Source organism: Tachypleus tridentatus, chromosome 1 (assembly GCF_004210375.1).
Source record: "Tachypleus tridentatus isolate NWPU-2018 chromosome 1, ASM421037v1, whole genome shotgun sequence".
Classification (NCBI taxonomy): domain Eukaryota; kingdom Metazoa; phylum Arthropoda; class Merostomata; order Xiphosura; family Limulidae; genus Tachypleus; species Tachypleus tridentatus.
The window spans coordinates 53003069-53147247 of record NC_134825.1 but is presented as its reverse complement, the minus strand read 5'-3'; the positions used below and the strand labels follow the sequence as shown (position 1 = coordinate 53147247).

At 34.6% G+C, this 144179-nt stretch overlaps 3 protein-coding genes across 16 annotated transcripts in view; 2 read left to right on the top strand and 1 right to left on the bottom strand.

The window, feature by feature from the left end:
- The window catches only part of LOC143248786 (uncharacterized), a 62002-nt gene extending 17205 nt beyond the window's left edge, over positions 1-44797 (top strand). For 3 of the 10 annotated variants that reach the window (XM_076497519.1, XM_076497544.1, XM_076497534.1), the window contains 3 exons: positions 15552-15678; positions 28070-28173; positions 40140-44797. In XM_076497519.1, the coding sequence (XP_076353634.1) occupies positions 40155-43889 (3735 nt within the window). In that variant the 5' untranslated portion in view covers positions 15552-15678; positions 28070-28173; positions 40140-40154 and the 3' untranslated portion in view covers positions 43890-44797. Of the gene's footprint in view, positions 1-15551; positions 15679-23769; positions 26305-28069; positions 30105-31459; positions 33150-38451; positions 38471-40139 lie in introns of those variants that run through there. The other 7 variants (XR_013027187.1, XR_013027186.1, XR_013027192.1 and 4 more) reach the window with 7 other exon arrangements.
- A 9057-nt stretch (positions 44798-53854) lies between these two features.
- LOC143248777 (ras-responsive element-binding protein 1-like) lies at positions 53855-117472 on the top strand. 4 transcript variants are annotated; one of them, XM_076497504.1, is made up of 5 exons: positions 53855-54132; positions 70103-70183; positions 110676-110860; positions 113512-113702; positions 114086-117472. In XM_076497504.1, exons 4-5 carry the CDS (start codon positions 113544-113546, stop codon positions 116768-116770), a joined length of 2844 nt encoding a protein of 947 aa, XP_076353619.1. In that variant the 5' UTR covers positions 53855-54132; positions 70103-70183; positions 110676-110860; positions 113512-113543; the 3' UTR covers positions 116771-117472. The 4 variants fall into 4 exon arrangements, with proteins under 4 accessions (XP_076353619.1, XP_076353596.1, XP_076353604.1 ...); XM_076497481.1 differs by having other exon boundaries at positions 53856-54132; positions 113512-113711; XM_076497489.1 differs by lacking the exons at positions 53855-54132; positions 70103-70183 and adding an exon at positions 89977-91674 and having other exon boundaries at positions 113512-113711.
- A 20782-nt stretch (positions 117473-138254) lies between these two features.
- The window catches only part of LOC143248766 (zinc finger protein 341-like), a 14102-nt gene continuing 8177 nt past the window's right edge, over positions 138255-144179 (bottom strand). For both annotated transcript variants that reach the window (XM_076497458.1, XM_076497467.1), the window contains exon 9: positions 138255-143701. In XM_076497458.1, coding sequence (XP_076353573.1) covers positions 142570-143701 — 1132 coding nt within the window. In that variant the 3' untranslated portion in view covers positions 138255-142569. The remainder of the gene's footprint in view (positions 143702-144179) is intronic.

Genomic DNA, 144179 nt, shown 5'->3' with positions numbered 1-144179 from the left:
TCACTTTAAACAACAATAAGTATGAAACTGTTAATTGGCAATTTTTTAGCAAAATTTCATAAATTAGGGGCCAACATTAGGAGCTGAATGCAGTATACCTCTAGCATGCAACCCTACATGGCTGATTTTGATACCAGAAAAATAATTTCATTACAATCACTGCTTGGACATGCAAGAAAGTATCTTTGTACTAAATTGTATGTATATTGGTTGAAATACATGTGGATGATTTATGAAAAATCTCATTGTGCTTTCCTTGCTGAAGAAGCAAAAAACAAATTTCCAAAAATTATATATATTTGTTTGATACCTAAAAAAAAAATCCCTGTACCAAATCCTACTCAAATTGGTTGAAATTATTTTGTGAAATGTGACTTCCTGAAGGGGAGAGGGGAAATTTCTTTTATTTTTTATTTCATTGTGTTAGGTGCTTGATGTATATATTTTTGACAATTTTCATCTTGTTTGCTGGAGAATAGAACACAGTTTTGGGTTGGTTTAGCTTCCACTTCATAAATTCATTAAAAAGGCCTGAATGGAAAAAGTATCTCAGCATACTGGAGCAAGGCATAACAATATAAAATTTCCAGTCAGTCAACTGAAAAGTAAAGGAATGGCTGTTGGTTAAGAAATGTTTGGAGGAAGAATGAACAGGAAAGCAAGAATTGATGTTTAATTTTTAAATATGTTAAGTGCACAGCATGTTAAATGAGTCAGAATTGTATGAAACAGTGAAAAAAGTAGTGTTTTGGCTTTGACAATGCAATATTAAAGATTGGAAAAAGTATTGATATACTGATAAACATGTATTGTGGTGTTCTGGATAATTTTTTTAAAGTGTTTACACTGTGATAGCCAACAACATTTCTGTGTTGCTGGGATCTTTAACTGGAAAACTATACATCACTGTGACTTTCTGAATAAACATTGATCTGGACTGGCCAGTTTATCTCTGAGTTTTTGGACAATGGTAGTTTAGGAAAAGTAATTAGTAGTTTTGGGAGTGAATTTCTTATGATTCTTCTTATGGGTAGCATTTATATAATGGGCCTTAATTTGGTGTGTTTACATGAATACAATAACTTAGTTTTGTACTCATAGTTATCTGTTTCATCCTAGAAGATATCAATTTGTTACTGAAGAATGAAGCTATTAGAAAAATTATGGTGGCTGTGACATAATTACAATACTTTTTTTAAAGACTTAGATCTATTAATTTGTTTATTACATAAAGATAAATTAGAAGTTAAGATTTTGAAAATAAATTGCTTTTGTATTATGATTGTAGCATTATCAACACATTTTCAGTTGTATTCTTAATGTGAGAAAAAATGGATTTATGGTCATTTTAAAACATTATTTAATAAATTGTTTTGTTAGTGTAACAGCAACAAAGCACGTGTCGCAGATTAAATGATGAAAGTGATGATATTTTTGTTATTCCTTAATAGAGATTTTATCTAGTGACTGATAAAACTAGGGAAAACTAGCCTTGCTGGTTTTTACGTTTTTCAGAGATCTTGTTCATCATCTGGACATTGGAGAGGTGTGGACAAGGTGTGTTTAGATTTTCAAAAAGGTTTTGATGGGGTGCCTTACAAAAAATTAGCTAAAGAAAAGTCACCAGATATGGGTTGAGGAAAGAATGATTGGACTGTAGGGTAGTGAGATTAAAGAGAAAGTTTTGATGGAAATGCATTCAAACTGGACCCTAGATATTAATGGAATTCCATGGTGTCAGTGTTTGGCCTTGCTTTTTCTTACGTACGTGAATTAATAACATTGATGAGGAATGGCTTGCAGGTGATGTTTAACTCTGAGTGCAAAAGAATAAATTATTATTGAGATTGAGATCCCATGTTTAATATAGATGAAAATCTCAAGAAGAAATGGATCTTGACATATTGGTGGCTATATAATTCAAGTTATTAAAGCAATGCCTGTTAATAATAAAACTTGTATTTATATTACATGAAAAAAATGTTACTTTTTATATACAATTACTAGACAGGCCTCACTTGAAATATTTTTTTTATAGCTGTAGTTTGTTTAAGAAAGGACATGTCATAATGAAAAGGGTTTAGAGGAAATCTGCAAGGAGAATTCTTGGGTTAACTTAAGGGCTATTTTCAGATCTTGTTCATTTTCTATTGAAAATATGAGGGCGAGGGATGGTGTGATGGAGTTTTACAAGTTCATCCATGAGAATTATTAATAACTTGATTTTTGTGCTATATTTGGAAAAATAATGAAGAGAGGACACAAGATTTAAGATTTGATCCTCATCTCCAACCATGAATTCTTTTAAGTGGGTGGTTGAGATGATAGCTAGTATTCCAAAAAATAAAATGTAAAACAATTACACATGTAATGCTCTTTAAGGTTGTTATATTATATTAAATGTAGTATGGTATACGGTATGTTATAAGTAGCATAAGCCAATAACATTTTAAAGTATGTTTGCAATCATTTTAGAGACCTACATTGTTGTTACCTGTAATTAAAGGTTTTTAATTTTCAAAATTTATGAATAAATTTGCAGTTGTAATAACATTGTTATTAAAACAGGATGAAAAAGTTGACTAACAATAAGGAGAATAAAAACTGATACAAGAAGCAAAAGGTTTTTTGAATATTGGTTTATTCTTTGTGATTGATATACAAAATAGAAGTTAAAGCCAACTACATAAAGCATATTAAAGTGGGCATAGAAGAATTATTTTTTTAAGTAAAGGGTAGGTTTAACTTTTTTTACTATTTCAGAGAATGGTTGCAAAATGATAACTGAAGAACCAAATGGTCCCTTGCTGTCCATGTATTATCTAGAAATAGCTTATTTTATGTACAGGTTATCTTCTATGTTATAAGTAGGTTGATAACTTTAAATCAAAATTATTACAAAATTTTATATTTAAATATTTTACATTGCTCAAACATTTTTCTTTCCTGATGAAAAATTATCAGAAGTTATGTTTCAACATTGCAATTACAAATAATTTATAACAATGATGAACTAATTTTTTTCATGAATGATTGCTGTTTGTTTCATCCTTATATGATGGTTTTCTTAAAATGCAGAACATTCATTCAAATTTAATGGAAATTTAATTTAATTAAAAGTCTCTCAGAAAAATTTATGCAGTGTACATTTATTCTATAATAAAATACAACTTCATGCTTAGGATCATGAGATTTCTATAACGAGAAACTGGAACTTTGTCTTTTTCTGTTGGTAGAGTGTGGCATAAGGAGATCTGACACAGTGAATTACAGTAACACCTTTTACAATTTGCTAGATAGTCTTATGTTTACTACATCACTTTTTGAAACCATAAACAAAGTTGGTTAAAAGCTTATCTTAATCCTCGTGTCTGATCAGTGATGGATTAGGTTGAGAAAATAGCAGGAGGAGGAAACATTGTACTGTGTGGTCTGCTTAAATCAGTAATCCATCAAGTCAAATTTGAAGTGATGTTATGTATTGACAACCAAATCATAAATTAACACAAAGGTTTATAAAACCTGGGACATTTTAATACTTTCACTGTTTCTGATCAAAGCAGAGAATGGAAACCTAAAGTCAATTGTCTATTAACTATATGTGCTTGTTCTAAAACATATATAATTTCATTATTTTATATTTTAATTCTAAACTTGAACTACTGATTTATATTACTATTAACATTGACTGTGAACTGTGACAGCTAAGAATTGAGGTGTGACGATTTTTAAAATAGTATTAAAAAAGATGAGATACTGAGTAAAATCCATTGGAGGTAGAAACTTTACAAACCCTATATATAAGGATGAAGTGTATATAATGCATTGATTATTACAGTACATTAGTAATATTACAGTATATCTTTAATAGTTTATAATTAAAATACCTGGAACTCTGAGGGTGAAATTTTGGACTTCATAACAGCACCTTTACTAAAAGCATTAGAATGAACAAAAGTGGATGTTTAATTGTCAGTGGTATGTAGAATAGGCATATTCAGTAGGTAATAGCACAGTAAATGTTGTGTTGTTTTTCTAAGCAATTTTGATGTGTTAAGTAGAATGTATGCATTTTAAAGTTCAATCTCATGTAAAGCATTTTGCATATATTTTAATGATGGAAAAATTACTCATTAATGAAACTATCCTACATAAGAAAATTGTGAGCATATTTTGTTTGTGAAATAATGATACATTAATATATTTTTGTTTCACAAGTTCCTTTTTTCATTTTAATCACAGTGCTCAAAGTAGTGCATTTTGTTTTTTATTAAGAATTTTCTTAGTTTATAATAAATGGGTAAATAGTATAAGTCCTTATATTAAGTAGAGACAAATTGTGTGATAAAAATATATGATTAAAACGTTAATTTATATTAGTGGTATATCTAATGTGACATTTAAATTTAAGAAATGTAAGAGACTGTTCATATGTAGGTGGGATAGATATTTGTTCTTGTAGTTCCAAGATAAGCAATTTGTATTTAACAGGGTTCCATAGCTATTTAACTAAATGTAACCAAAATACATTTAAATAAAAGTAACATTAACCTTGGCTGACCATCACATAAGCATCATTGTTTCGTACTTGAGTTTTAGTATTGCTGGAGTAAGAATATTATGACAAGATTTAAATATTCTGTATGTATGTTTTCATGTACATATCATTAAACAGTACAAAACGTAATGTTAGTAAGTTCAATATTATTTGTAGCAAACTAAGTTAATGGAAGTTTTGATGTATGTATAGTTTATGTATTTTAATTCTTTCATTTTGGGTTTCATTGCTTTAACATTGTGTAAAATGGTTAAATGTTTTCATGAATACAACTCTCGTTATCACGTGGAAGGAGAATTAGATGTTAGTATTTTTTAAGCTATTAGTTGTGCACCCCAGTCCACTCTTTCCTATACAAAGTTGTAATTATGTTAGAAAATATCACTGTTACATAAACTGTTTCATTGCATAACTCAATAGTGATACTTGCATGGCTGTTGTGGAGGCTAAGGTTCATAGTATTCTCTCTACTGCAGATGTTCCATAACTAAATTTATGTACTTAAGTTGGGCAGACAAAATGCAGTGAAATTGGTGTTGTCTTATGTTGCCTTTTGGTTTATTATGGTGTAATAAAAATGCCATTAGTTATCACTGATAGGCCAGCTCTTTCAGTGATGGCATATCATATTCAACTTGACTCATTTTGAATACTAAAAGATAAATCTCATGTTACTTTCATTGGCCCCCTCAGTGTGGATTCCTGTACATGGTGAGGGGACCTCCCAGGGAAGGTTCTGTTCTATCTGGTTACCTTCTCTGGGATCTAAACATCCACCCACGTGTTTGCCGTGCGTGGCGACCCGTGAAGGGGAGGAGAGGATCCTGGTGGTTGAGGGGTCCAACCCTAACACACCATTTTGGCCTCGAATTCCTGTAGACGGGTGGCCCCCCTTGGGTCAATCGGCTGGTCCACTTGGGCTAGAGTCAACCAAGTACCAGTGTTGGAAGTTCTCAACGGGTGTTGTGGACATTGTGCCTGATGCTGGTGTTTGGGTATAGTGCTCACGAAACCTTGGCGTTGCTGCATTGTCCTTGCGTGACTTTGTAATGCGTCCCCTTGTAGGGCTCCATGGTGGGTGGGGTCAGTGGATACCGAAATTTTTCCTTTTTCCTATGGATCCTCTAAAAAATTTAAATAAAATTGTTAAAAAACAGTCAATGGGTAAGCGACCACGTCTTGAATACTCAGAACAGCAATCTTCAACATCAGTAACACACGTACCTCATTTTCATATATTACATTCTCTTTCAGAAAAACCTTTAGGGCAAATGTCCCCTTTTTTTATTCAAATGGGACTAGAGGGACTTGCTGGCTCTCCAAAGTCAGTAAAGAAACTTCGATCTGGTGACATATTGGTTGAAACATCCACATCCCAACACAGTGAACTCCTCTTGAATTCAAAGGCAATTGGGATATACCTATTGAGGTTACACCCCATGCTACCTTGAATTCTTCACGAGGAGTTATTGTTGAAAGGGATTTGAAGAACGTTCCCAAGTCAGAGATTCTCGCTGGTCTCTCCACTCAAGGAGTTTCTGCAGTGAGGCGCATCTCCACTCGCAAAGATGGAGTTACACTGCCAACAAATACCCTCGTTTTAACAGTTACTTCACCACGTGCACCTGCCACCATCAAGGCAGGTTATCTCATTGCAGGGTTCGCCATACATACCAAACCCTCTTGATGTTTCCAATGTCAGAGATTCGGCCACTTAAAGACATCTTGTCGTGGTTTCCTGACATGTGCTCATTGTGGAGGCAAGGACCACAATGCCTATGACTGTGACATGAACCCACATTGCGTGAACTGCATTGGTTCTCACCCCTCTTACTTTCATTTTTGCCCAAAATGGTTGGAGGAAAAAGAGGTGCAGCGTTTGAAAACGACACATAACATTAGTTATCCTGAGGCTCGGAAATTGCTGTCCACAACTCCATTTCGGACATATGCTGCTGCACTTCATTCCACAACTACAGTGGGAGTGCAGACAGATCTCTCTGTGCCTCCAAGAGAATTGTTTTCAAAACAAATGAAAAGGCTTTTGACCTCCGTGGTTAAAAAGGTTGATGAATCGACTTCCACACCCATCTCTGTTCCTCCCATACCTTCCAACAAACCTCAAGATCCACGTCCTTCAGTTTCAAATACAGGCATTTCTTCAGATACATCTTTTTCTCCCACCACAAGAGACAAAACAATTGTTTGCGTCCTCAGTCACTGGATTCCCCTTCCAATAACAAAAACTGCCCACCCGACCCAGAGCAGGATCCATGGAGGTTAATAGACCTCCTCCGACTAAAGACAGTAAAGAAAAAAGACTTGGTCATAAACCGAAGGGTTCTCCAACCACTTCACCTACCCGTTCTTAAAAATGGTCACCTTGATACAATGGAACTATCGAGGTTTACATTCTAATCTGAATGATATCAAAACGCTGATTGCTTCCTACCATCCTGTTTGTCTTTCTTTACAAGAAACATTTCTCAAAACTGCTGATACTGTCTCCATTCGGCAGTTTTCTCTGTACAGAAATGACAGGTTGTGTGATGGTCGAGTACATGGAGGGGTGGCACTGTTGGTTGATCAACACGTGCCCACCCTGTTTTTGTCACTCAACACACCCTTGGAGGCTGTAGCCATCTGTGTTTCCTTGGATCATACCATCACTGTTTGTTCTCTGTACCTGTCCCCTGGAGAGACATATGATCAATCAGATCTTGATGCTCTCGTTGAACAATTGCCATCTCCATTTCTAATCAAAGGGGATTTTAATGGACATCATCCCCTCTGGGGAAGTGCTATTATTGATGGGAGGGGCCGATCTGAAGAGCGAATGCTCTCTGATCACAATCTTTCTCTTTTCAATACTGGCTCTTCCACTTACTTTCATGCACCTAGTCAGTCCTTTACCGCTATTGATCTCTCAGTTTGCTCCCCTTCATTATTCTCCCATTTTTCATGGAGGGTTGACAGTAATTCACTAGGCAGTGATCATTTTCCGATCCTTTTGAGAGAGACTGGCCATGGTCGATGCCACCCTACCCGTGTGCCCCGGTGGAAGCTGGATCAGGCAGACTGGTCCACTTTCACTGCTCTCGCAGAACTTGATCTTGCCATCGTAAATCAGCCATCAATAGACGACTGTGTAGCAGCGGTAACTGACTGTATTACACATGCAGCTGCTCAGTGTATTCCTAAAACCTCGACACGTTTTCCACGATATCCTCGTCCGTGGTGGAATCCTGCTTGCCACTTAGCACGGAAGGCTCAAAAGCGGGCCTGGGTAAGACGTCAAAGCCAGAAGGAATCTTGGATTAAGTTCACAACCAGCATATCTTCTACCACCAGTTCCAAGATCATATGGGACAGGATTTGAAAGGTTAATTGGCACTACAATTCTGTCCTCCTCTCGATCTTACTCTCTGATGGTCAGGAGGTGACTGATGTTCGGAAAAGGTGAAAGCTTTTGCCGGGTATCTAGCACTTATGCTTGTTCCTCCACCTTCCTGGCCATCAAGACTCGGGCAGAGCGATCACCTCTTTCCTTTCGAACTGACTGTTTCTTTGACTATAATTGTCCCTTTACCCTGGTGGAACTAAAAATGGCCCTTCATCGGTCTGCCAGTAAGTCTCTTATTATGACATGCTGCACCATCTATCTCCTGCTTCTCTTGATGTCCTTCTGACTGTTTTCAACCGGATCTGGCAGGAGAATGTTTTTCCTAATGCCTGGTGCCAGGCTATTATTTTATCTTTCTCTAAGCCAGGGAAAGATCCCAAGATTCCTTCAAACTACCGTCCAATTGCTTTGACGAGCTGTCTCTGTAAGACATTAGAAAGGATGGTTAATGCTCGTCTTGTTTAGTTCCTTGAATCAAACAACCTCCTCTCGCCCACCCAGTGTGGGTTCCGTCGACAGCACTCCACCACAGACCACCTAATTCGTTTTGAAACATCTATCAGAGAAGCCTTTCTCAACCGCCAACATCTTGTATCAATATTCATTGACATAGAGAAGGCTTACGACACAACATGGAGGTATGGCGTCTTGCAAAACCTCCATACATATGGGTTACGTGGCCATCTACCCATGTTTATTAAAAAATTTTTAATGGACAGGAGATTCCAAGTTCGTGTGAGTTCGACACTTTCCCGTTCTTTTGTACAGGAACTTGGAGTCCCTCAAGGCTGTGTATTGAGTGTTACACTCTTCAGTATAAAGATAAATGGCATCACTGAACAACTCCCTCTCACTGTTGCGAATGGGCTATATGTCGACGACTTTCACATCTCATGTCAGTCGTCAAACATGAGATATATTGAGCGGCAACTACAAACCGCCCTCAATTGTGTACGGAAGTGGACTCTGGTGAATGGCTTTAATTTCTCTCTCTCCAAAACTGTATGCATGCACTTTTGCCGTCGACAGGGTATTTACCCTGATCCTGAACTTCATATCGGTGAAGTTTTGCTGCCAGTGGTCCCAGAGACCATGTTCTTGGGGCTTATCTTTGATCGTAAACTCACCTTTATACCACACTTAAACCAGCTTTGGGTCAAATGCACAAGAGCACTGAACATCCTCCGTGTTCTCTCTTCTACCAGTTGGGGGGCAGATCGCTGTTCAATGTTAAAGGTATATCGTGCTCTTATTAGATCGAAACTTGATTATGGATCAATGGTCTATGGCTCTGGCAGACCCTCGGCCTTAAAGATGCTGGACCCCATTCATCACCAAGGACTTCGACTCTGCACTGGGGCTTTCCGTACCTCTCCAGTTCAAAGTATATACATTGAATCTCATGAACCTTCTCTACACCTTTGCCGTTTGCAACTATCTTTACAATATACTTCGAAACTTCGTTCCTTACCAAAGCATCCCACCTGGAAATGTGTTTTCCTTCCTCGGTGGGCAGTACTTTTTCAGAACAGACAATCTGTCATTGCTCCGTTTGGCCTTCGCATCCGGGCGCAATTGGATGAATTGGGTCTGTCCTTGGATAACATTGCAGATTCCACAGGTCGGCCCATCCCACCATGGCTTATTACAGCCCCCAAATGTGACCTTTCTTTCAGTCACATAAAAAAGGCAGATACTCCAGATTGGAAGTACCGTCTTTTATTCAATGAATATCTTTCAAACAATCATTCAGTTTCCATTTATACAGATGGTTCCAAATCAGGTAATTCAGTGGGCTCTGCTATGGTTTGCTATAGGTCAGTAGTTGCGCTCAGAATCCCTTCTACAGCTTCTGTGTTCACAGCGGAACTGTATGCCACATCTCTTGCCCTGGATCATATTGCAGCTGAGCAGTACTCCAACTGCACTATTTATACTGATTCGCTTAGTTCTATACTTGCCTTGGGATCGCTACACGTTAGCTCACATACTATTCTCGCTGATATTCGAAACCGACTGGCCCATTTCTCATTAGCAGTTACTTCAATCCAGTTTTTCTGGATACCATGCCATGTTGGTATTCACGGGAACAAGCTTGCAGACATGGCAGCTAAATATGTCTGCTTCAGCACCATCACTCCTATGCCTATTCCGTACATGGACTATGGTGTTGTCTTCAAGGCTCGGCTCCGTGCCAGCTGGCAGTCCACTTGGAGTGAACAACGCGACAACAAACTTTTCAAATCAAACCCAAAATTGGACTTTGGCCATCTAACTTCCGTAAAGTTCGGAAGGAGGAAGTTGTTCTCACTAGGCTACGCATTGGTCACAGTTTTTTAACTCATCATTTTCTTTTATCTGGAACTGATGCACCAATGTGTAGTTTGTGTAACACTCAAATCACTATTAGCCACGTTTTACTTTTTTGCCATCGTTACAATTCTCAATGACAGCAATATTTTAAACATATTTTTTCCCAGGGTCAGTCTGTAACATTGAACAGAGTTATTGGTGATGGTGACTCTGTCCACCTTGATAATGTTTTTAATTTTTTAATGGCCATTAATCTTTTTAATCTTATTTAAGTGTTGCATATTTATTCATTACACCTTTTTATTGTGGTTCCTTTTTTACAGTTTTAATCTCTCTCATTCAATTTGACATTGGACAATGGCCAGAACATTAAATAACTCGACACCAGGACTGGAAAGGCCAACTTCATGTGACTAACGCTACTGTTTGAACTATCCGTTTGAACTACTCATTAGTCGTCCTGGCGAGTTGTTATTATACTTTTGCTGCATATCATTTCACACTTTTACTACTTTACTTTTTAGTACTGGCCATATTGACTCATAACCCGGAACCAGGACTGGAAAGACCAACTTCAGGTGACTGACAGTGGTTTTTATACTTACCTGTTAGTCTTCCTGGCAGGTTATGATCATTACCATTCTGCTACAGGTAGTCCTTTACAACTTTGTTGACTGGATGTCAACATTGGTTTTTACGCCATTTTCTGTTTTAATTGCCGTTTTGCTTTTATCTTCAATTACTTTTACAAATTTTACTCCATTTATTTGACTTTTATCTTTTTACTGGACATTTGGCTACTCATTATTACGATTTTGCGGAGTGTCTTTTAAAACTTTTATTCTTTTACATTTTGATAATAGCTGCTATGACACATAACCCGGAACCAGGACTGGAAAGGCCAACTTCAGGTGATTGACGGTGGTTCTTGAACTTACCTGTTAGTCTTCCTGGCGGGTTATGATCATTACCATTTTGCTAGAGTAAATATTTTACAACTTTGAAGACTGGATGTCACCATTGGTTTTTTACACCATTTTCTGTTTTAATTGCTGTTTTGTTTTTACCTTCATTTACTTTTACAAATTTTACTCCATTTACTGGACATTTGGGCTACTCATTGTTACAATTTTGCTATGTATGTTTTAAAACTTCTATTTTTTTACATTTTGATACTGGTTGCTATGACACATAACCCGGAACCAGAACTGGATAGACCAACTTCATGTGACTGACAGTGGTTCTTGAACTGACCTGTTAGTCTTCCTGGCGGGTTATGATCATTACCTTTTTGCTAGAGTAAATACCTTACAACTTCTTATACTCTGCCTTCTATCTTAACATTGTAGACTAGGTGTCAACATTGGTTTTATACTTTTTTGTTTTACCTTCATTTTTATTTATGTCTATTACTACATTTATTTATTTTTTATATTTATTATTATTATTTTTTTACATTTTTACAGAATGTCTGGCGCAGATAGCCTCGCTGCTTTGTGCCATAAAACACTAAATCAATCAATTAATCAATCAACTTTCATTGGTAATTAGTAGTATCAATATCCAACCAGAGCAAGCAACCTACTTATAAGTTATTACATAATTAAAAGTCATCTTTGTAATCAGTATAACTAATGAAATATACTTTTCTTATGTATAATTATTATTATTTTTTTGGGTGTACTTTAAAAAAATCAATTGTGTGTACTTTTACCTTATCTGTATGAGTTGAATTCAGGACAACTAGATACCTAAAAAAAAAGACATTTAGAAAATACTTGTTTATTATCAAATAAAACAATAATTATAACAATTTTATTCCAAGTACAACACTGAGCATATAAAAAAAAAACCTGCATCTCTCTAGGCCTAATACATTACCAGTTTAATTTATTGTATGATAGCAGATCCAGGACTGTTTTATCTCTGTGATTACTGACTTTTTCTTTAAAACACATTAACTTTTAATGTTGCATTCCAATTCATTTTTGTTTCAAAACTTGGGATTATTTTGATAAAGCATAAAATATGCATACTTTGTTAAAATTTATAATTATAAGACTTTGAAGGCAGCAATAGATGAAGTTGACCTTCAACATTTCTTTAAGTTTTTATAAATATTCAAGAAGTTATTTTGAATGTTCAACGTCATATATTTTAGGTGTCTTGTTTCCAGTTACCATGTTAACTCCTTCATGACAGGTCACAAGTCATATCAATGCATTTGGTGACTTGCATTCACAATTTTATTGAACTTTTATTTTGTGAATGTATGGAAAATTATATGTTAAAATTTAAACTTTAATATGATGTATTACATATTTCCTTAACTTATATATTAAAAGAATTCACCTAAATATAGATTTTAGTAAGTCATGGTATGTTGAATGTAGCACTTCAAAATTAGATGTTTGCGATGTCGAAATACTAAGTCTATAATTTTGTACAAAGTAGGAACTCAAATTGTCAATATTAAAAAGCTAGAATTATGAAACAAGAGCCTGATTGATATCTGTATTTTGCTGAGATATGGTTTGAAAACTGAATCAAACAGTGACCCTTTTCACCTCTTTCCATTTTTGGAAATGGTCCCTCAATACACTTACCTCAACATATGACATGTAAATAACCAGTCAGCAGTGTAGAATGCCCTTAGTGGTTTTCTTAGGCATTTTAATTTGTGAAAAGGCTTCTGTGTTATTTCAAATGAAAATTTTAAGAAGATAGTGCCTTTAGTCTGCTCGAAGTTTCATATATTTATAAATCTAAATACATCTCTGTTACTAAGCTTAAATTATAGTGTAATTCTATGGTATCAGTATAGTTATTTTTCTGGTGATTCAACTATATGTACAGAACGTAAGAAAAATTGACATTCTCCGCATACACAATTTTAAAAGGTTTAGTAACCAACGTCTAGCAGAAACCAATTTAAAGGTAGTCGGCAAGAGAGATAATTGCTTTACTTTACTTCTTGATTTCTTAGTATTTAAAGCATTATTATAATCATCTCATATTAAATTTTAACAGTGAAATATGATGTTTAAGCACTAATAAGCAACTTAAAAATTCTGGTTACTAAACCAAAATTGTTTAACGATCAGTGGTTATTGCTGATGAAAATTTTTATGTATTGCTTTAAGTAATTATTGTTTTTTTTATACAGTGCTGTTACAGATGGCGATAAAGAAATTAAGGTGTTTTTTTACACTGATAATTTTACAGTTTGTGAGTGTAAACTCTACATCAGTTAGAACTGATAAATTGTTAGTAGTGTATTTTTGTTGCATTGGCTGTTGATTTGTAGTTTTATTTGGGGAACCCAGAATAAAGTTGATGCTACATTACTACACTTTATTAAGGATATAAAATTTGGTGTCACCAGTATATTTCTTTATGATACAGTATTAATTTTGGTATGTTTCTATATTACAGTGGCTGAGAGTATTTGAATTTGTTGAAACTCCTTACATATGAAAACATTTGAAGCTTTGTATCTCAGAACAGCTGGTGTGGGTTAAGATGATGACCTAGGAAGGTCAAAACATTCTCTCCTCATCAGTAAAAGTGTTAATACCCATACCAGCTGTTTTGAGATACATTTTTATTTCAAGTGGGTTTTTTGTCATCAAGAATTTGAAGCTTTGATATTAGGGATGATTACAGTATTGTTTTAAGATTTTAAATATTTAGGAATTTCATACAATAAGGGTTACTTTATTTGGTTTTTGTATTTGCATTAGTATTTCTTATATTTTAATACAATTTTCTACTTTAACCTAAATGTTTTACTTGCATTTTTATGTTACATCAGAAACCTTAATTAAGCACACAGGTAAGCACTAAAATAATCTTGTTCAGTTCATTTCCCTTTGTCTTTTGGTGTTAAGTCAGTTAAAGAATCTTTTACAGTGTGCTTTGTGTGCTTTTGTGGTGTTTGCTGTTGACCATATTCTAATTTCTGTGCCTTTCATCATGTTTAGCTTTATGTTTCTACATTGGGCTTGTAGTGTCAATGTGAGCTTTATGTGAGTTAGTACCTGTGCTTATATAATTAATATTATTTATATTTTTGTTCACTAGTCCTACCATTTCACCATTAAATATGGAAAAAAAAAAATGATGCACCAACACTGTAAATTCCTTTAAATCTTAAATATCTGTCATGTTATCTGTTTGATATATGCTTTTTATAACTGTGGCTCTTCTAAATCAAGTTGCTTCATGTTCTAAGGATTTAGACTTTGTAAAACAGATATTTCTTTTTCACGATAACGTGAATAAGTGTTATGTCAGGTTTACTAATACCTATGAGGCCTTACTGTAAGATCAGTATTCCTTTTCTGCTTCATGACCACACAGAAACAAATTAAGTACCATGCACTTATTTATTCTAGGTGCACATATCATCAATAATGGTGAGGAGTCTCAACACACTGATGACCTTAATGCCCCAGAAGTTTATATGCCTAAAGCCAAAATAACCAACTGGTAGCATTACAGTGGCCTAATGATCAAATAGGGTTGATGGTCTAAAAATACCACCACCACCCTAAAAGAAATTAGTAGTACACAACCACACAGTGTCTTAATACTGGTGTACATGACAATATTCATTCTGCACATGAATTGGAAAAACTGGGAGGAATGTTGTCTGAGATATCTTCAGTATGCTATTCTGATTCAAGAATATTTTTCTAGAAATTACCTGTCCTGCACTGAGTTTAATTGGCAGTTTGTGTATATAATATTAACAAGAAGGACTTTTAAATTGGATAATGACCTATGCATATTGAAATAACAGACTGAATAGTCATACTTTTTCTTACTTGTGACCAATAAATGCTCTACAGTTATCTCTCATAAAAAAGGCAATTATAGATGTGTAGAACTTCAACTTTCACATAGTAAACTATACTTATCAACTTTACTTGCTGATGAGTATTTATGTTTAGAAATGTGAAATATTGTGAGTACAATGTTTTTTTGGTTTTTTTTGCTTGAAGCCTCCTTTCTTTTGGTTTGAACAGCAGAGTTTTTTTAGGACATTTGAGATGCTAACAGCACACATACAGTTGAATGTCCAAAAATAAAATGTATATGATGTTGTGACATGGGCTTTCTATTTACAAAATAAAGAACATTGATGAATACTGAACCATTTACAGTGTTTGTGATGTATACTACATTTTGGGACATTTCGTCGATTATTTAAATTTATCTTGCTGTACAAGACCGTGATCCATCCTAAGTTAAGTTCTTTCTCTCTCCCTCAAGGACGCTAGGTTTAGAAGATGGAAAACAAGAGAGATTGGTGAAGAATATTTTTTTAACATACAAGGCAAGAAGCAATTCAGAAAAAGTTCAACTGTGTCTTTGAGACAACTTTTCTTTGAAAACAAAGGTAAACAAAAACTTGGTTATTTACACAGACATGTCTGGAATCCTGTAGGATGGCTTAAGTCAAAACATTACCATTCAGTTTATGGTTTATACATACATAGTACACTGCTACACATTATGGGTAGTAAGTTAACTAACCACAATAAATGGGTAATATCTTTGGGTTATTGCCTGTAAAAAAGAAAAAGTTGATAAAGTTTATAAAAAAAAAATAATGCAAAGTAGTTACATTTCTAATGTTGACATTTTACAAGTTCTCAAGTTTTATCAAACATTTGTCTACTTTATCTGCTTAATATTGTCAGTTGAAGCACTCGGATAACACTGTATCAGTTTTATTTTACAATATGCACTGTGAAAAATAAAGTTATCAAAAATATGCTTCTAATTTGCTACTTTGGAATTCTTGAATTTTTTAAGTGTAGTACCTAAATTAGACAAAAAAAGGGGGGGATTTTATTGGATTTGAAAGAGAGAAAAACAAGTGACAGTAGCATACATGCATATGCAAAAAATCATCATGGAGTTGAAGAACATGACCAGTATTGAAAAGGAGAGTCAGCAGGACTTCAAAGCTAATTTTTCATTTCAGTCATAGAACCATTTGTGGTGCTAGTAATACCCTGAGAAAATCATGTCAGGCCCATCATTTTAGGCATTTAATTTTAACTTGCAGCTGCATATTTTGAGAGAGAATGGGTTACAAAACCCTGCAATTTGTCTATTAAATATGCGATAAAAGTTTGCATATTTTCAAATGGTTACCTTTAACAAAGATCACACAAACACTTCTTTTCACATGTTATAAGAATTCAGGATAAATGTTTCTAACTTACTTGAGTCCAATGCTGAGTAACATATGCTACTCTGAATATGAGTTTGATTTTTTCATTGGCACATTCATGTAAGTGAAATAATGGTATGGGATCACTACTAATTTTTTCTTATTCTTTGGACTTGTATAAAAAATGTGAAACATAATCATTAATAACAGCCTATCAGTACATCAAAATAATTAGATGTTAGCTGTAAATTTATGGGGAGTTTTAATATAGGTCTGCTGGAACTAATTGCTGTTTTTATAACTAATATTTATCTGGACCTGTTTAAAAAAGTTCAAGAGGTTTGTGACTGATGTCATAAACATGTGAGCTTCCGCATTTTCCGAACAAAAGTTAACTAGCCAAATGAAAATATCATTACCTACGTTGATTACCCAAATTTTCACTGCTTTTGTGGTTTGACATTATTTTAAAACTCCATAATAAATAGTGAAATATCTTATAGTGTTACTAATACTTGTTATACGTTGGAAAGTTAAATTCTACATAGCTTTTAATTTCATAAAACATTATGCAAGTCACATAAAAATGCTAAGCTCTTGAAATTAAAAAAAATTAAATATATGATTATTGGTACACCTAAAATTGAGTTTTATTCATGCCTTTTCCTTTCCTGTATTCAATATCTGTCCTGACATACGTTCATGCTCTTCATATTGACAAGAAACCATGGTTGCATAAAATAATTGATGCTGAAAATATGAATAAAACAAATTAAACACTTTGTGAGATTCTAAATAAATTTTCTGACCTATTTAAGAATTCATGTCTAAAGATGATAAATAAATTTCTTATTACACATATTGGTCAAATATATATAGCAAATAATTATATCACATAGCAAACAAAGTATCTTGTTTTGTTTTTCACTATAGCAAAAAGCATGTAATTGTTATTGTAAATGCCATAATTAACACTGACAGTCTGTCAGTGGTGTAATACATCTAAGCAACAGTAAGATGATGTGGTATATATATATATATTTTTATTTACAAGGAAAATATTTTTTGAGTTTATGAAAAAACAAAAGCTAGTATACATGCACTATAATTAGTATTTATTGATATGCTATACATTTACTACAAATATTATATGGAACAAGTAATTAAAGTGAATAATTTAGCACATTCTTAATTAATCATAACTTTAGTAATATGAGTGCAGCCTGTTTGTATGCTGTTTTTTTTTGTTTAAGAACACAAAACCAAAAAAACTTCTGTACTTACAAACTGCCGCACTGTTTTACTGATTTACAATCTTAAGTTCTCATGATGGTTAAAAATTCCCTAATAATCAAACACCACGTGCAGTTTTTGCCACTTGTGCTATATTTTGTTTAATACCCCCAGAAAAGATATATTACTAGGTGTGAGGAACGTATTCTGTACCATAAAAGCAAAATCCTTAATAGTTGTATAATTGAGTTGACTTTATCTTGTACTAGGAAAATTGTATTTCTCTTGTAAATCATTTCTGAGTAATGATGAAAGAAAGCTAAAATGTTTCAGTTTTAAATTTTCCCAAACTCTTTCAGCTTTTATTTTCACTGAATGTTACGTGTGTTCAGCCTCTCTTCTCCTTCCCCTGTCATTTTCAGTGCTATTGTTATATTTGAGTGAACAAAAATATGGGGACTTCCTGTTGTATTGCAACTAATCTATATATGTATTTAAAAAAAAATGTTTTGTAAAAAAGACTTGGCTCTTCAAAGGTAGCTAGAAAATAACTAAACATTAATATCTGAAAATATTAAACTTCACTATTTGAACTTAAATGTAAACAATAGTTGCTCTTCAGGGTATGTACTGAGAAACGTACAAGGTTGAAAAATGAATACATCAAATTATATGTGGAAAAGTTTACTTCTCAGTAAGTTGAAAAAACCAAAAAACATCAAAACTACTCAGAGAAAAATGTTAATACAACAGTGTGATAAGCATAAAACATGCTTATTTTTATTAGCCATATCTATGGAGAAAAATCCAGGCTGCCATTTATAAATATTAAATGTTTCTAACTGGAAAACATAAAATAGCAGCTCTTAAAGCATTTGTGTACATGAGTCCTCTTCCCAAAGCCATGTCTTAGTTGAAAAGCTTGTCTTGTAATATTTGTATCTGTGTAAATTCCATACACGTACAGGGATATATTAACAAAATTAGTAATGAAAACAAATACACAGCTTGAAATAATGTGGCATATCAGTTAACTTTGCCATTTCCTTTCAGATAGAGAAGAAATACATTTTTTGTTTGTTAGGAACAAGTGACATAGCACTTGAAAAGAAATACCAATAAATGTGTTATAATGCAATATTGTGGTACAAAAATGATACCTGTTACACACTTTAAACATATAATTGCTTTTACTTTGTACTTTACATTTTATTTCTCATGTGATAAGTCATTTTAGAATTATAAAAGAATGCAGGTTAAACTTTTAAGTGCTTTGCTGTTCTTTCTACATTTTTTCAAAATTATATTAAAAAGTATTATTTTTATTTAATGTTAAATTAACTTTCTCTTTCATGATTTTAGTTTCTCTTTAAAAAGCAGAAGGTTTTGTGTTTCTGATTTACATTTTGTGAATGATAATGGACAATCTTAGAAACAGTACTAAAATAATGTTACTTAATAGACTAAGACAAGGCAGACACTGTTTTGGAGAGAAATCCAAGTTATGGAGCTGCATTATAATTTTTGGATAATTTTTAATACGATCAAAAACGAAGAACTAATGTGTTATCCAATGATTAATATTATATACCATACACTAATAGTTATATATCTTAGGTAAAGTTTTGCAATTAATAAACTGTAAGTTAAACATGTTAAGATGTGTATGATGAAACACCTTACACTACAGATATGAGCATATGGTTTTTTGATGATTAGAAAAACTGTCATTGCAAGTCTTCTAAAAGAATTACTACAACAGCAGCCCACTATTGGAATTTGCACTTTCTAACCATTTTATGTAATATAATGACATTTAATAGCTATGTACTATCATAATCACACTTTTTATTATCTGAGCAAATAATTTGCTCTCACACAAATTGAAACTTTGGTTTCATACAGTAAAAAGAGAGAAGTATCAGCACTTTTTCTGTTTAACTGTATTAGAGCAAGCGGATATATTTGATTATAGAGCATTATAATCAGGTATAAAATAACTACACTTAGCATATTAACTGCTTTTAATTCTAGGAAGCATTTATGACACTGACTGGGAAATCATATAGTAACTTTTTTTTTTAAGTCTTAGTATCAAAAATAAATTTTTCAAATAATTTTATTTAATTTTGTAACTAATTCACTAATATAAATATTATAAAAGTAAGGTAATTTGTTTTAAGCTAAACAAGCAAATAACAGGAAGTAGAAAAAACTTAGTCTGTTGTAATATTTTACAATTTTTTTAATATTCCCCAAATTATATTTTATATCTTACCAGAAGGTAAAGATAAAAGAATAACTTATTTTTAGTGTGTTTTTGTTATTTTGTATTTACTTCATCACAAAACTGAAAGACAAATTATGTATAAAATATGAATGAAGACTTGATATATATTTGATTATAGAGCATTATAATCAGGTATAAAATAACTACACTTAGCATATTAACTGCTTTTAATTCTAGGAAGCATTTATGACACTGACTGGGAAATCATATAGTAACTTTTTTTTTTTAAGTCTTAGTATCAAAAATAAATTTTTCAAATAATTTTATTTAATTTTGTAACTAATTCACTAATATAAATATTATAAAAGTAAGGTAATTTGTTTTAAGCTAAACAAGCAAATAACAGGAAGTAGAAAAAACTTGGTCTGTTGTAATATTTTACAATTTTTTTAATATTCCCCAAATTATATTTTATATCTTACCAGAAGGTAAAGATAAAAGAATAACTTATTTTTAGTGTGTTTTTGTTATTTTGTATTTACTTCATCACAAAACTGAAAGACAAATTATGTATAAAATATGAATGAAGACTTGATTGAAAGGAACTTTACTGTGCTATTGGATGGAGCATTTGTTGAGTTTGTCATAAATATAATTCATGGTCAGGACTTCGAAACTTATCTAAAAAAAAAAGTGGCTTTTGTATTCATTGATTTTGAAATAAATCCCCTTACAGTGAGAAATATCTACTCTTAGATGGCTCACATTTTACTAACATAGAAAGTGTGGATATTGTTACACTGATAAACATAAAACAATTCATAAATATATAATAGTTTTATTTTGTGTAGAAAAATTTGGCAAATATAAAGGGCTAAAAATAACTCTGTTAAATCTCTTAAATAAAACTTAAAAAATTCTTCACATTTGCATGGATTCAGAATAAAATAATGCAGCTCAATTCAGTGTTGACTTAATTATGTACATGTACAAGATGAAATCATGATTGTGAAATAGCATTGCAGATAAGATTTTTAAATCACAAGTTAGTATTGATCAAAAGCTTTTGTTGCAGTATGATTAAGAATTGGAAGATTCAATTAACCTTTACATTGCTCGTTATGCTTTGAATGGCAGGTTAAGTTATTTTGTAGGCGTTTCACAGCTATTTATTTTGAGAAATCAGGAATAAGACTTAAAATGCAGCAGAGTTAGGATTATTGTTACATGATGCCATAATGACATTGTGCTATCATTATGATCAATAAATCAGTGTGGTTGAACATTGTTGTTGTATGATGTATCATGAAGAAACAAAAATGGATATACATATAAAGACATTCAGTTAATGCATGTACTATGAATGTTCATATGACAAGACTCATTCAGAGTGCTTACAGGTACTTGCAAATGATATTGGAAAGATTTGAGAGGAAGAAGGAACCTAATTAATGTTCATTTTATTTTACTCTAGTGATTTATACATTCCAAGGCATTTTTATTGCAAAAAGTACATTTATGGACTAGGCACTGGAATACCATGATGTTTTGATAAAATAATTGTTGGCTTCCATCATAATGTATTTATCACAAAACTCTTTCTAATAAGGATCTAATAAGGACATTAACACTATTACGAAAAGTGGGGCCTAATAGGCCCCAGAGCAACTTGAAAGGTTATTAACATTAGGCTAATAAATTTGTATTTAAATGAAATTGCCATTTCATTTGATTTCATTTCATTAAATGAAATGGCAATTTCATTTAAATACAAAATTCTTAGCCTAATATTAATAACCTTTCTAGTTGCTCTGGGGCCTATTAGGCCCCACTTTTCATAGGAGTGTTAAATATATTTTATAACTTTTTCTCATTACTTGCAAGCATGCTGTACCTTTTCTTTTTCTGTTCTTACACATGTTGATTTGGATATCAATAGTATTTATGATGAAATTTTTTTTACATAAAATATTTGTGAAGTGAAAATTGTTAAAGGCTTTTTGTAATAAAATTAAAGTAACCAAACTTAAAACTTAGCAAATTTTTGATAAAACAGGAAATGTGTTCATCCAATTTCGAATAAACCCCATCAATTGAAAACATAGTAGCAAACAAAGCTAGATATTTGCTTACGAGTTATAAAATGTAGTAATCAACAAGGAACTCTGGTTAGAAAAGATTACAAAATATTACTTAACCAGCTTTATCTCAAATGTACTGAAAGGAAATACTACCTGTTCTTTTTTTACAGTAATAAGAGGTAAGAATTAACTGAAAGATAAATGATAATAGGTCTGTGTATGCTAGGAAAAATTTTAACTTATGCCTGTGGAAAACTTATGTTCATAAACAAAGTATATAAGATCAAATTCACAGTGATGTCAAGCAAACTCTTTGAGGTATTATTTTGAAAACCAAATTTGTGATCACTGATGGAACATAAGTTGAATTGCTTTTATGATAAACAAATAACTTTCTGATTCTTAGAAAACACTGAAGCAGTATAGTTATTGGAGCTATACCACCTACAAACATTACAGGAACGTTTTGTTATTTAATACCATATCCAGTTTGACCATAATTTTGAATGGTTTTGGCAAAATATTCTTGTCAACTGTAAGTGATTTTGAAATCTATAAAGATAATTGGGAATCTCTAGACTTTGATGTTTTTCTTCAGAAATTTTACTTAAGCACTGTTGAGTAAAATGCCGTTGTAAGAATAATGTGTAAACTAATGAAATCTTCGAAGAGGAATTTTTTTTTCTGCTACTGTTTGAAAACATCATTAATCAAATTATCCATTATATATTACTTAAGCGCTTTATCTGATGTTGCACGTTTTCCTTAGCTCGTCAGGGAGTATGACATTCCATCAGTGGTGAATTAAAGGTTTTAAAGCTGAATCACTGAATATGTGTATTTTAGGGGTAATAAAGTACTATATATTTGTCAAAATTTGTTGTATATACAATTTCAAACGCCAAGGACATGTTCTTTATGCAGCAAAACAGTAATTCTTGTTAGAAGGCTTGTGTTTATTTCACCACTCCGCATTATTAAATTGTGTTAAATTCTTCAACACAGTTCAGTTATTAATTAAATCTGCTGATGTATTTTCAAAGAGGGAGAGGGTGTAATTTGAAGTTGGATCACTCGAATCTCAAGTAAGATTATAAAAGTAATCATATGATAAACGCACCATGTCTTGTTGAACTAGTTTGGTTACTTTTAATATTTTTTATGTGATTGGCAAAGGCGTAACAGAAATAAATTTTTAAACTTTAAAAAAATGGATTAACAAATAAAGATAATGGTAAGCATAACCATCTAATGAAGCACATTGTTAAATTCAAAGAACTTTGTTGCGGCTTATTTGCTACGTGTTTAGGGTAACGTACAGTGGGTCAGAAGTGCTATTCGGCATTGACTGAAAATAGTCCAGTGTTAACGATATTAAAAATTAGATTTGGTAGCATTAGATACTTACATGTTGATTTTATCTCAGTTTAATTTATCCTTTGTAAAAAAAAAAGTACGGAAAAAAAACAGACTGACAGCATTTACAGAGTGGGTTAGAAGTAAGTGCTATTCGGCACTGACGAAAAATTAGGTTTGGTAGCATTAGGTACTTGTATGATTAACTTTGTCACATTTTAATTTATCCTTTGTAAAAAATATATATATATATGGAAGAGAAGTAGACCGACAGCATTTAAAAACTTTTTAAATTTAATTTCGAAGAATACAACCTTCTTCTGCGTCAAGATTAATAGTTTAGAAATTAATAATATATTAATGTTACCGTATGTTCTTCTGCTTCTCTCATCATGTACGCTTCGGAAGCAAAACTAAACTTCGCACCCAATCTATGCACATTAAAGTCAGCTGAATGGGAGAATGCATCAGAGGGGAGACGACTGCCGGAAAACAAAGCCACGGAATAACCTGTGTTTGGATTGTGAGTGTGGAAAGAGAAGTGCTCATCCAAGATGGATTCTTTCTTCCTCTCTTTCTGGCTGTCTTGTTGCTGGGTTTATTTTTTGCAACGTATTACACACTAGTGCATATACACACACGCGTACCAATCGCCGAGAAATAAAGTTTGATACAAATTAGGTCAAGTACAAACTGCATAGTTTTTAAGATTTGAATTTTATATATGGAATTTTCTCATTTTGTTTAGGCTAACAGTATCTTTTTCCACTTGTATTCTTGTTTTTGTAACCAATATCAGACAAGTTTTAGCTTTTTTTGACATCCTCATCAATATTTTGTATCTTCAAAATTATTAGAATTTTAAACAACTCAATGAAAAGTCTAAATTTTGCACTGTCCGAGTTCTTGTCCCACACACAAAAAATGTGGCTTCGGATATTTTTAGAATGTAATTTGCATCTTGTTTTGTTCTAGAAGTCTTTTAAAATGACGTGAACAGAGACATATGGTACCGTTATTTTTTTGGGAAAAAAAAAGATTAACTTATGCTAAGGGAATGTGTTATTTTAGCATACATAATTTAATAGTAAATCATATGATTCACTCTGAAATTAGTATAACTGGTTTAAGATGAGTTGGATGGTTTTAATAATGTGAGTGCTTATAAAAAAATCTGTATAATTTAACTGATGGGATACGTTCATAATTTTATATAATAATATTAAAAAGTGCATTCTAGGTTACTAAGGTGGTGTAAAATCAAAAAGATTGATTCAGCATTCAGATCTTCGTACTTCTCAAAATTACTAGATGCAGTTAGAAGAGAGAGAAACACGGGATACCAAATTCAGGTGCACTCACTGCTTAACTCATCTTGGATATAAAAATATTCATGTCATTCTCAGAAGCGTCTGTGCGTATCATAGTAACAATAGATTCTATTTTGTTGTTGTTAGTAGACATTATCCAGATTCTGCATACTGTTTTAAATATTGTGACGAAAAAGGACAGAGGTTTAATTTTTCACACCTACAATTATACATATAAACGTTGTAATGCAGCAAAAGTTACTTCCTACTACTCACAAATAACAAAATTAAGTTCAGAATTGTAGAACCACCATTTTCTTTTCGTTTTCCATATTTACCGTGAGAAAACTGGTGTCATCATGTGTTATGTGCTAGTTAACTTGGGGGGGGGGACAATATTTTATTTATATTCATTGGTGTTTGATTATCCAGCTGTCTAAACGTTTCTTTTGTTCAAGTGGTGACCAATTAGGAGTTAATTTTACGAGCATAACGTAACAAGTTTTAAAAATGAGTTCTGTAAAAGTGAATTGCATTAGAAAATAAAACGTTTAAAATTACACTTATTTATCCTTCAACCACTCCAGTGGCTCCACTGGTAAGTCAGCATCCTTACAATGCTAAAAATTGGGTTTCGATACTCGTTGGTGGAATATAAAAAGCCAACCTATTGGGTAGTTTAGTGGTTAACAACGAAATGAAATTGTCGTTTGAGTGTGAAAACAGCTGTTTCAAAGTATATACAGTTTGACTGGAAAAGACTGTGTTCATGCGTATACAACGTTATAGCTTAGTAATGTTACTTTTTATTTTAAATTTAATATCACGAGAATACAGATTTTATTAATATTTTATTTTACTGCTTACAAACTTAGAAATGTTAACGATAGAGACCATTCGTGTTAATTATTTCAGGGTTTATACTAGTTAGTTGAGGGAGGAATGGTGTTGATATGTTTTACATTTTTATTACCCACCTATGTAAACGATAGAGACCATTCGTGATAATTATTTCAGGGTTTATACTAGTTAGTTGAGGGAGGAATGGTGCTGATATGCTTTACATTTTTTATTAATTTACAAGATACATAACAGAATGAAATTATATTAACATTTACATCGCGAGTACAAATAATCATATAATTGGAAGTTTGTACAAAAGTGAAATATCTTAAACGTACATTAAACAAAGTACAAAATTTGTGGATTTGGTTTAATAGCGTAAAGGACACCAGAAATTTGGGTTTCTTGTGACAATGCAAAGCTCTTTAATTATTAACAATATATCATTTTTCACATATATTCGCAACTGAAGAGTAATGTTTTTTCTTTAAAATTAAACTGTGTGTATGTTAGAAGTGGGAAACTGCTTCTTTGTTATTAATTTTCAAGCAGATAAAATTCATTTAGGATTTGTATGTAAAAATAATTTTGAAGTTTTAACTTCATACATTTTAAGGCATTTATCTAATGTATTTAATGTTCTGAATTTCAACGATTTATTATATATATTATTGTGAAGAGGAAAATGTAATATAATACATTATTTCATATGCTGTTGTACCTTGATTGTTTTTTAATGGTGGAAATGAGTCTTCGAAACTGAAAATAAGGTAATTATTTCATAGTTTCATAGTGTGTGTTGTTGTTTGTTTGTTTTTCGGTCAGAACAGTTAAGTTATGTTGGCGTTGTTCCACGTGTGGTGGCGTTTCCGAAGAAGGTTGAGCTAAAAAAAAATAGGGTATTTTAAATGTCTTTCTTTTTCTTACGACTTCTTTAGGGTCGAAATGCAAAGTATAAAATCAGTGCCCGTAAGGGTCCACTGAAACGGGGATTAGAATATATCTAACAATTGATCAAGCATGTGGAGGAAAGCGGCATTGGAATAAGCTTGTTCGTTTGTTATTCTGAATTTAAAAGAGATGAGTTAAACCTCACCTAAGATTGATAATTAAATCTTCTTTCTTTTCATTCTAGCTTTCTGGATGCTTTCGTTCCCCATCTTCTGTTTTTAACATGACAATATTTAGACATTTTATCGTGACAGATTAACTTGCTAATATAAACTTCACGGGTATGCCTGTGGAATTAGTATGTGGTGTATATGCTTAACACCACATAATTTAAATATTGGGGCACTGTTTATAGGTATTACATATTACATTCCATATAATCGTAGGATGTTAAGTTAAATGATGATGTGAACTTTTCTAAACAACTCGTATTGCTTTTATTACACAGCCATCAAACATTAATAAATCAAACAAGTTATTACGAATACCATTCATATTATGCGTTTTTTAATATAAAATTTAAACTTCTTTATATATGGACATTTCTGGTTCTGTCAAAAAAAGCTGAATCTTCGACGACTAACAAGTTTATCATTTGTTTGACATGTAGCCAGTAGCAAATAAATGTGAAATATTTCGAAGTTAGATACTGAGGGGAAATTGTTTGGTTACCCTGTATTGCATGAGAATATACCGACCAAACAAAATGTAACACATTTTTCGTTTTGCGTAAATACATAATATAACTTAATAATTTTTAGCAAAGTTAGCTTCTTTTCTTCGCAGGCTAATTAGATAGTATTTCTTATTTGGAAACTAGAAAATTTGCACGTACGCAGTCATTTAAAAGGTTTTGCGGAATTTTGTGTAAAGTACTGAGAATACTACATTGATTATGAAGTTGACGTTAAATTTGCTTTTATCTAGTTGTTTAGCTTTGTGTGTATTTTAGCCACGAACCTAACATAATGCATTATAGAAACAAGTCGCAAGTCAAGTAAACGTTTATAGTGGAAAATTGTAGTGAAGTTGTGTAATATGTCGACACATGAATAACACAACTAGCACTGAGAAGGCGTTTTAAGGTTCTATCTCAGAACGGCTGGTATGGGTATTAACACTTAATTAATAAGCAAAGAACAACGTTTCGACCTTCCTAGTTCATCTTCAGATTGACAAAAAGAGTTTGCAACAAATATAAACAAACACAAAATCAAAGAAGCCCTACAAATAGAACAACTAAAACCGATATAAAGGAACACCTTTATACCCATACTAATTAATCACCTATCATCCAACTGCAACGCCTCCTACAATTCCGTACCCATTTATACTCTCGTCCCTAAGACATGTCCAGCAACAGTCAATTGCAAACTCTCTTTGTCAACCTGAAGATGATCTAGGAAGGTTGAAACGTTGTTCTCTGCTTATCAGTAAAAGTGCTAATACCAATACCAGCCGTTTTGAGATACATTTTTATTTCAAGTGGGTTTCTGCTCATCAAGAATTACATTTTAAGGTTATAATATGAACTACAAGTTTACCGTAGTTGTTAGTAAAGTATGGATCTAGTTAAGTTTTTTTGTTTTTTTTTGGTATTGTAGCAAAGCCACATCGTGATATCTGCTGTGTCCACCGAGGGGAATCGAACCCCTGCTTTTAGCGTCTTAAATCTGAAGACTTACCTCTGTCCCAGCGGGAAATCGAGGTAATTATCTGAAGAACTTACCGTGTTAGAATGTTGTCGAAATTAATGTCTCAAAATAACACGAGTTACTTTATTGTGACTGAAAGGTTGCGTCTATGAAGCATTTAAATCAATAACGTATTGTGGCTATTAAGCCTTTATTTGGAGAGTTTTAGTTTTAATATTGAAGGTTTAGTAGTTTCATAATAAATGTAAAATTATCATAAAAATGTTTGGAAATGGAAGACTTTAGAAACGACTGTTATAATAAACGACGCTTTTACTTAATTTTACAGTATTTCGAATTAGACTTCTGACATGAAGTTAATATACATGTATCATCATCGAAATGTAAGTGTAAAGTTTGGTTTTGATAAGCTAAGAGCTTGTCATAAGTCCGTTAGTGTTTTTGTTTTTTTTCAAGTGATGCTTGGATATAAGAAAAGTATAATATAATATAAAACAAAGAACTAGAGATGATAAGATACAACATATTCCTACCAAGCAACTCGCAGAAGTTCTATACAAGTAACTAAACATTTAACCGAATCGTTGAAAACACTGATCATATAGGACAAAATTTACTTCAGAGTAAATTGGTTTATGTATTTATATATCTTGGTTATCATAAAATGGAGCAGACAGTATACTCGCATTATACTTATTATCAGATGTATCGTTTTTCCTGTTGCATTAACTTGACAATGAGAATTGGAAACTTTCTTATTAGAGTGCATTTTTCAGTGTATTTCGAATACACACTGGTAGAGTTAATTTGCTCATCGTTTTCATTAGAAGACGAATTAAGCATTCACCACATTTTTACAAAACGTGTACAATTACTCGTTGAAATAATATTAAATACTAAGGTATAATCAAAAAATGATTTCTAACGTGTGATGTAAATTGTCAGGATAAACAAACATACAAGGTTATCTTCTATTTTAGGAATAACATGACATAATGCTTGAGGACATTAAGGAACCTGTTGATGCATTTCAACTTTCTCATCCTCAGCCAAACTAAAACTATTAAATAATTTTAAAAAGGCAGCCCTTATCATTCATATATCAAGCTTTCTTGTAAACTCTCTTTAATTTACTGCCTTCACAACACCCCAAGGGCAACCACCCTATTTTAAAAATAAAATGGTTTAGCTGAAGACGGCTTCTTCCTTTCCAAGATCTATATTTGTGACATCTAGTTCTATAATTCTCGCTATTAAGTATGACAGATGTTGCTGCATGAACGTTATCAATTTTTTTTTTACAATCTTAAAAACTTGAATTACATCCCTTCTAACTTCTTTTTCAAGAGAAAACAATTTTAAGGATCTTAATCTCTTCTGATATGACAACATCTTCATTCCATGTACCATTCTCTGAATTCTTTCTAACAATGCAATACACTTAAGGCAGTAGCTCAAGATTGAACAACAAACTCCAAATGTTGCCTAACCAGTGAGTGAGTGATCTATACAATGAAATTATAAACTCTTTAGACATGTACTTAATGTTTCTGCAGATAGAACCTAAAATCCTATTTGCCCTACCACTAGCAACAGCATGCTGATGACGCTGGTTTGAAACAGAAATGAAATATTCCAAAGTAACTAATAATTAACAAGTAAATATAGCTATCCTGGTGCACTTAATTAGACTTTACATTAAAAACGTTATAATTAAAATAGGTATTGTAATGTATTTTTAAATTCTGGTCATCTTTGTAAGCAAACTATCCTTTTAATTGTTTCTAATCTTCTCTTTATATTATATATTATAATGTTACAGTATGTTAATCGGCAGTAAACTTCTTCAAACTATTGTGCAGTTGGAGAGCTTCACACCTCGAATATTTTAGAATAGTTTTTTTTTTTTTAAATAAGTGCTTGCTTTCCATGTAAGTACTATAAAGCGGGATATTTCAATAAAGCTTGTATTTTCTTATATTGCAATTTTTATGATGCCTGAAAGAAGTCCATTTTATATACAAGTTAAAACAAAGATTTTCTAGTTTGCCATTCTGTACATTTTTGTAATCAGTAACTGCAATTTTATGAACTCTGCACAGAATATTTAAAAACTGTGCTACAAACTGCAGTTTAATTTATCCATATACTTCTGGAGAACAAACTGTAAAATAGGTATCCGCTGTTGATCCACCTCCATGAAAAGGGGTGGAAGTGACGTGTTCATTATTGTTGTTTTTGTTTGGTTTAGCGTATAGTTTTTTGGTTTGCATAAAGTGGTAATGCCGAAGGAATTGCTTGTGACTTTATGTTTTATACCTTAGAAACATAGTTTACGCTTTAATATCATGTAGATGTATCAGGAAAAACGTATGAATGAAAGCAGTTTGTTAGTATGTCTTCATTGGGAAGTATTGCAGAGCGAGGCATATTGGTTTGCCCATGTCCGTTCGTCCCAATTTTTATGGACAGGGAAATTTCAAGATTGGATGGATGGAATTTGACGAAACTTGTATCATAGGTATTATATACAGAATTGTAGACATGTTTAATGTCAGTGTCAAAGGGTCACTAATACATAAAAAATATTCAACCTTGTGGATGTATTTCATTATAGGATATATGGATATCGACCAAATGCATATAAAGAGAAACAAGTATAATCGTAATAAATACAAAGTTTAGATCTAATTAACTTCTGAAGATCATTCAAACGTCACTTGGACTTGGAAAATTTGCCCGAAGATTATGGATAATTTATTACATCATATTCAATATACTTTCGCATACAGTACAAGGTTAGTGGAGCATGGTTGTTTCTTAAACATCATTTGTATTTGTTAAATTTGGGAATTATATATTAGAATATGTGGAATGAAAAGAAAACATATAAAAATCAAAATACCCTCATCAAACGATGGATTTACGATTGAGTGAGTTCTTCAGGTACAGACTGTACACAGGTTGAATACGTTATACTGAAACGATTTTGGAGACTTGTTACGTCTGGACATGCTGTGTTTTACGATCGTACATCTGTAAAATAACCCTGCAATATACTTTCCACTCCTAAAGGCTACGTTGTAGGGTTGTCATATCCATAGTATCTACTTCTTCAAGCATATTTTCCATAATTCATTTAGTGTACGAAAACGATTTTCCAGCGTCAGTGTCAGCAGTTCGATCGCATACAAGTCCATAAGTGATGCATGTGAAGATCGGTATATTTTCTTATGGGTAATCATCGATACACTTTTCCCTAACGAGCTGTTTGAGGTATTTGGCAGTTGAACTAATATATCGTGGAAGTAACACGCGTAACATTTGTCGCCTTTTCAGATGGAGACCCTTTTGAGGCACGTAGATGACTTACGTTTGTGGATTTTCAGCTGCAACAAGACGTCGCATTTTGCTTTCCTCGAGTAGGACACAACTTATTGCTTTCTTTTTCTGGATGTTCCTGGTGTCACAAATTTTTCAATGCCACGAAGTACAAGCTTCTTGGACGTTTTAAACCACCGATATGAACATAATTTTATGACCTGAGTGTAGAAATATTTTGCATCGGAAGGATATATTACATATACATCCCAAAGTGATCAGTTTTCTTTGATTTCATACTACACACGAAATACTAAGTGACATCAGAATGTAGTTCTTATACATCACGTTCCATCACTACTTTATACAGGTTTTAGTTATCTCGTGACTTTCTGACTGACATATTAAGCTCTCTGTACAAGTTGAGTTATGCTTATCGGAATGTCACATTAACATTCTGGATTTGGTAGTTTACACTTTTTTATTTTAAAAGAAAAAAAGGTGCGATACAAGTTAAAAATATCAAATTTTGCTACATTCTAAATTTTTAGGTATATGTTGATATCTTCCCACATTTCAAAAGCGGCCAACTTATTATTTATACGTTCTTGTATCCTATTTAACAAACTTATGTATAATTGTTTATTTTGGACATAATAATCGTTTGCTGTTTAATATTATAAACGGAATTTTTCTTTTGTTTTTGGGTCATTTATATTAATGTGAAAATTGACAATAAATCTTCCTCGTCTAAATATTTTTCTTCTCGCTCTATACTTAACGAAGTTAAAAATCATGCTTTTCTATACCTTTAACTGCACACTTGTCAGTACAAGCCTCTAATCTTGTTTGGACGCGTTTTATATTTAATGTAAATCAGATGCTAAATCAGTAAATGGTACAAGCAGTCTTTAGAATAAATCTGAAGAATTTCTAATATATACTTTCAAAAGGCAAACTGAAGAAGGTGTTTTTATTTATTTATTTTTCTGTGAGCAGTGTAATGCCGGCAATTTCAATCATTTCTTTCGTTTAAGAAAATGGTTATCGAAATGTAGTATGCACCCTACTGAGGGTCCAAAAGGGCTTTCGAGGTGATTTGAATGCTGGTCCAAAATGCAAGTCACTGACGCGCAACGTCACGGTGAAGGTCATGCGAGAGAACTGAACAGGTGGGATAGGACCAGTAGGTGATCCACGGGGTCTGTTGCCACGTGAAAGCGGTCTGGGGACGGAGAAGTTTGAGAATCACTCGTTTAAGATTAAAATCACGGTATACAAGGAAAGGCATTCTGGCTATGAGGGAAGAAACTACATAAGATAAACTATCCTAGGTTATTTTACTTTATAATTGAACCTTCCACTAGCTTAGCGACAAGTCTGAAGGGTTATAACACTAAAAACTGGTCAAGATGCCTCTGTAGCTTTGTGCTTAACAACATACAAAATGTATGGTTGAACTACCAGTACTCTAGCCATATATTATTATTATTATGAACATATTTGTTACTGTTGTTATTTTTCTTCACATTTTTGTAACTTCTGAACTTAAAGAAAAGAGTAATTCCTATATGAATATTTAAAAAATACATTTAAGTTTATCGTAGAATTTATGTATCAAGTACACACTATGCAGAAAATATTAACTTTGTAATTACAAATTTGTCGTATTTTACTGAAAAGAAAAGAATAAAAAAGACGAATGAAAATAGTTTTAATTTTGATTTATATTTGCAAATTCTACTAAGCACTAATAAACATGTACTACTAGCTTAAGTTATCCCGCAGTTAATATTCAGTTTGTTATGTTTATAACATTTGTCACACATTCTGTGGTTGACATAAAACGAGTGATTTGAACTTCACTGGATGTCGCTGTATAGGTTTCCATTAAATAACTAAGTAAATATTGGAATAATTCATCGCAAAATTATAGTAAAAAGATTTTTTAAAATTACATTTATTTCAATTGTGGTTTATTCAATGAAATATAAAATGCGAAAACGAAATATCAACAATCCTTAATTTTATTATAATTTTTAAATGTAATTTCATTTAAGTATTTATTTCTGAAAGATTAATTACTAATGTAGACTGAAATATTTATCGCTGATAGTTTTCGCATCTAAGGTGTGACGCATTGTAAAATAAAATTCATCTATAAAAATAAAAGGCATAATTTTTCTTAAATTTACATTTGTTACATATTTTAGAAAAAACGAGTTGTGTAAACATCAACACAAGTTGGAAATGCCACCTGTTGGATGCTATGCAGATTAAGGCCAGTGGCGCCATTTCAGCATAATATTTTGAGTGGAGGTACAAACCTGAACCCTAATTTATACATATTACATGAACGTTTTATAACGTAGCACGTTTCGGAGCTCGTCCATCAACTGTAATACCTAAGTAAGCGCCAGAAGAATGTGAATAGCAAAAACAAAAAAACAAAAAAGACTTTTTTCATAAAAATGACCCATTACCCGTACGCTTGACATTTCTTTAAAAAAATTGACACCACTGGTTGGGGGGTGGGGATTAACAGTCCAGAAAGACTAAGAATCTGGGGACTGTCAGTTTCCAAACTATGCCACTATATTCAGAGAGTGAATCCGGTTGTTTCAGAGTTCTGTTTATTAATAATTTTGGTTTCAATAAAATCCAAAATGTAGTCCAAAGTGTTCGCCTTTCTTATAATAAAGCACCATTTCAGTGCAAAGAGACCTTCCAGAATTCTATTTAAAAGTTTACTAAGTGTACGATTGAAAAAAAAAAGTTTACTACAATGGATATCAGCAGGTTCTTGGCATACAATGCGGGAGTAACCCTCGAATCCTGAGTTTATTGAATGGTCTGCTAATACGAATGTAAAAATGAGGCAATGTGCAGATTGACCACTGTTTTTCTTTCTAATCATCAATTAAAAATAACTGACTAGTAGTAAATTCGTTTGCGAGTAAGATTGATTCGAACAACAAAGATTGAGTTTGATGTATGTTAAAACAATTTTGGAGACTTATTACGTCGTTAAAGTGCATATCACCACATCTGTCATGTTTTGCCTGACAACTGCGTCTTTATGATAACCCTGTAGCGAAATTGCCACGGGAAAGATTGTCGTAACATTATGTTCAAAATGTACATCGCTTACATGCTGGTTCCCAAAATACATCAAGTGTACAAGGATGACGGTTTTCCAGTGCCGGTTTCAAGAGTATGATTGCATAGAAATTCATAGGCATTGCATCTGGCGACTTTACCAGTGTGTCGTCGTGTGGAATAGCATGAATAGACGTTTAATTATTTAGCTGCTTGAAGTATGCGACTGTTGAACCGGTGTGTCATGAAAATAACACAAGTCACTGACGCGCAACGTCACGGTGAAGGTCATGCGAGAGAACTGAACAGGTGGGATAGGACCAGTAGGTGATCCACGGGGTCTGTTGCCACGTGAAAGCGGTCTGGGGACGGAGAAGTTTGAAAATCACTCGTTTAAGATTAAAGCCACTTTGAAAATCGGATGGATATGCGACTTCTGTCCATTTTTCAGATGGGGATCCTTATTGATCATATTGGGACACGTAGACGGCTTCTACTGCTAACCGTTGTGTTCGAGAATTCTCACGTGTTAGAAGTCTATTTCTGGATAGTATTGGCGCCCTATGTTCATGTGTATTCCTTTGTTTTCCGTTGCGATTCCGTTGGAAATTCTAAATGCACATACAGATGAATATCTTGCGTCGTAAAGTGCTGTTACATGATTTTTCTTAAAGCTGTTTATCTTTGGGTACCATCACACTACCTTTGAATTCCAAAAAAAATATTAGAATGCAGTTCTAATACATCTATTCCTCAATGATTTTTGAATAGGTTGTAGTTGTCACGTGACTTGTTGATTTTCATATTCAAAATCGTTGTAAGATAAAGTGCCCAACTCTCTGTACTTAATGATTGCGCTCACATTGATGGTTAACTGTTAAATGCATTCCAAATAGCTATGAGCAGTGAGATCACAAGGTACATTATTTATAGTCACCTTACATAGTTACGCAATATATGTGTGCTACACAACGACAATATTCAGTCAAGAAAAAATATTTATATATGCTGGAAAAGTTCCTTACACGATATTCGGCCCGGTATGGCCAAGCGTGTTAAGGCGTGCGACTCGTAATTTGAGGGTCTCGGGTTCGCATTCCCATCGCGCCAAACATGCTCGCCCTTTCAGCCGTGGGGGCGTTATAATGTGACGGTCAATCCCACTATTCGTTGGTAAAAGAGTTGGCGGTGGATGGTGATGACTAGCTGCCTTCCCTTTAGTCTTACACTGCTAAATTAGGGACGACTAGCACAGATAGCCCTCGAGTAGCTTTGTGCGAAATTCAAAAACAAACAAACAATACAGGATATACGTAGAAACCAGTATGCGTAGCGAATATATTCTAGACTCAGATTTTCTAAAAAAACATATCTGAAACTTGGGTGTTTTTTGTTCTTTTTCTATTTTCGCTTCACCCAACATTGATCTCGGTTTGTTTCAATCTTTCTTACAAATTTAACAGTAAGTTGGATTACTTTAAGGGAAAAAATGAACTGTTTGTTTCAAAATGCCATTAATCTGTATTTAGGTATATCGTCTATTTTGAAATAAATACTGATTAACAGTAATCGATAGATTGCTTAGTGGTTTTCATCCTTCTCATCATTGTCGGTCAGTTTCATCAAACTAATTATGAAATGAATGTTTCATCAAACACACAACGTTTGGTGTATGTGAGATACAGAAATCTTGCCATCTAAGTGGTTTGTTATGAAATGTGTTTAATACTCGATATTTCTCGAGCATGGATACAAGTTTATTAAAGTTATTTTGATCTGGTTTTACTAATTCTAATTTTTCTACCAGCTTAGCTTAATGTGCTTCTTAAAACACAACAACATTATTTTATTAGATTTTATCCCGAATTTGGACAGCAGTGAGTTTACGGACTTATAACACTGAAATCCTAGGTTTCATTTTACGCTGTGGACATAGCAGACAGTCCAATGTGACTTTGCTTTAAATAAAAAAACAAACAACGGTTAGATTTATTTTTCAATAAACTGACTTTTATTTACAAAATAATATTTTACCTTACTCAAGTATACTGTATTTTGGGTAATACTTGAATTTCTGCATTGATCCACTGAATAAATAAATAAATTAATATATGTCGTTAAACCGAGACCAACTGGGGCTGAAATTACAAATATTATTGAAACTACTATAATGAAGTTATATGGTCAGTAACCTTTTTTAAAATAATCTGAAAAATATTCACATATTAAGAGCGTAGTGAAAAGTTAGTGTTTTAACCATTTTAGGTAGTTGGGTATGATACTGTTATATATATAAAATTTACGTTGATTACTCTCTTTCTGATATTTGATATATTTTCAGTCAAAAATATCAGGTAAAGTTTATTTTTGTCAAACCTAATCAATTTTTCAGTTGCACCCAATTTTCTCCCCAGTTCCAATTTTTCAGAATTATTTAAAATTCATTATATAAAATGAAAATCGGATGACACTCAAACCTTTCATCTTTTGCAAATCCATCTAGTTATTCATATTGAATGGACTCTTGAGCAATCCATAAATCCTCTAACGAATTCTGAAATGAGGTATTAAACAATTCAAACCAGCATTTCACTAAACCATCGCTGAATTGATTCTAGGATAATGCTTTACTTTCTGCCTATTTTAATCAAAATTTGCTTTAAAAATATTCTTCACCCTTTAAGATACACCAGTTAAATGCATTACCAAATTTGAATTATTCGATTTAAAGTGCCATCACACACGACTAGTTTTGATTAGTCTATTAATAACGCTCCATTTATATACCAACCCAGTAAATAAGAAATTAATTACCAAATCCGATTTTTTTCCAGATTACTGACTATATCTAAAAGTGCTTAGAGTTTCTTTGGATAACGAATAAACATCAATCTAGTTTTAATTTTTGAAGAGTGTTTCATCAAATCTGTTCCCAGCTAGTACAGCGGCAAGTCTACAGATGTACAACGCTAAAATCGTATAAGAAAACACACACACACGAAATCCGTATAGATAGCATTTGTAGATAAGTTTATTTTATCTTCTAATCTAATATATATGCATTTTTTGATATAGCCATAGCCAATATGATTTGTCTCTGTGCTTCACCAAATATCCTACCTTGTTCATAAACTGTTTTAAGAGAAATTTTTACATGTACACGAAAGAAAAATATAAAACTGATGACCAATATTTGGATCATTTTCAATATTTTCGTCAATTTTGATTTTAAGGCATTAAGATATTTCTCTATCCGCAGATTGATTTATTTCTAGCTTTTCTAACATACTTAGCTCCAGTTAATTGATTATTTTAAAAGAACACTCATACTAGTTTCTAAATTAACTTAAAAATTTTCACGACTTTTAATGTTTACCGATTTTGACCCTAAGGCATTAGAGTATTTCAGAAAACACTGGATTACTCTAATTTTTCGGCCTAGCATTACATGGTGATTAAGGCGCTTGATTTGCAGTCTGAAAGTCGCGGATTTGAATCTCCTGTTATTGAACTGGCTTGAACTTTTAGCCTAGACGGCGTTGTAATATTACTATCAATTCTCCTGTTCGTTGATAAAGGAGTAATCCAAGACTCGATGATGAGTGTTGTCGAGTAGGTGGCACAATAAAATTTTCAGTATATAGGTAAATTTGGTAGGAGAACTATCCCACTTATGCTATTTCCAGTTGAATTAGGTGCATAAAACACATATGAAACAAATGTATGTGGAAAAAAGGTCATAAGTGGTGTTGCAGGATAAACAGCTGTACGAAACATATCTTGTGGGAAGTGAATCGTGTAACGTCGAAAATATTCTGTGTGTTGAAGTGTGAATATTGGTGTTACTGAAAGAATGAGCTTTGATAACAACTTTCACAATACTGACCATCTTATAAACACATTGCTTTTAGGTCACCTTGCAGTCCATCGGTGTGTTAGCGATAAGTCTATGGACTTGGAACTTGAAAATTTGGGTTCGATTTTCCACGATGAATGCAGATATGCTATTGTGTAGCTTTGCATTAAAATATAACAGCACACCTCACTCCCTCTCACATAGTGGTTCGGCAGTAAGTATGAAGACTTATAACGCTAAGACTCTGGTTTCGATATCTGCTGTGAGAAGTTAGCTCATAATGTTGCTTTATGGTTGACAACAAACAAATCACTCTACAGCGCCACCTATGGTTATTTTTACATGTGTTTCTTATATGTTTTAATATACCTATACTAGCTACCAAAGCTGTAGGGTGTACGTTTATACCTAAACTTATTTTCTACCAACCTTGTTTATATATTTCCACAAATGTCTTACTTCGTTTTACGAAAACAAATCAGAAATTGTAAGGAAGGCTTATAACATACAATTACAGTAAGTAATGACTTAATTATTTACAACACTACATCTGTGAGGCTGAAGTATAAAAACTAGTTTCAGTTATTTTACGAGTTATATTGGAACACGTCATTGTAATTTTAACGTAAGTATAAAGTGCTTATTCCTTGTATGTCTGATATTTTCCGATGGGATTTTAAAAGATGGTGGTAGAATATACATTTCATTAAATACTATTTACTGGTACTTGGTAATTTGAAGATGTTTAGATAGTACTGTTAGTGATTGATGATTCACTTTCCGGCATAACAGCTTTGGGACCAATAATGCTGAAATTTGGGATTCAATTCCCTTGGCGCACGTAACCCATTGAGTAGCTTTGTGCAAAAACCAACCAATGAACCATTAGGAGAGCCCCTAGTGGCACAGAAGTATGTCTGCGGATTTCACAACGCTAGAAACCGGGTTTTGATTTTCGTGGTGAGCAGAACACAGATAGCCCATTCTGTAGTTTTGTACTTAACTAAAAACAAACAAACCGTTAGAAGAAAATATTAACTATAATATAATTAATTGCAGTTCGCGTCGGGCTCTAGCTAGCGAGAAAGATGGGCTCTTCCATCACAGCATGCACTGATGTTTTAGATAGGCAAGAAGTTTATGTATGACTGAAAATTTATAGAAACTTTTAAATAAAGTTATGAAAGTGCTAAGATAATAACCAAAAATTACACTTAGGGTTGTCAGATATAAAATATCTTAATTTTTGCATAAATTATTGTAGACTTTGTTAAAAAACTTAGATTTGTTAGCTGTTGTGTAACTATTCCATATTTTATTATATATTAAGCTTCAGTAGGTTTTAAGGACCATGTCATGGTGAGTGAAAAAGACGTATCTCACTTTATAGATTAGTATTGGTAACTTCTTTACTAAGTGTTTTGAGTAGCAAAAGAACATTGTTAGCGTTATTCATTTACATTTTCAAACTCTTCTTTTTTGCATACCTATCAATGGCAAAGATTTCTTTTTCTTCGTAAAATATGAAATCTCTGAAGCGTGAGTGAAAGTTTTATTTAGAATCAGTACTTTTCATTTATTTTGTAAAAAACTTGTCATATAACGTATAGGGTTTAGTGGATAAATTATTCTGTGTCAGTTTAACTGGTTAATTATTTCTTAATAAACAGTATTTAATATATGTTCGCAAGTCTGTATAAGAAAATTGTGTATATATTTATCTGTTTCTTTATTTTTTTACAGTTATCTCCAGTAAAGATGTCTGTTATCATAAGACTACAGAATCTTCCATGGTCTGCCAATTCTTTGGACATCCGTCGGTTTTTTAATGGTTTATCCATTCCTGAAGGTGGCGTGCATATTGTTGGTGGCGAAAAAGGAGATGCTTTCATAGCATTCAGTACTGATGAGGATGCTAGGCAAGCTATGGAAAGAGATGGTGGAAGAATAAGAGAGATTAAAGTAAAGTTGCTTTTGAGCAGCAGAACTGAAATGCAACGTGTTATTGAACAAGCTCGAAATCAGAGTTTAGGAATTCAGCCAACTGTGCCTCAAACACAACCAAAAGGATCATCAAAAGAAAAAGACAATGAACGTAAGCATACTCCTGATAGAGCCAAAAGCCCTGACAGACGACGTGATAAAGAGCGATCTCCAAAAGATAAAGAGAGAAGTAGAAGGTCAGGCCGCAGTCACAGAAGTAGAAGTCGCAGCCCTCGACGTTCAAGAGATAGGGAGAGGGACAGAGATCAAGACAGAAGAAGTGAACGACAGAGAAGGGATGACAAATCCAGTGATAGGTTAAAACCACCAGATCAAGCTTCACAACCCAAAGACAATGATATTAGGGCTAGGAATACTGGTTTAAGTAGAGAACAGCGTGAACCTGCTTTTACTCCTGGAGGTGTGCCCAATGGAGGAATGGGAATCTCTCCACAATCTAGAGGAATGCTATTTGAAGAACCAACATTAATGTTAGAAAATGACCATATGCACTCAGGTCATCCGCCTTTTCCACCAAACTATGATCAAGCAGGACAGGTTAGTCACTGGGGACAGAATTTTCCACTTGAAGACACCAGAGATCAGTGGAGAGAAGAAAGACAAGGACTTTTAGTACCACCTGGACAATTTGGTGGAAGACCTGACCCAAGAGGTGCTCCTTTAGTCCCACATGAAAAAGGTTACCATGTTTCTGGAACACCATATAGAGGAAGATATCTAGGTAATGAAGTTGTTCCAGAAAGACATGGTGTTTCTTTCCCAGACCGAAGAATTACTCATGATGAAAACAGAAGAACTGGATTTGATGAACAAAGAGGAAGGGGAATAGAACCATTAGACAGAAACCCACCTCATACTGGACCAAGTTATGAAGAACATGGGACAGAACCAATGGAAACTTTTGTGGAAAATTTACCACATAGGTTTAGTGGGCATCCACCACATGATGATTATGATGGTAGAGGTTATCCCCCCACTTCAATGTCTGGAGACCCTCGTGGACGGGGAGCACCACCCGGACCTAGAAATCCTGTAGTACGAGGTCAAGACCCTAGAGCTTTTAGACCAGTCAAAGATAGACCAGTGCCACATGGCCCTGATGGAAGACCACCATTGTTGACTGGGCGAGGACATCACCCAGGAGGCCCATTTGAATCAGAATATGAATCATATAGTGAATTGCCACCACGTGGACCTCCAGGTCCCTGTGTTGAAATTCGTGGATTACCACGTGATGTTCGACCTGTTGATGTACATGAATTACTAAGAGGTATCCACGTTCCTTCAAATGCTATTAAACTAACATATGATGGACATGGAGTGCCAACTGGTTATGCCTATGTAAGATTTGCTAAACCCCAAGACGTTGTTGAAGCTTTGAAAAGAACTGGTCAGATGATTGGAGATAGCTATATTGAAATTGTTAATTGTCCAGAGAGAATGTTTGCTGAAGCAGATTCGTATCCTACCCCACCTTCCTCGGGAAGAAAACCTCTCCCATCTGCATCCTTTATGGGACATCATCCACCCCGAGAGGATGACCTGTGCATATATTTACGTGGTTTACCTTATCATTGTTGTGATGAAGATATTATAAACTTTTTTGATGGGTTGCGGATTTTAGATATTTTCATTGAATATGATAGAAATGGACGAGCAGTTGGTACTGGATTTGTGGAATTTGGCACAACAGAAGACTTCCAAGCTGCTTTAGCAATGGATAGAAAAATGATTGGTCACAGGTATATTGAACTTTCAGTAGCAAGTAAGTCCTTGATGAATGAAGCAAAAGGAGGAGGAGAAACAGGGCCACGTCAATCTGGTTGGATGGGAACAAGAAAGGAACTTCTTCCTCCACCAGCTGAACAAAAAGGACCATCATGTGTTGCCTTACATGGTCTTCCAGTAGAAATTTCAGATCAGGAAGTTGCAGACTTTTTTGCTGAAGTAGGCATCATTCCTCGAGCAATTCATATCATGTTGGGGCCTAATGGGCTGCCTTCAGGAGATGCTTTTGCCGAATTCGCCTCTAATGATGAAGTTGTTTTAGCACTTAAAAAAAATCAGCAATACCTAGGTCTGAAAGTAGTTGCTGTTAAGCCTATAACTTATCAGGAAATGATTGATGTTCTCGAAGGGCCACCATCTGAACAAGATGCACTTCTACAACCTCCAGATCCCTCATTGTCTCAAAGAAATTCAGGAAAACCATTGATGGATACTCCTCCAGAGAAAGGAAGATATTTAATGGAACCACCAACAGGAAGAGGAAGAGGAAAACCTTTGTTAGAATCAGGTGGTAGAGGTAAGTCAGCTGGAGAACCAATGGCAAGAGGACGTGGTAGACCATTACTGGAGGCTGGGGGAATGGGAAGAGGCCAGTCACCTATCCATGAAGATCATATTCAGTCAGACAACCATGATACTCATCCTCATGGACTTCCTGGTCGTCGTGGACCAATGGGACTAGATCGTTGGGCTGGTCCACCAGAAGGGCTTTCTATGGGAAGAGGACATCGTGGATATCCTCCAGAGAGGCCATTGCCACATGATCGATATCCGTCTGGAATAGAAGGCTCAGGAGGACCAAGGTTCCATGGTCCTCGAAGTGAAGAAGGTAATGGATTATCTGATCATTATCGTTCTCTTGGTCCCCGAGGCCCACCAGGAGGCCCAATGGGATCAAGTAACAGAGGTCACACAGATGGTTCATCTCGAACAGGTAACAGAGGGCCTTCAGATGTTCCAATGGGGCCAGATAGCAGAAAGCCTTTAGATGGCCTAATGGGACCACGAAGAGGACCCCCCGAAGGTCCAGTGGGACCAGATAAAATAGCACCATCAGAAAGTCTATTAGGACCTAGCTCTAGAGGATCTTCCAGTCGTGTAACGGGACCTGGTAGTAGAGGAACAGAAGGTTCAGTCGATCCTGATAAAGAACCTTCAGAAGCAATAACTGGACAAAGCAGTAAAGATTCGTTGGATAAATCAGGAGGGTCTGGTGACAGAGGAACACAGGAAAACCCAGCAGGTCCTAAACGAAGGGGACCTTCAGCGGAATCACAAGCAGGACTAGGTCATTCAGGGGTACCAGAAAGCCATATGGAAAGAAATCCAGATCCTAGAGGACCTCCATTGGGACCAAGAGGACTACCACAATCTGCATACCCACGGGGACCTATGATGGAAAGACCGAGAGGACTACGTCCACCAAGACCTCTTGATCCAGGTCCTAAAGGATTTGGAAAACCAGGTTGTGTGATTGCAGCAAGTAACGTACCCTATCGTGCTACAGTTGAGGATTTATTAAGCTTCTTTGAAGGTTATGAGTTAACAAAAAATAGTGTCATCAGAAGATTTAATGAAACTGGTCAACCAACAGGGGATGCACGAATTGCTCTTAAATCTCCAGAGGATGCCCAGAAGGCTGTTAAGGAATTAAATGGGAAAGAAATAGCTGGACGGCCAGTGACGTTGCAAATGGTTTAACACTGGCTTCATCAGAGATTGGACTAAACTGAAAATGTGTTTGTACTTTAAATACATTGCGAAATCTAAAGATGTTTGTTGTAGATGAGGATATTTTGCCATTTAATTTCTGCTAAGATATGATTTCTCAAATAATTTCTTTTTAATATGTAATGTCCTTATTTTGCCTTAATGTTTGAGTACAGTTTATGCCTTTTTTAAATAATTTTATTTCATAACATACGTTGAAAAAGGCACGTGTCAAACCAAATTTATGGGGGAAAAAGTTTGTTACTGTAGTCACTGTTACGGAAACATTCATACACACAAATCTCTAAATTTCTAATTATTTTGAAATTACAAAGTTTCAAAGTTATTTGTTTGTAAAATTGTTAATCCTTTTTTAGCATAGCTCCCAAAATGAAAAAAAATGAAGTAAACAAACATAATGTAATATATTATGACTAGCAAATCTGCAATTTATTTATTAAAAAAAGTTCAAGAACTGAGATTTTGATGTTTACCTAGTCTTAACATTTGCTTAATTTTTAAAAATAACATTATGTTGTTTTACCACAAGTATTAGTTCTTTGTGTATATGTGTGTTTTTTAATACATTCGTATTTGTTGAAAATAAAATACTTATAAACTTTTGTTGAAGTTATACATATTATTTGGGTAAGGTAAGAACTTCTGTTTTTATAAATGTGTATGACTGCTGTGGTATGCCATTTTTCATTGTTTTTAGTACGTTAGGTCATTCTAGCTTAATTGTACCATTTTTGTTTTTGATGTCTGGCAGATTTAGGAAAGGGTGGAACATTGTGTAAAATACGAAAGCCGTCGTTTTCCTGTATTGTAATTTTTCATAAAGGTTTTTGTGACGATGTATGGTTGCTCTTTGTTGAATAAACCATATTTGTTTTTAAGATATTGATTATTCTTTTATTCAAAAAATACTAAAAAATTTGGTATTTGACAAGTCATCGTATGTCAGAGTAACTTATCTGTTGAAGATAACAATGAACTAATTGCAAAAACGCCAGTCTGACAGTTAACATAAATGATGACCGCAAACGTTTTGTAAATAATGCACCTGAAAATTTATTTTATTGGAAATACCTGTTCTTTGTCATTATTATGTAGCTTGTTAGGATGCTGTTGAAGGTTACGGTAAATTATACTTGGGTCTTGGAAATCAAAGGTGTAATACAACTAGTTTCTAGAGTTTTTTTGTTATTGATGTTTTTTAAACAAAAGATCCATAAAACGACATTTTATGTTTTTAGGTGACATGTCTCACCTTTTGTCGAAACTGATTTAGTTTACATATTTTTACCTGTATATATCATTAATATATACGTACACGACACTCGAGTGAATGAATTCTTGTCTCAGCGCAAAACTATACAATGAACAATATGGGCACTATTACCCATTTAGATTGAATCTCAAATTTAAGGTTATAATCGCCGATGCTTACACTGAGACAATAAGAAATGACTGGAAAGTAATGCATGGTGAATAGCTGGCCAAAGCAGTTTAAGAGGCTAACTTATTTAACCAAAGAGCAGAACTTAAACGTATCGGACAGTAGATGTGGTTCTCGGAAAAAAATTGCCCTTCGCATTTTGGGTTCTGTGGTGCGTTATAAGAATAACGCCACTATTCGATTACAATATATCACGAGTCAGTAATGTGTGGTGTGGACTATCTGTTTTCCTTCTACTCTAGCACTTTAGAATTAAATTTCTAATAACAGACTTTTCATTTTACGATTGCAAGTTTACAAAAAGGGTTTGTTCTGTAAAGCGTTAACTATTGATTGTTGTGCTTGTATAATGTATTATTACAGAATTTATTCACGCAAGTAAATTAAGACCAAACAGCTCAAAGGACCAGAATAACCACATTACTTTGTGAAAAATAATAACATATAAAATTGAACGCATAATTGGAGAAATTTTGAAAATATTAAAAAGTTTACTTGGAACTTTTAATATGTTGTATATGAACGAAACTGCAGCACTCGATGCATAAGTGGTAACGTTATAGTTAAAAAATAATTGAGAGATTAAAACTCATGGAAATAGAAGAGAGCAGTTTGTGTTTTCTTATAGCAAAGCCACATTGGGCTATTTGCTGAGCCCACCGAGGGGAATCGAACCCATGATTTGAGCGTTCAAATCCGTAGACTTACCGCTGTACTAGCGGGGGGCTAGAAGAAAGCAACCCACTCAGATCAGTAACGTTAGACCTTTTAGACTATTGTACTTAGTTTTTGGTTTGTTTTGAAGCCAGTTCTTGGGCTACTCTTTATCAACGAATAGTGGGATTAACCGTAACATTATAACGCCCTCACAGATGAAAGGGCGAGTATGTTTGGTGTGAGGGGGATTCGAACCTGCGATCCTCAGATTACAAGCTGAGTGCCTTAACCATCTGGTCATGCTGGGCGTATACGTAGTTAACAAAGTTTTAAAATTACGCAAAATTGTTTTCACTTGGCTGGAGATTTTAGTTAAAATAAATTACATTTCAGCAAAATAGCTACACGATATATATACCACTTGTTCACCATAGGGATCGAATGTGAAATTATAGCTTCGTTATTCCTCAAATTTACCGCTGAGTGCCTCCAGTGTCACACCGGTAAATCTGCGGATTTATAACGCTAAAAACTGGGTTTCGATATACATGGTGGGTAGGTACAGTATAAGTAACCTGTTGTGTGGTTTTGCGCTTAACTGTAAATATATTTACCCCTGATCGATAGGTAGACACTAGATTACTAAAGTGGAAATTGCAATAAAAGATGAAACTTTGGAGGAAAGAATAATTGGATTGATTTATATGTAGTTTTAGTGTCTAAACTTAACAGAAATGCAAACATAGAGCACTTTGAATAACAAAAATAATATTTATTTTGATTATTGTTTCTAAAATTGTCGAATTATTGAAAATTATTTTTTTGAAATAATCCTATTTTCATTTCTATCGAACTGACAAAAAAAAAGGGATTGATTTCACATTTGTAAATATAAATTAAACTGAAACAAGCATAGATATTAAAATATATAATAGTAACCTGGTTGGCCCGGCATGGCCAAGCGTGTTAAGGCGTGCGACTCGCAATCTGAGGGGCGCGGGTTCGCATCCTCGTGGCGCCAAACATGCTCGCCCTTTCAGCCGTGGGGGCCTTATAATGTGACGGTCAATCTCACTATTCGTTAGTAAAAGAGTAGCCCAAGAGTTGGCGGTAGGTTGTGATGACTAGCTGCCTTCCCTCTAGTCTTACACTGCTAAATTAGGGACAGCTAGCGCAGATAGCCCTCGAGTAGCTTTGCGCGAAATCCAAACAAACAATTAAACCCGTTACAGTTGTCAGTGATCTGCGTTAAAACTCCTCCTTGTACCACTTTCAATACATAACAACAAAAACTGTTTAGGTAGTATGGTAACCTCAAATAGCATTACCGTATTTAACACCTTGTAAGACGCATATGTTTTTTTTAGAAATACCTTGAAAAATTCCCATACGTCTTCCAAGACAAAAGTGATGGGTTGATGCAGGAGGTTAGCATAGAGTCTACTCAAAACGGTCTCTTATACAGATTATAATCTCATTACTTACCAATCACAATATTTTGAATAGCCTAAAACATTCAATTTAACTAATATTGTCGATATAATGTGAAGAATATAATATATTTGACTGTATTTACTCAGTAGGTTGCAGGGGCATAGATTTTTTACACCCGATGGGTGATGATTTTTGCAACCACTTATGTGGACTGTTCAATATGCAAATTGGTAACTTCTGATTACGTGAACCTGAAAGCTGTAAACATGCAGTCACAGAGTAATCTTGTTGCCACGATACTTCAAGGTTTCCATGTAGGTTTGTATAAGTGAGGTGTTGTGAGCAGTTTTCAAAATGTTAATAGAATAAAGACAAATTAACTGCCACATGAATTTATTCCTGCACACTGCACAGTATAAAAGATCACCATTATACTTGACAAGGTTACTAATAACTTTCTTTGTATAAATTACGTTTTCAAATATTAATAAAATTAGTAATTACCCTTGATAAGTTTATATCTACTGAAAAACTGTTCATGTTGTTTGATAAAAATAATTAAAATGTCTTTGCGAACTCTTGAAAATTACACATCAATACAATGTAGCACATAATTATTCATACTTTTCATTGAAGTAAGATCCATTTAGACCTCTAGTCTACATGTTCCCAAACGTAGACCTCCTTTGTGATGATCTGTTTATGAATTCTTTCATAAGCTCTTCTATATTTATCTTGTCGACCTCATCTTTATGAGTGTGACAAACTGCCACATGGTTGAGGCGGCACTGAGACATAGTTGACCTGAACCACGTCTTCAACCGTCTTAATGCAGAAAAGTTGCGTTCACATTCGCAGCTGGATACTGGACATACAAATAAAATTTTCATGAGAAGAAACACTTCACTAAACATCTGCTGGCTTGTTTCATGTATTTTACAGTAAGCATCCTTCGCACCTTTCAGAGATACTGCTTTTGTTGTTTCTTTGAACATGGGCAACTGAAACTCGAGCCGTTGTGCAGAGAAATTTAATAGAAGTTTATAAGCGATTGTCAATCTTGCCAGATGTGATCATGTTCTCAAGTGCCAGATATTGCTTCAAGTCATTATTGTCTGCATTGAATCTAGTGGTCAGATGTTCTACGACTGTGTCCAAAAATTCAAAATATTGTCTTCTGTAGCTGTTGCAGAACGGTGTGCTAAGCCATCACCTGTGATCCTTCTGAGGGGTCTGCGAATGCGTGGTAGTTTAATAGGCACCAGATCTAGGGAAGTTACCTTTTTCTCAGCTTCATCAAATATCTTGTTGTAATTTTCCTCCGTTAGCAATACCCACAATTGCTCAACTGTCATTGCAGATGCTTCAATCATGCCAGATACTGTTGCTGATTTTGCTTGGAATGCACGGTTTAGTTCCTCTAATGCAGCTAATGGATGCTGAGCCATCAACAATCCTAAAACTGTCTTTCCTTTGTCAAATCTGTCCAGCAGACCTCGTGCTTTCACTGCTACATCTGATTTTTTATTTGTTAATTCAGACAAAGAATCAACAATGTCACTATAGTGATCATTAGCACATGTAATTGCAGATAGGCGGCACAACCAGCGTGTTGGACACAGTGGGCGGATGTATTTAACTGGACTATTGTGGCTGTCTGACGATACAATATTTTCAAAGATTGTCTTGTATTTGCCTGACCTCTGAAGCAAGACACTAAGTTCATGTACCCACTGGATAGAATCTCGAACACATTGACAAGCTTAAACTGCATGTTGCATTATTAAATCAGCCTTGTGTGCTCCGCAGTGGAAAAACAAAGCTGACGGTTGTTTCTCTTTTATTTTTGCCTGGCATCCACTGTACGCACCACTCATGTTAGCGACTCCATTATAAGTTTGTGCTCTTAATCCTGACAGTGGTAAATTGAGTCTACCGTGTTTCTCCGATAATAAGACCTACCCATAAAATAAGACCTAGTGTGATTTTTGGGGATAGTTTTAATATAAGCCCTACCCTTAAAATAAGCCCTAGTTAAGAGTGGCAGGAAGAGGAAAGAAATAAAAAAAAGTAATTTATTAATTAGTTTAATAGTTTGTTAATTAGTTTGTTTAAGTATTAATCAGTTAGTTTAATAGTTTAATAATAGTTTATTTTAAATGGTTAGTTTAATAGCTTTACTTTGTAACTTCATTTTTTTAATATATCAAAATAAGACATCCCCCGAAAATAAGCCCTAGTGTCATATTTTGGAGTGCAAATTAATATAAGCCCTGTCTTATTTTCGGAGAAACACGGTAGTAAGTACATCAAGTATAGTCGAGAATATTGTTTCACCAGTTGTACTGGAAACACTGTACAAACCAAGAAATGTCTCATGGACGTCAAGGTTCTCATCTACGTATCGTACACATATTGCTTCCTGTTCGGCACCTGTAACATCTTGAGTGCCATCAACCATTAATGCAAAGATTTTACTTTGCTGCACTTCGTGTGCTATGTTCCTCAGTATTTAATGGCTGAACATCTCCATAATTTCATTCTGAGCCTGGGGTGATGTGAATGTGGTTTTCTTTGACAAGTAGGCCATCAACTCAGGATCTTCCTCTTCCAGGAGCTTCATTAACTGCAGGAAGTTCCCCTCCGTATCAGTATGTCCACGTAATGCTAAACCTTGACGCAGTAAGAAACGTGAACTTCTGAATATTTTGGCTAGACTTCTTTTGCATTCTTCCTGCTGCTTTTTTTCCATCATGTAGCTGGACAGTCACTGGAGTTACATCAAGTGAACCTTTTGGAGATATAGCGAATCTATGCTGAGAGGAGGATTGGTGTTCTTTGAATTTCTGTTTTGCCTTTTTCCAGTTGCAAAACCGGTGGATATGAAGGTATACTCCTCTGGCCTCTCCAATTTCCCTGTAAAAAGGCCTCAATTTTCCGCCTTGGCACAATGAAATCCTATGACTTTTTGAGTCTGATTGTCGAAGTGCAGCCATGGAAACTCATCAAACCACTTGCCCTGGAAGTTGATATTTTGAGATTTTGCTTTCTGTCGTGGTATTAGTTGTGCGTCTGGATGATATGGCTTTCCACACTGTATCTGTGGAGTGTCAGATTTTTCATTACTGCACAAACTTGTTTCACAACTATCTGGTGGTTCATGATGTGTAATAGTTGCACAAGCATTTTCAGACTCGTCCTCTGATGAACATGGTATTTCCTCTGTATGGCAAGTTTCTATTCCTTTGCTTGAGGTTGTTGGATTATCTGCATCTGCATTGTCACTTGTAGTACTAGTAACTGGCTTGCAGAACTGTCTAATATCGGAAAGTTTCAGACGCTTGCTTGTCATAATTGGAATCTGTTTCCCAGATGACTCAACAGGCTAAAATACAATCTTTATTGAAAAACTCTAACGTACAACGAACGAAGACAGAACAGAATGGAGGTAGGACTGAACTGTACAATGTATTTAAGTCGAACGCGCGAACCTCACAGCGACTACCGAGCCGACTGACCGCCTGGGCATCGCTGGGACAATAATGTGTGCTGGTTACAACACAAGTAATTTGAGGTTTCTCGAAAAATACTTAAACAATCACAAATATATTATATTCCTAATAAAACTCATCAAAAGGTAAACACGTTGTTATTTAATGTCTATAAGCACGTCTATTAAATAAAAACACCTAAACAAAAACTAGCAATACAATTAGAGTAGAGGCTTCAGGCCGTTGAAATCGCTCCTTTTATGTTCTAATTATACAAGAAAATACAATATTTTTATTATCTATGATAAGAGAATATGTTGTTCTTTTACCATAAAGCACCAGCACTTTATTAGAGGGCGGTGATAATCTAAAATTTCATGGATTATTGAGGGCCACAAACACAGGTCTGATGAGGCTCAGACTAAAGGGAGCGAAGGGGGGTGATGTAGGGCGCGTCTGGATCCGAGCAGCCAGAACCTGTCGTTAACTGTACACTAAACGTACGCTATGGTCAGCGCCTTCGGCAGCTTAGGAGAGTGAGGCGTTCGACAATAAAAGCGGCTAGACATGCATAAGAACAAATGGCGTAGGAAAACCGCACAATATACACATAAGGTTGATGCAGCTACAAGATACAAATGGTCTGCCAGATCTAGATCACAGGAGTTTACGCTTGGGAGTAATATTTTTGAATTTCATGCTCTGTTCAATCTGTTGTGATGAAAATTTTAGTTAATCTTACAAGCCTTGCATGTATATTTAGTCCTACTGACTGATACTTACGAACTATCGCTTAGATCGAAAAGCTTAGAAGCACACCTATATTAAAGATGTACATTTCGGCTACTGAAAAAGCCTACATCTAGGCCTAATTATGTAATTCGATTGGTAAGAACACGAGAATCACAAGAACAAACACACAATTTTTAGGCCTGTGATGCAATAAAACAGTTCAACAGACCAAACTGTAGGAGAGGATGATTGTATGCACCATACTCCCACCTAAAATGAAGGGGGATGTATTCCCCCATCCCCCCAGAATCTATGCCCCTGGTAGATTAAAAAGTCAAAGCTGCATCAAGGTATTCGTTACTGAGTCAAAATATTTTTCTTAGAATTGTCTTTCCAAAATTAATGTGCGTCTTCCACGATGTAGCGCCTCACAAGGGGTAAAATATGGTATTTGTCATCTGAAATACTTATTGATTTAAACACAATTGTCCCTTGGTGAGTATGTGGTAAGCTTATCGACTTACAACGATAAAATCGTGGAGTGAATTTGTAGAATATCGACAGCTCCGGAATAAGCTGTAATAGCGAAATATTGAGGAAATAAATTTACATTCTGGTTTGGTTTGAAATTCGCATAAAGCTAAACGAGGTCTGTCTGCGCTAGCCGTCACTAATTTAGCAATATAACACTAGAGGGAAGACAGCTAGTCTGATCCTCTCACCGCCAACTCTTGAGCTGCTCTTTTATCAACGAATAGTGGGATTGACCGTCACAATATAACGCCCCCACGGCTGAAATGGCTGAAATTTGGTGTGACGGGTCTTAAACCTGCGACTCTCGGATTACGAGTCGAGTGCCTTAACCACCTGGCCATGCCAGGCCTTTACATTCTAGAGATAAAGGTCGTGATTTTATTAACGTTAATAGAAATAACAGAAAAACAATTATTCTTTAAAAGTAGTGCTACTTCTCTCTTCGATAACACTGCACAACAAAGTTTTTGCTTTTTGAACACTGTCGGGTGTTCCTTATAGATTTTTAGCTGCTGATCACAAAAATCACATCCAAATTTGTCCATCACGTACCGTTTCATCGAAATCTTCAGTTTTGTCATGTTTTTTCTTATATTTGTGTCCAAAATATTTCGTTTCTGTAAGAGACCTATGAACAATGTTTTGTGCAGTCTGGGCATGCCCAGGCATGAAATCAGGCCAGATGAAGCTGTTCTGTGGAAGTATGCAGCCCGGGCATGCCTGGGCAGGCCGGAGCCAGCTTGACACTGTCTCAGCAGGCTATACAAGTGGCTTGCATACACATATGCTGCTCATTGGATTAATATAGACCTTATAGTGTGTACGTATTGTTTCAGAATATAGCATTGCTTTAGTAGCACTGTAACAAGTAAGTTAGATGTTATAGACGTTTTGCAACTTAAAAGCAATAAATCCAGATATACCGTTTTTCTGGCATCATTTTTATACAAATTTTAATATTTATTGAAGACGCTATACATAAAAAGAAACACCTATGAGAAAATCTTTCAGCTTTAACTGAAATATGATATTTATATTAAAATCTTTAACATGTTGTAATGTATTGTCAGGGTTTTTATTATTACAATGTTTTTTGTGCCTAGTGTATATACTGCCTAACTAATGTGAAAGCTATTTCATATAACTTAAAAATAATAATTATGTACAAGATCTTATTCACAAGATTAAAGACACTGACATTCTAAAACTATACCCCCAGGATATTAAAAAACACACATACACGAAAATATCCCTTTGACTTGGTTTATTGTTAAGCTGTGCTATGCCCACCCCAAACCTTTGAAATTATTGCATAAAAAGCCTTTTAAATAAAAAAAAGTAGACTTAGACTTCTAGGTTCATGGATGTCACGACCGTTAATGAAAGGGTGTATGATAGAGGTTTTGGTTTTTAATTCAGGAAACACGAACTTTTTGTTTTTTGTTATTTCTTTTGTAGCATCATGTTCAAAGATATGGGTACGTCAGTGAATTGAATAATGTCACTTTGTAATCGTGTTTGTAGCTAGAGATTATTCAATGAGCATGCGCTTTTGTCTTTTCGAAATCAACACATAATTAGTGTTAATGTCAAAAGGTAAAGCTCCTCCCATTAATACCCTATTCCCCTTTCCTTGTCAATTACATCACGCATATGTTTTTAGAATTAAGGAAAACTCTAGCTATAATTATTCCTTTGTAACGGTTAGAGACTAATAATCTCCGAAAGGTTTGAAAACTGTTAACTGGGACACCTAAAAAGTATTTATAGAAACTCTGTGTAAGTTAAAAGAGGACATCTGTAAGAAGAAATTAATTTGAATGTTAGTTGTGTCTTCAGTGACATCGGTGTTCTTCATTCTTCAGATGTAACTAAAAATCTAGAACAGTATTCGGGCATTTTGATCATTTCAATTTTTTTTCAGGTAAGAATTAATGTAGAAAAAAGGTCGCTGTTGAATATCTGAAGTGTTTTACTTTAGAAGTTTTAATAACATCAGTAGGTTGTCTGTTAGTTCAATTTCAGCTAAGGGAGATATTTCTTGATGTTTTCGTTTCAACTTGTTGAAATGGTATTTACGAAATTTATATTAACTTTCGGTCAGAGCAAGCTATGTACTTAAAGCGAAACTAAAAATCAACGTACTAAGCACTATATCTAATTAAATATACTTTATATTTCGAGTTATACAGATTAAAATGTATTTCATCAGGTTGATACCCTCGCTGTCAATGATGTATTCGGCCTAATCCTAATAATATCTCGTAAGGATCTATCAGCCTAGGAGGTTGAAATTATTTCTAAATGCATATAAACTAACAGTGCAAATCAATCTTATAATAAATGTATTGCAATGAAAATAAAAGACATTAGATAAATTGTAACCAGTATACTTTTAATTAAAGTAACAATAAATACGTAATATATCTAACAGAACTACTATATGTATATACTTTAAAGGAGAGTTAAGCAAAATTAGTATTTTTCCCCCTTTACCAACGTTTGAAAGTGATACAAATTGTTTGTTTAATAAAGTAAGTGTATAAATCATGCGCAAAAAGTGTATGTATATCCTCTCATTTTATCGTGGCTTTAACGATGAAAAATAGCAGTACGTTAAATACGCACATGTGCGACTATCTCCAATCAATAGGTGACAATTTCTCATGTCTGACGTTTTCATGCACCGATTTTTGAGTTAAAAATTTACTGATGATCAAGAAAAATTTTGAGCTGTTTCTATTTCTTTGGATGAACATAATTATTGTTATTATTGAGAAAGATTCTATTTAGTACACAATATTTAAATGAGCACCCATTCTCTTATTGAATTAGTGTTTAAGATGATATTTAGAAGAAAATAACTAACAAAAACCTTTGTTTAATTTCAAACTTTTATTTTAATTAATCGTAAATTAAGTTCTAACATACACTGGTGCGAACATTTTAAAATACTAAGTTTTTATTACGAGTTAAATTCGGTATTTTAATATGTAGAATAATTAAACTCTTTTTTTTTTTTTTTTAATCTCACGTGGTCCGTTTTTTTTTCCAATTCAATATGGTTTTATATGCATTTATTAAAACAAATTAAAATATTCGGTAATGCGCTTTTTAAACAATAATACCACACAGTCGCTTTAATTTATTTGTGACTTTTAGCATGTTAAAATATTTATTCAAGGAACGAATTTAATAACGGAAACCATTCTTTGTGAATAGGGTATGGGGGATTTTAAAACTTTTTCAGATATATACTAATATGCAAAGTCATAAATACCAGGAAGTGTGGGGATATCCCCATGGGTGCCATCTTTAATGTGTGGTAGCTAGTCGTACTTTCGTTGGGCAGAACAATCTGCTTAACTGATGTTAGCTACTCAACACAGTGTTCTGAAAACAAAATGCTTTGTGGTAAACCATTGTTCCACAAGTTGCATGTGTGTGTTTTTTTTCTTATAGTAAAGCGACGTTGGGTTATCTGCTGAGTCCACCGAGAGGAATCAAACCCCTGATTTTAGCGTTGTAAAACCGTAGACTTACCGCTGTACCAGTGGGGGACGACTGCACAAGTAGCAAGAGCTGGTTTCGTGTGAAGTCAATGATGTATGAATGAGCCAATTATTTCATCATAGGAAACAATGTTTTCACCTGAATAAATTTTTTAAACTAATTGGTGTCATTGCTCAACTGAATAAACAAATAATCTATATTTAGAGTTAGAATTATTTTAAATTTTGAGTTGGTAACCGCTGATTTACCAGTTGTCAATATCACATTATTTATGAGTAATGTAAAATTATGTGCACTGATCATTTATTTTAGCTACTCTTCAAATACTGAGATACGAGTAATTAAGATTGCAACAACCGACATCTTTTCGAAAGTCACCATGACACAGTTATGTTTTTATGTGTTATAATGGAACAATAATTATTAAACCTAAGTATGCCATCTTAGCCATAGCACTAACTCTCTTGAGAAGTATTTTAAGGACTTTTGTCTTGTAGTTAAGTCTTCCTTCGATATACAGAGTAGCTGATATCTACAAACCTTTATATTTTCAGTCAACGTGTAGTTTCAACCTTACGCGCAAACATGCATGATTCATGTTCTCGTTTCGGCTGCTAAATTTGTGAATTTAGCTGGTCTCTTATTTTCTTTACGATCTGACAATACCTTGTAAAATAAAGGCGCGATTATAGTTATACATTTTGAGCTAAATAGTAAGAGTCAGTATTCTTAGCAGCTTTGTAGAATTAGTTTCATACAGTGTAACGTGTAATTTATCGTATTACCTTCTATATATTCTCTTGTTTATTATGGGTTATTAAGTGTTCTGGGTTATTTTACATCACCACCAGGATTTCCCACATTGCGACTATTTAGGAAAACATCGTATCCCTTGCACGGTCTTTGAAGCTTTCACGAAATATAATTAAATACTGAGAGGTTTTGTTTCTTCTTACTACAAATGAAATGTAATACATATTAATAGCGTTAATATGATAAACACATAGTGAAGCCATTTCCCATGATTTATATAAGATCATAGTCAAACAAAAGCAAATATAATAAGTTCTTTGCATATGCATCTCCCACAGTAGCACAGTGGCATGTCTGCGGATATACAACACCAGAAACTGGCTTTCGATAGCAGTAGTGAGCAGAGCACATAATTCATTGTGTGGCTTTGTGCTTAACTTTAAAACGAACGAACAAAATCTATTGAATATATTTGAACTGTAAATGTTTGAACTATTGTCATTGAAGCTGTTTAGAATATGCTAGAAAATCTTTCAAAATAAAAACCTCTTAAATGTGAAAAAAGCGTGGTCATAAAAAAAAAAAAAACGAAACAAAAAAAGGATTGATTATGCGACTTAAAGAAATGCAGTCAAAACTGGTAATGAAAGTGTTGGCTACATTTATAGTATTGATAAGAAATTTAGAGCAAATATTCATTCATTAGTTAACCACGCTGCGTTTTTGTTTCTTCAACTTGCGGCATGATGGTGAGCAAAACAAAATAATTCATAAACTGACTGAAAGTTATTGGTAGGAATGAGAAACTCTTATTCTCAAACCGAAGATAGTAAAATTGTGTTCTTCATTAAACCACAATCATCGTGCAGTATCCCACAATTCTAAGTTAACCTACATCACAAATCAATTTCATATTGAAATTTAGAGAAGATCAACTTTCTGCTTTTACAATGCAAACTTCTACATCCCCTTGAGCATGAATATCACACAGAAGGTGAGGAAGTTTGTTTGCTTTCAAATATTCGTGCAAAGTTACTCAAGAATTATCAGTGCCAGCCGTCAATAATTCTGGACTGAACTATACTAGAGTGAAGGCACTTAAAGTAACAACATCTGCCACCAACTGTTGAGGTACTTTTGTCTGACAGAAAAGTGGGATTTACCCGTTACCCCTATAGAATCTATATACTGTGAGTTACCTATTGAAGAATAGTACACCTGTACTGGCCTCGATAACTCGGGACAAAAAGTAATCTACCCTATTGACATTGGAAATTTATGTCAATGCTTAAAAAGAGAAAGAGGTTATTACAACGACTGCAAGTAAGGTATTTAAGAGCAGTGCTAATCCTTGGGCAGCATTCAGTTTGTTTCTAAGAAAAAAGCGGATTTATCAGCCTTTGTTTAGAATACTTCATACCAACAAACTCTATTATCCTCTTCCAAATAATAAGTCTTATAATTAACCAGTGGGCTTCTGTAAGCTCTATTTGTTTTATAAATTAGTCCCCAGTGTGTCAGTAGTAAGCTTGGGGATTTTTAGTGCTAAAATCTGAGATTCGATTCCCGATGGTGAATGTACTACAAATACCCTACTATTCAGCTTTTGCCCTTTCAACTATGGGAGTTGCAATGTAACCTTCCACTATTAGTTGGTAAAGTGTAGACCAAAAGTTAGCAGTAGGTGATTTGTTGACAAGCTGCCTTACCTCTCGTCTATCGCTTTAAAATTAGGGACATTTAGCGCAGATAGTCTTCGAGTAGCTTTGCATTATACTCAACAAACAAATGCACATTTCAACTAAAGAGTGTATAGAGAGAAGTTTTTACTCTGGAATAAGCATGCAACATAGAGATGGATAACAATTTTTTTGAAAATAAATAAATAAATAATAATAATTAAATACAGAAACTTCATTGTTGTGAATTCACCAAAATGTATTATATTGTTTGAAGTTAAGCCAAAGCTACACAATGGGCTGTCTGTACTTTGCACACCACATAATTTACGTTTCAAACAATAACTAGCAATAAATAAAAACCAGTTACCATTTGTTGAGAGTAGTTTCTTGGAGTTCATACAGTTATGTTTACTGGTCTCGGTAGGATTTCGTTAAATTTGATATCTTCATCTATTAGGCACTTTGCTGTCTTCCTAATTTTTCGTCAATCGGACAGTAGAAGATAGTAGAAGGCTCTTTTTATGTATGTTTTTATGATTCACATTTCAGTTTGAGCTTGCTTGCTTACTTAGGTTAGAGTGTTTCTTGGTAAAAAAAAAAATCCTTATAGGTAAAATGCAGAGGCAGTAAACATTTTTCTGGAGCTAAATTGTATGTTATCTATATTTTTAGTGGTGGAATAGACGACAAAAACCTAAAACATATGGCATATCAAATTAAAAGGTGGAAACATTTTTTGGAACCAAATTATGTCATTTTATTTTTAGTGGTAGAATAGATGAAGTAAACCTAAAACATATGGTATTAGGTTCTCCAGAAATAAATGACGTTTTTGAGCTGCGAAGTTTGTAAAAGTATAAACCAATGTTGTAAAATTAGCTTTTAATCAAAGTAAGCACCATTTGGTTCAACACACTTTTGCTAACGTTTAACGATGCTGTTTATGCCCTGCTGTAGAAATCAGATTTTCTATGGTCAAGGAGCTTCCTAAAAGTTTCTCATGCAGCTTCCTAGTTTGGAAAGTGTTTATTGTTAAAAGCGTCGTCAAATCGCTTACAAAAATGAAAATTTGTAGGAGTAAGTTCTGAGGAGTAAGGTGGATGAGGCAAAACCTCGATTCCCAATTCGTTGAATGTTTGGAGGGTCATCCTTGACAGGTCTCATAATGCCGATTTTCTTGATCTTCAGTCAGCTCATGCAGAACTCACTTATCAAACTTTTTCATCTTTTACAATCGCACTCAGGTAGTTGGCAATACTTGATTTGCTTGTGCCTAGCTTTTCTGTAAGCTTACAAAATGTTTTGCGAGGGTCTGTCTCAACTACTTCTCTTAATGTGTTTTTATTTAAGGATGACTCCCTTCCACGACCTTTGTGGTCTTCAAGATTTTCACCTCCATGTCGGAACCTTTGGAACCAGGTTTGAACTGTACATTCACTGGCAGATCCATGGCCGAATGCCTGGTTGATGTTCCATGTAGTTTTGGTAGCTTTTTGTCCAAGTTTGAAGTCGTAGAGGAAAATCGGACAAAAGCCCTTCTTGGCCATGCTGCCTTGGATTGCGAAAGTTACTCTGAGTTGAGTTGAAACAGCAGACAATTAAGACACCTTGTAAGCGACAAACGTTGGATTAAATAAATCAACCAACGATAAGTTACTCGATATTCAGTTTCTAAATGTCATCGTGAGGATTCCGACATTTATTTCTGGACAATCTAATATACAAGATTAAAAGATGAATTCCTAATATAACACCCAGTAAGTTAGCTTTAGTCTACATATGCTACTGTGGAGGAGACAGAGATATAATGGTAAGATAATATTTGTTGTTATCTGTAAATGTGACTAAGCCAGTTTAGTTTTGTCTAAAACAAACACATGAAAATTAAAACTACTTCTAATGTAGTGTTTTGACATGTTCATTGAAGTTTTAAGTTAAAACATTTATTCTAGGTATTATTGTAGAATTTTCAAACTATTTGTAGGGTTACAGGTTAATGGTCGAAATCCACCGAAGTATTGAAAAACCAACAGACCTAAACATTGTTATGAAAATACAAGTTAACTGTAGGTTTTTCTACATTTCTCTCAGTGTGGTGCCTGGCATGACCTGGTGGTTAGGGCGCTCGGCTCTCAATCAGTGGATCGCAGGTTCTAATCCTAGTCGACCTTTAAGCCTTGAGAGCGTTACACTGTTACAATCAATCCTATTATTCCGTGGTAAACCAGTAGCTCAAGATTTGGCTGTAGGTGGCGATGACTGTCTTCCCCTTAGTCTATCAGTGCTAACGTAGGGACGGTTAGTACAGATGACTCTCGTTGAGCTCTGCGCGAAAATGTGTATATTTGCGGCTCGAAACCAGAAGTGTGAAAAAGCAACATCTATAGTTGACTTCTATATGTAATGTCAGTATCAGTACACAAATCTTAATATATTCTTTGTGCCTAAATATAAGATACCTTGTTTTGAGACACTGTTAAGTTTAATTGCATACATCCTAGTAAACGCCGTGAGACGCTATAGTTACAAGACTTCCTAAACCTGGCAATGAATAGAGATGATTGCAAAAAAACAATACGTGTGAAGGACCGTGAACTCTGCTAAAGGAAACAGCCAAACAAGGAGATAGTTTGTGAGGGTTCTGATATATCCTTTAATGTTAAAACATATGATATATTATAGCTTTATTTCACCTCCATAATCCTGACATTTATTTCCTTCTTCCATCTCCACGTATATCTTTTTTTCTCTCTCTTATCTTGCGCTCCCAGTGGCTCAGCGGTATGTCTGCGGACTTTTACAACGCTAAAAACCGGGTTTTGATACTCGTGGTGGGCAGAGCACAGATAGTCCATTGTGTAGCTTTGTGCTTAATTCAAAACAAAAACAACTCTATCTCGCACCACATTTAATGAGACCCTGTATATATAAATACACTTAACAGCTTATCTACCCAAGTAATATGCTCTAAGAACTAATCGTCCTAGTTTTTCGCTTCTTGCCTAATGACCTTGATTACTAGAATATAAGTAAATGTATAAAATACGTACCCCCTTAAATAATGATTATACTTTTAACATTAAGCCACCTACGAAATTTTAAATCTTGAGCGGAGTGAAGAGAAAATAATTTTCTGAACACCCGGTTATATTTGACTTCAAACCTTTGTTGGGGTCAAATAATTGTACACCGAAATAACTGCAATGAATTTATTTGAAGAAGAAGAAATCGACCGAATGGAGTAACGTTTGCATTTAACAAGCTTCAATCTCCTCGATTCTACTAAAGATACTGTTTTGAGAGATGCATCAGATCCCAGACTTTGAAAACAGGTCAATAGAATGGTCAAGTGTAAATTGTGACCTTATCAGCAGTTACTTCAAGTATGTTTTACATGTGGCAGGCTGACCTGTGGTCTTACTCCGTACAGAAGTAAAACACCGTGAACTGAAAAGATATAGCAGTAAGTCAACCAAATGGTCATTTATGAATGTAAACAGAAAGACCAATAACTTGTATTTCATATTACAAGACTGATATTTTTAATATTTAATTCGCATAAAAGTAAACGAGAGGAGTGATTGACATTATTTTATAGCAACGGGTTTTATGTTATAATTATAACATTACAAACTGACCATCTTTTAACTGTTTTGAGAAGCCTAGATGTAGAAAGATTGTCACGAAACTTCTCTATTTCTGATGTATAAAAAGCAATTAGACTAGAGAAAGCCAACTAAATAATCAACAGCACTAGCCGCAAACTTTTGTGCTACTTGCTATGTACGATTGATGAAATTTGACCGTCATTCTTACAACACATCTATGGCCCTCAAGTATGGAGTGCGATTTTGGGGCTACAGAATGCAAAGCATGGAACCCTGGATACAATACAGCACACCTGGCCCTGTTATAATATTTTTTCTATTAATGTAGTCAAACATTGTCCTATTGTTACTACCATACTACGTATAAGTAACATACGGCGTAATCAATTAAGTAGAAATCTTAAAACTTTTAAGTCAAATCTTTAAAACCGCTAACTCATGATCAGAAGTGGAACTAAATTTGAATTTCCGTGTTTCTATGTATTAAGTGTAAAAAACGATAATTGTGCATAATCTATTTTTGAAATAAGTCTTTTTTATAATCTGTCAAATATTAGAAATATTGGATTTCAGTCTCTCAAGGGCACTTCTATACTAAATATAGTTTGTGTTGTTGTTTTTTGCGGGGGGAATTTTTAATCATAGGCAGATCTTTCTAACAGAAATACCATATTGCGAACTACTAAGCACTTCGTTAACATTCCTATTAAAAAAATAATATCGATTTGCGTTCGCGACTAATGTATTTTATATACCTAGCTAAGCAGGTGATTTTTAACCATCTTCTATGGATGTAATTTTCAATAGATGGCGACAAAAACTGTAAAACTATATTTATTTATTTTTTTCAAAGGCATTTAGTCCCTAACTTCTAAATTAGTTACTTGAAATACGCATGTACTAACTGATGCTACTAAGATTAGTTTGTGGTATGCCAATAACAAATATTAAGGCACTAAAAGAAAAGGACAAAAATAGAAAAGGAACCACATGGATCCAAAACGTCCCCTATAACTGCACGAACATTTACAAATGTACAACTAAAGCTATATGTATTGTACTAAAACATGTAATGAGCTCTCAAGATAATACACGATGCCTTCGCGGTGGCTCAACGGAAAATTTGAAAGCTTATACTCCAAATTTTGAGTTTCGATACACACGGCGGACAAAATAAAAATAAACCATTACGTAGCTTCATACTTAAACACAAACAAATAAAAACTTCAAGCAGAGTTCTGTGTTTTTTGTTTTATTTTATGTCAATTCAAGATATGGAGTAAAGATTTACTTGTTACGCACTTTTTTGTATATTTTGCGAAAGGGGCTCGAAGTCCACCTGGAAGTGTCCCCTGTTTTGATCATTCCCACTACTATACAGTAATGTATTGTCTGTCAGTCAGACTGTAAACACTAAAATGACGTTACATAAATGACATTTAACGTTCTAATTTATACTGTCGTGACACCAGTAAACCTTGCGCATACCACGAATCATGAGAAGAATTATGCACTTTTGTTAGCTACAATACACCATGATATATATATATATAAAATTCAAAATCGGGGCATAAAAATATTTGTTACTTTTAATTCTGACTATTTTCTCTTGAAACACAGAATAATTTTGGGGATTCTACACAAATACATATAGTGATTTACAAGTATCTTGTAGCTAACGCAGCAAATTACCTTTACTGCTCAACGACTAGTCATAATTTCGCTACATGTATCTCTTTGTTTGTTTTGAATTTCGCGCAAAGCTACTCGAGGGCTATCTGCGCTAGCTGTCCCTAAGTTAGCAGCGTAAAACTAGAGGGAAGGCAGCTAGTCATCACCACCAACTCTTGGGCTACTCTTTTACCAACCAATAGTGGGATTGACCGTAACATTATAACGCCCCCACGGCTGGGAGGGCGAGCAGGATTGGTGCGACCGGGATTCGAATCCGCGACCCTCGAATTACGAGTCGAACGTCTTAACACACTTGGCTATGCCGAGCTTCTACATGTATCTAAGGAAGAAGTTATAATAGCTCCTCTTTGTATCTAGGAAATCACTGAACTCGTAGAAATGTTTTATAAGGAAATGCCTTTGTTTAATCACGTCACTCGTTTTTCCTCTGCTTCAGTTATGATAATTTTTCTTACGTTTTTTTTTGTTTTGTCGTGCTATCCGTCTTCTATTTCTCTAGCTGAGCTACATTTTCTTTTTTACTTTCTTTCTGAAGTATTTTTGTTACTTTCAGAATGTTACATTAGAACTTGTTACATGTATGGTGTTAAGTGTTCGATTAAAGTGAAAAGCTGAGTTGACCTTTAACTCGAATATTAACCAATACCTCAAATCCATGAGTTAATCTATAACGGTGTTGAAAGAGCTTTCTATTTTTTTTTGTTTGTTTGGGAATTTCGCACAAAGCTACTCGAGGGCTATCTGTGCTAGCCGTCCCTAATTTAGCAGTGTAAGACTAGAGGGAAGGCAGCTAGTCATCACCACCCACCGCCAACTCTTGGGCTACTCTTTTACCAACGAATAGTGGGATTGACCGTCACATTATACACCCCCACGGCTGGGAGGGCGAGCATGTTTAGCGCGACTCGGGCGCGAACCCGCGACCCTCGGATTACGAGTCGCACGCCTTACGCGCTAGGCCATGCCGGGCCAAAAGAGCTTTCTATAAATATGATCATTAAAAAATTAATATAACTTAGATTCGAATGAAATTTTAGCACATGACTTCAACGTGAGAGTCAAACGCTGTAACCACTGAACCACTTTGATATCCGCTGTTTGAAATCCAGTAGTAATAAACATTAAGTTAAAATATCATGCTATTCGTGTTTTTACAAACATTGAAAGAGCTTGCTCTAAACATTATCACACATTTAAAAAAAATTATAAATCTACTAATATTTGAAAGCGAGACTCTCTAACCAGGTTGGTTTGGTTTGGTTTTTGGAATTTTTTACAAACAAAGCTACGCGAGGGCTATCTGTGCTAGCCGTCCCTAATTTAGCAGTGTAAGACTAGAGGGAAGGCAGCTAGTCATCACTTCCCACCGCCAACTCTTGGGCTACTCTTTTACCAACGAATAGTGGGATTGACTGTCACATTATAACGCCCCCACGGCTGGGAGGGCGAGCATGTTTGGCGCGACTCGGGCGCGAACCCTTGACCCTCAGAATACGAAGCGCACGCCTTAACGCGCTAGGCCATGCCAGGCCCCTCTCTAACCAATCAGTGAGTTATATCTTCCTAATGATAAATTGCAGTTTAACATAAACCAATTGTTCCTTTTCATAATCTTTCAGTATCGTAATTCAGTATATACCCTTTTACCCTTCTTTCTCCGTGTATTTTTTTCCACCCACCTTTCTGTTGTTTAAACTTGCCCTGTTAACATTTCTTTACGTTCAGTCTCCTTTGACCACGTGACATATCTCTGCCTACCTTTTTCTTACTTCCTATTTCTGTTTCATCGTTTTCTTGCCAGCTTTTATTTCAAAGTAGTTTTATCTTCTTTATCTATTAGTATGTTCTGATCAGCTTCTTTAGAGCCTTTCTGTCTGCTTCATTTTTCTTTCTTCTTTCTCTTCTCGTTTTTCCTACCTATTTTTACATTCATCCGTTTTTTATTACTATACCGATTCCGGTCATTTCCTTATTCAAATAAGGAACACCCTCCCGGTGTTCTTTCATCTTTCTTGTTTTATTCCTCATATTACACATTACTGATGTTTCTATTACCGACATGTTTGTTTTTTCTTCTTTTCATTCTCAGTCTAGTATGTTCATTTTCCTTCTTATCTTTTTGTTTCGATAGATTTCTATTTTACCCACTTTACTGTAATTTACTGCTATAACTGTTTTCTATTTCCTCGCAACCTATCATCATTTCTTGCCCCAACTTGTGCTTACTAGCCTGTACTTTTTGCTATACTCTTATGTCCTCCATCTTATTTTCTTGTCAGTTTGTTTCACTTAGTTCTTCTTGTCTTTTTTTCGCATGTTACTGAACTATCCTTTTTTATATAGTTCTGTTTGTCTTTTTTTTCAGTTTATTTTTCTTTTCTCAGTCCAACTTTATTTTTGTAACCGATTCCTTTCCAATGACTTGTTTGCCTTCTTTTTCTTCTGTAGCTACCAACTTCTTTTCTATCTTTTAATCTTCTTTCAAGTTGCATACAGTTCCTCTTGAATCTCCTTTTCATACCTTCGTTATCCTGTCAATGATTTTTTTGCTTATTTTCCTAATGTTCTTGCGCCTCTTTTCTATTCTCCTGTTTAACCCCTGAACTTATCCGACCTTAGTATCTCTTTTTCTTTTCCTGTACTATTGTAAATTTTTGAAACAGCAAGTGTTTCGTTTACTACCCACTTGCTCACGTCAGCGGGGCTCCAACTATCATTACAAGTTTTCTACAGTTTCTAAATTTAATGATCTGTAGATATCCACTTTTGGTATTCCGATAGATATAAAGTTTTTTTAAATGGTAAACACATCATTCAGGCCTGGCATGGTCAGGTGGTTAAGGCACTCGACTCGTAATCTGAGGATTGCGGGGACGAATCCACGACCCACCAAACATGCTTGCCTTTTCATTCGTGTGGGCGTTACGATGTAACGATCAATCTCGCATTTGGTTGGTAAAAGTATCCCAAGAATTAGCGGTGGGCGATGATAGCTAACTGCCTTCCCTCTAATTTTACACTGCTAAATTAAGGACGGTTAACGTAGATATCTCTCGTGTAGCTTTGCGTGAAATTTGAAAACGAACATATCATGCACGTACTTAAATATTTTTCAACCCATTTCAACCTAGCAGATGGCGCTACACACTGATCGATTGAAGCGCTACAGTACACACTTTATAGAGGTATAACATAAAAGTAGACAAATAAGGATATTAAAAAATTTGAGTTTTGAAATTAAATAGGTATCCTGTTACAAAAAGTAACTAAACAATAATCAAAACAATCGCAAATTTATGAAACTTAATCCCTACTTTAGCAGCTTAATGCACTTTTCTGTAGGTCAAAGTAAGTATTATCTTCTTATGAATTTGTGACTCTAATTGTTATGGAAGTTATAGCTTTCAGTGTTATAATTATACTGAGAGATTTATAAAGGTTATCTCCATTTCATAGACATATAAAACTGAACAAATAAATGGGGAAAAAACTGAAATTTTAACAGAAACTATGGAGCATTGGCTGTTCATAGAATTGCTGTAAGAAGCATCCACAACAAAATAAATACCGAAAAAAAAAGTACACAATGAACTAAAGATTGCTTCATTTAGCTATACAGATCATAACGTAGGAAGACACCTCTCGTTTTATCAGGGTAGACCTCGTTTCTGGATATTGTCAAGTGAAAATGGACAACGAAATTAGATCTGTTTCATTAGTCTTGAAGGACTGTCTTAATTCTACACAGTTAATGTGGTCGGTACAAAGCACCTGTTCTGAAAGGCTAATGGAGTTCACACTTAAAGAACTGAAAGAAGACCTTTCTCTCATTGATGTGGATGGTTTCACTTTTCAAGTTTGCAGCTGAGAATTATATTCGAGCATATCTGGGATGTAATTTCAAAATTGGAACTAGGGAAGTGCACACTTAAGTGCAAAATTACAGTTCACTCAATTACATAGTTGGTAGAGTTAAAGAGTTTATTAATCCAAGCAAAAATCACAACAGTGAAGGATTGGCCTCCTGTCTTATAATAAACGAGACATTTGCAGCTTTCTAGGTGTCCCACTATTATGTTTCTTCAAACTAGCTGCACCATTGTGATTGATTGAAACTGCTGGCCTTGTTGAAAGCCTTGAGCACCTTCCAGGAGATTCCATATCAAGATTCAGTAGGGAAGATAACTGAGTTAAAAGAAGAGGATTTCCACTACGTTCAGAGTAAAACATAGTGTTGTTCTTCTTGTTTGGTATTACTGAGACACCAAGACCTCATTTCCAAGCCAGGGATCCACAGTTAGGTAAAAATCCAGCAACACCTCAATCTCGAGACATCTTGAATTATCTCGAAAATCCTCATGAGGTGCTGTATCTGCATGTTGTGCTTCACAGAATAATTCCAGTTCAAGAGTAAGAACAACAAGAAACTCAGGTGTTTCACTCGCACCAATTTTATTTTCAATGATGACATTTGAAATCGTATACAAAAAAATTAGCTTGTCCACAGTGGAACAATAGTATCAGCATTGACAGGTCCAAGCCTTAAAATGGACGAATGCTTAAATATTATTGCAGAAAGAAACCGACTATCTCTGAGGTCAAATACTTTTAGAACACTCCTGCTTCAACGAAAATGGTAAGGCTTTTCGATGAAATTCACAATATTAAAGATTGGGCTGCATGCCTTCAAGATAGACTTTATAGACCTAGAGTGTGTTTTCCTTATAGCAAAGCCACATGGAGCTATCTGCTCAGTCCACCGACAGGGATCGAACCCATGATTTTAGCGTTGTAAGTCCGTAGACTTGACGTTATACCAGCGGGGACTTGTAGTGCTAGAGAATTTTCTTAATTTCGCGCAAAGCTACACGAGGGTTATCTGCGCTGGCTATCCCTAATTTAGCAGTGTAAGACTAGAGGGAAGGCAGATGGTCATCACCACCCACCGCCAACTCTTGGGCTAGTCTTTTACCAACGAATAGTGGGATTGACCGTAACATTATAACGCCACCACGGCTGAAAGGGCGAGCATGTTTGGTGTGACAGGGATTCAAACCCGCAATTCTCAGATTACGATTGGAGTGCCATAACCACCTGGCCATGCCGGGCGAGCTAGAGAGATTTTGCAACATAACTGGTACTACACAGAGAGCCTCAAGAACCTTATCATTCTTCTAGAAATACAATATGGATAACATTTATACAGTAATTAGTTATCCTTTTTATGTTATTTAATTTTCTAATGTTTTTGTATTTTAATAACTGACCAACCTTATAAGTCTGTATTTCTGGCTTGTTATTGATATTTTACGTGTTATCTCTTCTGATGACTTTGTGTAGATGTTGTAATATCGTTTGTATTACCTGAGGAAAATTATAATTTATTTTTTCCTTTGCGGTTTGAAATTAAATCTCTAAATCGGTCGTAAATGTTGTGTTTAATGGTTGGGACAATATAGGAGTATTAAGCTATATGAGAAATATGAAACTGGACACATGATCTGAAGTGAAACAGTAGAGTGCATATTTGCATAGAAACATTCACAACTGTGTGATCTGTAAATCTGTCATCAGCTTTCTTTTCTCGAGATGAATATCTAGAGAACTATCTACATTATAACTAAGCAGAACTCTGTGCCTTTTCTTTTCAATGATGTCACCATATGACTGGCATTTTCTCACAGCATTTATTAGCTGAAACATATCCATCATCCAATGATGGATCTTGTAATCTTTAACTTTTTCCTAACTTAATGCACGTAATTGCTGCAATATTCCATAGGCAAAATGGATATTTTCTACAATAGAAAACAACAAATATACAAAGCCAACCAGAGAAAAAATAATCTCTGTGGTTTTCTGCACTATATGTTATGCAAAAATTGCAAAGAAACAGACCGAACAAAGCACTCTAAAATTTCTATATGAATAAAAATTGTGGAAAACTTATGATGTACACACACAACACAGCTGCACAACTGGCTTGACTTACGACTGCAGTTAGAACATTGGTTGAACTATGTAACCCGACGGCTTTACGGATATCTCGCTTTCTTTTTTGCCAGGAATATTTAAGTTGGGTATTTCCAGAATTTAGTCTCTTTACCTTAATTTTTGGTCTGTTTCTTTAACCCCAGTAATTGGGTAGCACAGAGGAAGAAACCTTGACCTTGTCGGTAACATAACATTGAGCTGTGAATAAGAATATGATGCGTTAAAAAATGTTCAGTTGTTTTCCTTTACTGTTTGTGTTCAATTTATTCTTTCTTTAATGTCTTCAACATGCATTTTGTGGAAAATTTTGCTAAAGTTCTGAACTGATTATACCACCCACTGCAGAAAGTAATTGTTAAGCATTTCAACAATAACATACGGTAAATCTGCATTTTTATTCTTTAAGATACGTTACATTTTGAAATGTGAACGATGGTATAATTAACCATTAACTATTTAGTGTGGAATATACTGCTTATAATGAATTATTATTATCAGGTGTATCAGACAAAAATCAGTGTGGAATCTGTAGTATCTGACACCTCTGTGCTTCAGTAAGAATTATTGGAAAAAGATAGAGGAACATAGCTGTATGGTCTGATCAACCTTGGGCTTGTATAATAAACAAAATATTTTTTGTTTTGTTTAGAATATCCATGAAAAGCTGCATGAGGATAACCACAATTTTGGACTGATAAACTAGAGGGAAGCGAAAAAAACAGAAATTACGGTAAGTAAATCTTGGCTTAAATTAGAACTAGGATAAAATAAATTATCGATGTGGATTGACAAGCTCTGTTAGTTGGATGTCATTTGTGTTCGTGTTATTCATCAGTTTCTTTCCACCCTGTTTTTCTGGTGGCTAAGTGACAAGTCTGTAGGCTTACAACTCATTTTAAAATTGGCTTTCAATACCCGTGGTGCCACAATAGCTCTTTATATAGGTTTACGCTTAAAAACAGTCAAACCAAATATGCCGTCTGCATAGTATGATGTGTAAAACAACTCTAGCTTTGTGACGTAACGAGGTCTAAGAATGATGTTAAAGCATCTTAAGACATTTTACATGATCAGGAGTTAGAGATATAAAATGTATTGAGCAAGAAGTAAATCGGGAAAGTTTAAACTCTGATAAATCAGGTCTTCGGATATATATATATATATATATTCATAATTTTGTAGCTTTAACAGCTCTGAGATGTTAAAGAAAAAAATCGACGTTTATTAATACGAAAATGTGTAGCAAAACAAAGAAACAAATTGATTGAATTATTATTGTGGTTTGTGCTAAATTTAAATTTATTCACCCTTTTAATAATCCAAATCTAACAAACACACATGCGTATGGTCAGCCAGAGACATTGGATCTGTGTGAAACTGACGTACCATCTCCACTGTGGTCCAGTAGCAATTCTGGAGTCTACAGGTTTTTTTGTTGTGCTTCTCATGGCGGGAAGAGATAGTATAAACGAATATGACATGTGGCTTGTCAGGACGGGTGAGAGTTCAACTGATCTTCCTTGTTGTCATGGCTAAGACTCACGTGCACACGTACTGCTCGGCGTCTGTACGCATTGGCGACAAGTTCTTCGTGAATGTTTTATGTGGACAAGTTCCAGCAGGTTTTGATTTCATTTTTTTTTTATCCTTGAAGCATCGTCAACTCATAAATAGGAATAAATAAACAGATTAATGAAACGCACCTTTACATGTGTGTAGAATAGTTGTATTTTCTATCGAAATCATTACTAACTAACAGACTGGCAAAGGCACAGCATGGCCAAGTGTGTTAAGGCGTTCGACTCGTAATCCGAGTGTCGCGGGTTCGAATGCCGGTCGCACCAAACATGCTCGACCTTTCAGCCGTGGGAGTGTTATAATGTGACGGTCAATCCCACTATTCGTTAATAAGAGTAGCCCAAGAGGTAGCGGTGAATGGTGATGACCTAGCTGCCTTCCCTCTAGTCTTACACTGCTAAATTAGGGACGGCTAGCACAGATAGCCCTCCAGTAGCTTTGTGCGAAATTAAAAACAAACCAGACTGATATAAAGAATTTTCATTCTCACCAAATTATTGATAAAATACGTTTTAAAAACTGTTAAAGCTAAATTCAAAAATTACAGCAAGGACAAATATTGTAAACATCTCCAATAAACCTACAGTAAAATCTGGAATATAATGATAAAGTTTAAAAGTAACTCGAAAGTTAGTCCAAGCATGTTTTAAACTTTTGAAATGTAACTAAAAAAGAAAAGGTTGCGTGGATTATCACTTGTTTACACATTAGCAGAGTACCCAATGTGTGTGTGCGTGTGTGTATTGAATATGATCACTGACTATTACTGGTCGAAGTTGAAAAATGAACTTACGCAAGTACTACATTTACAAAATAAACATTCCATTGCACATGCTAGCTGTATATTACACCTCGTCATGCTTGTGGTAATTAAACACACTAAAATAAGTAAACTACATCATTACAGACAATTACAAGCGTTTATACATATAGTTACTGAAAGATGAAAATTCATTACGAGCAGGAAACGATTTGAGTTACGTACTTATGTATAAGCTTTATAACTGTTAAATATATATGTAAAAACGGCTGGTTTGGATTGAGAAAATGTTTATGTTGAGAAGCAAACAACGTTTCGACCTTCTCAGCCGTTTTTTCTCTACAAATGGGTCTTCTCGTCATCACTGGTTACAACTATTGTAGTTTGTACAGTTTTTAGGTCTATTAAGTTCGTAGCTGAGTATAGGGTATTTGACCTACAATGAACGAGCACAACACACAAATTAACAAGAACCAGCCTCAGCGCCGTACCTTGGCTTAAAAGTAACCTTAAAGTAGAAATTCTTAAATTTCGGGTAATATTGATGGGACATAACATCTTTCACTTACTAAAAATGTATTCCAAAAATATTTATTGAAAAACTTTATCGGCAAAATTATTGTTAGAGCAAATGCCCCATCGGTTCCTGCATATTTGCTACAAAATCATATTTAACTATGTATTAGTCTTGACAGAAAATTCAAAGAAGTAATTTTTGGCTTTTGTACGACACTTAAATAGTTTTAAAAAACTTTTATTTTAACACTTAAAAGCCGTTACTGGAGTTTTCAATATAGTTTCCTCAATTTCTAGTTTTTATATTGTTATGTGTTATTTATCCTGGCTGAGTCTCCGGCTTATGTTACGTACTACGAGTTCAAATAATTGGAAACTGTAATATGAATTTAAAAGTTAACTAAATGTCAATATGTATCAATTTATGATATTTGCCACCAAGACTGAACACAATTTTCTTTATAACACAAATATATTTTAATATGTAAACAACAATACAATATATAATAATGGTTATTGCAAATAGTTTATACAAATAATGATATATTTAGTCTTTTATTTCGTCTGGAGCTGAATATTTTATCAACGGTTCAAATGCACGACAAGCATATTTATTGAGTTGATATTAGAACACTTTGCTTCAGTTAGCTAGCAGTCTTTTCTTGGTTAGCTTCAAGCCGCTTACAAGCTTTTGATCGACGAAGATATTTAATATCCTCGTAGAAACACTAACGTCCGAACTTAATTCGCAGAACTTAAAAGGTTTGTAATGTTTGAAATCTATAAAACGTCCTGGTAAAATGTGTAGTTTTCTGATTTAATAAGCGTTTGTTACAATTACAGCTTTCGAGGCTTATAGTATATTGACTGTAGTAGACCAAAAATATTACTGTCCCTTTGCATCGATCTATAAAGTTTTAGCTTGGGATTATCGAAAGTTCGGTTGGCAACAATATTAAAAGATAAACAAGAGCTTTCGTAAAACATGTATATTGTTGATTCATACTCTCGAGAATTTTCTACAAATTTAAAGAACAGGCTGGACTTTCGCATTACACATTTAACAGTATAAGTTGCATAAATTTCTAATTATATATTAAACTGAACTAATGTATACTGCTGGCCAAAACCTTAAGGCCAAAGAACATAAAAAATATGCATTTTGCGTTGTTAGACTCATCCATTAATTTGAGTAGAGCTTTCAAAGATGAAAATTAGAAAAGGAAAAAAAAATTTAAAAAATTAGCATTTAATAAGGAAAATGTAAACACTATGAAATTAGCCTAAATACTAGATGGTCAAAAGTTTAAAACCATACTGAAACGAAGCGTTAATCGGTAAACACGTAACGAAATTTCGTCATTTGTGTTCAACCATTAGCGTTGTCAACATCTCCCACTAACATCTCCTGTGTTACATTGGCTAAAAACATGGCAAAGGCTAAAAAGTTGAGAGTTTGAACGTGGCAGAACTGTCGAGCTGCAAAAGCAAGGTCTCTCTCAACGTGCCATCGCTGAGATTGGGCATAGTGAAACTGCTGTTTCAAATTTCTTAAAAGACGCTAAGGGATACGGAACGAGAATTTCAAGTGGTCGGCCCAAGAAATTTCACCGGCGTGGAACAAGATGATTCGACGGGTTGTCCGGCAAGACACCAGCCGATCGTCGAACCAGATTAAGGCCCTTACGGACGCAGAATGCAGTTCAAGAACAATAAGACGGCATCTACGAGAGAAATACTTTAAAAACCGTAAATGTCTTCAAAGGCCACTCCTCTTTTCACACCACGAAACAGCTCGGTTAAACTTTCCTGAGAAGTACCAAATATGGGACGTAGAAAAGTGGACGAAGGTTTAGTTCTCTGATGAGAAACAATTTAACCTGGATGGTCCAGATGGCTTCCAACATTACTGGCACGATAAGGATGTCCCACCGGCTACACGACACAGTGGAGGAGGTTCCATCATAACCTCGGGTAATTTCTACTTCCATGAAACAATGGAGCTATACAGGTTATACAGGAGCGTCAAACAGCAGCTGACTTCATTGGCATGTTGGAGAGAGCATCCTTATTGACTGAAGGCCCTCGCTTGTGTGGAAATTATTGGATCTTTCAGCAGGACAACGCTGCAATCCACAATACCTGCAGGACAAAGGACTTTTTCATGGCGAATAACGTGATTCTTTTGGATCATCCAGCGTGTTCGCCCGAACTGAACCCCATTGAAAATGTTTGGAGGTGGATGGCAAGAGAAGTTTATAGAAATGAATGTCAATTTCAAACAGTGTATGATCTTCGTGAAGCATCTTCACCACTTAGAATAACATTCCAACCAGCCTTCTGCAAACGCTTATTTCGACTATGCCAAAGCGAATGTTTGCAGTTATTCGCAACTACTGAGATCTCTTGTTGGGCATTTCCTATCCTGTTTAGGACTTCTTTTTGGTATGGTCTTAAACTTTTGACCAGTTAGTATATAGACTACTTTCGTAGTGTTCACATTTTCCCTATTAAATGCTGAACAAGTTTTTTATTTTTCCTTTTCTTATTTTCATATTTCGAAGCTCTACTCAAATAAGTGGTTGAATGTAACAACTCAAAATGCATATTTTTTCTTTATGCTTATTGGCCTTAAGATTTTGGCTATCAGTGTATGTACAAATAAACTGAAGCCCCTCACACTAATTTTAATGTGTCCTTCCAAAACATTGTAGTAAATCAGCTTATATATTTAATTCCACAGCTATCCAAAGTTCACAAGTTATAATAATGTTTAGTATAACTATTTGGCAAACAGCATCTGATCCCATTTAACCATATACTGATAGATGAATATGACACAATCATTAATATAATGTTATCAAGTCAAAAAATATTAACATTGATTGTAATATAAACATTCCTAAGGAATAAAGGCTTACTACCATAGAAAAGAACTTCTTATAGAGATTGACAAGTAATGAAGTCCCTGAACACAAAATTTTAAAGCAAAATATCTCAATGGATACCATATCAGTGCATAGTTCACCTACATTACTACAATGTTTTCCAGAACTTGTTCACATGTCAATCAAAACAATGTTACAATTTGATATACTACTTTGTTTTTTGTGTTGTTGTTTTTGTTTGGAAATTTTAAGATATCTCTTCCAAAAACGTGATGTCATAATTTTTGGACTCCAAGAATCTTAGCTGCATAATCACCAAAATCAACTATTTGATCAATGGCTGTTGAATCCTACTTCTCAAGAAATCCTCGATCACAGAATTTTCATCAGTCATTCCTCTGAAGACTTTCTTAAAACCAATGTTTGTAACTTATAATTCCTGTTGCTCAACTGAAACTATATTATTATTCCACTTTGAAAGTTATTTCCGACGTAGATTTTATTGCAATTGCGATCTAGGCCTCATCTTGAAGTTCAATAATGGGTATTCTTTTGTGCTGTTTGGAGAGATTAAAAGTCTTGTTCTCGGTATTGACAATGATCTTAAGTATTGCTATGCTTTATAGAAAGCTTACTGTGGTGAACATGTAAAAGATTGTTCACCATGTGTGTGTTAGGTCTGTTGACCAGAAACTGTGCAAGCAGACAGCACAGTCAACATTTTGTTGAACGTATTTCAGCTGTTTATTTTGGGGTTCACTATTTTCATCCAGTTACTGCTTCTATCATTGGTCACACCTACATTTATCATTATGAATTAGTTGTAGGTGATCAAGGCAACCCTGTCTTGTACTGAAAGAATTATCACATAAATGACATTTGTAAGGTAAATCCAAATGCTCTCTTATGAACTTCAAGGTCTTTGTGAGAGAAAGAGGTTTTATCGGAGCAATAACATTGTATTTCATTCACCTTTTATTCTTCACTTGCGGGGTAGAATAACCACATTACATTTCATTTGCACTGTTATTAAAATACTTTTCCCCTTGATCTTCATATGCTTCCAAAGTGTCAAAGCAACCTTCATAATGTTAATGGTGAATAAATTCTGAATCTGAATAATTGACCTCTTTTGGTCCTATTTTCTAAGTAGCAGTGTTTTCATGGCTTTTCTGGAGCAACAAATGTCCCACATCCACAAATTTTACACTTGTATGATCTTTCTGAAACACTGTGTGTGAATATCACTGTTATAACCATATTTACAGAGTATATGTCTCTCACAGTTTGACTTTGTGGTAAACCATATTGAACGACGGCACTAAAAGGGTTTTTTTACCAGTATGAGTTAAAATATGTCGACATGGAGAACTTAGGCAAGGAAACTTTTGAGAATACAATGGACGTGAAACTGTTTGAAGAATCTATATAGTAGTTTTCTTCATTTGAGACATTGTCATCACTAATAAAAACTCTTCTTTGTTCTAAAGCATCCTGCTTCTCAGTTTATATCTGTTCTTTGCTAGAACTGTAGAAAAGCAATCCAGCAGCAGTTGTAACTTAATAAACAACCTTTAAACAGTGGTGAAAACCTTTACAATTGGCAATGTCAGTAACTACTAATAGACTAGTTAAATCTGCATTGCTTTCTGAATTATTCATTGTAATTTAATCATAACTAGTGTTATATGTATTTAAAATATTGCTGAATAAAACATCATCTTGATAACAAATAGAATGGTGAGGTTTCCCAGACAGTGATAAACTGAGTTCACGTTCTTGGCAATCACTTCCTTCTGATTCATTATCATTAGTGCTCACTGAAAGATCACTTTGGCAGTTTTCCTTCTGGTTACCAGAAAGTTCCATGAGTTTTTTTCCTAAAAATATGAACTCTTAGAGCAGTTCTTACTTCATTAGAAAGTTTTGTGCGCTAGTTTCTTACACAGATGTTGTTTAATTTGGAATGAAATTTCTACTCCTTGAAGGACGAGCACAATTAGGATGCTTTTTTTAATATGACGTTCCATATTTGATTTTAAAGTAAATCCAGCGGGGCAATAGATACAAATAAATGACCATTGGTTACATGGAGCTAGCTTATCATTTTGCAGGTCATGTAAACACCTTTTTGGTTTGCTGTTTCAGATAAATTATTTTTTGGTAAAGGGATCATCCCATGGGGAGAATCAAATTTTCTAGGTGTAGCATGAATAGTATTCATTGTCCTAGGTTTAGATGTAGATAAAAGAAATGGAGAATGATACTTTTCGGAACTAGATATCATACAGCTTCTAGAAATGTTAAAGATGCTAGTTGGATTTGAATTTTTTTGGAAATTCTAGTTTCTCGTCTGTTTTCGACCTGAGATCCAATGCATGCACAGCGAAGTCCAAAGGTTCCTTTTGTGGTGGAGGCACACTTGACAAGATGACAAGACTGTTAGCAGCTGAAATAATATCATCTATCTTGCTGCAGTCTTCAGTGCCTATTTTACTTGATATTTGAGGAGTGGGATCTAATTGCAACATAACATTCAGAGGTTGATCTGTAACATTTAATGTCTCCATCTTAAACCCATATGATAATCTGCTGCAAAAATTCTTTTGTAGATTTTCCTCTGATAGTTGGAGTGATTCTTGGTTGGACGCATCATTTTTGACTACAACTATTCTGAAGAGACCTCATAGTGTTCACATTTTCCCTATTAAATACATTTTTTTCCCTTTTCTTATTTCCATCTTTCGAAGCTCTACTCAAATAAGTGGATGAGTCTAACAACACAAAATGCATTTTTTTATGTTCATTGGCCTTAAGATTTTGGCCAGCAGTGTGTGTGTGTGTATGTATGTGCGTATATAGATAGATATGTATTGATAGCAATGCATTAAACACAATACACTCTCAAAGAATTATATAATTTCATGAATAACAGATAACTTTGTGATAATAAAATTACATAGCATGTGATAGTGCTTAAAAACAAATGGCTTTTTTGCTTAACACGATCAATAAGACCCAGCATGGCCAGGTGTGTTAAGGCTTTCGACTAATAATCCGAGGGTCACAGGTTCGAATCCCCGTCACACCAAACATGTTCGTCCTTTCTGTCATGGGGGCATTATAATGTTACGGTCAATCCCGCTATTCGTTTGTAGAAGAGTAGTCGAAGAGCTGGCGGTGGGTAGTGATGACTAGCTGCCTTCTTTCTAGTTTTACACTGCTAAATTAGGAACGGCTAGCGCAGGTAGTTCTCGTGCAGCTTTGCGCGAAATTCAAAAATAATACAAACACAATCAATTATCACATGATTTAAAGGGTTCATCAAAAGTTGATAGATTACAAAGGAGCAACAGGAATTTTCTGGTTATGTGTTGATCAACTGACAAGTTTTACCAAACTGTGAAATATCTTTCCTAATTTTTGGTCAAATTTTTTTCATAATTTTATCACATATCTTGTTGATACCTAAATTATCTCGCATGGGAAACTTTAAATATTTCAGAACGATATGCTTTAGAAACAACAATTTAAAAACCTATAGTCCAGTTCTCTAAAGCTGGCGGCCCATTTGGTGATCTCCATTTTTCTCATGACCACACCATTTTTGAAAATGTAACTATTTGAAACTTTCTTCAGTTCACATTTTGAGAGTGCGTATTTAAATAGTGAAAAGATCTGCTGATCCTTTCCTTACTTATAGATCAAATTATTTCTAGCAAACGGAATATCATTAGTTCAACCAGATTCCTCACGTCTATCATTGTTATTCTTAAGATCCTTGTCGTCCCCAAAAAATATCTGAGACAAATCTATTATGTCGTTCTCTGAACACATGCACTGTCATTTCGTGTTGGCTAAGCTCCTTAGCCTGAGCTCGAGTCGCAGAACACGAGGGAAACACGTATGGACTTTCCTCAACAACATCGTTCTCAAATAAAACTGCAACCGGTTCGCTAAACGTGTTAGTTTCGGCAACAACTTTTCCCCCAGCCAAATCTTTTTCCAACAGTAACGATACACCCTTAACTGGCAGAGGTGGTCTTACTCCAACCACAACTGGTCTCGAAACTAGGTCTGATGTTAAACAAATGTTATGAAGAGAAACATTAACAAAGCCAACCTCAATGCCCTGAGCAATAACAAGACTTCCCAGTGGCAGAACTCGAATCTAAAGCCAGTACACCTTCTAGCAACAATGATTGAGTTGCCTCGATATCACATATAATACGTATGGGTTTACCAGCGTCATTTGTAAAAAAAACACTCAGAAACAACGGACACAAAAGGTCTAAATTCCTCCCTTACTACATCAGCATTTTTACTAGTGTCCAAATCAACAACATCGGGTGATCTGGTGAAACTATGTCAGTATGTGGGCACTGAGTGTTGCCTTCTTTTCTTTTTTATTTTGTTTTTGCTTTTTACAATTTCGCACAAAGCTACACGAGAACTATGCGCTAGCCGTCTCTAATTTAGCAGTGTAAGTCAAGAGGGAAGACAGCTAGTCATTACCATCCACCGCCAGCTCTTCGACTACTCTTCTACCGACGACGAATAGCGGGAATGACTGTCACATTATAACGTGACCCCATAAAAGAAAGGACAAACATGTTTGGTGTGACGAGGATTCGAACCCTCGACCTTCCGACTACGAGTCGGAAGTCTTAACCACCTGGCCATGCTATACCTTCTTTTTTAAACTCCAACAATGGGACATAACAGAACCAGGTTTTTTTTTTTTACAAAAAATGGCAGACAGGCCTTGATGACTTTGAAGTTTTAACCTGACTGTCAAAGATTTTGAACTGGAGAAGCTAGATTTTTTTAAATAATCCTTAACTTCAGACTTGAACAGGTATAGGTTTTTGCTGAGCTAGCAAGGATTTCTTTTTAAGAAAAGTGGTTTTATGAGTTAGTCTTATCATTGGAAAGAGCAGCTGCTTTCTTTTTATTTAAGGAAGTTCTGAGGAGGTGCGGCATGGCCAGATAGTTAAGGCACTCGACTCGTAATTTGAAGGTTGCGGGTTCGAATCCCCATCACACCAAACGCTCTCGCCCTTTTAGCCGTGTAGACGTTATAATGTGATGGTCAATCCCACTATTCGTTGGTAAAAGAGTAGCGCGAATTCAAAAAACCAAACAAATAATCAAGTTTTAAGGTCTTCACTTGTAGAGCGTTTAAATTCCTAAATTAGACATAATTGCCTTAATGTGTCTAAACTGTTGCCAATATGCATAGAATTACACCATCGATCAACATAAACCTTTTTTTTTGGGCGAATTCCATGTAAATTTGACTGTCTTGCTTGAGATAACGTCGACACCTTTGGATATAAGCTTCGGGGGTACTAACTTGTATGCTTTGAGAAAGCTGCTTTAACAGCATCATAATCCGTACAATCTCTTAGAGAGAGAATGACATAAGCTTCTTATGCTTTACATGTTAAAACGATTTGTAATAATAATGGTCATTTTCGGTAGGTCATTCGATGGTTCTCAAAATGTTGGAAATATTTATCAACTTAACATTAATTGTATAGTGGTACTTTAACCTATCGATTGAGTTCAAAGTTGTCATTTTGCATTGGTCACTCAGAGTTGAGTCTAATTTCCATTTCTTTCAGCTTATTTCCTTTTCGGTTTCAATAGGAGATTCTTCTGCCTCGAGACGTTTACTTTCTCTTTCAGCTTTGATATGGGCTTACTGTTTTTTGGCTTCATTACAGGCTTATTCAAGCTTGATTTGTTTGAGTTTTAACTGGATTTCTAACTTATCACTCAGCTCGCCCCTCAGTGGCACAGTGGTATGTTTGCGGATTCATATGCGTTAGAAACGAGATTTCAATACTCGTGGTGGAGTGAGCACAGGTACATCATCGTATAGATTTGTGCTTAAATCCAAACAATCAGTCAGCGACTTAGCTCTAATTGGCTAGTGGAGACACTATAGTATTCCCCTAATACTTCCTCAGACAACAAATCATTATCGACTGGTATTTCAATAATACGCTTTTGAGTTCATTTTTCTTACTGATTTCTTAACTTCTAATTCTAAAATTTTGGCAGTTTCGAGCAATTCACTTTTGTTATATTTTTCTAGTTGTTCAAGAAGGGGTTTTTCAAGAAAACCTTGATAATAAGACATGATCGAATCTTGTTGGCATTGATAAATTAAGTATATGTTTTAAGCATATTTTAATGGAATATTATTACACAGCCATCGCATCTTAATCAGAATGATGATTTTCAGCATAATACAGTTAGAGAATGCATACAAATAAATCATTGCTGACTTATTTATATCTATCCATATACATATAAATGTTTTATTTTTGAAATTTATAATTAATAAAACATTTACGTATTATTTAAGTTTGGTGTTTGGGTAGTATTCTATTTAGTGTACATTTCTGTGAAGGTGCATTATATACACATATTTTTGGAACACCTTAACAGGACGTTTGTTGCAAACGTACACTTATAATCCTGTCATTTCTCTCTTTTGAGCCGCGCGTAGCCCAGTGGTTATCGTGCTGATCTGTGAATTCGAAAGTTCAAGGTTCTCGTACTGTTGCCTTTAAAATTGCCTTTTTATATCGTGGGTGCGTTATAAAAAAGACTGTTAAATCCCACTATTCGATTGGAATAGTTGCCTTGAAATTGTGCTCTTTCCATCAACACCCGGCATATGAGACAGCTCAGCATCGTTTATTACTAAGCCTAGAACGGTTAACAGGGTAATCATTCCGGAAACTGGTGATTTAAGGGCTGTTTTGATATACATCTATGAGTGATGCTCCGTACAATTTCTAAAACGTAAAATATTAAAATATTCTAAAACTAAATACTGATGAAAATATGACATGATAAAATCTAGATGGATCGTATTATTATATATACTCATTGTACCGTACTGGGTAGTACACCATGATTCTTATATATTACACTTCTCGTATGTTTTTGTATGTCAATGCAGTAATCAACTGAGGAGTCTCTAATTCAGCTAGTATGCCAAATCGAGCTGGACCCAACTTAATCGCTACACTGCAACAACAACATTTACAATCACATCTAGAAAGAACATTTCATTAAGACTTTACATTTATAAGTTAACTTTTCTTTGTTGGCTATCATACTCTGGTCCAGCAATCTAGACTTTGAAAATAGTGCAAGTCGTCTTCGTTTTTTCTAATAAAAACAACTCTTGTCATTCGGGAATAGCAAATGTTTTTGAATCTACATCGGGATGTCGGGATAGCTCGTGTGGTAGATCTTAAAATATTTTTCCATGTAACTTGTTTTTCCTGCACTCGTTCTTTTCGCTAGTTTTATGCCATGAGAATATATTGTTGTATTATTGTTTTCTTTCAGTCACTGTCATTTCAACTTAAAACCATGTAGGGTTTTGTGTCGGTGTCTGTGATTTGTTGGCGATAAATTTCAAATATAAACTGACAGCACATAATTCATTTGTTTCAAAATAATATATTCAAAACAAGTCAAACGTATCTATAAAAATTCGTTATACTCTAGTTTACCAAAGTTATATCCAGAGCTTTAAATATTTGTCTCTTTTTCGTCGAAGTCCACACAGGAAGATTCAATTACTTTAGAACATCCTTTGATACGACAAATTTCTCTCCTCAACTCTGTTATTACAATATATGCTAAATAACTCACTTTAAAAATTGCCTCTACACGCTTTTTATGGCTAAATCCACAATCACGTAGTTTAACTCGGTATTTCACTTTTACTTTCGCTAAATATAAGCAAAGAGAAAAATTCAGAATGTTCGAGTAACATGACGTCAACTCACAACAACTGAACTACGCAACAAATGAATCGTAAACAGTTACGTAATCAAACCTGCGACAGATTAAGGCTTTTAAAAATACTAAATTTAATATCTCGCGCTTTTTAACTATCTAAAGTCCTAAACTTCAATCAAACAGTATCGGTAATTTGTAATGTTGTGCCACTTTTCGGTAATATACAGAATAATCGCCCAGGTGAGCTAATCTACAAAATAGGGTTTGGCATATGGTTACTTTAAATAGTGGAAGACTTGTTTGTTTTTGAATTTTGCGCAAAGCTACACGAGGGCTATCGGCGCTAGCCGTCCCTTCTTTAGTAGTGTAAGACTAGAGAGAAGATAGGTTGGGTTTCTCTTTTACCAACAAATAGTGTGATTGACCGTTACATTATAATACCTCCACGGCTAAAAGAGGGAAGCATTTTTTGTGACTGGTATTTGAACCTCCAACCTTCAGATTACGACTCGAGCTTTTTTTTCTTCTCTTTATTCATCCCAACTATAAACAAAAATACATGAAATAAAACACTAGTTAAATAATTAGCATATGGAAAGAAAACATAAACACGTGTATCAAGCTAAGAATAATAAAAGTATTACAATAATAAAAATATGAATTGATCTATCAGACATTCTAATCATTATTATTATTATTAATAAAAGTAATGATAGAGTAATAACATAGTATAACCTTGCTTATTGAATACACAAACACTTGTTAGTTGTGCTGTTGTAGGTTTAATTTTCGTTGAAACAAAACAACATATATATAACATGGCCAAGCAAATCTTTACACAAACTTCCCTGAAAATATGTTAACACTTAAAACTGATTTGCTGAACTGTTAGAAGTAAACGAAATATTACATGTTCTGGAGTTGCCTTAGTTGTCGTTTTTAGATGTAGTTTCAACATTTCATTTTATTTTGCAAATTATTAAACTGAACTTGGTATTTTTCCAACGACATTTAATAGAACTAGTTATGTATTCAATGACATGTTCTACCAGCCAAACAAAATAGTCTGTGATGTTAGTGTTCCGAGCGAGTACAAACAATATCACTGTATTCAGTGACTTGATTTTCTGAATGAATAAAATATTCATGACGGTAATGTTCAGGGTGAGAACAACATGAGTGACTTTTTTTTTCTAGATGAGTACAATGTTCATGACGCTAGCATTACGAATGAGTACACTCAAAATTAATGGCGCTAATTATAATATTCAACAACATTGGTTTTACTTACCTCATTCTTGTGACTGAGATCGCTACTCAATTATCCCAGTCTACTGCTAGGTAAGCATAATACCTATGGTGTTATTAATTTTTCTTTAGGAGGTTCTTTCTAAGATCAGTTTACAGTGATGTTGGTTTTCTGAGTGAACGCAGTATTCACTACAGTTAGCCGGCAGATGTTATTTTCAAGCAAGCTTCTTGAAACAAAAGAAAAAAAAATGACAAAGACTCGTAAAGTGTAATCCCCACCCCTCAAATTTTTATTTTGTTTCATTTTCTACTTTTGCAGTAACTAAGGTCACATTTGCTAGTTTTTCAACCTAAATAATATAGACCTATGTTTAAGATCCTCTTTCTATTTATTCTCTAATTTTGAACATTTAAAAATCCCAGTTTGCTACTATTATGTAGAAGTGACTGACCTTCAGTGTAACTTTGTTTGAAATTTGTGCCAAGTTTAATCAAAATCAGATATTTTTTTTCGAAATATACTGCCCAATTTGAAAGAAGATAAAAATATCCTCACCTTCGCGTGGGGTTAACTAGAATGAAACAATTTATAGTTTTTTATGTTTTTGATACATTAGTTTCAAATCCAAAATGAGGCGGGAGCTTTTGTTATGCTTTGGTTTGTTATTTACTTTTTGAATATCACACAAAGCTACACGAAGGCTGTCTGCGCTAGTTATCCCTAATTTATCAGTATAAGACAAGGCAGCAAGTCATCACCACTCCCCACCAGCTCTTTTGACTGCTCTTTTACCAACGAATAATGCGATTGACCGTCACATTAAACACCCCCATGGCTGAAACGGCGAGCATGTTTGGTGTGATGGGAATTCGAACTCGACCTTCAGATTACTAGTCGAATGCCCTAACTACCTGGCTATGCTGGTCCAATTTCTTTTGAAGCAAGTGAATGGGGAATTTTATCAGTTTAAAGAATCAATACAGTAAAACACAAGTTACTGCTCTTCTTATTTTTAATTTACATTTACATCTCTGAATTGCGAAGCTGGTGAGCCGATCTGGAATCCGCACGACATCACAAAATATGATCGTACTTGAGCTGTGGGTGCGTTATAAGAGTGATAGTCAATGCCTTAGTGCGAATTGTGTGTGGTAGGGTACTGCTGACTGACTCTCTCCCTTCTGGTCGATAATTCGAAATTATTGACCATGGCAGTTACTCTTAGTAACTATGTCATAGATTTAAAATAGAAATGTATTTCCGAAGTAATTGCTTCGATACTATATTTTGTGCAAAAGAAAGAAAACTGAAATTTATGACTAAAATTGATTAGTACCATTTCTAATAAGAAATAATTAATTTTCTTTTGTGACATTATTGTTTTTTTACTTAATAAAGAGTATTGTGACATTGTTGGTAATTTGTTCTTCAAATGTATTTTTGAGCATTATTTTGTAATTCATGCTCATATCCTTAACATTGTAATATTCTTCTTATGTTATTTGAAACATTTTTCTTATGCTCAGTTATTATAACATTTATTATTACCGATTTTTCAACTCCACATTTTATATAATTCTAATGACTGGTCTGATATAACCAGTAAACAAAAATTAATATACTATGTTTAATTCAGTGTGGAATCCTATAACAAATTATCGGTTACCACATTTATCATACATATAAATGTCTCTATAATTGTTTCATTGAAGGTAGACAAGGGCTACGAGCGACTCTGTGATAAATGTTGTTATTTTACTGTGAAGCTGGGGTTCTTTGGTTTCCGTCTCGTTACCGAAAAAAACAACAAAAAAAAAACAGAAGTGTTATGTACTTTTGTATCATTGATTTGTTACACGGGCGGCAGTCAAACCCTCTATTCGATTTGAGAAAGTTAATCCAAAAGTTGACTACCTGCCTTTCATTTAGTCTATCACTTTAAGATTGGGGACCGATAACCCAGATGGTCCTCGAGTAGGTTTTCGTGAAATCCAACAAATAAACAGTTAAGGTAGACTTTTTAACTGGTTTTAAACACTGATTCATTAACTACTACAAATAACTCATCTAGTTTTATTGTTTCCAAAGCTGCATACTGAAATGCAAGGTTATATAATAACAGATGTATTATTCGGATTTATGATAATGAATTATTTTCATTATTAGTTTTTATTTAACTACAGTAGAGTACAGTACAAAGGATTTCTATATTTAGGAAAACCACATGATGATAGTGATGCCAGTCACTACGGGAAACAATAATATATTAGCTTATCACAGGTGGAAGTAATCTGGTGTTCTTTCCCTTGTGCAGTACGTTCGTATGTGATTGTACTCTATCAGATCTGACACTAATGGAACGGATCAACGTCAGAAGGCCGACATAAGAACTACTCACAGAACCTTGTCTACGTGTAACTTTTAAAAAATGCTTAAAACCATGAATTATGTCTTTATAGGTTGGAATGTTTCTGTTATCTTTGTTTAACGGATAAATTAAGTGATTCTTAGATTGACCCTATTCCAGTGTTATTCTTCTGAAAAACACACACACACACACACTGACATTCAGACTGAAGGAAAGTTTTTGTGATTATAAAACATAAGTTATGTCGTACATATCTTCATGTATTCCACGGGTAATCTGCATTCAATAACGTCATTTTATACTAAAATTTTCCATTATCATGACTGCTCATTAACGTTCTATCATCGATGTCTCGCCACTTAAACTATGGCTTTTCATTTAACACTTGAAGACACGTTAGTTGCTAGTTCTTAATCAGGAGGTATGATTGGTTTACTGCTATTTTATCATCACGTATGCTTTGTGCATGTACTTTGAGCATGCCACCTAAATAAAGCCCCCCAGTGGCTTAGCGGTATGTCTGCAGACTTACAACGCTAAAACCGGGTTTCGATACCCGTGGCGGGCAGATCACAGATAGCCCATTGTGTAGCTTTGTACATAATTCAAAACAACAACCTAAATAAAAATATTTTTATCCATTGTTTCTAGTTAAAAATATACAAATGTAATAAAATGTATTACCATTTACCTACAAAGCAGCAATTTTTTTATCATTACTTCAAAGTAACGTTTTCTACAAGAAACCACTGACGCATCCATATGAGTTTCTGAATATTAATTTTTGACTAATAACTATATTGAAATAGAAAAGGCCAAGATAGATTGTGAAATATGTTTCTGAATGACTCGATTTAGAGACAGGTTCGTGCGCACAAACATCCATGTCCTGGATAAGAGTCTTTATGGAATTACCTGGAACATCGCGTGCAGGTGAACAGAATGCAAGTTGCGAGAAAAATGACTAAGTCGGTCTCCTAGGTGACGCGTTTGAGAGGAGATGTGTCGCCATCTTTTAGGCGTAGTGTATTTTTTCCCTAACAAATGTGTGCTGCAGAACATTTTATACAGTTTTCTTTGTACATCATTGTCTTCTGCTGTATGCTTCTTTTTACACCCGATTCTCATTTCCTGTTACTTCTGAGAACTAAAACTTTTAAAACCAGATTTGGTTGTCTGCTTTGAATAATAACACACGCAGCTGAAATTCTATTCTTGGTAGTTTAAAAATACATGTCTTGACACTTCTTTCAGTTCTAAGTAAACCGTTAAGAAATGTACCAGTTACATTTTCTAGAAGTTATCAAAGAAAGTGTTACCAAGTTTGGAGCTTGAAGGAGTACATTAATATTGTACCACATCATACCTATCGTATTTTGACCACAGCTGCTAAACATGGCTGGCTCTAGCTGAAGGGAAGGTTAGAGGTTTTGTTTGAAATTTTGCCCAAAGCTACACAAGAATTATCTGCACTAGCTATGCTTAATGTGGCAGTGAAAGACTAGAAGGAAGCCAACTAACCTTCGAATTGCTCTTTTACCAACGAATAATGGGATTAGCTGTCACTTTATAAACACCCCACGGCTAAAAGATCGAGCATGTTTGGTGTGAATGGGATTTGGACTTGCGATCCTCAGATTACGAGTCGGGCACCCTAACCACCTGATCATGCTGGACCAGGCTAGAGGTTCCACCCTCTGAAATGTGGTTGTTCTCCCCAGTAATGTCCATTACATCGAATTCGTTAGTCAACCACAATTTTTCATTAATGCTTCCGATATTTACTGCTTAGCAAAATGTTGTTTATTTTATAACATGCGAAGCTCCCTACCAGTCTACAACTTCTCTAGTATATCTCCTCCTTGAGACTTTCTCGCACCCTTCAACACGGCTAATTACAGAATCAGACAAGACTGAATTCAACAGTGAGCGATGACTTGTCAGTCACTCTCATTCATCCAGTGAGGTTGTTTTGTTCTCCATGAATTTTAGTGAGTTAAAGAAATACGCGGCCTACTACGAAACAACAAAACATAGAAACGCAAGGAAGTAAGTAAAACACAAGTTCTAGTCACTTAAGTTTCAAAACTGATTTGTTTTTCGGTGTGTCATCTGAACGAAATTCACACATTACTCTCAACTAATCAGGGGATAAAAATTCTTCATTTCACCTACAGTAAGAGGTAGATGACCAATGTATTATTCCTAACAAATATTTTTATAAGTGAAAGACAACTCCAAAGTTTTTGCTTTATAATGATATTTGCTAGAAAATCTACTTTCAGTGATTCATGATATGAATTATAACCTATGCAGTGATTTACCTACCCTGTATTATTACGAAACTTTAACAACGTTTACAGTACACAACGTAACTGTAATTTACAATACAGTTTAATAGACTGTGAATTATAATATTCACGCCATCATCACTGTTACGTTTAGTTTCCCAACCATAAAAATTATGAGTACTACACATTAAATTTAACTTGTTAATATTCGTACTGTTTATTTTTTACTGGCTGTGTAGTTTCTGTTATGTAAAGTGTGCTCGTTTCTTATGCCTTTTTAAAATACATGGTAGTATAATACAACAGAATCGCGTGCTATGGACTCCGAGAAGCTCTTTGTTACCGCAACGAGCGCACCACTTTGAAACCACTTGGTTTGGGTAGTGGCATGTTAGTTTGTTTTTTATATTTGGCTGTTTCTAGCGTGACACACTTTAATGTCTAACCTTCTGAAGTAAAATCAGCCAAACAAGAAGAGTATTGTTCGATCGTCCTGGTACGATGGGACACGCAGAGAGAGGGAGAGACTCTAAATAACAAAACCCAACCCTCTTATTGAAAACCCGACCCTTAACAATATCACTTCCGTCCGATGTATCTTATTTATATATCTGATTGATTTCTTGAGCGTCCGTACAGTCAACCATGTTCCCCCTGTAGCGGTGTAGTCTCTGCAGTAGGAGAAGTAAGGAGCAAACATCCGCATCAAATCACGTGACGCATTCCCCAACTACCGCAGGCTTATTTTAGTTGTTTGGAGCGAAACGTAGCATTTGTTACAAACTATTTGAAAATGTGACGAAGTGCTTAGAGGTATGATATTATAAAGTAAACGATAGCATAAATGAAGTAACATTAACTCACCATCACAGGGAAGAACTGATCATGTGACTAGCAGAGGTATGTGACAATTATTGTGATCTAGTTAGTTACTTATACAACTACACTCATGGCCGTCATAGAAAGATGTGTAATTTACTAAAATATTATACATCTGAGAGATGATTCACATTGTTTCCTTTCTGAAAGTCTCGTTAGAAAAAGTGTGAACATCTAAGTATTATACTGTTTAGCGAGAGGTGGCACTGTTTCAGGTACGATGTTACAATATGCTAGATGAATGAAACTAGTGGCAGAATCAATGTATAAGTTACTTAGTAACCTTGCAGAATCAAGATTTAACGTATCTTTAGTTGCAATTTTGCTTTAATTCTTAATTAAAAGATAGTGCGAAACTGAAAGTTTGAAGAACGTTAGCACGCCTGCGGAGTAGATAACGTTGTAGTAACGTGTCATCTTGTCATTGGATATTAGCATTACAGTCGCATTGCCGCCATGCCACTTGTTGCTTTGTCTCTGTGTGTACGTTTTCCCTCCCTTGTTAAGTTACTTTGGATCAGATGAGGCCCACCAGATGAAGGAGCGCAAACAATGTATGTGGATGATCTCTGAAAGCAAGGCTTGCCAGAACTTGTAGTAGTAAACATATAAAGTTATGATGTAGATCGCTTCTCAGCTGGTTGTTACTTCGCACAGAACTACATATCTGTCCAACATGTTTCCTCCTAGTTAGAAAAGGCAGCATTTGGAAAAAAAATCTTGATTTTGACAACACGAAAAGAGCTGAGCTAAGTCAAGGAAGCGAAGAATCTGTAGAGTATAAAATATTCCCTAATAATTTTCTCCATACTTCTAAGTTATATTAGAAAGAAACTCTTCTAGAAATGTAATTATAATCCAATTAAAAACTATAGTTACTGATATCTCAGTTTCATTTCTGTTATACTACTTATTTCCAAATTCTTCTTTCACTTTTCAACTTTGTGTTTGAACTTCAGAGACGTACTAGATGTCAGAAGTTTACGTCGCAAGTTCTAAATATTGTTTTAAAACCGTTTCGGGCACTTACGGTTGATTGTAAACAACAAAGCGACGTTTCATTACGGTACTTGTGTGTTTCAACTCACTATACTTTAAATATGTCTTAAAGCACCAAATATTTCTTTTTATTTCAACTTATTGCTATTGTGAAGTAAGAATGTTTTTATTGTATTACCAGTACAAATATTATGATTTGTGTAAACGTGTGCACGAGCCTATGTAGTGATCATTCAAATCTTTATTCTATGATCTTTTCGTGTCTTACATAAGTTTGCTTAATCGAGTGGGAATCCCCAAGTTTTATATTTTAGTTTATCGATAATTATTATTCAAACAAAAGACTAGTGCGTTATTATACTTCAAGAGTATTTTAAGCACAGAAGGTATAATAAAGTTTAGTTCCGAGAAATCGGGGCAGTGTGATAAATCCAGTTCTCCAACTGATATCTCATTAGTTTAATTGTTGTACTTTAAGACCCTACGTTTATTTTGAGAATTGTATACAAGTTCTTTTCTCCTAGTCATATGTTAGATTTGTAGTGATGTTGTATTAGTCAATAACCTCGGGCAGTCTTTGGCGGACACGTGCATTTCTCGTGTGTTGAGCACCTGTCTTGAGGCAAGTTAATTAAAGTGGTTACTGCTTGGATGACGTGTTGGATTTTCCTCGAAACAAAGGAAACTTGGTTCCTGGTTGTCGAATACAGAAAGGATGTGAACTTCCTGCTAGACTCAGCGTCAGGTGGGGGATGAGGAGCGCCCCAGGGTCTGCGTCTAGCCCAGCGTATATTTTTCACACTTTCGCCACCAGGCTTTACGGTATTATTTATGATCGACTGCATAGATGTTCAGTTCGTGAAGACTTCGATAATGACCATACTTAAAAAACGTATTCACACGTAACAATAAATCAGGTGAGTAAAAATATTGTCTTTCCTATGATATTGTAACATTGTTAAATGTTATCTTCCGGTAAATTTTTAAAACAATTCCAGGAATTATTCAGTTTGGATTTGGAAAGTTCGTTTTCTACCTTGTGCGATATTATATAAAACCCTTAGTTTTCTGTTTTTTAATAATCTGTTGATAAAAGTAGGAACTAAATATGTAAAAAAGACAGATTTAATGTAGCATCTACGTAATTCACGATCGGAAAAGTTGAAATTATTGAAATTATAAAACAGTGTTCTTAAAGAAAGTCTCTCTGAGAGACTGTTGCAAAGGTTTTTCTATAATCTAGTAAAAATGGAGAGAGGCAACATTAATATGTACATTTCTGTCATCTTTTTAAATTTTTGTAAAGACGTTTAATATTAACCGGTAGGAACACTGCCCATACTCTACGTTTAATATTAACCGGTAGGAACACTGCCCATACTCTACGTTTAATATTAACCGGTAGGAACACTGCCCATACTCTACGTTTAATATTAACCGGTAGGAACACTGCCCATACTCTACGTTTAATATTAACCGGTAGGAACACTGCCCATACACTACGTTTAATATTAACCGGTGGGAACACTGCCCATACTCTACGTTTAATATTAACCGGTAGGAACACTGCCCATACTCTACGTTTAATATTAACCGGTGGAACACTGCCCATACTCTACGTTTAATATTAACCGGTAGGAACACTGCCCATACACTACGTTTAATATTAACCGGTGGGAACACTGCCCATACTCTACGTTTAATATTAACCGGTAGGAACACTGCCCATACTCTACGTTTAATATTAACCGGTAGGAACACTGCCCATACACTACGTTTAATATTAACCGGTGGGAACACTGCCCATACTCTACGTTTAATATTAACCGGTAGGAACACTGCCCATACTCTACGTTTAATATTAACCGGTAGGAACACTGCCCACACTCTACGTTTGGCAGTGTTCCCACCGATTAAGATGTGTAGTGAATACTTTAGTTGAACGTCGTATATTCCAATACGAGTTCCATGAAATTGGTCTTTTTTACAGATTTGTAATGGTATCTATTGGGTGAAGAACCAATTTATTTTGTATCATTACAAAAGTTGCTTTAATAAATATTCGGAATTATTTATATTTTTAGTACAAACTGTTTTTCGTTTCATGGCTGATTTGGTCTCTTATCTTTTTTGTTTGTTTTGAATTTTCGCACAAAGTTACTCGAGGGCTATCTGTGCAAGCCGTCCCTAATTTTGCAGTGTACGACTATAGGGAATGCAGCTAGTCATCACCACCCACCACCAACTCTTGGGCTACTCTTTTACCAACGAAAAGTGGGATTGACCGTAACATTATAACGCCCCCACGGCTGGGAGGGCGAGCATGTTTAGAGCGACTCGGATGCGAACTCGCGACCCTCAGATTATGAGCGCATGCCTTAACGCGCTCGACCATGCCGGCCATGGGTCTCTTATCTTAAATTAACATCAAATGTATACTGTTCGATGCTTCAGGAAATTGTCATTGATTTTTATAAATTGTCATAAGGTACAGCTGACAACTTCCATGATAGATAGTTGGATTGTACGACTATTGTAGTTTGCGCACCCTAACTGTTAAAATGGCGTATAAAAAAAAAAAAAAATTTGGAATTTCGGAATCTTCAAATAACCTTCAGAATTTTCTAAATTAAACCTATTTAAATATTTTTTTTTCGTCAGTAATCCTGAGGTAGAGTTACACAAGGTTAAATAATAATAATATGCTGTATAATAATGAGTCGTTTAAAATATTGATAAGATGAAAAAATTATATATCGTACGAATAACATTTGTAAATACTTTGAAAGTGTATTTTTTAATAACTGTTCATGCAAATTCTAACTTCGATTGGTAACATGTCTCCCACATAGGTAATCATAGTCCATTTAATGACTAGATTGACTTAGTTGTAGAAGCATGATAGTTTAGTTCAATAAAAAAACAAACATTTTTGCTTTACGTTATATGAGTATTCGATGCATTCTCGGAATCTGTTGTCCATTGACTTTGGTATTAAGTGTACTTTGCTATTGTATCGCTACTAGATTTTTTTTTTTTTTTTCTATTATTTTCACTGGTCAACTGCTGAATCACAGGTAACTTCTTAAGACTTGGTGTTTAGGAATTTGCTCTTCGACTACTGACATTATAGGAGTATCTAATCTAGAAGTTCATCCCAGTAGAAAATGATGCCAATAAGTTAATGTCTAATTAATATTGTTATAAAAAATAGCTGTGGATGAATTCATCTTTCCTACCAATATCCATGTTTAAAATTTGATAATAAGTTTCCAAACAGAGAAAAAACAACCGAATCTGTTTTCTGTCTGATCAACCACATATACACATGGTTACAATAATTTACATGTTTGTGACGTCATCGGTTTTTGTTTATTCAGAAAATTAACAGCTATAACATATGCGATGATAAACACCATTTAAAACTTGAGGTCTAAAAATTGTTACTCCAAGATTATCGTGTAATGAAGACTATATTTCGGAACACTTTATAATAAAAAAGCAGGAAGTCTGCAGTGTAAAATCAAATTTGTCAGTCTTGTCATCTGTGCACCAGCAGGGCACGTGATAACCCATCCTCAACTTGTGTAAGTTCGCGTTTTCCTGTGACAATTACTTGAAGTGACGCAGGCTGGGAATGTTGTATGCATTGATACATCCAACTGGAACATGGGCTTTCTTGTGTCATAAGAAACTAGTTGCCCATTTTCTGAATTATCTGTTACTTGTGTATGTGTTTTCTTATAGCAAAGCCACATCGAGCTATCTGCTGAGTCCACCGAGGGAAATTGATCCCCTGACGCAAAGTATAACGTACCTATAATATCTAGTAAAAGTGTGTCTGATAAAATATCAAACCAGTATGAGTGTGTATTTACTTTGTTCCATGACATATTAGTAGGAACCCACTTGGCTATAAGTAATGAACAAACGTGTGTATCTTATCTCCTTGGTACTTGAATGGCGTAATATCAGTTTTAACTAAATTGTAGTGGATGGGTTGTAGTAATATTACTACTGTAATTAAACAGAGAAAATCATTTAATGAAGTAACGTTTCCTGTACTAGAAATACGCTATTTCTTCTGGGGTTATCGTTAAAGTGTGTTTTATAGTTCTCAAGGGCATAAAGGATTCATGTGTGAAATGTATCGGTGTCTTTATCCTAAGATGCACTTGTCTGTATGACCTTACCTTACTAGGTGTCATCATCTGAGTATTTGGTTTGGTTGATAAACACAATGTTTCACATTGGTCAAGGGACAATATGTCCTCTGCCTACCACGGGTATCGAAATCTGAATTTTGGCTTTTTAGAGTACGCAGACTTATCGTTCAGCCCCTGAGGAGCTCACCCGAGTGCTACAAAAACGTATTAAATGTTCTAGTTATTCGTTATGTATTCTTGATACGTTGTATCAAGGCATTACCGGTATATCATTTAAATATTATTTATTCTATAGTAACTTATGTATTATTCTAGTGTTTGAAATATATATCGAATTGTAAAAGGAGAATATTATATTTTACTTTGACACGCCTTTCCATCTATATTTTAAGTCCTAAAGAGTAATCGGTAACAATGACTTTTAGTTTCGTTTATAACTACAGTGATGTACTTTCAAACAATTAACAGCACAATTAATTAACAATTTCTTAAAACCAAACTGAAGCGACCTATACTGAAGACATTTCAAAACGTTCGAGTACGCACGAATCTCATGTGAACGACTTATAACGATGCGTCATTTCGTCCTTATAGAGTAAAGACTAAAACGAGTAACTCGTATATTGTAAATATTTGTAAAATAAAAGTAAAATGTTTACGTTCTAAACTCCTTTATTTCTTAATCAGTAGCACAGCAGCATGTCTGCGGACCCGCACCGCTAGAAACCGGGTTTCGCTACTCGTGGTGGGCAGGACCCAGATAGCTCATTTTGTAGCTTTGTGCTTAATTCCAAATACTTAAAGATTTGGCTCTGGTTATTATTGATTATCTCCTATTACACTTACTAGGGGTCACTAGCTGTTAAACATTTGGCTTTGTTTTATTAACATTCTTAACGATTATTTTACCATTTTTTGTTATTCAATAAAAATGTTATTACATTTAACAGTGTAATATAAAGTAGTTGTAATGGTAATATTGTTTTCTAATGATAATGTCTTACGAATGTGTAGATATATTTCGACATCACATTTAAAAGCACCTCGAACACGAATTACAAACTATTTAAATTTCAAAAATTGCAAGTAACAAATTCATTCTGTTTTTGAACTACTAGAACTTTTTAATGGTACATTGCTTGTTGAATATGCGCAAAGCTATTCGAGGATTGTTTATGGTAGTCGTCCCTAATTTTGAAGTGACTAGAAGGAATGCAGCTCGTTCACATTACTCACCGACAACTCTTAGACTACTGTTTGTTAAAAATAGTGAGATTGGTTGAACATTATAACGCCCGCATGGCTAAAGCGGGAACATGTTTGGTGTCGAGTTTCGATCTCATGATCTGCAAGTTGCGAGGTGAGTACTCTAACCAGTAGGTCGCGTCACCTAGTAGTGTCGTGTAAACCTTATTAAAAAAAACACAACAAAAAAACAATCCTTAAATCTCATAGCCTTGGTAAGAATTTTTTAGTTATATATTAGCTTCAACGTATATAGACTTTTTTCGTCTCCGTTCATTGACGTTAAACCATATTAGAAATTACCGTTATAGAATTTTTTTTAAACCATATAAAAGTAACAGATTAAAAAATACATATTTTCTTTTTAAAGGTACCTTATTCTTCTGTTCAACAACTGTTTCATATTTTGTACTGGTTGTTCTGTACCTGTGTGTATCACCAATCGTGATTTAAAACCTCTGGAACTGTTTAGTTTTTTTATTTTCTTTTTAAGTGAAACGTCGACATAATTAGTTTAGTGTCGTTATCACGCACTAGAAGACATAGTAATTTTAGTAATAGTGATGTTTACCAGCTGAGGTCTTCAAGTTTCCAGAAGCTGGTATTTTTTTAGATTCTTAGAATGCTGCTTTTCCTGACCTCACGCAGGTTTTTTGTTTTTTTTTAATTTCGCGCAAATCTACACGAGGATGAGACGCGTGAGCCGTCCCTAATTTTGTAGTGTAAGACTAGAGGAAAGGCAGCTAGTCATCACCACCCATCGCCAACCCTTGGGCTATTCTTTTACCAACGAATAGTGAGATTGACGGTAACATTATAACGCCCCCAGGGCTGAAAGAGCGAGTATGTTTGGTGCGAGGGGTATTCGAACCCGTGACCCTCAGATTACGAATCGAGTGTCTTATCCACCTGGCCATGCCGAGCCGTCACGCAGGTTACTGCGTGACTACTATCTGCTGACTCTACTTTTGTTTCCTCTATTTAACTTCTGTTTTATCTTGCTGGCTCTGTTAATAGCGTTCTCTGTAATGAATTCTTTCGTAAGTTTCAGTTTTCTCTTGTTTCCATTGTGCCACCTAAAACTATGAATGCTATTATAGTATTTTATTGCGGAATAGTCTATTTATTTTTACGTCTATGGTTACATGAAAATCAGTAAATACATGTAACTATAACAGAAAAATAACGAGAAGTTAAGCTAACGTACGTGTCAATAAGTTGATTTAGAATAAATAGTTTGGAAAATGGTACACATAATAATCAGACAGTTTCTGATTTTTAAATAACCTCACATTAAACAGGTATTCACAATAAAAATGTTGTGAAGGTTCTGTGTGAGAAATTTAGAATTGTTAACTTCATAAAAATAAACTTTGATAAATTCAATTCCTATCTCTCTAACTCTAAAAGTTGACAATTAAAATATCTATTTAACCAATTTTTACAATCTGAAACGCTTTGAACTAATGTGTAGTCGAAGTGAAGCCTATTCACACAAAATAATGGTCTGAAATATTGATAAAAATGAGTTGTGTTAGTAAAATTTATTTTATGTAGTGATTTCTCGTTTGGTTTGAAGGGGACAACAGTATCTACTTCAGAAATTATTTTTAAATATTCAACTTTGAGACCTTTAAAAATATTCCACTCTATTGTTGTAAGAACATGATACCACTGTCCATTAGAAACCTCGTAGTTATAAGGACCATGATAGCGTGCTATATATTCTACATTAAATACTATTGAATATATGTATCAATCTTTCACTAAATGTGTAAAACGAGTTATCGTTTTTATATAACATTTTATCCATCAAAGTTAAGATTCCATTAAAGGTATGTGAACATTTCACCTTTACACTGTATTGTTGTAAATAATACCATGAGGTTTTTATATCGAAGGTGTAATATCTTCATATCATTCCACTGTATGGTGTGTATCTCTTAAGTTTTGTTTGTTTGTATTATATTTAAACACAAAGCTACAGAATGGGCTATTTGTGCTCTGCCCACCACAAATATCCAAACCCGATTTCTAGCAGTATAAGTCCGCAGACATATCTCTGTGTCACTGGGGTCTCTTATCAAGTCTGTAAGAACCGCAGTCCAATTATACATTATGCTTGTGGACATCGCATGGTTTTTATATAAAGGATATAACATCATAGAACCATTCTACTGTATAGTGTTTATCTTTCATTATGTTTGTGGATATAATTCATCGTTTTGCGATCGGAAGAATGTATGATCATTACACGATATTTGTATTTATACCACAAGTGTTTTTTGTTTGTTTACGATAATATTGTTAAGCCGTATTTCTGTTACATGTTTCTTAGCTTTTGGTTTATTCTTAATGTATGAACTAAGTATTCCAACAACAGGATTGTTTACTTCTGAACATTGCGCATTTTTATTCCACTTACAAGTAAATCGGTTGATAATTTTATGTTATCTTCGACTCACAATAATTGAGACTTCTAAATATGATATAATTCTTTCCTTCGCTAGCTGAAGTCGACACCATGAAGTTGTTATATAAGTACTAAAAGTTGTTTCACTGATTTGTTCTAGATTCTTTGGGATGGTCAGGTTCATTCTTGGTTTCTTCTTCCATCTGAACTATACATATCACTGTAGAATATTCGTCTCCTTAGGACATGAGGATCGGAGGTTATGCATTTACTCTGACCCCTTCTGGAGTTATGTCCGTGTATAGTATTAGAAGAAATTTTCTATATGGAAATACACTTTCTACTAGTTCGTTTAGCGCAAAGTCATACACACATAGCGAACAGTTCCGGTTATATTTTCAAACATTTATCGTTTGTTTAAGTACCTTTTGAGAGCGTTAATAACTAAACGTAACAGAATGGGCTTTTGAAGCATGTTCATGCATGAGGAACAATGGGGGTAGGCTCTCAGATTCGCAGTAACTGTTTTTCTACCGGTTGGCTGATGATAGTCTGCACTAGATACGGTCTTAACAAATGCGCGTGGAATGCGCCGCCAGGTAAGTTATCTTTGTGATCCGCTGCATCTAACGACGATTCGAGTTCTGTATACAGGATGGTTGTCATGGCAACTTATTAGGTTATTCTTTGTATGTCTATTCATTTGACTTTTTTGTTTGAGGTGTTAGTTTTGTCACTAGCCTTTCGGAACACTGCGTGGTATCTGGCTTCCGTCCGCCTATTTCCAGTACGACATATCTTAACATGACACGTCACTGAGAAACTCTTGTTATTGGTGTTTTCAATTCTCTTCAGCAACAGAGAGCGAAGGTACGTGTTACGTAAAACTTTCAACTCTTCCAACAAACGAATCTAGATGGACAGACATTTTACTTGTTTGAATTGTTTGTTTGTTATTAAGCACAAAGCTATACAATGGGCCATCTGTGTTGTTCTTGTCGAAACCAGATTATTATTATTTTTTTTTTACTTCTAAACCCTCAGACTCGCCGATGAGTTACCCTGAGACCATTGTTAGAACAGTTAGTGTAAAATCTCTATATGTCGTTGTGAACATGTTCTAACATGGATATAATATTAAAAATTAGAGCTCATATAATGAATGGAGCATAATTATTAGATCTATGTATACTCCATATAGTGATATCTAAATATAAAGAGCCTCATAAAGAACTGTGTTATGATCAATGAATGGAGAAATTCAAAGAGTCTGATTTAGGAATTATTACTACCTTTGATTTGGTTTGTTTTGAATTTCGCGCAAAGCTACTCGAGAGCTATTTGCGCTAGCCGTTCCTAATTTAGCAGTGTAAGACTAGAGGAAAGGCAGCTAGTCAACTCTTGGGCTACTCTTTTACCAACGAATAGTGAGATTGACCGTAACATTATAACGCTCCCATAGCTGAAAGGACGAGCATGTCTGGTGTGACGTGGATTCGAACCCGCGACCCTCGAATTACGAGACGAGTGCCTTAACCACCTGGCCATGCCAGGCTCTACCACCTTTTAAGATACTTATCATTACTATTTGGTATGACTACTTTAATACTTAGTAATGCAAGTCAACTATAAAATATTACATGTAGTCAGGTAAGGTGATATACAATATTTTATATACTCTGCTGGTCAAAATCTTAAGGCCAATGAGCATAAAGAAAAAATATGCATTTTGCGTTGTTAGACTCAACCACTTATTTGAATAGAGCTTCGAAAGATGAAAATAAGAAAAGGGAAAATAAAAATTAAAAAATTTTAGCATTTAATAAGAAAAATGTAAACACTATGAAATTAGCCTAAATACTAGCTTGTCAAAAATCCAGGACCATACTGAAACGAAGCGTTAATCGGTAAACACGTAACGAAATTTCGTCATTTGTGTTCAAGCATTAGCGTTGTCAACATCTCCTACTGACTTCTCCTGTGTTACATTGGCTAAAAACATGGCAAAGGCTAAAACGTTGACAGAGTTTGAACGTGGCAGAATTGTCCAGCTGCAAAAGCAAGAGAGACTTTTATTTTGATACTTAACGTATCGTTCCAAATGTTCTTAATATATATGTCCGGCAGTTCTCAGAAAATTTTATTTAATTAAATTATGAGGCTGATTCTTAGAGTACTCCAAATGCTTAAACTGTAATTCCAACGAGTCAGATTGAAAATGCAAACAGAAATTTGATACAGTCAATTTTTTACTGGGTTAACAACGAAATCACCAGTATCATACTGTTAAGGGCCCAGTGAAAAGTTAAAATCAATTTTTGATTTCGTATTGGAACACCTTGTATTTAGAGCTTCTTATTGTACAGGTGTTATGGCAGAGAACTCGTCATGCATAGATACACAGGGACCGTGTCCCGATTCTATTTGACACTGTCCCTAATCTCCAGTTGGTGTCCTAAAATATTAAAATTGAGAACCGTGATAGATATACTGAAACACCCGAAAATTCGCGCGCCTACGGGCTGGAGCTCTTAATCTTTTAAGCACCTAGCGATGCCTCTGTGCAATGAATACAGTTCGGAAATGTGTGTATCTCATAACTATACACATCTATATTTTATTCTATTCATATGAGGTATTTGTCTCGCTACTTTTCACACCTCCATGTAAGTACAGTATCAACAAATCTTAAGTGTTTGATATCACTTTTTGTTCCACAACTGTTGGCCAGTTATCATGTGACGAATAAAAAATTACTGTTACAAATTTTCCATCACGAAATGAACATGATAAAAAAATGTGAGCAATGTAAATTAAAATATTATTGATATATGCATACATAAATCAAATTGGATTCACGATGATAGAATGACTGAACACTATCTTACCCTGGTGGACATAGCGTGTCAGTATCTTTGGGTGTAACAAAACTTTTGCGCCATCTATTGAATAATACCACAAACATAAATACAGGAAAATTCACTCTTTGGATACTCAAGATTCAGATAGTGAAAGTTGTATTTTTGTACTTTAAATTCTGTACTATTATAAAGAAGTGATTGCTGCACATACAGTAATTACTTTTCAAACTAAGGCTGTATATGAAGGTTTGGTCATATTGTTATTGATGTAATTTTATGATGATGAGAAACCCACTTGAAGTAAAAATGTATTTTCAGGACGGCTGGTATGGGTATTAAAACTTTAATTAAAATAAAGTACAGAATAACTTTTCGACCTTCTTAGGTCATTTTCAGGTTAACAAAGACCGTTGACGCCCACATGTCTTAGGGAACGAGAGTCTAAATGAGTACGGGATTGTAGAGGGCGTTGCAGCTAAAAGTTTTTCATTGGTATAGGTATAAAGGTGTTCCTTTGTTAGCTTAATTTAGGTTTGAGTTCTTGTAAAAGTAGGGCCTCTTTAATTTTTATTTGTTTACGTTTGTTTCCTTACTTAGTATGTGGATCTTTTTTATGGTTATGTTGTGTTTATTTGAATTCCAGTTTCCATTTTTCCGCTTGTTTCTCCAAAATAAAAGTCGTGACAGTTGTTACATTGTATTTTATAAATAATGTTGGTGTTGTGTTTGTCGGTGTAGTTTTTACATAGTATGGATTTCAGTTTTATATTTGGATTTTAATAAATTTAGTATTTACTGGTATGTTATGTTTTGTTATAATTATTTTCAAACGTTGGTTATTTTTTTTGCTGATGTCGGGAACATATGGTACGCAGCAGTGTAAGGCTTGGGATTTATTACTGTTTGTTTGTTCTTGATCTAGATGTGTGCGTATAATTTCTTCAACGGTTTTTGGAGGAAATTTGTTGATGTTGATGAAGTGTTGTTTTATTTTGTTGATTTAATCATCAATTTTATGTGGGTGAGCATAATTTTGTTGCTGTGTTTATTTGGTTTCTTAATATGTTGAGTTTCATGTGCTGAGTTCCAATATAGGTGATTTTTCTGTGGATTTCTGTTTTGAAATGTGTATCGGTTTTTGTGATATTTAGGTTAAGAAATGCTATTTGGTTAGTTTTCTAGTATTCACAGGTGAACTTAATGTTGGGGCGTGTGTAGTTACCGTGGTTGAAAAAAAGTGTGAATTCTGTAGATGTGAATCCAGCAATTGTATCGCCATCATATCTGTACCAGTATAGTGGTGGTTGTAAGGCTGAATTTTTCGCTTGAGATTCAGTCTGTCATGAAAATGTTGGCTAGACCTGGTGACACGGGATTGTCACATTCATTTGTAGGTTGTTTGGTCATTGAACGTAAAGTTAGTTTTGGTGGTAGTGAATTCTATAAAAGTTGCTAATTGGTTGCTGGGAATGTGTATCAATGGGTTGGGATCTTGGATATAAAGTTCTAAAGCTATCTTGCAGGCTTCAGTGGTTGGGACTTCTGTGAAGAAGGATATTACATCAGAACTAGTCATTAAGGTTTTATGGTTTAATTGATTAAGAACAGATTTAAAGTTAAGAGTCTGTGATAAAGGAGCCAGCTGATGTTAGATATTTAAAAAAATGCCCACGCTATTCATTTATTGAGGTTGTAGTTGAACGATTCATAGGTCAACGTTATGGATCGTATTGGACAATCGGGGGGTACCTTATAGTTGTGGTGTGCGTGAGTCGGTTTTACGTATATAAGAATAAAGGTATTCCAAGATTGTGTTGTTGTTTTTTCATTTATAGTAGTATTTTGTTTAGTTGGTTTTCATGTGTTAGACTTGTGTTCAGTAGTTTAAATTTGTTTGTATCTGATAAGATGTTATTCATTTTTTTTAATGTATTCATTTGTGTTCATCATAACTATAGCATTGCCTTTATCTGCTTTTAGAATTTTGATGTTGTTGTCTTGTTTTGTGTTGTTTATAGAATTAATGTATTTCCGTGTAAGGTTTTTAGGGTTCATTCCTGTGAAATTATGTTGGTGGTTTTGCGTGAGAATTCTTTGAAAAAGTTGTTTAAAATACTGTTTTGAGGTGTTTCGTAGAAAAAGATGGGTTTTTTTCTCTTCTACCTGGAAACATAGGTTGTTGGTTGTCGAAATTGTCTTCTTTCTGGTGGTTGTTTTGTTGGTGTTTTCAGTTTACGTAGAATGGATCACTCACTAGTCTTAATGGTCTGCCGGATTTGTTAATTATCAGATTGGTTGACGGTTCGTGGTGTTGGCGTCTTTTTTTTCTTATCAGCACTTTAGTTTATCTATATTTTTGTCATTGTTGAACTTTTTTCATTTGATACAATTTTAGATGTGGTACTGAGAAACTGGAGTTCTAAAAGTAACTATTTTTCAATAAATGGTATCACTTTTTTCTCCAATGAGATATAAATACTACGATTACTAGCATAAAGAGCCGCTCGTAAGGAGGCGTTTCAGCTGGTAACGCTTCGTTTCATCATCTTTTTTGTACTGTTTTCGTAACTATTTGTGATACGCTTTAACTTTACCATATTAACAAAACAAAAATTGATAACAATTGTGACTAACTTCAAAATACTGGGAGGAATTTCCTTCGCCTGTGTCATTCTAATCATTTATACCACTTCGGGGGTCGTATTGTTTGTTCGCTGATGGTGTAATATTGTTTTTACTATACATTCAGAAATTTTAAGGGCAACGGTAGTAATAACTATAAACATAGGTCAGAAAAGTTCAAAACATAAACTTGAACCCCCCCCCCCAATTGGAATAGAGGGCTATTTTTGTCTATATGATTGACATTAACAGCCTTGTAACTGACACACTGTATATAATAAAATTTGAAATCATAAAAAGTTGGCCCCGCATGGCCAGGTGGTTGAGGCACTCGACTCGTAATCTAAGAGTCGCGGGTTCGAATCCATGTCACACCAAAGATGTTCGCCCTTTCAGCCGTAAGTGCGTTATAATGTGATAGTCAATCCTACTATTCGTTGGTAAGAGTAGCTCAAGAGTTGACGGTGGGTGGTGATGACTAACTGCCTTCCTCTAGTCTTACACTGCTAAATTAGGGACGGCTAGCGCAGATAGCCCTCCTGTAGTTTTGCGCGAAATTCAAAACAAATCAAACCAATCATAAAAAGGTTAGACATTTTCAATATATACCACAGAGTCAACTGTTAAGCGTATAATCTGTGAAACGAGCGAAGAATCTTAAGTGGGCCAAATTAGTCACTCACATGTTATAGCTGAAAGAGCCGAGCTTTTCCCGATAAACTCGTTGGCACATATTTTAGCATACGTGACAATATTCTAAATAATTCTGATGAATTTGTGACAAACAGAAATAAACGAGGTATGTCTACAAAACACAAAATACTGCTTCACTTCGGTATATGTGTTAAACAAATTGTAATTTACTACATTAACCAATCTGTGTTTATGCTGATAGCCAAATATCCCGAAGGACCACAATTACAAAGAACCGATATGCCGAACATTGAAAGTACTCATGTAGGCCTAATGTTCGTTCAGGCAGTTATTTTACATAAACAATAGTGTGTGTGTGTGTGTGTTTTACTACAGACATAAATCGATATGTTTTGACGTATATTTGTAAAAATATCGGAGATCTATATTATTGTTTCCCGTAATGAAAGCTGTCTAACATTTTGAAAAATTATGTCGAAGTTATAACAATAATAATAACATTATTATACAAATAGGATGAAAACGTCGAATAACGGTAAGATGGATAAACTACAGTATTAGAATACTAGTCTGTGTAGCTGTTACATTTTTCGTACCATCGGTCTGTCCCATTGACAGCCATATTGATTTTATCTTTCTGTTTATCCATTTTAGCCCACCATTCGAATTATAGCTTTTTCTAATTTAAAACAATAAACTCGCCATACTTTAATGCTTTTTTTTATGAATTATTTGTTTGACTTGTATTGTTTCGAGTGTGTAAGGTATAAATTACTGCATATATTTATATATAATTTAATTTTTGTATTTTAACCATTACAAATTTTTCCAACTACTTTTGAGTATATTGTTATTAAGTTTACTATTTATATTTCATATTTTTATTTCAGTACTTTTGTCATTTATACTCTTGCATTGTTTAAGTTTGTCACTTTTCTCTCATTTTTGTCTTCACCTTTGGTATCAAGGGCTATTGTGTCATCCATTTCAAACTGGTAACTGAGTAGCGTTTATTCGAGATGTCCTAACATATTTTTAAAATACTTTATTGAACTACATTTCTTCTTAAGATTTTTTATTTCCTTCTTTTCACCAACACTTAATAACCCTTGTTCCCATAAGGGTATCCATGATGATCTATATCAACCAGTATTTAAAAGTTTAATACTTTTGTGTAAGAAATTTTCGTAATATGCTTCTTTAAAGTAACTCGAATTCCTATATGCAAATAGACGTGCAACCAAAATCAGATAAAGTAACTTTATGATTTACTAAAGAAATAAGATATGTTAATTATTCTAATTGTAAGTAACTCGCTGTAAATGTTGAAGCATTCTCATCTTTTGAAAATATATTTCTAAATTATCTTAATCATAGTATTACTTAATAATAATCATAGTATTACTATAGAAACAGAGTAAAAATGTTGAGTAACAATGAGAGGTATAAAACAAAGTTTAGGCCTTGTTTTTGTTTTGTTTTTAACGATAGAAATGCGAAAATAAAATTTTGGAAACATTTTTACATTGAACAAGTATCTGACACACACTTTCTCAACTTTAGCTTGTTAATTTTCCTACATTTGCCAACAGTTTGTTGACCTAATCTCCAACAGAATGCAGTAGTTTAAATCACATCTCAATTATCTGTAAGAAGATTAAGGAGTACTTTGCTTGTTCTGAAACTCTTATCGTTCTACGTTGCATTAAACCTTTAAGGAGGATAGTAGAGTTTTCAAACTCAGCAGGTGTGTTAGTTAATCACGTTTTTCCTTTATACGGTCAGGGTAATAACTATAGAAATAAATAAACGCAAAGAAAGTAAAAGAAAAAAAGACATTAAGTGGTATAATATCCTACTATTGTTGACAAGAGCTTCTGAAAAAAAGTGAAGATATGTATAACGAATTGTTAGCCTCAATATCTCTGCAGTATTCTGTGCTGAAGAGGCACTTCTTACAGTACCATGGCTCTTTAGGATGCCTGGGACATGACAGATATAACGGTGGTTCAGACGTTGCTTATGTCAACAAATTGTTTGAAAACAGCTGTTACGGTGCGAACTAAATGGAGGTTGTGAATTGTAATATTTTTTATCAATCGAATTTATGTCGCAACGCATCAGTATTATGGTAGGATTATTTAACACCGTATTATTTATTAATTTATAGTAACACCGTATATGTGAACCATTTACTTTGCTAGAGTAATACATCCAGATTTCGTGAAATTGTTTATATATATACACATACATATTTGAAAGCGGTAAAAAGAAGCTAATTTTTTCAATATTATTTTTAAAAATCTACTTGACAGCTTTATATATATATATTATACTTATGTTCGTTAATTTATCCACTCATTTAAGTGACCATCAATCCAAAATATCTCTTATCGTACATACACCAGTTCATTACGTTAATTAATAACTAACTCATTCACCATTCATTGTTAGAGAGCCAGTGGAATTACGCCCCTTGACGATCCTGTTTTTTGTAATGCAGACGCAAAAATTGGTCTGTTTTGGATACATTTGCTCAGATCATATCTTATATCATTCAGTATCTATTCAAATAGCACAAACTACACATCATATGCAATAATGTTCCTAAAATAAACCAGTGATATTAAACTGGGGGAGGGAGCTTAACCTAATTAACAGAGAAACAGTTATCATTCAAATAACTAATTATATAAGCATCGCCTTGGTCACTAATGTCTCTCGCATCCCAGCCGGAGTTACAAGCCCTTATATTAGGCTAAAGGCTTTTACGACGTAGGACATCTAGTGTGATTCACATGATATTACATATTTTTTAATTCGCTCGCAAGTTTTTGTACTTAACTTGTCTGTGCTCATTATCAGAGGCGCCATTTAGGTAAGTGGCATTTATGTGGAGAATGGGATCGAAAAAATTAACTCTTAATATCTCCAGATGGGGTTGCTGGGAATCAGAAAGCTCTGCAGCTCTCTATGCCACCCCATGTGGACATGCCCTTGCGTATGTGCTCACTTTCAGTCTATTTCTTATATAAATCAAAACACATTTAATATAAATTTTAAGGTTTGCATATAACATATGTTAACCTTTGATGCAGTGGTGGATACAGGATTTTTTGGTGGTGGTGGTGGTGGGGAATGATCGACTAAGTAACATTGACTTAAACCCGACCCCAAGTAAACTTTTCCTTGTAATTTCATGGAATTAATTTAGAAACAAAGAAAAGAAACATGTATCACTATGAACTCTCATTTATTGATTTTATTCTAAAATATCAAGTTACAAGTAATCGTACAGCACTACACTGAATCACACAACATAATGCATGTGACAATGAACTTTCATATATTCCTAAATAACATATTACAAGTAAACATACAGCAAAAATATTCTAATTGAGATGATCAGTACTTTATATTTCTGATTTCCCATTAATTTTGGTATGGCCAGTGGGGGATGCATCCCCCCTCTGTATCCATCCCTGCTTTGATGTTACTATTTTCATGTAAAAAGTGAAATTCCATATATCGCATTTGTTCAAATATCAGTTTGAGATATTTTGTCTAAACCTTATCTTCTTTGTAAAGGTGAAAATATATAAAAAAGATTACATCACATAGAAAAACTTGTTACTAAATATTTTACCCGTATTATGAGAGATCAGTGTTGATATTTTCAATATAAACCACCTTATGTAGGATATGGGTTAAATGGCTGTAGTAGGGATCTCTTTAAGTCTTCAGTGATAGGCGTTCCTAATTTTGTCTTATTGAACTGAGAAAAGGAAGTTGGGTAATAGCATGAATCATAGCCCCAAAGGTTTTTCCTGTCTTTGAAATAAATAAAGAGGTTAAAGGTCAACTCCCATTCTTATAAAGCAATTATATCTAAAAGAAGGAAGAGTATTCAGTGGCATTACAGCATACAAGTTGGACCTTCGAATCCGCAACCTAGAGCGTAAGCACTAGGGAACAACCGTTTGTTTGTACCTCAGAACGGCTGGCATGGGTACTAACACTTTTACTGATAAGGAGAGAAAAACGTTTCGACCTTTCTAGGTCTTCTTCAGGTCAGGTTTTTTTCTTCTTAACTTGAAGATGACCTCGGAAGGTCGAAACGTTTTTCTCTCCTTATCAGTAAAAGTGTTTAATACTCATACCAGCCGTTCTGAGATAAATTTTTATTTCAAGTGGGTTTCTCGTAATCAAGAACGGTTTGTTTGTTTTTTAATTTCGCGCAAAGCTACACGAGGGCTATCTGCGCTAGCCGTCCCTAATTTAGTAGTGTAAGACTAGAGGGAAGGCAGCTAGTCATCATCACCCAACGCCAGACCTTCGGCTACTCCTTTACCAACGAAAAGTGGGATTGACCGTACCTTAACGTCCCCACGGCTGAATGAGCAAGCATGAGTGGTATGACGGATTCGAACCCGCGACCCTCGGAGTACGAGTCGAACGCTCTAACCGCTTGACCGTGCTGGGCATAGGAATAACAAACTTTCCCACCCGTTCTAATATCCTTCAAAACACTACCCCTATATAATAACGTTCTCAAGACCTAGTAAATCGGCATTAAAGCTATCCATCGTAGGCAGTGTACTTGATACAACCACTCCGTCTGTTTCCAGGAGTCATACGGGTACATTTAGATAAGTGATTTCATACTGAGTTTAACAGTATGAGTTTTGTAAGGCCTGTATTCAATAACTGAAATGATAAATCATTTAAATTCAAAAAATATATTTCGTCAAATTGCCCTGGTTCCTCAAATCACAAAACACATAGCTGCGAAAGTATAAACGTTATTGAGTGGCTTATATTTAAATGTAACTAGAATGAAATCAGAAAACCTTTGTCTTGTCTATATGTTCATAAGTATTGTCAGACGAAAGGCGTATTAATTGTACTAGTAGATGTTAACGCATGTATAAGAAACATCAGTTCTTGTAAACGCTTGCTGTCGAAGTATCAAAAACCTTCAGTGAAACTAGTAAAACCAGCATAAGAACACATATTTTACTAAATTTTATGCTTTGGAACTGTCAAATGGGAATATACCCCACTATTACTTTTTATGTGACATACGAATATATGCTTTTTATAATTGTTATTTGTAAATCTTTATTAATGTTTTCAATGTTTCTAATACGGATTTTCAATTAATACACTTATCTTGTCGCGGCATGTAAAGATTATGTGTATAACACTATTTTTATCTTACTGTACAAATTTTCGACGTAGCTTACGTTTCTCATAAAATTGTTAATGTTTTTATACGGAGTAATAAATACCAATATGTGTGAATTTCACGTGACAGAAATTATAACTGACTTACAGTTGAATTTGATACTGACTCGGCATGGCCACGTAGTTAAGGCGCTTTTCCCGTAATCTGACGTGCGCGGGTTCGAATCCCCGTCACACCAAACATGCTCGTTCTTTCAGCTGTGGAAGCGTTATAATATTACAGTCAATCCCCCTATGCGTTGGTAAAAGAGTAGCCCAAGAGGGAGCGGTGGGTGGTAATGACAAGCTGTTCCACCTTTAGTCTTACACTGCTTAATTAGGGGCGGCTAGCGCAGATAGCCCTCGTGTAGCTTTGCGCGAAATTCAGAAACAAACCAATTTGATATTTTAGTAAATATGTTATTGTTTGAAACTATAAATTAAGCAATTATAAAGATAGTTAAATTTTATTAATATGATAATTGTAAATGACCATTAATTGAAATTTTTGTTTCATTTAGTTCAACATTATTGATGGTTTTGTGTTCACAAAACAAATATAGGTTGAAACTGAGCACTAAATGTATAGCTTAATGTTATGACATGTTAATGAAAATGCATGAAAAGCTACAGTAGCAAAGTAATCTTTATGAAATGAAGAACGTAGTAGGTTTCTAAATTTATCCATCTGTGACTTTTGGTTTCATATGGAGGTATTGCATTTTTTATAGGATCAAAGATGTCTTCCACTCCACAGTTTTCTAGGGCTTCATAGTGCTTTGATCCTCTTCAAGTCAATGCTGCTAGATGTATTGGAAGCAGATGTCATGGAGCAAATTTGTGTCTATATGATGTTGGCAAAATCTGTTTTGTTTGTGTGTCTTTTCCACAAGTTTATCTCTACTACTCACCACTTGTAAGACTTCATTAATAGTTAGTTTTGTAGCATCCAGTTTTTGTGGCTCAGAATAATTGTATCTATAAACTTATGCATTGAATATATTCATTTACCTCTCATTTTTCACAATGTATCTGAAAGGGATTCATGAAGAACGCATAGATATACCATAATTATTTCATGTCTGTTGTTTTTTTTTTTTTTGTTTACGTAGCAACATGCACAATTTAATGTAAAGTTTAATAAAGTAGGAATTTTATATTATGAATTACAATTAACATTAGTAAACTCTGAAGTGTTTAAAATCTTTTATAGAGAAGTTTTGTTTTCCTCAGCAATGTGCTGTTTTCTAATTAATACTTACAAGTTGCTACAAAATAGATAAAGCTCAGAATCACATTTAAGGTTATAAATAGTTTCGTCAAATGTGTTCAGGGCAGGAACTTCCACAAAAGTACTTTATTTTTTGGATGAGTGTTATACCACAAGCAACGTTGGGTACAAAACCAAAGTTTTATTAATATTATCATTATGAATATTAAATGTTTTTAACAACTTAGTTGTATTTAAAAGTCAACAATAAAATAAACTTCATTTTTAGACAATTGGCTTGTAACATAAACATCTGAGGCAAACTGAACCAAATTGTTGGTGATGACACATTGCATTACATAAGTTATAAACTGCAGTTACAGTAATAGTATATCATGTGATATTTAGTAATTTATTTCACCAGATTTTAATGTTTTATTTAAAAGTTAAATTGTGGTAATGTTCTAGTTGACAGAAGGACAGCATATGTTAATGACAGAAGACAAACAAATTTTACTAGAAAAACTTTTCGAAAGTGTTTCTTTAAAGTATATAGGTTTGCATAAAGGAATATTTAGAGAATCAAACCTCATTTGTGATATTTCAAGGGGCCATTTTTACTTCAACATATAAATACACTGATTATTTGGGATATCAAATACCAGGTGAAGCAATAGGTAACATGAAGCAACCAAAACCACAAGAAAAAACAGAACTTTCAGGTGAACAAATGATGAAAGAGGAATATTACGTACATAACTGACAATGGTACGTGGACATGACTGACAGTGGTACGTTGTTTTAATTCTATAAACCCAAATACATGTATTTTGCTCATTGTGCCGGAATTATTCTCCGATGTCCTAATAATATAACAGTACTTTATAAACTTTCCAGTGTATTTATAAAATGTGAATAATAAGATGATTTGGATTAATTTTCAGCCAAACAGGCATAAACACTGTCACAGTCTGATGGGTAAATCGTGGTTTTTTTTTTGATGGACGTTGACAGTATCCGCTTTGGTGTAAGGAGTTAATAAAGTAACATCTTGTATGCAGCATACATGAATTTATATTTTTATTGGAAATAAATGACAAGAGGTGCGTAAAATTTTCTTCAAGTAATCAAGAATAGTTAATCATCTGTTTTGAAGATGAAGTGATCGATATAAGGATACTTTTAACAATTCACCATCTTTATTGAGTTTATATATCAGTACAATGACAATGATTGTTATTCGGGTCCTGTCATGTCCTAGTGGTTAAGCTGCTCGCCTCGCCATCTGAGGGTCCCAGGATTAAACACCGTGGGACTGTAGGGTATAATTGTAACCGTCAATCATGCTATTATTTGGTAAAGAATAGCCTACGAGCTAGCAGCGAGTGATGTTTACCAGTTGTGTTCCTATAATTTTTTACTTCAAAATTAAGGATGATAAATACAGATATATCTTTTATTATCTTTGCGTGAAAGATCAAACAAACAAATAAAAATATAGGTAATTAACTGCTGGTTACATATGAAGTATAAAATGTAAGTAAGTTAATACTTTAAACATTAAGTATAGAAAATAATATCTCAGTGGGGTGTGATGAAGACTTTAATACGTATTTATGATATGATACATCTTTTATATTTAACTTTTCAGTTTGGTATATTTTATACCATAGATGAACATTAAAAGATTAATTACCAGTTCAAGTTTTGTATTTTGAAAGTAACATTATTGCTAGGTGGTTAAGGCACTCGACTTGTAATCCGAGGTTCGAATCTCTGTCACACCAAAACATGCTTGCCCTTTCAGCCGTGGGGGTGTTATAATGTGACTATCAATCCAACTATTCGTTGGTAAATAGAGTAACCCAAAAGTTCACGGTGAGCGGTGATGAATAGCTGTCTTTTCTCTAGTCTTGCATTGTTAAATTAAGGAGGGGTAGCGCAGATAGCCCTTGAGTAGTTTTGCGCGAAATTAAAACAACAACATTATTTCACTTACATTTTCTGCTGCTTTTTCGAAGAGATCCACTGGTACAGCGGTAACTCTGCGGATTTATAACGCTAAAATCAGCGGTTCGATTCCCCTCGGTGGACTCAGCAGATAGCTCAATATGACTTTGCTATAAAAAAAAACTCGCACACACATGTGCTTTTTCGAAAAACTTTGAGGTCAGATACTGTACTACATTAAACATTTGACCTAAGTTCTGTTTTATAATGCAAAATTTAAAAAAGCTATTTATGATTTAGATTTATAATATTTGTTTATACAATGTATTGGTACATATTTTTGAATTAAGAATTATGTTTTTCAGTCCTTATTTTAATCAACTGTTTCTCTATTTTGCATTTATCAGGAACATATAGAATATCTACCGAAAAATTTAAAATGGAGGATCGAGGCGAAGAATATAAAAGTGACTTGATCGGTAAGGTGAAGACAGTCACTAAGAATTATGAATCCTCTGAAAATAAAATAATTTCAAAGGAAGAAACAAATCTTTCCCAAATGGTAGAAAAGGATAGAAGAGAAACAACTTCTGTGAAGGTGAAAAAGGTATTTGTTGTTATCTATAGAACATTGTTTGTTTTATATTAATCTTTACTTGTTGGAACAAATACAAATATTTTATTTTGCATCTCAGGAAAAGGGCTATAATCAATACAAAGGTTTAAAATAAATGAATGTAATATATCATCGATTTGTTTAAGTGTGTGTGTGTTGCTTAAACCTTTTGTTTTGCGTACCTAATTTACATAGACATATATTCTAATGTTCACTCAAATTCGATAATATAACAATTAAGTTTACTTTTACAGGACCTATTTACTTCTTAAAATTAAGTAAATTTCATAGGTTATTGTTACAGAAATCTAAATTAGCTTTTATTACATACATACAATTTCTTTCTTTCTTCTCCCTTGTTGAAGGCTTCTTATAAGAGTTCATCAGCACAAGAAGGCTCTTACTCATGTCCGATGTTTGAAGAGGTAGTCAACTCGTCACCTACTTTTACAACACGTATTCGTCAACGCAATCCCAATGGCCACAGCAGGACTTGTCAACTTTGTGGAAAAATTCTGAGCTCTACTAGTTCTTTAGATCGACACATGCTTGTCCATTCTGGAGAACGTCCTTTCAAGTGTAGAATTTGCAACATGGGATTTACAACAAAGGGAAACATGCAACGTCACATACGCTGTCATGACACTTCAGATGGCATCTACGAAAAGTCAAAATCTCTTAAAATATCAAAGTACAAACCAGCATCAAAGCGTCAACTTTGTGAGACCCAAATTTCGTCTTGTTTAAATTCCGTTGTGAAGAGATTAGACTTAGACACTGCAGCTTTAAAAAGTAATTCACATAACTGTCCTGTTTGTGGAAAATGTTTCATTGAGAAAAATGAGTTCCAAAGTCATATGGACATACATTCTCATGATCAAATTAAATGTTTCAGATGTGGTGTTACTGTGAAGAACTGTATGGTGCACAAAGAACACTGTTGTCTCAAACAAGAAGAGTGTAAATCTGAAAGCAATCTTTCTCCATCCTCTATTGGTTTTCAAGATTTAACATTTGTTGATTTTTCTTTGGATAAATTTTCATTAATTGCTAAGAATTTCTGTGAACAAAACAAAAGACATCCAAGTAGTGCCTTTCATAATTTTCAGTGTCCAAAATGTAACAAAGGGTTTCCTTGTAGAAGTGCCCTTCAACTTCATAAAATGAATCATAATGATAAAATGAAAACTTGCTGCCTAACCTGTCAGTGTGATTTTCAATCTCTGCTTTCTTTTCAGTTACACCAGTTAAAACACAGGGCTACTGAACATTACCTTGAAGAACAGAGTAATTCGGAAAAGGATGTAAAAGAATCGTATAATTCTAACTCGGATAAGTTGGGAACCAAAAAGCAAGATTTTCTTGCCTTGTTAGAATTACAGACTAAGGAATCTGAAGTTGCACTGAAACCAGCACCTGATTGTGACATTCAAGAAAGAACTTTCAAGAATGCTTTATACTTCATTCGTGAAAAACCACAAGGAAATGTTAGGAAGGTAAATGTTAGTGAGTCAATGGGAGATTTTTCTGATCCCCAATCAATATTATCTGTTGCATCCAAGTCTCCTTTGATATCCAATGTTCAGTTTTCCCCTTTTTTTGCTTCTCCTACTTCATCATTTCAAGTCTCCACCAGCTTTTCGCCTGAATCCTCTCTGTCAGCTAACACTACTTTAGTCAGTCCTACCTTTTCATCTAAAAATGACCAAATGGATTACAAAGAAAAAGCAGAAAATGTCATTGTACCACAAATGAAAGTTAAGTCTAAAGAAAATGGAGAATGCCCATGTGAACATTATAACTTTTCTTATAAAAATGTAAATACTTTGAAAAGACATAAAAGGTGCGACTTTCAGAAGTGTTTAACATACTCTTGCTCTTTATGTTCCTACACCAGTCTAGACAAAAGTACTATGATTCGTCACTTACGAACTCACAATGGGGAGAAACCATTTCAATGTGGTATATGTAAACATGCCTTTACAACTAAAGCAAATTGGGAGCGCCATGTCAGAAAATGTCATAAAAAGATTACCAAAGTGGAGATTCAAGGTGCTATGCAATATAATTCCAACATGGCTGAATTAAAAGACCCTAAAGAAATTAAAACCAAAATGAATGATTCAGACACTATATGCAAGTATTGTAATGTAGACTTTATGTTCAGTCGTGCACTTAGACATCATTTGAGGTCTAACCAGAATAGTTGTAGTCAAAAACCATTTTGTTGCATGGTTTGTTATTTGGGTTTTTCTACAAAAAATAATTGTATCAGGCACGCCTTGAAACAACATCCTGAGATGAAAGAAAAACTTCATGAAGTGGTATCTGCAAATATTAAAAGTGATGCGTCCAACCAAGAATCACTCCAACTATCAGAGGAAAATCTACAAAAGAATTTTTGCAGCAGATTATCATATGGGTTTAAGATGGAGACATTAAATGTTACAGATCAACCTCTGAATGTTATGTTGCAATTAGATCCCACTCCTCAAATATCAAGTAAAATAGGCACTGAAGACTGCAGCAAGATAGATGATATTATTTCAGCTGCTAACAGTCTTGTCATCTTGTCAAGTGTGCCTCCACCACAAAAGGAACCTTTGGACTTGGCTATGCATGCATTGGATCTCAGGTCGAAAACAGACCAGAAACTAGAATTTCCAAAAAATTCAAATCCAACTAGCATCTTTAACATTTCTAGAAGCTGTATGATATCTAGTTCCGAAAAGTATCATTCTCCATTTCTTTTATCTACATCTAAACCTAGGACAATGAATACTATTCATGCTACACCTAGAAAATTTGATTCTCCCCATGGGATGCTCCCTTTACCAAAAAATAACTTATCTGAAACAGCAAACCAAAAAGGTGTTTACATGACCTACAAAATGATAAATGATAAGCTAGCTCCATGTAACCAAAGGTCATTTATTTGTATCTATTGCCCCGCTGGATTTACTTTAAAATCAAATATGGAACGTCATATTAAAAAAAAGCATCCTAATTGTGCTCGTCCTTCAAGGAGTAGAAATTTCATTCCAAATTAAACAACATCTGTGTAAGAAACTAGCGCACAAAACTTTCTAATGAAGTAAGAACTGCTCTAAGAGTTCATATTTTTAGGAAAAAACTCATGGAACTTTCTGGTAACCAGAAGGAAAACTGCCAAAGTGATCTTTCAGTGAGCACTAATGATAATGAATCAGAAGGAAGTGATTGCCAAGAACGTGAACTCAGTTTATCACTGTCTGGGAAACCTCACCATCCTATTTGTTATCAAGAAGATGTTTTATTTAGCAATATTTCAAAAACATTTGACACTAGTTATGATTAAATTACATTGGATAATTCAGAAAGCAATGCAGATTTAACTAGTCTATTAGCAGTTACTGACATTGCCAATTGTCAAGGTTTTCACCACTGTTTAAAGGTTGCTAGAACTGCAGAAAAACAATCTAGCAGCAGTTGTAACTTAATAAACAAAGAACAGATATAAACTGAGAAGCAGGATGCTTTAGAAGCATCTACTATATAGATTCTTCAAACAGTTTCACGTCCATTTTATTCTCAAAAGTTTCCTTGACCAAGTTCTCCATGTCGACATATTTTAACTCATACTGGTCAAAAACCCTTTCAGTGCCCTTGTTCAATATGGTTTACCATAAAGTCAAACTGTGAGAGACATATACTCTGTAAGTATGGTTGTAACAATGATATTCACACAGTGTTCCAGAAAGACCATACAAGTGTAAAATTTGTAAATGTTGGACATTTGTTGCTCCAGGAAAGCCATGAAAACATTGCTACTTAGAAAATAGGACCAAAAGAGGTCAACTATTCAGATTCAGAATTTATTCATTATTAACGTTACGAAGGCTGCTTTGACACTTTGGAAGCATATGAAGATCAAGGGGAAAAGTATTTTAATAACAGTGCAAATGAAATGTAATGTGGTTATTCTACCCCACAAGTGAAGAATAAAACTGTGAATGATATACAATGTTATTGCTCCGATAAAACCTCTTTCTCTCACAAAGACCTTGAAGTTCATAAGAGAGCATTTGGATTTACCTTACAAATGTCATTTATGTGATAATTCTTTCAGTACAAGACAGGGTTGCCTTGATCACCTACAACTAATCCATAATGATAAATACCAATTGGTAATAAGTAGGAGCTTTAAACCAAAGTTATTGAGAAGGAAATGACATGTAGGTGTGACCAATGATAGTAGCAGTAACTGGATGAAAATAGTGAACCCCAAAATAAACAGCTGAAATACGTTCAACAAAATGTTGACTGTGCTGTCTGCTTGCACAGTTTCTGGCCAACAGACCTAACACACACATGGTGAACAATCTTTTACATGTTCACCACAGTAAGCTTTCTATAAAGCATAGCAATACTCAACATCATTGTCAATACCGAGAACAAGACTTTTAATCTCTCCAAACAGCACAAAAGAATACCCATTATTGAACTTCAAGATGAGGCCTAGATCGCAATTGCAATAAAATCTACGTCGGAAATAACTTTCAAAGTGGAATAATAATATAGTTTCAGTTGAGCAACAGGAATTATAAGTTACAAACATTGCTTTTAAGAAAGTCTTCAGAGGAATGACTGATGAAAATTCTGTGATCGAGGATTTTTTGAGAAGTAGGATTCAACAGCCATTGATCAAATAGTTGATTTTGGTGATTATGCAGCTAAGATTCTTGGAGTCCAAAAATTATGACATCACGTTTTTGGAAGATATATCTTAAAATTTGAAACAAAAACAACAACACAAAAAACAAAGTAGTATATCAAATTGTAACATTGTTTTGATTGACATGTGAACAAGTTCTGGAAAACATTGTAGTAATGTGGGTGAACTATGCACTGACATGGTATCCATTGAGATATTTTGCTTTAAAATTTTGTGTTCAGGGACTTCATTACTTGTCAATCTCTATAAGAAGTTCTTTTCTATGGCAGTAAGCCTTTATTTCTCAGGAATGTTTATATTACAATCAATGTTTATCATTTTTGAATTGATATCATCATATAAATGATTGTCATACTCATCTATCATGTATCAATATATGGTTAACCAGATGCTGTTTGCCCAATAGTTATAGTAAACATTATTATAACTTTTGTGAACTTTGGATAGCTGTAGAATTAAATATATAAACTGATTCACTACAATGTTTTGAAAGGACACATTAAAATTAGTGTGAGTGGGCTTCAGTTTATTTGTACATACACTGCTGGCCAAAATCTTATGGCCAATGAACATAAAGAAAAAATATGCATTTTGCGTTGTTAGATTCAACCACTTATTTGAGTAGAGCTTCGAAATATGAAAATAAGAAAAGGGAAAATAAAAAAACTTTTTCAGCATTTAATAGGGAAAATGTGAACACTACGAAAGTAGTCTATATATTAGCTGGTCAAAAGTTTAAGACCATACCAAAAAGAAGTCCTAAACAGGATAGGAAATGCCCAACAAGAGGTCTCAGTAGTGAGTTGCACGACCGTCGTTGCGAATAACTGCAAACATTCGCTTTGGCATGGTCGATATAAGCGTTTGCAGAAGGCTGGTTGGAATGTTATTCCAAGTGGTGAAGATGAGCTTCACGAAGATCATGCACTGTTTGGAATTGACGTCCACTTCTATAGACTTCCCTTGCCATCCACCCCCAAACATTTTCAATGGAGTTCAGTTCGGGCGAACACGCTGTATGGCCAAAAGAATCACGTTATTTGCCATGAAAACAATCTTTGTCCTGCGGGCATTGTGGGTTGCAGCATTGTCCTGCTGAAAGATCCAGTCATTTCCACACAAGTGAGGGACTTCATTCAATAAGGATGCTCTATCCAACATGCCAATGTAGCCAGCTGCTGTTTTTACGATCCTGTATAACCTGAAGCTCCATTATTTCATGAAAGGAGAAAGCACCTCAGATCATGATGGAACCTCCTCCACTGTGTCGTGTAGAAAATGTGTCCGGTGGGATATCCTTATCGTGCTAGTAACGTTGGAAGCCATCTTGACCAACCAGGTTATATTTTTTCTCATCAGAGAACAAAACCTTCTTCCTCTTTTCTATGTCCCATATTTGGTGCTTCTCAGCAAACTTTAACCGAGCTGTTTTGTGGTGTGGAAAGAGGTGTGGCCTTTGAAGACGTGTGCGGTTTTTAAAGCCTTTCTCTCGTAGATGCTGTCTTATTGTTCTTGATCTGCATTCTGCATTCGTAAGGGCCTTAATCTGGTTCGACGATCGGCTGTTGTCTTGCCAAACAACCCATCGAATCCTCCCGCTCAACGCCGGTGAGATTTTTTTGGGCCAACCACTTGAAATTCTCGTTGTGTATCCCTCAGGGTTTTTAAGAAATTTGCGACAGCAGTTTTACTATGTCCAATCTCACCAGCGATAGAACGTTGAGAGAGACCTTGCTTTTGCAGCTCTACTATTCTGCCACGTTCAAACCCTGTCAACTTTTTAGCCTTTGCCATGTTTTTACCCTATGTAACATAGGAGATGTCAGTGGGAGATGTTGACAACTATATTGCTTGAACACAAATGCCTAAATTTCGTTACATGTTTTTCAATTAACACTTCGTTTCAGTTTGGTCTTAAACTTTTGACCAGCTGGTATTTAGACTAATTTCATAGTGTTCACATTTTCCCTTTTAAATGCTAAAAAAGTTTATTTTTATTTTCCATTTTCTTATTTTCATCTTTCGAAGCTCTACTCAAATAAGTGGTTGAGTCTAACAATGCAAAATGCATATATTTTTTTTATGTTCATTGGTCTTAAGATGTTGGCCAGCAGTGTATATAGAACTGCATTTTAAAATAATCTAGAATCTGGTGAGGAAATGAAAGACAGATAATTTTGTAAAACAGCATATTGAGAACATTATATCTCTATATTCATTGTATTGAAAGGAAGTATTGTAAGTACAAGACAATATGTTTTATTTGCTGGTTTCGGTAAGACTGATATGCTTGTTTGCAAACCATGCTCATACATATAAACTTATGCCTTTGAGTAAATGTTATTTATTTTTCTCAGCCACACGCTGAAGTCGATGCTATGTAAAGTTTCTAACTTTAAAATTGTAATTATTTTTTATTTTTTTCATTTATCGTTAAATCATTGCTTAGAACAAATGTTTTGAAGGAAAGAAAATGTTTTAATACAAGTTTTGAAAGTAATGAAATCTCAGTTATGAGTAGACATCTTGCTTACTAAATCTTTTAAACTATACTTATAATCTAGAATAAATTTAGTAATGACTCAATTATTGCCAGACCTGTCACAGAAACATACTTTACATGAACTAATATCATTGGCTACAGCTATGTTGTTTAACATTAGCATTTTAAAATAACTTCTCTTTGTTTACAGACTTGAAGATTTTTGTTTTGCATATCTTCTGTACTATCCACTGAAGCATGAATTATTGTCTTACAAATTTGGTTAGATATACAAATGGACTTTTTATTCTAAAGTAAAGAAAAATTATATATTCCTTGTCTTATTTTTGTTGTAATATGTAATTATAAAACACTTTATCAGCTTGCAGTTTTGTGTGGGTCCAAAAGCAAAGTGCACAGAAATGTTGGTTTTTGTGTTTCCATTTATTTACCAGTAAGTATTTAAGATATTTAAATAAACTAATAATATACAATAATTCACTTGAGAGAGTATTTATTATTGTAATGGGAAAGCTTATTCAAGAACTTAAAATACATAATGACATTATTTTTTACTTTATTCCATAACAAAGATTTTATAAATTTGTGAATTTTATACTATTACTCTGCAAGGACAAGAAGGCAACTTTATGAGCAGTATGCAGTGGACCAATGTTGTTTAACAACCATCAATCTACTGTTGCTGGAAAAGAAAAATTAAGGTACATGCATACAGTGTTTTAAAGAGGTTTACATTAAATAAAACAATGATTTTTTGATCTTAAATATATATTTTTTTAGTTCTAGGAAATCCAAAACTTTGTTAAGTAATATACATTGATAAACACAAACTAGCTGAAGGATTGTGACCTGTCAAAACTACATATTAAATACAATTTAATAAGACACGCAGATAATTAAAAGGGTCCCAGTTCTCAAAGTTTAAAAACTGTTTCTAGAGTTACACTGCAAAATATCTTCAAAATAATCATTCAATTTACCAAATAATTCTGTAATCTTAATTGTATGTTTATAAATTATACATTGTGGTAAAATTGATTTCCTCTATTGTTTGATTTTACACATTATTTTTATATTTTTGTATGTGAGAAATTATAGAGATAATTAATCCAATAAACGGTTAGTAAGTAGCAATATGTGAATTGTGCTATTAGCAATGATTGTTCATTTATATAGCTAAATTGATTCATTATCAATACTGATTAGAATTTTACATGATAATGGTTTAGGACTATGGCAAGAACTGACAGATTATCAACAATGATAATCCAGCACTATAAATGAAGCTAATACATTATTCACAGTTTCGTTCCAAGACCACAGCAAACATTAATGTACTATCTGCAACTATGTTCTAGCATGATATCTCAAGATAATGTATTATTAACAAGGAATATTAGTATTATGGTTAAACCTAATACATGATCAACAAAAAGAACCAGTACTACAACAAAGGCTAATAATGAGATTCCCACTGTCCCTATCTACAATCTAGCGAAACCACAGCCAAGGGAACGGGCTTGGAGAAATCAGGACTAGAAACGTGGACCCTGCGTTATTCCATTCTGCAATATATTATATCCAAAACTCGTACATTACCAATAGTGAGGATATAATAGTATAGCTATAGTGAATATGTTTTTAACAGGAATGATTCAGTATTACATCTGAAGTAAACATACTATTAACAGGGATAATCCAATACTACAGCTGTGGCAAATACATCAACTGGGATGATCCAGTATTACAACTGATGCTAATACATTATCAACAATTATGATCCAGAACCACAGTGGAAAATAACATTATTAACAGGAATGATTTGGTACCACAGCTAAATCTAATACATTATGAACAATGGATATCAAGTATTATGCATAAAGTCATTATACATATATCAAGTAATTATAGAGGAAGTAGCTTACTAACAGTGATATGTAATTTTGTTTATACTTTCACTTATCAAAATAATGTTTTTGGAACTGTATCAAATATTGAAAGCACAATAATGGTGCAATAGATGTTACTAATACTTCTTCATATGGTTGATGTTTATTAATCATAAAGCTACACAAAGGACTCTGTGCTCAGCCTATCACATATATCAAAACCTGTTTTTTTGCAGTACAAGTTTGCAGACATACTGCTGTGCCAGTGGGGGGGGGGCATTCTTCATATGAAAGAGCATGAACGCTCATTTTCTTCTCCAACTGGTAGAAGTACAAGGTGACTGAGCAGATATGGTGTAAAAGTAACTTCTGTATATGTGACTTGGGTCACTTTTCTAGATGGAGGTCTTTCAGGATTACATTGTACACTATTGCAAAGAGAATGTGGTTAGCTTTTTCCACTGATCATTGATTGAATTCCTGATATCTGCATGTTAAAAGCTACTGCACTTCAATTACCACAGCTGAGGTATGACTTCTTGTAAGTCTTGTTCCTTTGTTTTCCAATATCATTAAATACAAGAGGTATGTTTTCGAAATTCTAAATTTCCAATTTGGATAGATCTTTATTGTCCAAGTATATGAATATTTTGCATGAGAGACGACATTTACATACCTTTCCCAAAGATTGCAAGTTTTCAATGTCAGCTTGCTATCTATGAAATATGAAGATGTAATTCTGATACATTCTGTCCCACCATCATTGGACATCAGCTGTAATTGTCACAGGAGTTGCTGATTTGAATATTAAATAAATTACTTTATCTCCAGCAAATCAGTGGTGAATTTGAGAGTTTTATAATGCTAAAATTGAAATTTGATTCCTTTTAGTGCATGGTCACATACTTAAAAAAATTCTTTCTTTATATGTTATTTATCATAATGTGGTTAATACGTCACCATACATTCACTGGCCTCTCATTGAAGATATAATATTTAAAAAATTTGTAGTAAGAGATATAAATTACAATTTTACACGGCTCTTAAAAGTGTATTGTATCAGTTCGTACTATAAATTTGAATATTTTACTAAATTTCGGAATTTGTTAGAATCTTTTCAAATCTTGTAGAACCACTTTCCAAGATTGAGGGAATAATGTATTATATATATAGAAAAACAATTCTAGATTTTTCTATGGCATATCAGTTACCCACATGACTCAGGACCATGTTCACTATCCAACAAGATATGTTGTATTCCTATGGCATCATTTGCCTTTCAAGTAGAAGAAATCATTGTTACTACCAATAAGCATGTGTCCTTCTGCAATATTTTTTTCTAACATGGAACACATGTGACCCCTAAATAACTGATCTAGTTTGGTGACTACCTTAAATGAAAGAAATTGATTACCTGTTCACTTTCTATATTATGCACAAAATACTCAAAGTATGCAGACATTTTTTAAATATTATATCTTCAATGAGAGGCCAATGAATATGTGGTGTTGTATTAACCATATGTGATAAATAACGTATAAAGAAATAATTTTTTCAAGCGTGTGACCATGCACTAAAAGGAATCAGATTTGAATTTTAGCATTATAAACTGTCAAATTCACCACTGATTTGCTGGAGATGAAGTAATTTATTTAATATTCAAATCAGCTACTCCTGTGATAATCTAGCGGTTTCTAGCGGCGTGAGTCCGCAGACATACAGTTGTGCTAGGAGAACAGCCAATTGGAGTCTAAACAAACAGGTTGGGCGGTAGGGAAAATACATTACAATATTATGAACAAAGATTTGTTTTTTATGTTCTTGTGTTCTACTGTTTTATTTTGTTGTTCCAATTCTTTTTACTCTACGCATACTATTCATTTTCACAGACTTCCGATAAAAATGTTTAAAAATTTCACATAAACACAAGTTTAGAGCTGTTAAGCAAAAAAATAAATTAAACGTAAATGACGAAGGAAAGAAAGAAACAAACAAAAGCAAGTGAAAAATTAAAACAATCTTTATTCGCATAAATGCTTATGTTGTTCCCACTAAATTGCCGGTCAGCTTTGAATTTCTCATGTTTGGTTGATGAGATCAAAACCACGGGAGAAATTGAGACGACAGAATTTAATCACTTGCATTCCAATGGATTACACATAGTTCTAAGCCACCCCAAACTAGCCTATACACTGTTTTATTTCGCTTTCAGATTTATTGGGACCTCAATATTTTCGGAATCTAAGAGGGGTACGTTATGATGTTCTATCTTTTACTTCCTCCCGCAATTAACTGGTGAACATTGCACACACATACACATAAAAGAATGTTGTTATCACTTAAAGTCACAGTTATGGTTTCAAATACCTCTATCAGAGCCATGTCCATTCGTGTTCGATGTTAATCATTTGCACTGGTATACATTTTGCTTTATTTAGTGTGCTAAAGTATTGCATATTGCAAACAGTTCCATATGCTAGCGGCAGGTAGTTGGTTGCTATACTTATAGTACACATGAGTAAGAGGCACTTGGACACGTTTTCATCATGTGTGGTATAGCCATCCAATGCGCGTAACAGTTCATTTTTACGTAGGTGTTTCTAGAAATAAGTTTATAATCTGTTTAGAAAACTGTTCAAGAGAAGTTGTATGTTGGCATAGTTATGTATGAAGGGGGAACTTGTTGAAAGAGGAACTTTGTCTGTACTTTAGAATCTTGAGTTTGTAATTTTGTTTTTATTTTATTTAATGCCAAACAGGCGTACTTTATTACTGGTCGTATGTATTGTTCGTATATCATCAATATGTTTTTGGGTGATGTGCCTGTATTATTTCCAGACAAACTTCTAGTCTGGTTGACTTATCTTCAGATTTTACTTGTGATTTTATTTATATGATTTTGCCAAGTTAATTTTTAATCATAAGTAAGGCCTACAACTTATGCTTATGTAGCCATCTGAAGGAGGATTTCGTGAAGATAGAATTCTGGGTTGTTTTTAAAGGAGTCTCTTTAATTTTTCAAGCACAAGTAATTGTGCTTTTGGTATATTAATGTTTTAATTATTTTCCTTTGGAAGAATTCTGCTATTTCGGTTTAGAACAAGTTGTAAGTCTGCGGCTGCTTTGCAAAATGTTTGGGAACTCTTCCAAATTGCTACATCATCTGCGAATTAAGGTATAACAGAAATTTGGATGATTTAATATTATGTCGCTTACATAGACGGCGAAGAATACGAGGCTAACTGCCCATCGTTATCTTGAAGTTTGAATGCGATGTTATGACTGATTATGTCTTATTTATTTATACCCAATTTTTGCCACTTATATGTAAAGAGTATTATTTTCTAATAATTTTTTAAATATTTTTTTTCTGAAATTCGAGGGGGTGAGGAGATTACCTCTCTCTCTTGCGCCATCCTGCGGACGCCCATGGATGTTGTACTCAAGAACCATAATGTGAGACTAAAAAATGATTTGATAAAGCAATCATAAAATACAACATTAACCATGTTGTTTATTAGAGAAAAAAAATCGAGTTAAGGTATGTTTTATTTACTTGACCTTTTTTTTTTTTTGATATATCGAGTTCTTCAAAAGTTCTACCATCGAATAAAGTTATCTTTTCCACAGTTCGTGAATGTTCCAAAACGAATGTTTAGCTCACTCATTAGTTTGCTTCCCTATATTACTCACTGGTCATCGCAAATGTTGTAAACATATGTTTTTTCAGTCTGTAGACCCGTGTCTCCCAGCACCAGAAACAACGTAAGAGCCGATGCTAACAGAGATTTGCTTATTAATGAATATATAATCAGAAGAAAAAATCGTGAAAGTAAGTCCCCCGGCATAATTATACAGATCCATGCTTAAGCCTTTTTTTTTTTTTTTTTCTACTTTTCTAAATAGTCGCCGAAATCTAATCGTACGCAATATAAAATTAAGTACTCCACACCAACCCACTCCCTAAATTAAACCGGATATTCGGTAAAACTAAACATTCATTCTGGTAAATTGTAAGCTTTCAGGTTTTAAAAAATGTAACGATAATCAAGAAACGAATTTTAACTTTTACGGAAAATGTATGTGTTATTTACATAGTTACTGAATGTAAAATTATTTTTCGGTAACAAGAAACTTCACGTTAAACACAAAGCTACACAATGTGCGAGCTGTGCTCTGCCCACAACGAGTATCGAAACCCAGTTTCTAGCATTGTAACATCCACAAACATACCTTTGAGTCACTGGGGAGCATTGCACTATTAACTATTCTGCTTTCGTTTTAGCTGAAGTTCGCACAAAGCCAGTCGAGGGTTATTTGCATTAGCCGTACCTAATTTTCCAGAGGTAGACAAGAGGAAAGATAGTTAGTCAAGACCGCCCACCGCCAGCTCTTGGGTTAATTTTTACTGAGGGATAATATAATTGTTATAACACCCTCAAAGCTGAAAGGGCGAGCATGTTCGTCGAACGCAAAACAACAAGGCTATCTGTGCCAAACATCTGGTAAAAAGTTAAAATTAAAGTAAAATTATTAAAATTCGTAAAAGGAATTAAGGTAAAACAAAATAAAGTTTAATTTTTGAACTAAAGACAAATAGTGTTAAACCAATTTTTATATCTAGTTTACAGCAGTAAGAGAGAAAGTACAGTAATATAAGTTGTAAAGGACTTTCTATAGCATAATTTTAATTATCATAACTCGCCAGGATGACTAACTGGTAAGTTCAAACATCAGCGTTAGTTACCAGAAGTTGGCTTTTCCGGTCCTGGTTTCGAGTTATTTGACGTCACGACAATTTTCAGAAAGTAAAGTATTACAAGTTTTAAAAGACATTCTGTACCAAAATTTTAGGCCCGGCATGGCCTAGCGCGTAAGGCGTGCGACTCGTAATCCGAGGGTCCCGGGTTCGCGCCCGCGTCGCGCTAAACATGCTCGCCCTTCCAGCCGTGGGGGCGTATAATGTGACGGTCAATCCCACTATTCGTTGGTAAAAGAGTAGCCCAAGAGTTGGCGGTGGGTGGTGATGACACCCACTAGTCATCTAGAGATGACACCTCTAGTCTTACACTGCTAAATTAGGGACGGCTAGCACAGATAGCCCTCGAGTAGCTTTGTGCGAAATTCCCAAAACTAACTAACCAAAATTTTAAATATTATAAATCGCAAGGATGACTAACGAGTCACCTGAAGTTGACATTTCCAGTCCTAGTTTCGAGTTATTTGACGTTACGGCTATTTTCTAATTTCTAATCGAACTAGATGGACTTTGATTTTTAAGAAGGAACCACAATAAAAAAGGTCTAAAGATTAATGTACTTTAAAAAACTAAAACATTTGTAAGATGGACAGTATCATTATCGCCAATGTCACTGTTTAACGTTGTGGATAAACTTTAGGACAAAAATGTTTAAAATTATAGCGTTATTTAGAGCCGTAACGACGGCAAGACAGTAAAATGTGGTTTATTGTGACCTGAGTGTTACGCAGACAACAAACACATTGATGCATCAGTCCCAGATAAAAGAAAATTATGAGTTAAAAATTTTGACCAATGCGTAGTCTAGCTAGGACAACTTCCTCTTTCCGATCCTTACGGAAACAAGACGGCCAAAGTCCAATAGAGGGTTTTATTTGGAAAAGCCTGTTTTCACTTTGCTCACTCCAAGTCGACTACCAACTGCCACGGATCCGAGCCTTGAATACAGGACCATAGTCCATGTATGGAATAGGTACAGCAGTGACAGTACCATAGCAGACAGATTTAGCTGTGGTATTGGCGAGCCCGTTCCGCGAATACCGACGTGGCCTGGTATCCAGAAAAACTGGATGAACGTAGATGTTAAAGAGAAATGAGCCAATTTTGAATATCAGTGAGAACAGGGTGTGAATTAACGTGAAGCGATTCCAGGGCCAGTAGAGATCTAAGCGAGTCAGTATAAATAGTGCAGTTTGAGTATTGCTGAGCTTTATGTTATCCAGAGCAAGAGAAATGGCGTACAGTTCAGCAGTAAACACAGAAGCTGTAGAGGGGATTCTGCGCACAACCACTGAACCACAACAAACCATGGCAGAGCCCACAGAGTCACCTGATTTTGAACCATCTGCATAAATAGGAATAGAAAGATGGTTCGAAAGATGTTCAGCAAATAACAGACAGTATATCCAATCAGGAGTGTCTGCTTTTCTCAGATGACTTAAAGATAGGTCACATTTGGGGATTGTAATAAGCCATGGTGGGATGGGCTGACCAGTGGATATAGCAATGTTATCAAAGGACAGACCCAATTCATCCAACTGCACCTGGATACGAAGGACAAAAGGAACAATCGCAGATCATTTGTTCTGAAAAAGCATGGCTGACCAAGGAAGGAGAACACAACACCTGGTGGGATGCTGTGGTAAGGATTGAAGTTTCGAAGCATACAGTAAAAACAGGTGCAAACGGTATAGGTGTAGAGGAGGTTCATGAGACTGAGTGTAAGCTTTGGACTGGGGAAGTGCTGAAAGCCTAGGTGCAGAACCGAAGTCTCTGATGATGAATGGGGTCCAGTACCTTTAAGGCCAAGGTTTTGGTAGAGCTATAGGCCAATGACCTATACCTAGTTTTGATATAATAAGAACATGATAGACTTTTAGTATAGAACATCGATCTGCTCCCCAGGTGGTGGAAGAGAGGGCACAGAGGATGTTCAGTGCTCTTGCACATTTGACTCGTACCTGTTTGATGTGTGTTATAAAGGTCAGCTTATGTTAAAAGACAAGCCACAAGAACTTTGTCTCAGGGACCACAGGTAGCACAACTTCACCAATACGGAGTTCAGGATCAGGGTGAATACCCCATTGGCACAAAAGTGCATGAAAACTGTTTTAGAGAGAGAGAAATAACCGTTTGCTGTGGTCAACTTCAGTAAATGATTGAGGGCAGTCTATAGCTGCTGCTCAAAATACCTCATGTCCGACAACTGGCATGAGATGTAAAAGTCGTTGACATAGAGCCCCTTTGCAACAGTAAGAAGGAGTTGTTCAGTGATGGCATTAATCTTTATACTGAAAAGTGTGACACTCAAACACAGCTCTGTGGGTCTCCAATTTCCAGTGGAAAATAATGGGAAAGTGTCAAATCCACACGCACTTGAAATCGCCTGTCCATTAACATTTTTAATAAAAATGAGCAAATGAGTAACCCATATAAATGGAGGTCTCGCAAAATGCCATACCTCCATGTTGTATGATAAACCTTCTCAAGGTCAAAGAATATTGATACAAGATGTTGTCATATGAAAAAGGATTCTATGATTGACTTTTCCAGTCGAATCAGATGGTCCATGGTGGAGCACTGTTGTCGGAACCCACACTGGGTGGGCGAGAGGAGGCTGTTTGATTCGAGAAAGGAAACAAGAGTATTAACCATCCTCTCTAAGGACTTACAGAGACAACTCATCAAATGAATTGGACTGTAGTTTGAAGAAATCTTGGGATCATTCCCAGGCTTAGAGAAAGGTAGGAAATAGCCTGGTGCCAGGCATCAGAAAAAACATTCTCCTGCCAGATCCGGTTAAAAACAATTAGAAGAATAGCAAGAGAAGCAGGAGATAGATGGCGCAGCATGTCATAGTGTACATCATCAGGGCCAACCGATGTACTGCCGGACCGATGAAGGGCCAGTGTGAATTCCACCAGTGTAAAGGGATGATTATAGTCATAGAGACAATCAGCTCAAAAGGAAAGAAATGATTGTTCTGCCTGAGTCTTGATGGCTAAGAAGGTGGAGAATGAAGCAGAAGTGATAGATACCCAGCAAAAGCCTTCACCTAGAATATCAGTGATGCTCTGGGTATCAACTACTTCCTGGCCACCAGAGAGCAAGATCGAGAGGGGGCAGAATTATATTGCCCACTGACCTTTCGAATCTTGTCCCATTTGACTTTGGAACTGGTGGTAGAAGATATACTGGTTATGAACTTAATCCAAGATTCCTTCTGGCTTTGACCTCTTACCTGCCAAGCATGGGCCTGCAGTTCGAGATTGTGGGATACCTACAAAGAGTATCCCAGACCCTTTTTGGAGTCTTCTGTGCCATGTGGCAGGCAGAATTCCACCACCGAGGAGGATATCGTGAAAAACGTGTCAAGGTTTTAGGAATACATTGAGCAGCTGGTTGTATAATATAGTCAGTCACTGCTGTCCTGCAGTCGTCTATTGATGGCTTACAGACGATTACAAGATAAAGTTCTGTAAGAGCAGTGAAAGAGGGCAAGTTAGCTTAATCCAGCTTCCACCAGGGTACTCGGGTCGGGAGGCATTGATCACGATCAGTCTTTCTCAAAATTATAGGAAAGTGATCACTGCCTCGTGGGTTATTGTCAACCCCCACACGAAAAGTGGGAGAATAGTGAAGGGGAGCAAATTGAGAGATCGATAGCAGTAATAGACTGACATGATGTATGAAAATAAGTATAAGAACCTGTATTGAAAAGAGAAAGATTGTGATTTGAGAGCATACGCTCTATGGAGCAAGCCTTCCCATCAATATCAGTACCTCCTCAGAGGGGATTATGTCCATCAAAGTCTCCCAAGATTAAAAAGGGAGATGGTAACTGTTCAACGAGAGCATCAAGGTCTGATTGATCATATGTCACTTCAGGACACAGGTAGAGAGAACAAACAGTGACAGTGATGGTACGATCAAAGGAAACATAGATGGCTACGACCTCCAGGGGTGTGTCGAATGGCAAAGACAGGGTGAGCACATGCTGATCAAACAACAGTGCATTTCTCCATGCTCTCGTCCATCACACAGCCTGTCATTTCTGTACAAAGAAAACTGTCGAAAGGTGACTATATCAGCATCCTGTAAGGAAAGACATACAGGATGATAGGAAGCAATCACTGTCATCCAGATTAGAGTGTAAACCTCAACAGTTCCATTGTATCGAGGTGGCTGTTTTTATTTATGTGTAGGCGAATTAGGTGGAGAGCCCTTCTGTTTTTGATCACGTCTTTTTGTTTATTTGAGGGAGGTCTGTCGACCTTCATGGATCCTGCCCTGAGTCGATTGAGCAGGTATTTTGTCTTTGGAAGAGGATTCCAGGGACTAAGGGCGTAAACGAATGATCGTTTTGCATCTTAGGGCCGGAGAAGAAGATGTATTCGAGGAAATGCCTGTACTTGGAACCAAAGGAAGTGGATCTTGGGATTTGCTAGAATGAATGTTAGGGATAGAGATGGGTGTTGACGTTGATTCATTAACTTTTTAACCAAGGAGGTCAAAATATTTTCACATGGTTTGACAATGATTCTTTTGAAGCCACAGAAAGATCCATCTGCACACCCACTGTAGTAGTGGAATGAAGTGCAGTAGCATATGACCGATATGAAGTGGTGGACAGTAACTTTCGAGCCTCAGGGTAAGTAATGTTTTGAATCGTCTTTAAACGCTGCACTTCTTTTTCTTCCAACCTCTTAGGGCAAGCGCGAAAATACAATGGATGATAGCCATTGCAATTAACGCAGTGAGGGTCCATTTCACACTCACAGGCATCTGGTCTTTGCCACTGCAACGAGCGCACCTCACAGTATCACGACATGATATCTACGAGTGGCTGAACCGCTGATACTGGAAACATCTGAGAGGGTTTGGAATGTATGGCCATATCTTGCAATTAAGACAACCTGCTTTGATATTGGCAGGTGGACGCGGTGATGTAGCTGGTAAAATGAGGACATTGGTTGGCATCATAATTCTATCCTTGTGAGTGAAGATATGCCTCACTGCAGGAACTCCTTGGGTGGAGAAACCAGCGAGAATCTCCCAATCGGGAATGTTCTTCAAACCCCTCTCAACAATAACTTCTTGTGACGAATTCAGAGTAGCATGGGGCGTAACCTCAATGTTCATATTTCCAATCGCCTTTGAATGTAAGAGGAGTTCACTATGTTTAGATGTTTCCACCAATATGTGACCAGAACGAAGCTTTTTGACTGAATCTGGAGAGCCAGCGAGTCTCTTCTGAATAAAAAAAATAGAGACACTTGCCCTTAAGGTTTGTCTAAAAGAGAATATAAGAAAATAAGGTACAACAGGTGTTGAAGATTGATGGTAAGAATCTTCAAGACGTGGTCGTTTACCTATGGACTGTTTTTTACCTATTTTATTTAAGTTTTACTTGGGAGATCCATAATAAAAAAAGAATATTTTCGGCGCCCACCTACGAGGAGACGCACTACAGTGCCAAACAAGGACACTACAGCAGCGCCAGGGTTTCGTGAGCACTATACCCAAACACCAGCATAAGATGTAATGTCCACAACACCTGTTGAGAACATCCAACACTGGTACTTGGTTGACCCTAGCCCAAGTGGTGTGTTAGGGTTGGACTTCTCAACCACCAGGATCCTTTTCTCCCTTTCACGGGTCATCACGCATGCCAAACACGTGGGTAGATGTTTAGACCCCAGAGGAGGAAAACTGAAAGAACAGAACCTTTACCACGTACAGAAATCCACACCGAGGGGACCACCAGGGCTTATCATGCTTTCAATGAGAAAAAAAAGAAAATACCGAATGCTGTAATGTTTGCTTTATCGAGCGCAAAACCATTTGGAAATGATACATTTTCACAAGACCCTTCTTTATCATGGTGTTGTTGCTCTTTTAACTCATAACTAAAAATTTAACTAAAGGTTATTTTGTTATTTGCAGTTGGCGATTATAAAAATTCAACTGTAATCGAGATGTTAGTTTTAATATTGACCGTATAGTGAGAAGTTTGTTATTACCGATTATAAAACCTTTCTAGGGGAAAGGAAGAAATATTACTCTCTTCATATTTATCATTTTGATTTTTTTTTCTACTTAGTCCACGGCACCGATTATATCAAATTATCTATCCGTATCAGTTTTAAGTTTTCGGAAATTCAATAGTGATCAAGATATGAGCGTCTTCCGACTTGTTAGTTGCTTATACTCTAATATCGGATGGCGAGTTTCCAATGAATTTCGTAGTCACTTCAACTGAAACTAGTGAAAACAAGACTTGTTTCTGAGTAAGTATCAGTTGCGTCAGTTTAATTGGAATTGGAATTTGGAATTTCGCACAAAGCTACTCGAGGGCTATCTGTGCTAGCCGTCCCTAATTTAGCAGTGTAAGACTAGAGGGAAGACAGCTAGTCATCACCACCCACCGCCAACTCTTGGGCTACTCTTTTACCAACGAATAGTGGGATTGACCGTCACATTATACGCCCCCACGGCTGGGAGGGCGAGCATGTTCGGCGCGACGCAGGCGCGAACCCGCGACCCTCCGATTACGAGTCGCACGCCTTACGCGCTTGGCCATGCCGGGCCACGTCCGTTTAATAAAGGAAGGATGAAGCAGAAAAGTTGTGAACAAATCTTAGTATAAAACAGAATTTCTTAATAGGCATACTGAACACGTTTGAGTAAAAGTGGAAACAATCTTTACTGGTGACACAATAACAAATATTCACTGTGTGTACTTGTGTAAACACTTAGAAGTTACAGATACTAAGCCAGTGGTTATATTTTCAGCTTTTCTCTCTCAAGATGTCTGCAGAACTAAACATGATGTAAAACTGAGCAACAACATAGTTCTGATCTTGCAGAAATAATCGTTTCCTGTTTTGCGATAGCATCACCACATATGACTGGCCATTTTCACAAAGCACTTGTCTTTCGTAATATACAAGAATCATCCACTTGCCACTTGGCCAGTGATTCTTCCAACACTTAGGCGGCGTTTGATACAACATCTCCGTGAGCAAAGTAGATGCTATCTGCTGTTGAGAACGACAAAGATGACTAGACAAAATAAATTCAACAGTTGTTTCCGGATTTATGTTAAAACTACGTAAAAACAGGCTAAACAAAAAAAAAAAAAATTACATTACTAGAGCTGGTTGAAAAACACACAACAACAAACATCACAGATTGACTATGACGGACTACTGGTAAATTAGGACTCGCAAACAAAGCACCACTACCATTATAGACCAAAATATATTAAATAGATAGATACAAGTCAAGATGAGACATTCAGCGATGTATCAGTGTAGTCTTGAAGACTGAGTGCATTAGTTCTTATGACTGATTATTACAGAGCGAATGGAAGAAAGCAAAAACAAAAACACCTACAAGCCTGGGCATTATTTCATTGTGCATACATCACGATTTGCAGATGCACGAGCTTACGATTTCCTGAATTATCTTAGTGCATATAAAGGAATGCGAGTTATGAATATACTTTCTAAAATATTTTTGTTGTCTTTTATTTACTAAAATCTAGGTGTTTCAGAAAAACCCAAATTGGAGAGGGGTGATGGAGAAGTATGGACATACACCACATATATATTCAGGTAGAAAATTTTGTAGGGTATATAAAAATCTACGGGTTACATACTATACTAAACTAAGGCAGTTGTACTGGCATTCTACCACCTGTTTGAATAGTCTACCTTCCAAAAGTCTATACAAAAATAATTGTATACGTATATTAATCTTTTCACACGGATAAAAGCTACAGTACTGTGTAAAAGTGCTAGGAGAAAGCAAAAAAAAAAAAAAATAAAAAAAAAAAAAGAAAAAGGATTCAGGTTACTTTCAAAGAATAATGGTAAAACATCAAAATTTTATTAATCTTCATATTTAGTACAACAGAAATTCAGTCAAAGTGCTTGAATTCAACAAACGGTTAATATTTTGTTTCTCTTTTACTTCAATTACTGCAGACAGTCTTACATGCATTCTTGCAATATATTTAATCAAAGTGTCCTTTGGAAATGTACTACAACTGTCTCTAATACACTTTCATAAAGTTTCTTTCAAGTAACTTTTGATTTTTCAAGTTTTTGTTCTATCAAATCCCAGATTTACTCAATTGAGTTGAGAGCGGGGATCTGTGGGGGCCATTGCATCATTTGAATGACTCCAGCAGCCCACAATTCAAGGTAGGTCTTATGCATTGAGGTAAATATCTTTCACCTTTCTTCTACCAGAAGTACAACATAAGCTATGAACCAAATATTTCAAACATGGACGCGTCCATTCATAACACCCTTTTCCAATCAACAAACCAGTTTTTGTACATTTTAGCAACTTTCAGTCTCTTGACAATAGTTGGAAATAGAAGTGAAGGTTTCTAAATGCTATAAGATCAAATATTCCATTCTCGTCGAGTCTTCTTGCTAATGTATATCTGGACACTTTTCTATCATTTGGTACATGGCCATTTATCTCATGCTTGAGATCAGTGGCAGTCTTCCTTCTGTCCCAAAGGCTAAATAAACGAAGATACTTAACTTCAATATCATTGAGTTTATGTGTTATGCCTTTTCCTTATCTATTTTCAAATTTAGTTGTTTCAGTCTTACAATCTAAGCATTTTAAGTCTGGAACAATTTGTGTGAGAGTTCAACCAGGATCATGTAAAATGTTTATACGAACTCTGTTTTACTGACAATCTCTACACTTTTTGGGCCTTGACATGACAACAAAACTTAATATATAGTGTTAATCAGTGTTTTTGAAGACTTATATGTGGAGTGCTATTAAATTGATTTCTTCAAACATATGTCGGTACCATATGCTAGCTCCTTTCTGTATAGTTAAAACACTGTATGGGGTACCATGATATTGATTTCAGACGCTAAATTTGATAAGTATGTTCATTCAAGCAGAGCTCTTATGACATACCCTTGATATAAATATGTGGGAATTCTAAAGAATCATAAGTATTCTCATCCTGACACATTCAACTGTCAACAGAGATTAGTGAAGCATTATCAGTGTGTTGAAATTTACATTATGTAACGGCATGGAAGCATTAGTCCCACAGAATAGAAAGAATGACAAAATATTCTCTTGTCTTAATACTTTTGCACAGTACTATATATACTGCAATCTTTATTAGTAGATCTCGAGCAGTTAACACGGACGTGGTTAAGTACACGCACAAACTTCATGAAAACATTGACAAAATTACCCAAAAATACATAAATAAATATATATTCGATACTGATTACAACACTCTTCTCGTAAAGCTAAGAGGAAAAGTAGCAAAAATATCACTTTCTGAACATAGTTTGTTGAATATTTCACATGTTAAAAAAACCTCAATACAAAATAAAGTACCATGATTTTTTATGGGATTATATATATAAAATTTTCATAGCTACGTATGTACTTACAGTAAAACAAAGTGATGCAAAATATAACGACAGAATAAATACTTCATGATAGTGAAAACTTACAAATATTTAATAGTGACTTATGACGTGACCTTTTACAATGGCGTGAGGTCAGCCTAAATAACGACATGCTGGATTGATATCAATTTTTGTTTAACAAATATAGTTTATTTTTAATAAATAACACTGTTTTACTTAGATACGTTGCTCGAATACGAAGAACTTAATAATGTTTAATGAATAACGATTTGTCATTGGAATATTTTGCCATCCTACACTCTCTAAACCTAACATGAAAACTATTTCAGGAATTGAAATATCATATAAAAAACAACAAAACAGTACTGTTATTTATTTACAAGTTTTTTTAAACTTCCTACCAATTTTTGTTGTTTTTTCTCTACAGAATTTACATCGCTTTCTCAAAAAACCATAAATCACTATTTATTCCACATTGGTACAAATAATTTATAATTTACTCTATTCAATGTATTTTTATTAAATTTAGCTAAAGCTCTTTTCAAAACAGTTTTACAGGTGGTTTGTTTGTTTTTGAACTTCGCGCAAAGCTACACGAGGACTATCTGCACTAGCCGTCCCTAATTTAGCAATGAAAATTCAAAGGGAAGGCAGCTAGTCATCACCACCCACCGCTAGCTCTTGGGATACTCTTTTATCAACAGGTGGGATTGAATGTAACATTATAACGCCCCCACGGCTGAAAGGGCAAGCATGTTTGGTGCGATGGGGATTCGAACCCGCGACCCTCAGATTACGAGTCGAACGCCTTAACCACCTAGCCATGCTGGACCTCACAGGCGGTTTTTCGAACCCGTAACTCCCATATTGCGGTTCGAGTGCCCTAACTACAAGGCCATAAAAAAAAAAAAAGAATAACATTAATTCATATCAAATGGAAAGAATATCTTTGATTTTGTGAAAATAATTCATGGCAGAAAAACACGCGAACTCTTAGTTATTAATACAGAAATTGACCGAAGTGAAATAGTTTGATCATTAATATGTTGAAAGTTTTAGAATTTCCCAACATATACGATACCGTGATAAGTTAGACAGTCCTCCTGTATCAAGTGATTAGACAGATCAGCAAATGTGTCCACTTTATCACGCAACAAAAATATATTTTACTCATTTCTAACTATATTTTTGATTAAATTTACGTTATCGACAATCAACAACAAACATACACAAACAAATTACCAGTAGAACTTTTATTACCTTGAGAAGAGTAGAAATGCTATGAAAATAGATATATGAAGGTACGATAAAATATGCAAATGCTCTGCGAAACAATCAAGTACACATCTCATTAGTGAATTATATCACAATGAATGATGCAACATAAATTCCACTTCGCTTGCTGAAAGAAATACACAGTAATGATACTATACACCACAGCAATACTTTAACTTTTCCTTGGCAGATGTTTTATTTTTCTTTGTTCAAAGAGTTTCATGCATGAAAAGTAATAGTGAGAGTTCCTCATTATGATAAAATGTACAGACAACGTTCAGAAACATGAGAAAATAAAAGAATTTGTACACGATTTATTTCAACTTTTTATATTATACTTTAAATTCCTATTTGGATGGTTCATGTGTAGTTAAAGATTAGAGATATATATTAGAGGAATAAGGAGTCAGAAATTGCAGATGATTTGTGGTGTGATTGACTAGTAGCACCTGACACAGGAGCTTCTTTTACAATTATACTAAAAAGACTTTAAATATTCAAATTAGTATAGATCAACTGGCAACATACAGCCATAATGGAATGTGATGTATCAGAACTGCATTTTGAAACTGTTTGGAATTTTGTAGTTAGCATAATGCCAATGAAAATTAATAGTTTTTTGGAAAGGCAAGAAACAACTCTCTCTGATGCAAAATACTCATATACTTAGATAATAAAATTGCTTTCAGTCAGAATTTTCAATATTGGATAATCTGTACTTATTGACATTGAAAAACAATGAAATATGGATCAATTTAGGGTACCATGTCCATTCAGAAAGATACCTGGGAAAATTCATACCCAAGTTTAGATATATAAAGTGTGTTGTCTTGTAACAGGTGAGAATCCATGAAAAGTCAGTGGTAACAGCCAACCAGGTCTTGGGCACCAGCACACAACAAAATCAAGGCTCCCTATCTGGAAAAGTGCTAGAAGTCATGCATATAGAAGTTGCTTACCCAAAATAAACTGTTCAATTATTAGATACAACTAGAGGATAAAACTAGTATTCATTAAGAAACCATACCAATCAAGTTGCTAGGTGCAGCATTTATGGATTTCTGTGCAATTAGAATGTTGAAATTGCCATCTTTGTATGCTACATGGCAAAAGCAAGTAGGAAAGGAGAACGTACTTTGGACATGAGTCTTACAATGAAGCCTTTTACATTGGAATATATGTTGCAAGTCTGCTGTCATTAAACACAGCATGATCAGATATAGCAAAATGTACTGTAACAATGTGATGAATCTCTAAAATAACTTCAATATAATTTGCTCAACCTCTGTTGCACCCAAGAGAAACTAAAGAACAGACCACTATGTAATAAAGGTAGTACATTTACTGCCTAACAGGGTTAGCAGTGAGTTGAGGCTTGTAATCTTGGTCAGAATGAGGGAAATTTCAAGGGCTTCTGCACATCTTAAACATTGTTCATTTATACAGGAAAGGGGTAATCCATTTTATGATTTTATTTGAAATTAATAATTCTGAGTAAGTTTTTAACTGCATACTGAAATTAATTTTTTTATAGCCCACTATCAAACTAAAATTTAGAATCTGATATAATCCAGCCTCCTGACTTGCTAATGTGCAAATGATCAGTGCTGACAATTGTCTATTTGTACTTGAAAAGTCAAAGTTTGTTTTATTCTACTAATCCTTTCATTTGCAACCTGATTCTAGATCTATGTGCCACAAAGAAAGTGAGATTTAAAACATGGAAGAACAAAAAAACATGTTGTAATGAAAAAAGTGACCATGTCATCTTGTGCTGTTGAACTAGCATGTAAAAAAAAAAAAAAACTGGCACTTTTGAGGGTACACTTACCAGTAAGGTGCTGGTATTTTTTTTTATTTTTTTTTTTTTTTTTTTTATAAGTCTCACCACTGGTCACCAGACACTTTAAGGAAGGGTTGTTCTGCTCAGGCTATGGAAAGGGCAAATTATTTTTGATAGCTGAAATTCCAAAAGTGACACACCACTACTAGGGGAAATTGAACAGTAAAATCACTACTTCAGCAGAAACCACTACCACTTCAAGAAAGCAGGTATTAGTGGTGACTGGATAAGGACTACACTAATCACCATCACCACAGGAGCCAGGTACACCTCCAAGATGAGTATGGTTACAAAACAGCCCTAAAGATACTTCTCACTTTCCTATCTGTGAAAATAGAGGAAAACTGAAAAACCTGTGCAATGTTCAGAATACTCAAGAAACTAATACCAGCAAAGAAAGCTGAAGTTTTTCTCAGATGTAACAATTTATAATTTAAAAGTAAAGATGGATGAACCATTCTGAACAAAAAGAAAGCTGTCTACTAGCACTTCACCACATGGAACCCAGTAACACGTGGCCATGATGTGGGAGCCTTTCTTGCATCCATAGCTTTATTACAGAAACATCTTCACTATCTTATGAATAACCAATGTTAGTGTCAGTAGACTCTTTAATATCTATCTTACATTTGGTAATCACATATACCCAAAGAGGTAGCAGTTTCATTTGTCTCATATCTATATCTGTCCTATTGTTGTGGATATGATCCTACAAGTCTTGTTTCTGTTCCTCACTATGGAAGTAAGAACTTCTTCATACAACCTGTATCTTGGTGACTACAAAAGCCTACCAGTGAATTTTAGTTCACATTGTGCTTTACCACAAACCAGCTTAAGTTCTATCAACTATTTCAGTCGTAAATCTCAACATTTATTGTCTTCACTTTTTATCATGCAATTCAACAGTTATTTGTTCAGCTTTATTGCACATTATTTGATCATTCTTCACCAGTTTACAGATCAAGCATCTATATCAACCAAGCTATAAGTATGTTCCCTTTAACTATAACAAGAATCTAGCTACATACTGGTTATCTAATGTACTGAAGACTACCTAACCACCATAAATATTTTACACCTTTGAAACATAGTTCTTATGTTTTTCTATTTTCTGTGCTTAGTATGTTTAACATACACACAGAAATAGATCCATACATACAAATATATTTTATTTAATAACTTTATGAGTTAAACTACAGAGAAACTGAACTTGATGTGACTTGTAACTTACACATACTTGAAAAATAGTAAGTGCTAATCTAATTTTCATAACTTACCTACCATCACAGTGAGCCAAAATTAATTCTCTATAGGATTACTCTACAATTTACAAATTCTTGAAATGTATGATTTGCCAAAGTTATACATTATCAACATTTCAATGAAATTATATCTGAACACAGAGATTACGACAGGTACTGTTATGAAAATGTATTTTTTTTACCTTAGGATTTCAGAACCCCAGCTTACAGCCACACTAGCTTTTTATTAATATAGTCATGTTAATGATTAAAGCTGACAACAATTGAGGACTGTACAGCTAAGTGAGCTTAGGGATTCTTTTTCTCTTAAGTGAACACACACACCATGAAAATGTATCACTTCCTTTTTTCTAATTTCAGTTAAGTCTAACAGATTTTCATCATATATTGCAAGTTGTAATATGAGAACATATTTGTACTTACCGAATAAAATAATGTTTAGAAACTAAAAACTGCAGTTTGTGCACCATATGTTTAATTAGTACTGTTAAATTATTTTAAACCAAAAGATTTTACATGCTTTTAGATGTGCAAGTGGCTTTGTTGTAATATTTAACAACACACCTTTAATATTCTTTCACTACACAAATACTGGGACAATGGTGGAGAATGTTATCCAATAGAACTATATTTGCTTTTAGGTGTCAGAATGAGATTTCTTTAAACACAGACTTTTCTATTCATTCATTGTGAAAGTTTTATTATGCAGGAATATTAACTTGGTTTTAATGAAAATACTTTAACTTCATGAGATACATGGTGCAAGAAAGAATGTTATTTTACAAACAGTATTATTACTATGTCAAATAACAAGTTTTATTTTTTTTTTACAATAAGCACACTAAAAGTAATTATGATACTCTGATTTACTACTGATGATTGTAACCAAGCCCATATTAATGACTTTTTTCTTCCCTTTTTATGGATAATTATATGTATGTCATGCTAAACTTGCAAAGAAATTATTTATTCTTACAGTTTCAGCACAAGCCTAACTATACAATAACAAGAAACTTCAGTTAAACTTGTCTTTTTGTGGGTTTTAAGTCTTGAACATTCACTGAAAACACCCACAAGAAAACTGCTAAAGCAGTTTCAAGAAATGAACATTTACTTTGTAAAAATTATAAAATAGGACAGTTCTAATGTGTTAAGTGAATTAAATACCTGGTCCCACTAGCAATGTTTATTAAGCTCATGCTGCTGATCTTCTAAAGGTAATGTAAAACATCCTATAATATGAGGAGCTCCCTGATCCCCAACAACTTTGGTTTCTAAATAACTTACAGGAAGGGCAGAGTTTGTTTTCTGTGATGCATCTGATAAAGTATTCACTGCAGACTCTGGAGCTTGAATGTTACGCTCTGAGGAGGAAGGATACGTGACCACAGGTTGAAGTGTTAGATTTGATGAAATCTGTACAGGATAAAGCGACAGCTGTGAATAACCAGTTGATGCACTGACACCAAAGTCTCCAGTTGTAATAATTTCAATATGAGCAGTCGGAATGTCATCACCGTCATCTGCGTTGGGTAATTCTTCAGCATCCTGTGCTGATGACTGATTTTCAACTAGAGATTTACTAGTCCTTTCCTGCCTTCTAGTTTCTACAGAACTTGTACTTTTTTCAAAAGATCCTCTTCTTCTACGATTTGATCTCAATCTTCTATAATTTGCTTGTTTTGAAAGTTTTTGGCTTTTACCTTTTGATGTTGGCTGTCCTGTACATTTGTGACTCTGAAGTTCATTTTCTTGAGCAAAACCTTTTTCACACTGATTACAGAAGTATGGATATGCTTGTCCTTCTTGATGAAGACGTTCATGATCTACAAGGGTTGCCTTCCGTCGAAATCCACGCTCACAGACTTTACAGGTATAAGGTTTAATTCCACTGTGAGTTAAAATATGAGCTTTTAATTTATCAGGCCTATTAAACTCTCGTGGACAACCAGCAACCATGCGAAATGGACATTTGTATTTCTTCACAGCTTCATGAATAAGTTTATGTCTCTTGAGTCTATCCTTTCTGTTAAATGATGCTCCACAATGACACTGAAAAGGCTTTTCTCCAGTATGGATAAGAGAATGGACCCTGAGGTAATACTCCGTTTTGAATCCCTTGTTACAAACTGAACACAAATGCATGTCATTACTGCTATGAGTCAGAAGATGTCGTCTCAGATACCGCTCACAAGGGAAGACCTTGTTACAGTAATGGCAGCTATATTTGTGAGAAGAAGTTGCCATGTGATGTTCTAAAGCTGCAGGAGTGGCATATTTGTTCAAACATAATGTGCAGCGGAAATACCTGTATAAAAATCCATTAATCAAAAATGTATCACTTTCTTTAAAAGAACACAGAGCTTCACATTCTGTCAACTTAATCTTTCGAGTTACCTTTCTATAGTTTTAACCACTGACATAGTCTAATACAGATTATTTTTGAAACAAGGCAACTTACAGCATTTCATTTTTTAAGAGCAAATTATTAATTATAGTTGACTTGTATGGGAGGGAAATATAAAAGTTATTGTGAAATGGTTAAGACTAATATCTATGTGAAAATCTAAATCCTTTGTATGTAATAGTTAACAATCATTAACAATCCATACTTTCCAAAAAGAAATATTTAATAAACATTGTTATGAAATAGCTAAGGTTTTAACTGGACAGGCACTGATAAATTGACTATGAACTACATTTTACCTTAAAGTATTTAATTAATCCTATTTGTGACTCAACACATGTCAGAAAAGATGGCTGGAACTTCAGAAAAAAGTTTGAGA

Coding starts and splice junctions, on each gene's coding strand:
- LOC143248777 (XM_076497481.1), top strand. CDS start 113,544: ATGGAGGATCGAGGCGAAGAATATAAAAGTGACTTGATCGGTAAGGTG. Junction 113,712..114,085: donor CTTCTGTGAAGGTGAAAAAG/GTATTTGTTGTT, acceptor CCCTTGTTGAAG/GCTTCTTATAAGAGTTCATC.